Source organism: Phyllobates terribilis, unplaced genomic scaffold (genome assembly GCF_046119375.1).
Source record: "Phyllobates terribilis strain yellow unplaced genomic scaffold, ASM4611937v1 Scaffold_1__5_contigs__length_1240528914, whole genome shotgun sequence".
NCBI lineage: Eukaryota > Metazoa > Chordata > Amphibia > Anura > Dendrobatidae > Phyllobates > Phyllobates terribilis.
Window position 1 is genome coordinate 896,805,939 of NW_027362761.1, and position 144,179 is coordinate 896,950,117.

Here is a 144,179-nt window from a genome sequence, read left to right on the forward strand (position 1 = left end):
GGGGGCATACAGAGTAATATTTCAATATTTGCAGATGACACTAAACTCTGCAGGGTAATCAATACAGAGGAGGACAATTTTATATTACATGAGGATCTATGTAAACTAGAAGCTTGGGCTGATAAATGGCAAATGAGCTTTAATGGGGATAAATGTAAGGTAATGCACTTGGGCAGAGGAAATAAAATGTATAATTATATGCTTAATTGTAAAACACTGGGCAATACTGTCACTGAAAAAGACCTGGGTGTATTGGTGGACGACAAGCTCACGTTTAGTGGCCAGTGTCAGGCAGCTGCTGCAAAGGCAAATAAAATAATGGGATGCATTAAAAGAGGCATAGATGCTCATGAGGAGAACATAATTTTACCTCTATACAAGTCATTAGTGCGACCACACTTAGAATACTGTGTACAGTTCTGGTCTCCGGTGTATAAGAAAGACATAGCTGAACTAGAGAGGGTGCAGAGAAGAGCGACCAAGGTTATTAGAGGACTGGGGGGTCTGCAATACCAAGACAGGTTATTACACTTGGGGTTATTTACTGTGGAAAAAAGAAGGCTTAGGGGTGATCTTATTACTATGTACAAGTATATGAGGGGACAGTACAAAGACCTTTCTACTGATCTTTTTACTCTGAGGCCTGAGACGGGGACAAGGGGGCATCTTCTACGTCTGGAGGAAAGAAGGTTTAATCATAATCACAGATGGGGATTCTTTACTGTAAGAGCAGTGAGACTATGGAACTCTCTGCCGCATGATGTTGTAATGAGTGATTCACTATTAAAATTTAAGAAGGGCATAGATGCCTTTCTTGAAAAGTATAATATTACAGGTTATAAATACTAGATTCCTTGATAGGGCGTTGATCCAGGGAACTAGTCTGATTGTCGTATGGAGTCAGGAAGGAATTTTTTTCCCCAATGTGGAGCTTAGAGTTTGCCACGTGGTTTTTTTTTTGCCTTCCTCTGGATTAACAAGTTAGGCTATGGGTTGAACTAGATGGACTTAGTCTTCCTTCAACCTTAAAAACTATGTTACTATGTTAGAAAAAACGATCCGGTTAATGCATTAGATAGACAGAGATTTAGGAGTAAAATAACATTTTGTTTCAGACCAGCCCTTTAATGAATCAGAGCCAATAAGTATAGACTGCTAATCATGGGCCACTGTTTTGTGCTTGCCCTTCAGGCCAAAATTTGCCAGCCACTGTAAGATATTTGTAATACGTAATATTGCAATCATAATCTGTGGTGTATCCTCAGGTATCACTAGCACAAACAATTCAGTCCAGAAGTTAAATAACACATGAAAATATTTTATAACTGTTTTATAACTGTATTTCTGAAACTTTGTGCTTCATTATAGCAGTGTAATTAGATTGCCCACTCAACTTCGTACTGTGCATCACAACTCTTCACCCCAAGGGTTGTTGTATGCAAACACAGAAGCTGTATGGCATTGTTCCATACTATTGACTAATTTTTCTCCATGCATTTTACTTTAATGTAGGTTTTTTGTTACCAGAAATGTTTAAATTTGTAACAAAACTGTAAAATGCCAGTTTTGAGTCCTCCAATAAGAAAGATTACAAAAGAACTCCTTTGATATCCATATGCAGGGCCGGCGTTGGGGAGACTAAAAAACTGGCCACTTGCCCAGGACCCGTATCCACAAAGCGGGCTGCTATCTTCTGTAACCCATACTTGAAATGAACAGAGGATGCTCAACATTAGTTTAATTTTATGCTGTGAAAGGTCCATAGTCCCAAAATGTCCCTGCCAGACTTGGGTCAAAAGGTAAGGGGAGGGCAAAGGCTTAGAGCACATCAGAGTGCAGACAGGACAGGGAACATCTGATTGTCCTGTCTGTTCTGTATCCCCCCTCTTCTTCATGATGTCTGACCTCTCCAGGTCTGTCCTGGGATCAGAGGGAGCATATATTTATATATACAATGTATATGTGCAAATAAATGTATATATACAGTATATAATGAATGTATGTGTTTGTGTGTGTGTAGATACACTGTAAATACACTGCATATGCAGTATATAGTTTGTGAGTATATATATACATATATATATATATTGTGGCAAGACGACTCACTCGGCTGCAGTCGGAAGTAGACACAGGAACGGTTTCGTCTGCAGGTTTATTATGTTAGCATAAAGCACTGCAGACTTCAGCAAAAATAAACTCAGCCTTGCTGGCATAAAGGTAAAGCAAAAGACACATGGTAACACAGTCCATATGTGTGCGGCTTCGCCCTGCACCAGTTTGTATCACCTTCAACTTCTCTCTGATCTGAAGTTACACAGCCTGGAGTCTTGTCTCTCCAGACTCACCAACAACAGAAAAAAAACAGGACTAAGCATTTAAACCTTGCTCAGCCACACCCTAAGGGGAGGTAGGGGAATGGCCTCCCATCCTCTTTGCCATTCCCATAAAACCACACCCTTTAAGAGAGTTAACCCCCAGCATATAACATGCTGGAAGAAATTTTGTAGGTTTCAGTTCACACAGGAGAGCAATCTGAGTGACACATACCTCCCCTCGTATATCACACCAGTGACTCTGTCACATATTCCCCTCCTCTGCCCAAAGCCGGGGGATTAGTCACCTTCAGACACCAAGCAGGGAATTCTGGAAAGTGCATCAGCATTAGCGTGTAACTTCCCGGGTCTATGCTCCACGTGAAAATTAAAAGTCTTGTAGACCTAAGAACCACCTAGTTACCTAGGCATTCTTACCCTTCTTTTCCCTCAACCACGAAGTGTGGGTACAGACAGTAACATTGTCCCATGCCCCCTTCAAGGTCAAGTCCCGAACTTGAGCAGACCCAAAGTTCTCTCCTGGCACCTCTGACTCAGGGAGGTAAGCCTCCTCAGTCACAGTCTCGTCCTCGTAGCCGGCAAGGACACAAAATGGGAAATCATCCCCTTCAGATGTTGATGGGGGTATTTCTCTAGGGACCTGGATTTTGTCCACATGACTCAGTCCAGTTTCTTCCTCCCACCAGTCACAGAGCAACGGGAAATTGTGCCCCAACACGTCGGGATGTATCAGGTCCTTGACAACCCCGACCTCGTGGGATTTGGTACCACAGTCTGTTCCCACTGTCACTCTGGCCACAGGGTAGTCCTTGGTGTCCCCATGTATGCAGCGAACGCCCACAGTCTTGGCAAAAATCAGCTGGTGGGGAAGGGTGGCACTGATTAGGGTCACTAGACTCACTGAATCAAACAGTCCAAGCACCATCGCACTATTAGCGGACATGGCACATGCCTGCAGCCCCTCACCAGGTTGACCATCCAAGCTACAGGCCGGATAGGCATAATAGGAGCAACACCGTCCTAGGCTGCAGTCCATTTGTTTAGGGGAAATATGACACCGGGTGGCTATGTATCCAGGATTATGACGCTGCCAACACAACACATCCCTCACAGCAGTCTTTGCAGGGCCCTCAGTGGGATTGGGACGACCCCCGTTTGTGACTTTAGACCCCTTATATGGTGAGCTTGCCTCTCTTTGGGTACTCCAGTACGGGAAATTGACTATGTCCAGTTTCCCAAGGGATTTTTTGACCACTTGGTACCTCTCTACTAGGCCCACGAGGTTGTCCGCGTTCCGAGGGTCGCCCTGGGCAACCCAGGTCTGCACTGGCCTGGGTAGGGAATGGATGAACCTGTCCATCACCACTCGTTCAACCATCTGGGCAGGAGAGGAAGACTCTGGATGCAGCCATTTCTGGACTAGATGTAGCAAATCAAATATCTGCGAGCGAGGGGGTTTGTCACCAGCATACGCCCAGTGGTGGACCCTTTGTGCTCTGACAGACATAGTCACTCGCGAGCGTGCAAGTATCTCTGTCTTTAACTTGACACACTCCTGTGCATCCTGTAGGGCCAGGTCATAGTTGGCCTTTTGGGGTTCACCCGTTAAATAGGGGGTTAGCACCTCCGCCTACTTCTCCGGCGGCAGTTTTTCCCGCTTTGCTACCCTTTTGAACACAGTCAGAAATGCCTCAACATCATCCCCCGGGGTCATCTTTTGCAATGCATGCCTTATGCCTTCTGGACGTATGATACATCACCTGGACTTGGGGGAGGGGAGGCCCCCCTGCTGCGGAACTCCCCTGCTAGGAGGTCCATCTGCCGTTGCTGCAGTTGGATCTGCTGCATGAGGAGTTTCTTGGTCTCCTGCTGTGCTTGCTGGCTCAACAGCTGCTGCTCTAGTTTCTAGTGTAGAAGCTCCTGGTGCTGCTGCTGCATGCTCTGCTGACTTTGTAAGTGCTGTTGATGTTGCTGTTGTTGGCTCTGAAGCAAGTGCTTGAGGAGCTCCTCCATTTTGCCGGACATCTCTAGCTGGCTGGCGGCCTTTACCCAGGACATCCACCAATCCCTGTGGCAGGTACACGTGTTCCTGGAATCGTACTCGCATTCTCACACCAACTGTGGCAAGGCGACTCACTCGGCTGCAGTCGGAAGTAGACACAGGAACGGTTTCGTCTGCAGGTTTATTATGTTAGCATAAAGCACTGCAGACTTCAGCAAAAATAAACTCAGCCTTGCAAGCATAAAGGTAAAACAAAAGACAAATGGTAACACAGTCCATATGTGTGCGGGTTCGCCTTGCACCAGTTTTCTGCACCTTCAACTCCTCTCTGAGCTGAAGTTGCACAGCCTGGAGACTTGTCTCTCTAGACTCACCAACAACAGAGAAAAAAGCAGGACTAAGCATTTAAACCTTGCTCAGCCACACCCTGAGGGAAGGTAGGGGAATGGCCTCCCACCCTCTTTGCCATTCCCATAAAACCACACCCTTTAAAAGAGTTAACCCCCAGCATATAACATGCTGTAAGAAATTTAGTAGGTTTCAATTCACACAGGAGAGCAACCTGAGTGACACATACCTCCCCTCGCACATCACCCCAGTGACTCTATCACAATATATATACATACAGTGGCTATCAAAAGTTTTGCATTTTTTTTAAAGTGTAATTACTTCTGTCTGGTTGTTTCTGGTGATGAATTGAAAGTACATAAAGTTGTCATCATGCAAGACCTTAATTTTAACCAAAATGCTTCTGAATAGAGGTATGGTCATTGAAATAAAGAAAATGGACTAACAAAAGTTTAGAATATACTATTTATTAATCAAACATAGACAGTAATTTATTGTTTATAATGCCATAACTTAGTATTTTGTAGCATAACCTCTTGCTTTAATTACTGCACCACACCGACGGGGCATTGAAGGCACTAGGGTATTCAAGACAACTTGAGGGATTTTGCTCCATTCCATTTGCAAATCTTGAAACAATCATCTTTATTGTTAATGGTACGGGCCCCAACTCATCACCCTAACTCATCCCAAAGGTGCTCTATAGGGTTTAAACCATTTGATTGGCTTGGCCATTGTTACAGGCGAACATTTTTCTTTGCTAACCAATTTTTGACTAAATTGGATGTGTGCTTAGGATCATAGTCTTGCTGGAATTTCAATCCCATGCCTACTTTGGTTTTACCATGTGGCAGCATTACATTCGCCAGTATATCCTTGTACATGGTAGCATTCATATTTCCATCAACTCTATGGAGCCGGGCCACCCCAAATACATCAGGCCCCATCCATGTAAACACATACACCTTTACATACATTTTCACATTAGAAACAATGTAATACAATGCTGCATGCTAATAACACAATAAACACAGATTTACACATTAATCATGCATATGCAGCATAAAGTGCACACACATACATACAAGCATAAATAAGATACATAGAGACATAACACATGAATATACATATTTAAACCACATTTAAAAAAGTAAATGCTTAATTAACTACAAGCCTAATTCCAAAAAAGTTGGAATTAAATGTAAAGAAAACAATATTGCAGTGATTTTGAAGTCTCTTATCGTTAGAGATGAGTGGATTGATCCACAGGAGGATCGAGTTGGGGTCAAATTTCATGAAATTCATGGTTTCACACAAATTTGAACATTTTGAAAAAACAAACTTGCCGGGCATCATTTTCCACACTGCTAAAGCATTAGAGAGTGGGCTAAAGTGATTTTGTGCTACCGTGCAGGCTTCCCCATAATGCCCTGCAGCTATGATATCTTATGGATTATCATATATTGTACAGTGGTGGTCAGTACCTGGGCCATCATAGATCAGCGGTTACCAGTGGAGCACAGTTGTACAGTATAGTCCTTTTCCATTTCCAGAGTCACTGATTAAGTCTCTCACTTCTGTAGAGTGTAAGCTCTTATGGTTAGCTGGGTTCTCTCTCTTTTTCCTGTAGAGTGTCAGCTGTTATGATAAGCTGAGTCCTCCTTTTTTGTAGAGTAGAGTGTAAGCTCTTTTGGTCAGCAGCATTCTCTTTCTCTCCTGTAGATTGTAAGATCTTACGATCAGCAGGGTCCTCTCTCTCCATTAAAGTGTAAGCTCTTATGCTCAGCAGGGTTCTCTCTCCTCTTCCCCACATGTATTTTCTTAGCAATTACAAGCCTTCCAGTATTGAGATTTGCGCCAATTTTGTTTGCCTCAAATCAAATTTTGGGGAAACTACGTTGAAATCTGTCTCTACTTATAGCCATTATTTATTCACAACAGAATATAGAACATATATCAGAAGTTAAAAGTTAGACATGTTTTCGCTTTATTTGAAAAAAAATAAAACATTTGTAAAAGGATGGCAGCCACACATCTCAAAAGGGTTCGGACAGGAACACTTCTACCATTGTGTGGCATCCCCTCTTCTTTTTGAAACAGTCAGTAAATGTCTGAGAAGTGATGATACCTATTGCTAGCCTTTTGGGAGAAGAATGTTGTCCCATTCTTGTCTTATGTACAATTTTAACTGCACAACAGTCTTGGTTCTTCTTTACTGGATTTTTCACTTCATAATAAGCTGAATGTTGAACCCATGAAGTGATTTGCATGACCTGTTTTTTATACACTGTCGCCTGAGTGTTTGTAGATCACAAGCATCCAATATTGACCATCAGCCTTATTCCATCTGCACATGGATTTCTCCAGAATCTCTGAATCTTTTGATAATATGATGTGCTGTTGTTGACATTAAAAATATTTGCAATTTTACAGTAAGGAACATTTTTCTGAAGTATTTCCATAATCTTTAGACACAGTTGTTCAGAAATTGGTGAACCTCTGACTACCTTTGCTTCTGAGAGACTCTGCCTCTCTAACATGCTATTTTTATACACAGTCATGTAACTTAGTTGAAAATTGACCCTCCAGCTGTTTTTCATTAGTATCACTTACATTTCCATCATTTTGTTAACCCTGTCTAAACTTCTTGAAATATGTTGCTGCCATGAATTACTAAATGAGTTTTTTATTTTTTCAAATTAAATGGAAAAATGTCTTATTTTGAACTTCTGATATGTGTTCTATGTTCTGTTGTGAATTAAATATGGCAATAAGAGATTTCCAAACCATTGCATTTTTGTTTTCTTTACATTTTACACAGCATCCCAACCTTTTGGAATTGGGCATGCATCTATGAAAGCATAGAAAGATGCAAGCGGGCTCTTTCTCCAACATCCTGAGTCAGAATATCCATAGGGAGAGAAAGTGGAACAATCACAGCAACTTTTAGTGCAACTTGGCCCATGTGAGGCTTTTTTGGATCCACATGTGGTATGTGAACCCAAAATTATTCATAAATATGAAGTGAACATAGGCCTCGATTCATCAAGACTAGGATTGTTCAAAAAAATATTGATGAGGGGACATGGTGGAGTCAGAGGTACCTGATTTAGTAAGAGGCATAAACTTCTTAATAAATCATGCGCATCTTAAAAGTGGCATAGACTGGAGTAAGATTTGTGCCATAATGTATACCACAACTCTTCATAAAATAGACGAACAGGAATCGCCATGCACCATCCTGCCCCCTCCTGCCATTTTGGTGCAAATGGCTGAAGCATAAAAACATCAGAGGCTACAAAATTTTTGCGCAATCTTGCGAGGTTGCATAAATCTTTTATGACTTTTAAAACTGTTTTACTCCAGGTTTCTGACATAAACACTTTGATGAATTGGGCCATAGACTTTAAGTTTTCGTGCATTAACATTTTATTTTGAATTTTCTCGAATCCTACGAGTGAGTTGATCTGAATAGCTGGGAGTGTGGCATCTTTTAGGTAACCTTGATGAATTAAAGAAATGTTTCTTTTCTAAACGTTCCATGTGAATAGCAATAATTCTTAGGTAAAACATTCTCCAATCACATTTGTATTGTGCAATTTTTTGGTATGTCTGTTCATTCCACGTGATACTTTTTAATTTGCTTTAATTATGTGACATGCTTTGCTTATCCCTTTTAAGTTTTGAATTTTTGTTCAGGATGAAATACCTAGAATGATCGTAACACATAAAGAATGCATGGATTAATTTGAAACAGATAAAAAGGCATGTGTAAAATATATCAAGTCTTCATTTCACATACAGTTTTATCATTGCTAGCTGATGACAATGCTCCCTGATTGTAATTTCATACCTAGCGGTCATTTATAATATCAGCCTCGTATATCTGCAGAAACATTTGTCATCCTTCCTGTGATTTGGGGGATGTTAATAGAGGTGATCTGGAGTTAACAGAACAATATTGTGGCATGTTCAGCCATCATTTCAGTACCAAGCTGGACATCAAAGGAAGAAACACATATGTTTTTGACATTTACAAAGATGCTAGGTGAACTTGAAAACGAATGATAGCAAATATATTTCTAAAGTAAAAAACAGAAGTAGTTATAAGAGTATGAAAAGAAGATTAATTCTCAATTTGAATTCCTAATAAATGAAAAAGGATCATATTTACAACTTCCTGAAATACCTAGCCACAATGATAAGGTCATGCAGTAAAACTTAAATAAAAGGTTGTCCTTAAAGGGATTGTCTCAGGATGCTATCTTCAGGAGTGCACCGTTCTGCTGCCTCCCAATTTCCTACTTGCTGGAGGATGGTGTGCTCCTGATAACTGACAGGACGAACTGGCAGCATGGCTGACCAAACTGTGCGCTCTCTTATACCGCTTGCAGAAGCAGCTTTGTTTCTGTAGCGTTGGAGAAGTGCAGTGACACTAAAACTGGTGTCTGCTCGCCTAAGAAATTGGCGACCTCAATTGAGAATGGCTGTATAATCATTTTTGAAAGTTTTAACTCAATTTTTGTCCACCTATCTTGATTGACAGCAGTGTTCCTCTTTCCTGCTGCTAATCATCGGGCTGAAGAAATCTATTTATTATTGTATGCAGTTTGTATTATGAAATCTGGTGACAAAACTGATGTAATGAAAATTCCTTTGGGGGTCCTTTTGTTATGCATCCAATATTACATGACTTTCAGTGCAGTACGAAGTACTTAAAGGGGACCACCAATGGCATTGTAATAGTAATACATTTGGCTAATCACAGTGGTGCAGTGTCTAATCTAAACTCTAAGGTTTTTTTCAACATTTACTGCAACATTGTATATACTGATATGTCACTGTACAATTTCTGTACTTTCTGCCACATTAATGTCAACACTTTATTATAGCCAATTAGAGCTTACACTTCTGTGACTAAACTAGTCAAAGGTAGACTGGCTTAATTAAAAAAAATTGCATGCAGTCTGTTCACAGAGTACAGGCTGCACATAATGTGTATTATACTCACGGTGTCTGCAGAACAGAAGTAGGGAATTTAATCCCCCTGCAGGGGTTACAGAATCAGAAAATTAAATAAATAATTAATTAAATAAATTTACCCAAATATTAATACTGTTAAGCTTGTAATTGCTCAGAAAATACAATTGGGGTAAAGGAGAGAGATCACACTGACCATAAGAGCTTACATTTTACAGGCAAGAGAAAGAGGACCAAACTGATCATAAGAGTTTACATTCTATAGGGAGTATAGAGAGAGGACTCTGCTGACTATAAGAGCTTACACTCAACAGAAGAGAAAGACTTACCCAGTGACTCTGTAGATGGAAAACGACTCTGCAGTAGACACTGTAATCCATTAGGAGCCGCTGATCTGTGATGGCCCAGATACTGACCACCACTATACAAGGTATGATAATCCACTATATGTCATAGTTGCAGGGCATTATGAAGAAGCCCACGGGAAAACAAAATGACTTTGCCCGCTATCTGATGCTTCAACAGTGTTGGAAATAGTGCCAGGCAATTTATTTTTTGCAATTCACAAATTAAATCTCAAAATATTAAAATTTGTGTGAAACCACAAATTCCAGGAAATTCGACTAGCACGCAGTCCTTTACAGATCGATCTGCTTATCTATACCAGTTAGGATAAATTGACTACCTTCTCAAAGAGCTGGCCTTTTTAAAAAGTTTCATTGAATATGAAGTTATGATTTACAGAGTGTCTTGAAAATGTAATCACACCCGGATCCACATCTTTTCATGTTACACCCATAAATGTAAATATATTTTATTGGGATTTTATATGATATACCAACATAAAGTAGCTAGTATTGTGAAGTATTAAGGAAATGATACAAGGTTTTCTAATTATTTAAAAAATTGCGATGTGCATTTGTATTCAGCCTCACTGAGCAAATACTTTGTAGGACCACCTTTCACTGCAACTACTGCTGCAAGTCTTTTGGAGTATGTTTCTACCAGCTTTGTTCATCTAGAGGCAGACATTTTTGCCCAATCAATTTACTAATTATGTGACTTCTCGAGGCAATTGTTCATTCAGGATTTTATTTGGGGGTATCAGACTATAGGGGGCTAAATACGAATGCAGATTTATATTTTAAATATGAACATATGGATACATATACAGTACATATACATTATTTGCATTTTTTAAGACACATTTCTTTTTTGGCTTGTGGTTTTCTCTGACATTTTTTGCACCAAAGTCAACAAAATCGCATGTGTGACTCATGACTTTTTTGCAAAGTCCAAATTGTTTTTTTCTGTTTTTAACTGTTTTTGAACCTTTTTAGAGCAAAAATGCATCAAAATAACCAGTGTGCATAAAATCAGTCCAGGAGGACAAGAGTTGAGTTTTTTCGACTTTTTCAAAAGTCACATGTGATGAATCAGTCTAAAACATCTGGAAACGACACATTAACATGACATTGGCATTGAAATCAGAAAACTAAGTAAACAAAAGACAACTTGAAAAATGGCGCAAAGCATTTTGTGAATTTGTTGCAAATTTTAAAGTTACTAATTGAAAGGTATTCAAACCAAAAAACAAGCAGAAATCCAATGATGAATCCTGCCTTTTGGCCATGATTCATCAAAGCAATTTAGTCAGTATCTTTTGGCATGTTTACACCAGTTTTTCTCAGCTCCTTTAAACTGGGCAGAGCAGTGGTGGGACGCGGGCAAAGCAGGGTGTGATGCCACAACTCATCTAAATCATGACAAGCTGTGGCGCTCCTTTCACCTGAAATCTTACTCTAGGCAGGGACTGGAGTAATATTTCTGGCATGGTGTGAAGATGTGCACCCCACTCGTCAGTTGATCCAGATTCGTGAAGAGGTGTGGACCATTTTATAAATCAGGAGTTTTTGACTCCACCACACCTCCTCATCAGGATAGGCGAGAAAATTGCCTGTCTTGATGTATCGGGCCCTCTGTTGATTGAACAATATGGAGTGACTCTTACCTCTTTACCCTTTTGTTTGCCTGTTTCTGCTTTTCACTTAGGCCCCTTTCACACTACATAGTAGACTGCTTCTGGGTGTCCACCTCCAGTAAGCATAAACACCCAAAAATGATGCACATCAGAGCACATGTTGACTCTGCCAGCACCATTATAGTCAATGGCCCTGTCGGCGCATATGTCTGAATTTCTGTGTATGAAAAGGCCCTTATGTTTTTCCTTTGTTTGGTATAAAACATAAATAAAATTACAAAAAAAGGATACATATAAATACACAAGTAAAGGAAGTAAAAGCTCTTTACTTTTCCTTAATAAAATAACAATAATTAAATTCCTAATTAAACATTGTGGAATTAATAAAACTATTTTTTTTTTAATAAAAATGTAAATGTGTTTTTTAATTATTTCCGTTGTGATGCTTACAGTCTCATGCCATGCATGGCAGCTATCGAACTTTTAAAGTTAATTTGTTAGCAGCAGATTATTCAGGACCTTTCAGATGTCAAAAGTTTTACTGTGTAACCATAGCAACATGTCTCTCTTGCATTCTCTGTGCATGGACCTCTGTGTATTGTTGATGTTCAGATTACTGAACCTATTAAGAATATAATAATATTATCCATATTGTTCGACTAAGGATATTTAGTATAGTGAAGATCATGATTGGCTATAACAATTAGGGAGTTAGGAGACTGGTGCCATCCATCCATAGTTGACAGATTGGGTATAGATATGACTAGTAAAATGTAATCATCCCTAGGACACTTGTGCTTCTGTCTACATTACATCAATGAGCACTGTCTGTGTAGCCCTCAATCCTGGTCAGACTGTGGATAGTCCTACCAAAGGTCAAGGACCAAAGGTGCAATTGTTTGATTCTGGTTTTCAAAAGTGATGATGGCCCTGATTGGCTTATACTGTATATATGAGAAGCTACATTGGATGTGTGATTGTTCTAAGCAGTGTAATCTACAGAAAGTTTAGGTTATTCACCTGATGTTTACCTGTCATTGAGACTAGTCAGATAAAAGGTTGGATAAACCTTTTTGAAGACCACTGCTTCAGATAGGTTTGTTTTAGGCACTGAATTTTATCAGACTTTATCAAAATAAAGGATCTGATCATTACCTTTGGGGACATTTTTGTACTTGAATGCATGTATTTGGGGTTAAAAATAACCTTTGCAATTGGGTTTCCTTAAAAATTGTGCACCGTTTTGCTTTTTCAGATGCTTTGATGTGGTCTGTAGTCATAAAACAGTCGAGAGTAGCCAAGAAAATAATATAAGAGTTAGAAACTCCCTATCAGACCATTATATCGGGCTCACTTACGTATTCTCAGCTATTTCATTCTGCAGCAAGGAAAAAACAGCGCCATACAGAGGCCAGAGTAGACAAACAGTGAAAAATTATTAATAGAACTCAATTGCAAAAATGATTTTTAGTCCCAATTACATGCATGTAAGTAAAAAAAAAAAGAAATTGTTGTTAAAGGAGGACAACCCATATAATGTGGACATGCACAATATATCAACAACAGGCAAACTTGCAGATTTTAGCCAGATTGATTGCTGATAGTATGGTCGAGCATGTAGATTTTAACATGCCTGATAGTTTTTGTTCTCATGGAAGATTAACAACCACCTGAAGTGTAAACCAAATTTAGGTACTAGACTTCTATAAATTAGGAGCATCAACCAAGTAGCTTCCTCTTCAACACACATACATGGTGATTGATCCTTTGACATCATGGGGAAAAAAACTGCTTTGGGTCTGAGCAAATGCAAAATGGTTGACACGTGAGAGGAAAACGGTCCGTTAAAATTAGACACAAATGTGTGAATGTAGCCTAAGACCAATTTCTTACCCCTATGTTTGCTAACCATGCACATCTTTATCTTTAGTGACAATGTCATTTGGACAATTCAAAGTTGGTCTTATTTTCAAGACCTCATAGCTGTTTACTTTATCATATGAAAACTTTTGACTGTCCCTTTAAGTATTGCATCATCAAACAGTCATCCTTTATCCATTATCTAACATACTTCTATCCCAGTACAGTAATGGTAAATTTTAACGAACGCTAGATAATGGTGGGCTTGCCCTTCTTAACCAATCTGGCTGATGCTCATATTTTTCAATCTACTTTGGAAATGTTGGAGTTTCTGGTTATTATAGGGTTTTATTACCAATGTTTTAAATCTCCTTAACTGTATCTTATTCACTTCCATCACAATGTAAACTCAATTATCAAATCAAAGTTTTTTTTATTCTACATGCATTTTATACTGCAAACTGATGTGTCATACGATTATACAGTGAATTTACTTTGCCTTGGTATTGCCATTGATAGGACTCATTAAAATTAAACATTTTAATTTATTTTATAAGCTATCCATTATGCTCCAAAATTGCACAAGTCTTATGTAAGCACATCACATCTATTTGGATAAATCAATACCGGGGCCTTGTGATTCAGTATAAACATTATTTGCATATCTTAACATAAAAAGCAATTACTAGCTCTACAGTAATCAAATTCCCAACAAATGAAAAGACAGATGTATTACTGGCAATTAAATTATACTGTATAGTGTACGAATATAAGATAATTAAATACCCCCAAAATTCTAATCTCTAACTTTTCACAACATAGTAGCTCCATGTTAAATAAAAGCTAACGGAAAAAAAAAGCATGTGGTATCGCTGAAGATTGGAAAGAGAACTCCGGGTCAGAGGTCGACACAGTGAGAGGTTTCACTGTTTAATAGGTTATCTGTGGATCTGCAAAGCCAAAGTGTAATTGGGTTCTGCGCTATGATTTTGGTCTGTAATTGCGTATGATCTTTGACAGTTTTCAAATTCAAGCTTGGGAGATTTTTCTAACTTGTTGTCAATAAAAATTTCAATTGAAATGTAATGTACTAGACTGACAGTTTGCTTGGATACAAAATAATTACTCTGTTCAGGACATGAATCTTATTCAATCAGATACAAGTTTACTGGATTTAATGAAAAAAAAACTTGCTGCTATATTCAAAGACATAGATGATGTTTAGAAGCTTTCTATATTCTCTTCCACCAGAAAGTGTAAGGACATTCCTTAAACGGGTTATCTTATTATTTTTGCATATAGGGCTAAGAACTTACAGGCTGCTAGTTAATTGTAGTCAGTACTGCCGGGCGGCAATTTCTGCTGCCGATTTCCCAGCATCTGTTGACTTCACATTCACAGAGCAACATCTTTTCTTCTGCTCTGCTCTGTTGACAGGGTGTCTCTGCTGATGGCATGCTGATTGGTAACTGTAGAGCAGGGTTGCCAACCATCCTGAAATTCCAGGACAGTCTGTATAAATAAGGCAACGACCTGGAGCATGTATTACAAATCTCTTCCCATTTTGTGGAGAACTCAATTTCATTTTTACAAAACGATGGATAAATTTGAATTCATAAACCTCTTGGGATGAGGTTTTTGAGTTTTGAGGAGATACTGCTCCAGGGTTATTTTATTCCACCATAATTTCATACGTTGGTGTAAGGGTCTACCAACTTGTGTACCCAAATTTTTCTTATTCCCAATGGTTGAATCAGTCAGTAATGCCAAATTCACAGTCCTGAAAAAGCTGTAATTCAACACCAAAGTGAAACCTGAGTTGCCAACCATGCAGAGATTCCAGGACAGTCCATAAAAATAGGGCACTTTTTTGCCCTGTCCATAAAAAAATTTAAGGCGTTCATGATTTTTTTTAAAGCTGAAGAAACTTGTACAGCTTATTTTGACTGTATATATCATTGTTTTACAATTTACAGTGAAAGCAGTTAATGTCTTCATATCAGTATAGTAGACTGTACACATGTATCACCTATAATCATATTGATTTATTATGGTTTTCCATATCCGCCAAAAATGTTGTCTGTCATATTTTTTTAAGCTGTCCTTGACTGTGAGTAGCCTACTGTCAATCAGCATAACATCTGCAGTAACGCTCTGTCAACCGAGCAGAGCGAAAGAGGACAAACTGCTCTGTTAAAGAGAAGTGAAATAAAACATGGGAATCGCTGGCTGAACCGGCAGAGATTGTCCCCATGCAGAACAGGCAGGTAGTTAGCAACTACATACCAGTTCATTCGTAGCCCCATACACAGAGTTAATAAAAGTCCTGGATAACCCCTTTAAAGGGTACTTACATCTCAGACATTGGATATCTACAGGGACCAGAGCCTATCTAGAGAGTATGAGTCCTCTGACTTCTGTCTTGTAGATGCCATGAATGGTAAGGTGGCATGCGTTCCTCTTTCCTTTCACTTGTATGGGAGATCCAAAAACAGAAAAGCAAGCATGTTTAGAATCCATAAATGAATACAATTCTTGTTTGATATCCTTGCTATAGTATATAGCAGTATGAAAGCTGTTTTGCAAATTAGTATTTTTGCTGTGGGTGGTCAGAGTCTTTAAATGACCAAACTGTGCACCACAAATGTTGTTAAAAAAGAGCAATAGCAACACCTAGAAAGACAGGCTAAGAAAATACAATTTAAGCTGCACTTGAAAAAAATGTGTAGTTTTTACTACCATGCTAAGTTTTACTAATAACATCCTTACTAATAACTTAAAAAAATTAAAAGGATATCTTCTTGATTGCCAACCGTGTTTAATGAATTTCAATTTTAACAAACTAATTAAATACCTTTTAACTTTACCATGTGAAGGAGCATGGCTTGAGGGATGATATGAATGGGTGTTGCCAGCTTCTGTATTTAGTAGTCAATCAATCAAAGTAAGTTTATAATGAGAGTGTCCACATTTACATCCACTATTACTAGAGGGAAGAAAAGTTACATCAGGTCTCATTATTGCTGTAATGACTTTTGTTGTTTCTGTTTGGTTACATTTTAGGTATGAATTAACGTATAAGATAAAAAAGTAAGGAAAGCTGAGAGAGAGAAGAAAAATACGAGGGTGCATGAAGCTATGTTATTAAAGAAGCACTCCTCCTCCCATTAAATGTTTATCCTCTTAATATATTGCAATCATCATATTATAGCACTGTGTACTTACAATTACTCATTTTGCCTTTTTACCCCGTTAATTCTTCACTTTTTCATTACTTCTATGACATTACGTGATATAAAACTGACTAGCTGAATCCTTCTAAGCTTTAGGTAGAAACAGGAGGTCAATTTTCCCTGTGTGAGTCATAAGTCACTGCAAAGTCCCTGGAAGAGGGAGAGGAGTGAGCAGCTGGGTCAGGAGTTGGAAAGGGGCATGACTCATGAAGAGAAAAGAGACTTCCTGTTTCTACATTGAGCAGAGAGAAGAGAAAAGAGAAGAATTAACTGGTTAGAAAGGCAAAATGAGCAATTTTAAGTATCCAGTGCTATATAATATGAGGATTACAATATATTAAGAGGATAAAAACTTTGATGGGAGGGCTTTTTTAAGTCAAAGATTTGTGAATCTTAATGTAAGGGACAAAGTAAGGTGAGTTACCAGGGAGTCATAGTGTATTTCGGAGTAGTTTGCTTTCTAGGTAATAATTTCAGTCTTATTTGCTGCAAAAAAAGTATTGTAATAGAAGAGTTCCCAAAGGTTACTCAGAATTCCAAAATATATCTGGTCATAAAGCATTAAATATTATTATTTGATTATTAATAATTAGTAATAAAAAAATTTTCATGTCAGTGACATAAATAAAACCATAGGGAATTAAAAACAATTAAGACAGACAAAGTGGTTTGCTTCACAGGTTAAAAAGTTTATCATTTTGTATCCATCAGAGGGCTGTGAAACAAATATTTTTCTATTGTTTTAGTCTCCATGATTAAGCAGTCAATGCTGTCAGTTATGTTCTTATAAGCCTAGTTGGATCTATTTCATGTTAGAGAAAGAGCTCAGATAAATCCAGGAAAGCTTAATGTTTATCCAATGTGAAAATAATTACTCAAAGTGTTATTCTTAATCCAGATAATTAGAGCGAGGAAGGGAAGATCAGTGTCATTGTGAATTATTCCCTTGCAATTGACTCTTGGTCCTTGTAAGTTTCAGGTGAAGATGTGAATGGATAAAGGTTAGATTAAATATAATCCAAAGTAGCTGCAGCCTTAATCTGTTATGATACAAGGATGATCACTTAAAAAGAGCTGGATTGTAGGAATGTTTCTGGTTGGATAAGATGCTGCTCAGCTGGGACTAGCCTTAAACAATGCTTAGCACCATGTCACTGCATCTGTAAGCACTTGTGCATGACTGCAGAGTGTCATAATACTGTCAGACAGTCCACCGGAGTTCACTATCCAGCGCCATACTATGTATAAACAAAAACGTTACTTACACTATAGCACCGACTTTGGCAGCTTGTCGACCCATATACTATAAATACCTAGAATTTTCATCTGGCTTGCCACAATATGCTGGGAAACGTAGTTTAACCTCTTCATGACCAGAATATTGACTCGAGCTTTGTAAGTAAAACCCTTCACTGATTAAAAAACGCTATCTCTGTCTGAGAGATAAAAGGAGTTTTCTATGTGTACAAAACTAAAACTAGTTAAAAGTATATATAGTTGGGCTCAGATGCATTAGGATAATTACTTTTTTTATAATATAAGCTGTGTACACCAATAAAATAGATTTCAAACAATGTCATCAACAAGTGATTAAAGTGTAGAATTTTCAACTTTGAGTTTTACTGCATTAACTGTTGAGGAGTTACAACCATTTTTACATGGTTTCTCCATATTCAAAGGTGTAAATGTAATTGATTAACTAGCATCATTATAAATATAAGTATTATCAATCATACTTGGATGCAAATTTTTTGCAGTCAATAGCTGATTGAGATCTGTAACGAATGGATATTAGAAAATTGAAAAGTGTTCTATCACTGGAACGCTAATACGTTGCTTCTGCGGTTTCAATTTCAACTGTGAAACATTGTTTAATCAGAATTGCAACTTTTGTGTGAATGTGAGCCAAATGTATAACTGTAAACACCTAAGAATTCTACCTGTTCCTCCTGTCACTCACATAATCAGTAACCACCAGTGATGATCCAGTTCTCAATGCTGAAAAGTTATAACAAAGTTAGGACAGAAGGGTATTAAGCTGCTCTCCTTGTTTGTAGTGTGTGATGAGAAAAAAATGCTGTTACTGCAGTATATTACTGATTAATTAATTCTCAGTAATACTGACAATGCATTTTCAGTGTACTTCAGCGCTGCAGTAATGCAACACATTCAGATTTAGCCCTTTTTTATGCCTATATATAATGAGCTGTGCACTCTGACCTCCTATCCTTAGGCTTTAAAAGCCTAAAATGGCTCTGCTTGGCCAGTCATCATCTTTTATATTGGCTGTGATAGTCCCCCTAATTTGGCTGCTCAAGACCCTGATAGCTGCAAGACATAATGGAGAAGCCCGTGTGACGTCATGAGCTTTGTCTCTGGCTGCTACCAATTTCAACAGTGTGTGAAATGGCGCTGGGAAGTTTTTTTTCTTTGTTATTTTCTTATTAGAATTCGCCAACTTCACCAAATCTTCCCAAAGAATTAAATTTGCGCAAATAAATTTGCACAAAGCTCAATTCTGAAAAGCTTGTAATTGCTTGGAAAATACACTTTACAGGAAATAGAGAGTACACCCCGCTGACCATAAGAGCTTACACTCTACGAGAGAGAACCCCGCTGACCATAAGAGCTTACACTCTACAGGAGAGAGAGAGGACTCTGTTGACCATAAGAGCTTAAACTTTACAGGCAAGAGAGAGAGAGAAAGGACCTTGCTGAACATATGAGCTTACACTCTACAGGAGAGAAAGAGATAACTCTGCTGACCATAAGAGCTTAAATTTTACAGGCAAAAGAAAGAGGATCCTGCTGACCATAAGAGCTTACACTCTACAGTAGAGAGAGACTTAACCAGTAACTCTGGAGATGAAAAAAAAACTTCTGTACAAACTGTGCTCCACTGGGAACCGCTGATCTCAGATGACCCAGGTACTGACCACCCTTATACAAGGTATGATAATCTGTAAGATGTCATAGCTGCAGGGCATTATGGGGAGGCCTGTGCGGCAACACAAAATGACATTAGCCTGCTCTCTGATGCTGCAGTAGTGAGGGGAATAGTGCCGGGAAAGTTTTTTTTTTTTTGTAAACTATGAGTTGAATCTCAAAGTGTTTGAATTTGTGTGAAACTGCATCTCTTTGATCTCTTTAAATATGTTTGTGACCTTGCAAAAGGTTGGACGGGGAATTTTCTTTACGAATGGAAGAATTTTATATTCCTCCACTCTAGTTGTCACTTACTCTCTTTAAGGTCTTTTGGTGTTGCTGAATTATCAAATTGTTGAAGTTTCTGTCATATCTCTGATATTTTCCAAACTACAGATTACCTAATCTTTCGAAATTCATTTTGGTCAGATTCGCTTGAATTGACTGGCAAGTTTGATTCAGTTTAAATAAAATATAGTGCCCCTAAAGACTTTTGAAAGTGCACCTAAAAGACAGTTATTATGCTCAGAAATCTCCAGACCCCCAGTCTTTGGATCTTCTCTGACTTAACATTAATGCCAATGACATGCGTCGCACCCCATGTAATCTTGTGCTGTAATTTGTGTATACTCTTTTGCTCCCTCCCCTGCCCAGGAGATGTGGTATGATCAGACCATGTTCCTGCACGGTCAGACACAGCCATTACACAGTACACAGCAGGGACACATTTATAAGATTATCTCAGCACAGAAAAATCTTTTTTAAACACATCTAATTGTGGAAATTATTATTATCCCAAGATATATTGATTAAAATTAGCTTTTTTTTTAGTGGGATAACCCATTTAATGGTTAATGAAAAATGAAGAAACAGGCCTCAGTTGGCCAAGAAACAATTGTCTAAATTCTTCTAAGTGGAGATTAAAAAGCTATAGAAAAATAGCTTCAATTTGTAAACCAATACTGCAATATTTTTGCAGTCCTTTTTAAATTAACCCCTTTTTGACGTGAGACATAATAATACATCTTTGTGACCTGGGCCTTAATGACCAGATACGTAATATTAGGCCTCACAGATCTCGAATGCCGCCAGGTGTCAGCTGGTTTTGACAGCTAACACCAGGTACTATGTGCCAGGAGCGGTCCTGCACCACTCCCGGCAAATTAACTCCTGATATGATGCGATCTAAGTCAATCGCAGCACTTCCGGGGCAGGTAGAGTTACCTTGGATCGGAGGTCCCGATCATTGCCTTGGTGACCCGATGTCATCATGATGCCATCCGGGTCACCAGGCATCAGGAAGTTAGATAGATCATGTGCAGCATCCCTATGCTATGCAAGCGATCAGCTTGCAAGAACTGAAAGTCCCATAGTGGGACAAAGTGTGTAAATGAAAAAAAATGTCAGAAATTGAAAAAAAAAAATTGTAAAAATATAAAAGAAAAGAAGTAAAAATAATCCCCCAAAAATATATACTGTACCCATAAATAAATATTATTATTAAAAAAAAAACAATAAAAGTACACATATTTGGTATCGCTGCATCTGGAACGACCTGACCTATAAAACTGTCCCACTAGTTAACCCCTTTAGTGAACACGGTAAAAAAAAAAAAAAAAAAAAAAAGCAAAAAAACGATGGAATAAAATGCGATCAAAAAGACGAATGTAAATAAAAATGGTACCGCTGAAAACATCCTCTTGTCCCACAAAAAACAAGCTGCTCTGCAGCTCCATTAGCTAAAAAATAAAAAAGTTATAGCTCTCAGAATAAAGCGATGCAAAAAAAATTATTTTTTCAACAAAATATTTTTCACTGTGTAAAAGCGCCAAACCATAAAAAAACTATATGAATGTAGTTTTGCTGTAGACATACTGATCTGACGAATAATGCTACCTTATCAATTTCACCACACATGGAATGGCATAAAAGAAAATTCCTGAATTGTTGTTTTTTATTTATTCTGCCTCCCAAAAATTGGAATAGAAAGCGATCAAAAAATGTGATTTGCCCGAAAATGGTATCAATAAAAACATCAACTTGTCCCGCAAAAAACAAGCCCCTACATGACTGCCAGCCGTAATATGAAAAAATGATTGCAAAAACTAGTCTTTGCAAAAAAAAGTGTCTTTTACTGCGTGACAGCTGGCAAACATAAAAACCCAATATGAATCTGGTATCGCTGTAATTGCACTGACCCGAGGAATAAAGTCATCTAATCACTTATACCGCACGAGTAATGGCGTAAAAGTTAACTCTAAGGTTAGAGTTGTGATAGGTTTAGGGTTGTGTTAGTGTTGTGTTAGGGTTGTGTTAGGGTTAGGGTTGGGTTAGGGTTGAGTTAGGGTTAGGGTTGGGTTATGGTTAGGGATGTGTTAGGGTTGTGTTAGGGTTAGGATTAGGGTTACGGTTAATGTTAGTGTTATGATTAGGGTTAATGTTAGGGTTGTGTTAGGATTAGCGTTGTGTTAGGGTTGTGTTGGGGTTGGGAGTTTTTCAAAAGTAAAGGAAAAAAAATGATATGGCCACTAGTGTTGAGCGCAAGTGCTCCCTACATGAGTTTGCATCGGGTGCTCGGGTATGCAGTGAGTATCGCAGGTGCCCGAGGGACATGCTCGAGTATCTGCCCCGTATGTTTCAAGGCTGTTATACAGCTCAAAAAAACACACAGGGATTGCCCGCCACGCACGGGCAATCCCCCCATGTTTTTTTTTTGGGCATCTAACAGCCATGAAACATGCGGGGCGGGGACTTGAGCATGTCACTCGAGTACCCGCGATACTTGGTGCATACTCGAGTACCCGATGCAAACTCACGTAGTGATCACTTGCGCTCAAGGCTAATGACAACTTATTCAATATGATAACCTAATGTTATCACATTCTGTGTCATACCTCTGGGTTCAAAATGTTTACTGTACCCCTTGATAAAATCCTTGAGGGGCTTAGTTTCCAAAATGGGGTCACTTGTGGGGGGTTTCCACTGTTTAGGCACATCAGGGGCTCTCCAAACGCGACATGGCATCCGCTCTCGATTCCAGCCAATTTTGCTCCTTCCCTTCCGAACCCTGCCGTGCGCCAAAACAGTGTTTTTTTCCCACATATGGGGTATCTGCGTACTCAAGAGACATTGCCAAACAGTTTTTATGGTCTATTTTCTGCTCTTACCCTTGAGAAAATAAAAAATGTGGGGCTAAAAGATCATTTTGGTGGAAAAAGTTTAATTTTTTTTATTTTCATGGCTCTACGTTATAAACTTCTGTGAAGCACCTGGGGGTCCAGGGTGCTCACCACACATGTAGATAAGTTCCTTGAGGGGTCTAGTTTTCAAAATGTTGTCACTTGTGAGGGTTTTCTACTGTTTAGGCACATCAGGGGCTCTCCAAACGCGATATGACACCTGCAGACCATTCTATCAAAGTCTGCATTCCTAAATGTCACTCCTTCCTTTCTGAGCCCTGCCGTGCTCCCAAATAATAGTTTTCCCCCACATATGGGGTATCTACGTGCTCAGTAAAAATTGTATAACAAATTTTGGAGTCCCTTTTTTGAGACTTGGGTGTTCAAGGTGCTCACCACACATCTAGATAAGTTCCCTGAGGGGTCTAGTTTCCAAAATGGTGTCACTTGTGGGTGGTTTCCATTGTTTAGGCACATCAGGGGCTCTCCAAACGCAACATGGTGTCCGCTAATTATTCAAGCAAATTTTACAATCAAAAAGTCAAATGGCGCTCCTTCCCTTCCGAACCCTAGCGTGTGCCCAAACAGTGGTTTTCCCCCACATAGGGGGAATCCACTTACTAAGGAGAAATTGTACAACAAATTGCATGGTGTAATTTCTCCAGTTACCCTTATAAAAATGCAAAATTAAGGGCTGAAAAACATTCTTGTGGGAAAAATGTGAAAATTTTATTTTTACGGCTCAATGTTATAAACTTCTGTGAAGCACGTTGGGGTTCAAGGTGCTCACCACATATCTAGATAAGTTCCCTGAGGGGTCTAGTTTCCAAAATAGTGTCACTTGTGGGGGATTTCTACTGTTTAGGCACATTAGGGTTCTCCCCAAACGCGACATGGCGTCCGCTAATTATTCAAGCAAATTTTACATTCAAAAAGTCAAATGGCGCTCCTTCCCTTCCAAGCCCTGCCTTGTGCCCAAACAGTAGTTTTCTGCCACATATAGGGTATCAGCGTGCTCAGGAGAAATTGCCCAACAAATTTTGGGGTCCATTTTTTCCTGTTACCCTTGCAAAACTAAAAAAATGTGGGTCTAAAGTAACATTTTTGTGAAAAAAAGTTAAATGCTCATTGTTTTCTTACACATTCCAAAAATTCATGTGAAGCACCTGAAGGGTTAATAAACTTCTTGAATGTAGTTTTAAGCACCTTGAGGGGTGAAGTTTTTAGAATAATGTCACTTTTGGGTATTTTATGTCATATAGACCCCTCAAGGTCACTTTAAATGTGATGTGGTCCCTAAAATAATGGTTTTGTAAATTTTGTTGGAAAAATGAGAAATCGCTGGTCAACTTTTAACCCTTAGAACTTTCCAACAAAAAAAATTTTCGTTCCAAAATTGTGCTGATGTAAAGTAGACATGTGGGAAATGTTATTTATTAACTATTTCTGTGACATATCTCTCTGATTTAAGGCCATGAAAATTAAAATTTTGAAAATTTCAACATTTTCTAAATTTTTGCCAAATTTCTGATTTTTTCACAAATAAACGCAAATCATATCAAATAAATTTTACCAATATTATGAAGTAGAATATGTTGTGAAGAATCAGTGGGATCCGTTCAAGCGTTCCAGAGTTACTACCTCATAAACTGACAGTGGTCAGAATTGTAAAAATTGGCCTGGTCATTAATGTGCAAACCACCTTCGGGGGTAAAGGGGTTAAAGCTGAAAGTCAACACTTTAATCATATTTTGCTAGCTTTCTTTCAATTTCGTTACATTGGTGTACAGAGTGTAAATGATAAAAACTGGGCCCTGAGGGTATTCTTAGATTTTCTTCTTGTGTCACTTTCTGTGTCTGGTTGATTCACATTGATGTAATGCTTTTGAAAAAAAATTGTCACTCATGCATTTTGCAACAATAGGATACTGATTTAAGCTTTATTACATTTCCGGTAACGGTGCAATATTTTCTGATTTGATTCACAGTTTGATTTTATATTCATTATGAATACCAAAAAATGTAGATTTATTCAAAAGATATCTATCGTTTTCTACTCAATTGCTGCCAAATTGATTAGACGTAATTAATACTGTCTACTTGTAAAAACTAACATTTATAAATAATAGTTTAGATATTTCCACCCCTTTAACCCCAAGAAAATATGGTGGGAAAAAAAAAACATATTTCACTTTTTTTAAAGATGGTGTTTTGTGATCATCGTTTAATTCTAAAAGTGTGGCTAGTTAAAAGGGAAAGTGCTTGCAATATGTCCACTTTGAATTGATATGCTAAATAACCTTTTGAACTTGATGTTAAATTGACTACCTTCTTTAATAAAACGTAGAATTGGCTGTATCTTTGTTGGCTTCATTGTCAAGATCTTATACATCGGCAGCTGCAATAATACTTTAATACCCTTGGACAACTAAAAAAGAGGCATATATCCTTAGACAACCATGAAAACTGTAGAAATTCGTCATAGCTTAATCGGTACAATAGGTCAGATGTGAGATTTGTTTTCAGGAAAAGGCAAATTTCAAGGGAAGATCAATTTGAGCATAAGTTTTATGCTGTCATTTTCAACTCTTGGATATTTTTACTTTTACGTTTTTTTTTTAGATTACTTGAATATAAATTAATTCAATGTTTTGCCTTTTCTTCAGAGAGAGAAAGAGTCAACCAGAATCTCTTTGCACTTTCTTTAGGCTAAAGATGGCTATTCCTGTAAAAATAGAAATGGTCTAGGTGGTTTGTCATATTGACTGAATTGATAGTCATTGATATTGAAGTTGTAATTCTGTAGATTTATTGCGGATAGTGGAAAAAGATAATAATAATAATATCAACTATGGAGCAATAAACTGAAAGCATGAATTCCAAATACAGTGAAATGGTTAGCACAGTTGTCAATACTGTACGTATGAGTAAGCAGAAGGTGAAGAATGCACAACTTTGCTTCAAATATTATGCTGGACTATGCAGTGATTTTTTTTAATTTAGGCTGCAAAATTCATTTACATATTACAAACCCATTAATCATAACAACTAGCTACATAGATGACTTGCACTGCCAAAGGTCAGATTAAGAAACTAATACCATGACACAAAACACAGTTTTCATACAGTTTTCTGTTAATGTTGACCAATTGTCAATGAATGATGTTAGTTAAATATACCCACACCTTCCTTTATCTCAAACTGAAGAACATTCTAAGAGCAATTTTTATTCAGGGACATTTGGCTTAGGTAACACTAACACTGTGCCCCATGTTAGTGACTGTCGTTATATGGTTAGATTGCTAATGTTATAAGGCATTATCCCTGATTTATCATTATTGTTTCTCCGCTTTCCTGGAGTAATTTGCACTTTTTAATGGGTTTAGTATTTGTGCCTTATTCTCTATATGTGCCATGTTTTAGACAGATTCATGAAATGTGACTTATTAAATATTGAATTTTTTTTGCACATCTCACTCCATTCACTGCCTAGAGCAAGGAACCTGACAAAGTTTTCAGTTTGGCACATTTTTAGACAAACATTTGACTTTTTTAAAGGATTTTTATCTTTCGGTGTTAAAAAGTCGCAAAAAAAATAAATAAAAGCATTTTAGATTTTGCACCAAATTCATGAACTGCATGTGCCATTTTGAAGAATTTGGCACAAAACCCATCAGAGAATACAAGAGAAAAATGAAAAGTGATTTCAATCAATTGCAAATAATGAATCAGGTCCAATGTGTAAAATAACGATATAGTTATATATAGAGTGACTGCAGACTTGTAGCTTAAGACCGGACAACCCCTTAAATAAAAATAAACTAGTTGGTCTTGTGAAGTAAAGAGGTTAATTCCAGTATTCCTGGTAGTCTATACCAGTCAAGGCACTTAAGAAGTTAATTTCTGAAGTCTAGGAGGTTTACAGCAAAAAAATATTAGGTCCAGCTTAGCTGTTAGCCTAGGGCAATGAAGGAATTAATGTAAGGATTCCTGGTGGTCTAGGGCAGTCTAAAGATTAATGACACATATCAATGCACAAATTAATGCTGCAAACCTGGTATACAGTGGTTACTCAGCCACCTTCCCCAGACTCCAGCATCATTGAGGCTGTAATAAGCGGATGAATACTGATAGCTCAACTTCCTATTTCCTCTATGAACTGATTATAGGGTTTGAAAACAGAGGGGAGGGAGAAAATAATTACATTCTCAGAAAAAGTCCAAGAAAACACGCTATAGATAGGAGGAAAGCACATTAAAAAGACATAAGTAGAGGATTGAAGCTGTGCTTATATATCAGCTAATGATGGATACATGCAGAAATCACATTCAGCCTGTCTTACTGGGAGAGTAACTCCCACTAGTGAAAAATCTGAAACTTGGATCAGACTGCAATCTGCATATCAAAGGATCTGAAAATGAATGAAACAATGAACATTGCATACAGAAACTGTGCAATTTTGCTAACCAATGGTGTCAATAGTCTTTAAGGGAGGCAGCAATGGTCAAATTAGAGAGAGAAAATAGAGATAACCTGGCAACAGAGGTGAAAGCACATGAAGGGCTAGTTTTTATTTCTATACATAAAGAGATGAGGGGTGGTTTGCACATGTCACAGAAAAGGACATTATGATATTCAATGTTCGGAATTTGAGCTAAACATTCTACACACATTTAAATGAAATTAACAATAAACTGTAAAAATGATGAATTTCTTTCTGAAGCACAAAATGGGTAAATCCACCTCAACTTGACTAAAATAAATATAGAGTTTTCCATTCTTACCCTATTATACTAATGGTATCACGAACGAAAATGAAATCAATTAAGTTTCTATAAAAATATTGCTGCTGCTTAGACAGTGACCCAAACGAATATGGCCCAAGTAAGTTAATTATATTTGCTTAATCAGGACATAGCTACTGTGGGAGAAATCTCTAACCTTACATTTATTAGCAATAAAATTAATTCTTGTATAATGAAATCCACAATATTCAGGGTCTGAGATGTGCACGATAAGAAGCAGCAACAATTGATAAAATTAATAGGAAAATGTACCCTTTTTCTTAACATATTTTATTATGCAAACTAATTTAGCAGAAAACCACACTGAAAATTATTTTTTGGATATTGCCAAAGTGTTCAAAAGGAACCTGTCAACAGGATTTTGCTAAGTAAAGTACACACATGGCCATATTGGCGCTATGATACTGATTAAACAATACCTGTGGCTAAGAAATCCGTGTTGTGGATTTTTTGTGATCAGGGTTTGAAGTTTCCTTTTCTCACAGCTTCGCGCATCAGGGTGGGACTGTGGGGCGGGACTGTGAGTAGGGTCTTCACCAGTGGTGGCGTATGTGCAAATTAACCTCCCGCCAATCTTCAGGAAAATGGCGCCAGTGGCTGTTAGGAGGGCGGTTGCAGACAACTTTAATATAACGGAACGCAACCGACCCCGGGGTCCGCGATGCATCCTGGTGGACTGCTGCCGAACACTTTCTGGGTGGAAAGGAAAGCAACTTAAATGTAAAACTCTTCCGTGTTTCTGCACACTGGAACGGGTATAGCAAATCGCACTATCTCCGTTAGCAGCACGAGAGATAGGCGGAGAAAAACTATCTGCAGTCCTGTTACAGCACAGGGACTACAGTGGCGGCGCCAGGATGCGTGTGTGACTACGCCGACGGGTACACGTGCCTCCAGCCGGCGTGCTACCGGACTGAAGGGTACTACTCCACGTGGCTGACAGGCGATAGCCGTGGATAGGACGTCTGCAGGCTGCTCAGGGTGTTAGGTGACCCCTTTGGCAAAGCCAGACTGCTAGACAAAACTACCTGCCTCTATGGAACTAGCCTGCCTCTATGGAACTAGCCTGCCTGACAGAAACTACTCGTGGAGCACATTCGTCCACACAATCGCATCACTGCTCAATGATCAGAGCGCGCCGCCATGTTTGTGGGCGGGCCTTTTAAAGACTAAGCCCTGCCCACCGACGCGCCATTAGTGACGCCACCCGTGGACCAATCAGGTGGTGCCAGGTCACCGAGTCAGATGGGTGCCAAACCACCAATCACGATCCGCCAGGTCACGGGCATGCTCAGTGCGGCAAATCCTGGACTTAGACTCTAAATGCCCTGTCTCCCTCTGCAACCCATGCTTAACATTGCTAGGTACCAATACACAAGAGACAATCTGTACGTCTTGTATAACAGCTAGGCGTTGGGGCTGATGATGATGCTTAGCCACATCAGCCCTGGTTGGACCAAAATGGGAGACCACAGAAGGTCCTAGACCCATTTCAAATCCAGCCACAGACTGACACCTAATAATGGTAGTGCATGCAGAGATTGAGATCTCGGTTTGTCATTGAGCTGAGAACTAAATCTGCCTGTGCACCGCCACCGGCAAAATTTTCCTAAAAGCTGCCATGAGATTAATGTGTGCAAGCTCCGCCCGTGGCTAGGATTGTGCTTATACAAAGTTTAATCCAGGAGGATGATAAAGACAACAGGAGCAGCAGAGGTGTCGTGGAAGAGCTGAAGACCCTACCCACAGTCCCGCCTCACAGGCCCGCCCCAATGCACGAACCAATGGTTATAAGAAAACTACACAAAATCTACAAAATGGATTTCTACACCACAGGGTTTTAATCAGTATCACAGCGCCAATATGGCCATGTGTGTACTTTACTTATGAAAATCTTGCTGAAAGGTTCTTTTTAAAGAATGCAGTGGATTTTATTGTCACATAGGAGTCTTTGTTTGAAGACTCAAGCAGGTTTTCACAATAAGGGCATATAAAAATCTATTCTTTTTTACTTCTCCTGATTATCCAGAGATGATCAGAAGATATGTGGCTCAAGAAAACGGTACTTCCTATACTGTGATAGGTGATGTACAGATGTGTCCTTTCTTTACTTTTCTCCTGATTCACAATATTCCGAGATAAGTGGTTCAAGATAACCAACTTAGGAAGAACAAATGCTTGTATTAGGCTATGTTCACATGTCCAGTAGTGATCAATTAGAATGGATCCAGCAGCAATCTGTTGACAAAAAAGTTGTGCAGACACAACTTTTTAGTCCATTTTTAAATAACTGATCTCTACTGGATCTGTTTTTTTTTTAACATTGAAGTCTATGGAAAACGGATCTGTTAATCAGCCATGCGTTTTGTAACGGATCCGTTTTTGCTTACTGGATTCCAGTAATGGATCCGTTTTTTGCTTACTGGATAGTAGTAGTTCCATATAATATAAGGACAAATAAACATCTTAAAAAAGTAGAGATGATGTTGGAGCGAGGCCACGCCCACTAGACAGGATTATGCATATTTCATGACTCAGAAACTGGGAAATCCTCGCAGGGCACAGTGAGTGCGCTGGGGGGATTCAAGAGTCTGCAGTCACGCAGAGTGTCTGCAGACTTTTCATTTTAGACTGGACAACCTCTTTAAAATTGGATTCACTGCTGAAACACCAGAGAGCAGGCTAAAGTCATTTAGCATTGCCGTGTGAGCTTCCACAAAATGCCCTGTAGCTATGACAACTTACAGATTATACTTGTACAATGGTGGTCAGCACCATGGCCATCACAAATTAGCTATTCCGGGTGGAGCCCAGTTTGTATGCCAGAATTAATTTCCGCTCCAGAGTCACTGGGTAAGTCTCTCTCTCCTGTAGTGTAAGCTCTTATGATCAATGGGGTTCTCTCTCTTCTGTAAAGTGTAAGATCTCATGGGCAGTGGGCTCCTTTCACTCTTTAACCTGTAAAATGTAAGCTATTATGGCCTGTGGGATCCTCTCTCTCCTGTAGATTGTAAGCTCTTATGGTAAGCAGGGTCCTCTCTTCGTCTCTCTCACCTGTAAATTGTAAGCTCTCGTGGCCAGCAGGGTCTTCTCTCTCCTGTAGAATGTAAGCTCTTATGGTCAGCAGGGTCATCTCTTCCTTTCTCTCACCTGTAAATTGTAAGCTCTTATGGTAGAAGGGGTCTTCTCTTTCTTACCTGTAAAGTGTAAGCTCTTATGGTCAAAGATGTTCTCTTTCTCCCTCACGTGTATATTCCAAGCAATTATAGGCTTTCTAGTATTGAAATTCACATAAATTTATTTGATGTGAATCATAAGTTTGTGAAGTTTGTGTAAATTTTGGCGAATTTGAATATCAAAAGATTTGCTCATCCCTATATACAAGGGTTGGTGGATAACAGAGATATTCCCTGCCACAACCTAGGAATGTTTTTTTTCAAATGAAGCCTGCTGCTTCCCAGGCTGTTGTCATTTGAAAAAGGGGTTGTTGAGATGAGAAACATGAAACCATATGAGTTCATACAGGTTTTATTTGCTGAAAAATTGCATTAGTTATTCTGATAAAACTATATATTCCAATCTCTTTAAAACAATGTTACCTGCAGTCATGAGAAAAACTAAATACACCCTCTTTGAATTCTATAAGTTTACATATCAGGACATAATAAAAAACCTCTGGTCCTTAGGAAGTCTTAAAATTATGTAAATAAATCTGAGATGACATAAAACACATGACAAATTAGAAAGTATTATTATTTACTTCACAGAAGTGAAATATTAAGTACACCTTTACTGCTTCCGTAAGAATTCAGAGGATAAGTAGCAGTTAGAGTCTGCTAATAAGCAAGTGTTACCATGTCTATAACACAGAAGTTTTGGAACTTTGCTGGTCTGGAGCATTGAAACATGTGTTGACACAAAGCAAAGGGGGAAAGACAGCAACGATCTTATAGAAGCAATGCTTGCTGCCAATCAATCTGGAAAGAATTATAAGTAGAAATGTTGTGAGTTGATTTGCAGGAGCGTCTCAAGCGCCCACATCAGTAATATGCGTCCACTGTCAAAGAGCCCTGAAAACTGCCTCTTACCTGATGGCATGCCAGACTTCTCTTTTAATTAGGCTGCCTGATGTCATTGTTACAGTGTGATGCAAATGCAATATTGTGCCAGGCCAGCTAATCAAAGGAAGTGACATAAATACATTCAGGTAAGAGGTAGTTCTCAGGTCTCCCGTTCAGTGACCACAAATGACTAGACCTGGAGCGCTGGCCCTGCTAATCAAATCACACCAATTCTAGTTATAAGACAATTTCCAAACAATTTGGAATCCATCATTCTACAGTAAGAAAGATTATTCACAAGCTGAAAATATTCAAGACAGTTGACGATCAGGTTCATGACAGTAAAATTAGAAAAAAAGACTGAACAAGTATAGCATGTTTGGCATGGTTGCCAGGATAAAACCTCTTATTTCTAAAAAGGAATAAAGCAAAACAGCTAAAGTTTGCAAAGATGCATCTGAACAAAATACAATACTTCTGAAAAAAATGTTATTTGGATAGACAAGATCAAGGTGAAAACCAAAGACAGCAAATCAGTTTTTGACTTGGCTTGTTTTGAAGTCCCTAGACCTGGACATCTTGCAACCAATGAGGTAAGCATTACCTCTCTGTATAGTTTTCTAGAATCAAATGGCCATCTGTCCAAAAACTAAAGCTTGGACAAACTGGGTCATGCAACACAGCAACTATCCCAAGCAACAGCAAATCTACACCAGAATGGCTGCAAAAGAAAAGAATCAAAGTCTTGCATTGGTCCAGTCCAGAAAATACTGAAAGCAGTGCATAAACAAATGCACACAAACCGTAGAGAACGTAAGCAATGTGGTAAAGAAAAGTGTCAAAAATTACTCCAGAATGATATGAGAGACTGATAAAGTCATACAGAAAACAATTACACTGCCACATACAGAAAACAATTACAAGTCATTGCTGCTAAGGGTGGTTCTACAAGCTATTGATTCATGGGTTCATGGGTGTACTTATTTTTTCACACACTGCTTCTGAGTTTTGGCCTAGATTTTGTTAAACAAATAATGACATGGTGTAAATTGTCATGTGTTGTTGTCAATCTGAGGTTGTATTTACATAATTTTAAGACCTTTTAAAGACCAGTTTTTTATGTCTTGATAAGTAAAACCATAAAATTCAATGAGGGTGCATTTAGGATTTTTTCTTGCCAAGACGTACAGTGGAGAAAATATGTATTTGATACACTGCCGATTTTGAAAGTTTTCCCACCTACAAAGAATAGAGAGGTCTGAAATTTTTATCATAGGTACACTTCAACTGTGACAGATAGAATCTAAAAAAAATTCCAGAAAACCACAGATTTTTACATAATTAATTTGTATTTTATTGCATGAAATAAGTATTTGATACAATAGAAAAACAGAACTTAATATTACAATTACACAATTACACATTTACAATTACAATTACAATTTAACAGTACCGAAAACTCTATTGGGGTCGGGCTGATCAATATCGCCGGTATAATGGGAGGAGACGCCAGGAAATGTCCGGGGACAATCAACAAAAGACCTCTTTAAAGGTAATCAATCTTTCGGACATTGCATTATCAACCGACCAAATCTCGATATTAAGCCCTGGTCTCTCTTTCTCTCCATCATCTAACTTTAACAGATTTGCAGCTGTCAAGGACTTACAGCTTTTTGCTCGAAAATTGATTTTCAGGAAGCTGTATTTTAATAAATCTCAAGATCCTGTATTGTCTACACCTACTGAAATGGAGGCATTGAGGATACTGGAGGAATTGGCAGAGGAATCATCCAATACTAGCAGGGATACATATCCACAACAGCTTCTTCCAAAATCTAAGAAGTTCCCACAAATATCAGGATTTCCTGAAGTCGACCTGCTTGTTCGAATGGTCACACAGGATCTTGAAAAGATACCAGAAACCATTAAATGTGATAATCTTAATAAACAAGAAAGATTGGCCTTGAGAGATCTTGAATCCCTTAAAGGAGTGGTTATTAAACTGTCTGATAAGGGAGGCAATGTGGTCATCTGGCTGATGGCCATGTATGAGAAGGAGATGTATAGACTACTTAGGAACAATGACTGTTATCACAGGCTGACTTTCAACCCATTGTCTAAATTCAGGACTGAACTGCATGAATTATTATCGGATGAAGTAGAAAGACGGATTATTACCACAAAACAAATGGAAGGCCTTTGGATTGATGAACCAATAGTGGCAGGGATTTACCTTCTCCCGAAAATCCATAAGAATCCTCTAACACCACCAGGTAGGCCCATTGTATCGGGGATTAATAACTAGTGTTGAGCCACCCCCGTAGTGTTCGAGTTCGGTTCGTCGAACACCCGTGTGTTCGCCGAACTGTTCGTCGAACTGTTCGTCGAACACCTTCGAACACCGTTAAAACCAATGGCAGGCAAACAAAAACACATAGAAACACATAGAAAACACCTTCAAAGGTGTCCAAAAGCTGACAAACTGCTCAGAAGACACAACTAACACATGGAAAAGTGACAAGTACATATAGTCATGCGAAAAGAAAAGAGGTGGAGGAGTAAAAGGAGGGGGAGACACAGATATAGGCATGTCATGCCCTTCTAAAATCCAAAAAGTGAGAAGCCGAGACGGCCAGTCCGCTCCTGCCCGTGCCACCTCCGTGTCGCCGGGTTTGTGCCAGAGCCGCGGTGAACCCTGACGGCCAGCCCCCCTCTCCCAATACTGGTGCCTGTCCGCTGGTGGGTCGAGAGAGCCCCCCTGTGGTGGAGGCAGCTCTAAGCTTTTTAATTTAAATTGTCCCTCTAATTTGAATGAATACACTTTAAATCCATTTACAAGGATCTATTGGAGGGCTAGTCTCATGCCAGCAGCCGCGTAATTCCAGCTCCAGTAGCGTCCACTAAAGCTGCTGCAGTTAAAAAGCTTTTATAAGGATCGAGCTCGGCTGTCCACCGCAAGGCATCCTAGTGCCAGTCCCAGCTCCTATGCCTTGGGGTGCCTCCTGATGCTCTTCACTAAGTATCCCGTGGTCCCGAAGAATTTCCTTTGAAAAAATTAAGTGTCCAAACTACAGGTGGTGTAGCTTGCTTAACAGCCGGGATAATCCGCTGACTAGCAGACACTGCTACTAGGCACAAAGTATTTCCTGGGCTAGATGCAGTTAAAAATTTGTAAGTAGATACTCTCGTTGGATGCTGAGAAAGCATTCCATAGAGTCTCCTGGCACGCCATATATGATTCTCTTAAAAAGCTTGGGGTAGGGGTCTAGGGGACCCTTTTATAGCCAAAATCACGGCCCTGTATCACAATACGTCACCTAGGCTGAAGATAAATGGAACTGTAGCACCGAGGGCTCGGTTGCTACAGACGTATTGCACCTCACCCAGAGGTGTGATATCTCACTCTCAGATAAGGATGGAGTGTGGATCAGGACCCGACACCTGCATGCATTACACCACATTGCCGTGGGGCAGGGCGACCAATATGCCCCTGAGATGGGCACGACAGTCCCTGTCCCTGGCTGGAGTGGGGGGAGGGAACACTGAGGAAGGGGAACCCTGCAGTGCAGGAGCAGGGAGGAAGCAGTTCCTGGGTGCATTGAGAAGGGAGTATAAAAGGTGGGCACCATCTTAGTTCAGTGCAGAGAAGTCTGAGCAGAAGTGGCAGGGAGCAGGGGCTCTGCATGAGCTCTGCTCCGGAGGCGGGCCTAGTAACAGAGGCCCAGGCCTGCAAGAGGGAGAAGGAAGGAAGAGGAGCGGAGAAGGCTCCAGGAACGAGGAATGAAGGGATCCCAGGGGTGCGGACGGGCGAGTCGCCACCGCACGCCCGAATCCACCTGCGTGGAGGGGTCAGGCCAAAGGGGGAGACCGGTCCCCGAACTAGTGGAGGCAGGAAACGACCCTCAGCTAGAAACCGGAGGATCTGACATTTTATGTGGCGCAGCCCCTTGCTCCACCCGCTAGGAAGGCACCACATAGGGTCAGGGAAACTGGCGCCAAGTTTACCAAGAGGAGGCCTGAGGCAGCCGGACAGAAGTGTTGGTAAGAAAGGCCAGACAAAGGACACACAAAGGGGGTCCTGTGAAGCGCTCCAAAGTTATCTGGGAGTTGTCTGAGCCCCTCACCTGGTGAGCACAGTACGACGTGGGCAGCCGTTACCTGCAGACGTGGTCTGGATAATAAGAACTGTGAGTAAAGAACCTGAACTGCATCACTGACTCCGTGTCGTTACTGCTGCTGCCCTGCACCATCACCCCCATCCTCCGCATACACTGCCCTGAGGCTATACTCCTCCCGTGGGGAGTTATGCTACGCTCTGCTGCACCCACAACACCAGCCTTAGCGGTCTGCCCTGTAGCGGCGGTTCACTCTGACCGCAATCCACGGGTGGCGTAGTCGGACATTTAAACATCAAAACCACATAAATAGTTCCGCCACTGGTTTGACCGCCCTGAGCCACGGAACCGGATCGCCGCCACGAAGACTACAACCACCAGCATCCACCAAAAAGGGTCCGGCTCCGGGTGTCCCAAGGCCCAGGGGGTGCGTCAGAACATTTTCATCACCTTTCACAATCACCAATGGGACAAGGCAGGGATGTCCTCTGTCCCCTCTCTTATACATCCTAGTGACGGAGCACCTGCTCTCATCAATTCGCCATAACCCCAATATTAGGTGGATTGAGGTGGGAGGCACCGAGTACAAGTGCTCTCTATTTGCTGATGATGTCCTAGTATATATCACTCAATCACATATATCCATCCCTGCTGTTATGGCTGAAATAGATCACTTTGTTACATGGTAAAATTTTAAAATCAATGCAGCGAAGTCTGAGGCCCTCGATGTCTCCCTCCCTAAATCCATATAGGATTCCATCCAGTCCAACTTTCCCTTTGCCTGGCCCTCACAGGGTATCAAATACTTAGGAATTCCTATTCATAGAGACCTCTCCCATCTATGTTATCTTAATTTTGGGCCCTTTATTGAACAATTCCATACAGACCACGGTTGGCAAGTTGGAACTGTGAGATTCACTACGTGCACCACTGGTATTTTGTGGAAAAGCACATGTAAGATTCTGCAACAGTCTCTGCTGATACTCCTGCATGCGTGCATCCCTTTCTATGGCAGGAATAATTTCTGCAAATTTACTTTTGTACCGGGGATCTAACAGTGTGGCAACCCAGTAGTCAGGATTATTTCTAATTCTCACAATTCGAGGGTCATGTTGCAGGTAGTGCAGCAAGAAGGCACTCATGTGTGTTGCGCATCCAGGAGCACCAAGTCCCTGTTGTGTTGGTGGCGAGGTAACAATCATGCTTCCTTCCTCTGTCCTCTCCCCCCAACCTCGCACAACAGAAATGTGATCAAGGTCTCCCTCATCTGATGAGTCTTCCATCAGTTCGTCCTCCACTTCTTCCTGGGCTCCTGCACCTTCCTCACTAGTTTGGCTGCTACCATGCGCCCTGGTAAAATCATCTCCCCCACCCTCACATGCCTGCCGCCCTGGTGCTGCCGACCGTCTGGACCTTGCAGATGTTAGCCCTTCCGCATACAACTCCTCCTCCTCTACTTCCTCCACCTCCTCTTGTGCCACCACCTGACTCCGAATTCTGTTTAACATGTGCTCCAGCATGTAAATCACCGGAATAGTCATGCTGATAATGGCATCGTCAGCACTAAACATCTTCGTCGCCATTTCAAAACTGTGCAGAAGGGTGCATAGGTCCCTGATCTGAGACCACTCCTCCAGCGTGATTTGCCCCACCTCTGAATCTCGTTGGCCCAGGCTATACGTCAGAACGTATTGCACCAGGGCTTGTCGGTGCTGCCACAGTCGCTGCAACATGTGCAGAGTTGAATTCCACCGGGTAGGCACATCGCATTTTAGCCGGTGAAGTGGCAGGCCCAACGACTTCTGTAGAGATGTAAGTCGCTGAGCTGCGGGATGCGAATGGCGGAAGTGAGCACACAGCGACCGTGCCCTCTGCAGAAGGCCATCTAGTCTGGGATAGTGGGCTAAAAATTGCTGGACAACCAGGTTCAACACGTGAGCCATACAAGGCACGTGTGTGACATTGCCCCGGTGAAGGGCCGCACCCAGGTTTGCAGCATTGTCGCACACGGCCTTCCCTGGTTTCAGGTCCAGTGGAGACAACCATTCATGAAATTGGTTCTCCAGAGCTGACCACAACTCCTCAGCTGTGTGACTCACATTTCCCAGACATTTCAATGTAAAAACCGCCTGATGATGTTGAGCCCTACTGCCAGCATAGTAAGGAGGTGTGCAGGATCCCTTCTGCGCAGTTAGAAAGCTTGTGGCATGACCAGACAGGCTTTGGGTGCAGGTGGAAGACTGAGAGGAGGTTGAGGAGGCAGAAGCAGTGGAGGAAAAATGACAAAGAGGATTGACGCACAACTCGTGGGGACGGCAAGACTTGGACAGCAGCCCCTTGTCCTGCTGTCACCATAGTTACCCAGTGCCCAGTCAGCGACATGTAACGCCCCTGTCCATGCCTACTCGTCCAAGTGTCTGTGGTGAAATGCACCCTGTCACACACAGAGTTTCTCAAAGAAGCGGTGATGTTGTGTGTGACATGCTGGTGGAGCGCAGGCACACCTTTCTTTGAGAAGTAGTGCCGACTGGGCATCTGGTACTGGGGCACTGCGACGGACATAAGGTCTCGAAAATCCTCTGTGTCCACCAGGCGGAAAGGCAGCATTTCTGTAGCCAAGAGCTTGCAGATGGTGAAATTCAACCTCTTAGCTTTCTCATGGCTAGGAGGAAATGGTCTTTTACTTGTCCACATCTGAGGGACCGAGGGCTGGCTATTGTGCTTAGACGGGGTTGATAAGGGTGTCCCCGGCAAACTGCCGGTCTGTGAGGAAGATGCAGGCGGACATGTTAGGTTGCCTTGATCCAAAGGTGGTGCTATCGATGTCGGACAGCGCTCAAGACCAGCTGGTGTTACCACCTCCAAAGAAAATGATGACCTGCCAATCACGCTGGCTGTTGCGGGTAAAGAGGTGGCAGGTCTGCGCCCCAAAACAGGTGTGACTGCTGTCCCCCCAGTCACAGAGGATGAAGAGGCCGCGGATGCACAAGATATGGCAGACGGTGGTTGGCCCGGCCGGCTAGACCGCATTGTAGCACACTGAGCTTCCCACTGCAACTTATGCTTCATGTCCATGTGCCGGTTCATGCATGAAGTACTCAAACTATGTATTTTTTGGCCTCTACTTAGCTTTTGCTGACAAATGTTACAGATAACACGAGTTGGGTCATCTTTATCGATCTGAAAAAATGCCCAAGCTATGCAAGGCTTAGCACCCATGCGACCTGAAGAGCCACCACGACTTGTGGTGAGAGGCAGAGTTGTGTTTGAGGATGCAGTTGTTGACGTGCTTCCAGTACTACGTCTCTGTCCAGGAAGGCGCAACCTGACCTCGTCGTCACTAGCATCTTCCTCCACCTCCTCTGCTGACCTCATCTCTTGGCTGACTGTGGGTTGACAGTAAGTGGGATCTCCGACCTCATCATCATCACCCTGTGCGTTATCACACCCGTCGTCCTCAGAGCCAACCTGTTCCTGCCCTGACAATAAACTAAAGTTGTCGCTCCAATCAGGTATTTGAGTCTTATCATCGTCTTCCTCATTGTCTCCACCAACAGGAGTTACAGTTTGGGAATGAGGGTCTACATTATGGTCAGAACCTTCTGCGTCTGGTCCTGGATCCGACTCATAAAGATTCTGGGCATCAGTGCAGATCATTTCCTCGTCTGGATTCACAGAAGCGCTGGAGTCGACCTCTGATTCCCAGGCTATAGTATGAGTAAACAGCTCTGCAGACTCAACCATCTGTTCTACCTCATACTCAGACGGGCAGCTGGAGATTTGGGAGCTGTGAGGAAGCAAGTGCGATTTGGGTGACACCTTTGAGGACTGGAGTATTTGTGATGTTGAAGTTGATGTGGAGGAGAGCCCACTTAAAGGAGCACTTGATATCCGTTGAAGCACCTGCTGTTTTTGTGCCTCATCTGGAATTTGTAGCGATTGGCGTGGCCGTAAGAAAGGGATCTTATCACATTGTCCGCTAAAAGAAGTAGACATTTAGTTTGGCTGGAAGATGGTCTTTCTTCTGCACCTACCCCACGGACACAACCTTTTTTCCCCTTCCCAACACGCCTATTCCCCTTTCCACCAGCAGCAGGCCTTTTTCCACTCATTTTGGTGGTTAACTAATTCACAACTCTGGAGTTGTTTGCACAAAAAAACAATGGATGGTAACCGAGCAGAGCTGAGTGGCCAAACTGTGGTATTGGTATTAGGCCAAAACTATTGGCTGGGTTAGATGCAGAAAAAAATTATTTTTAATTTGCAACCTGATGGAGGTCAGTATAGATGGACTAATAGACCAAGTCCCACACACCGCTAGAAGCCCAAATATTTTTTCAGAGCTAGATGCAGAAAATTTTTTTATTCAATTTGCAACCTGATGGAGGTCAGTATAGATGGACTAATAGACCAAGTCCCACACACTGCTAGAAGCCCAAATATTTTTTCAGAGCTAGATGCAGAAAAAAATTATTTTTAATTTGCAACCTGATGGAGGTCAGTATAGATCGACTAATAGACCAAGTCCCACACACCGCTAGAAGCCCAAATATTTTTTCAGAGCTAGATGCAGAAAAAAATTATTTTTAATTTGCAACCTGATGGAGGTCAGTATAGATGGACTAATAGACCAAGTCCCACACACCGCTAGAAGCCCAAATATTTTTTCAGAGCTAGATGCAGAAAAAAATTATATTCAATTTGCAACCTGCTGGAGGTCAGTATAGAAGGACTAATAGAACAAGTCCCACACACTGCTAGAAGCCCAAATATTTTTTCAGAGCTAAATGAAGAAAAAAATTATTTTTAATTTGCAACCTGATGGAGGTCAGTATAGATGGACTAATAGACCAAGTCCCACACACTGCTAGAAGCCCAAATATTTTTTCAGAGCTAGATGCAGAAAAAAATTATTTTTAATTTGCAACCTGATGGAGGTCAGTATAGATGGACTAATAGACCAAGTCCCACACACTGCTAGAAGCCCAAATATTTTTTCAGAGCTAGATGCAGAAAAAAATTATTTTTAATTTGCAACCTGATGGAGGTCAGTATAGATGGACTAATAGACCAAGTCCCACACACTGCTAGAAGCCCAAATATTTTTTCAGAGCTAGATGCAGAAAAAAATTATATTCAGTTTGCAACCTGATGGAGGTCAGTATAGATGGACTAATAGAATGATGCTATGCCCAAAAGATTTTACTTCACTAGGTGCAGTAAAAAAATTGGTATTCTATACACAGGTGGTATATCTTGCAACACAGATAGGCTACTCCACTGACTAACACACTCTGCAATAGGCCAAAAAGGATTAGCTTTGCTAGATTCAGCCAAATGCTGTGAAAAAAACTTGCACAGCACTGGCACAGACCTGCCTGGCAAAAACTGATAGGAACTGATGTAACCTAGTCCTGAAAAGGACTCCAATTACAATTAGTCTTTACTCCCACAATCTATCTATTTAAGAGCACAGACCTGCCTGATAAAAGTCGTAGGAAATGCTGTAACTTAGTCCTTAAAAGGACTGCAATCACAACTATTCCCTACTCCCAAGCTATCTGTATATTTGTGCGAAAATTGGCTTGAAATTAACAAGGTATAGCACACACAGCAACAGCGGTGCCGTCTAACACGCAGCTGCAGCAGTGAGAAAATGGTGGCGACGGGGAAAATGGCTTGGTCTTATAGGGCAAGGACATGTGACATACACTGCCAATCACACATGCCCTTGCTTGTGTGAAAAAAAGCACTTCGCTCCGTGTGTGCGCTGCTGATAGGCTGACAGATTGCACCTCCCCACTGCAAATGCGGGAAAGAGAAAAAAAAATGGAGATCTTCATTGTTCCTGCAGAGATCCATCCCCTGCCCCTCCCCCCGCCCCGCTGTACACTCAAACTGCGTATTAACATTAATTTTCATCATTACTGAGAAAAAATCCAGTTATGATTTTGGTGCACGAACAGTTATCGAACATAACCTCGAACAGCCGAATTTTTGTCAAATTGTTCGTGTTCGCCGACCGGCTCGAACACCGCCCAAAACAGCTCGAATTTGAGATTGGCGAACAGTTCGAGTAGAACAACGCTCATCTCTATTAATAACATCTGCGATCCCTTATTCAAATTGATAGACCATTATTTAAGACCAATGGTCGAAATACTTCCATCATACCTCAAAGATACTAACGATGCATTGAGAAAATTGGACAACATTCAACTTGAGCCAAATTTGTGGTTAGTTACATGTGACGTGGAGTAACTATACACATCCATCCGACACAGGGATGGTATAGAGGCTGTGCGATTTTTCTTAAGTTCTAGTGGATTAGATAGTGATATCTGCACGTTTTTACTTGCCTCTTTGAATTTTGTGTTGACACACAATTTCTTCATGTTTCGGGACACACTCTACCTACAGCTCCAGGGCACAGCAATGAGGGCGTCTTGTGCGCCCTCATATGCTAACGTGTTCTTGGGGCTGTGGGAGAAGAACATTTTTCAGACTAGTCCCCCTACTCTAGCCAATCAGGTAGTAACATGGTGGCGGTACATCGATGATGTTCTCTTGATTTGGCAGGGCTCACAAGATGAATTGAGCTTTTTCTTCAATGACCTCAACAGAAATTACCTAAACATCAAGTTAACTTATAAAAGTAGTATAGACTGTATTGAATTTTCTTGATATTCTAATACAGGTGGATTGTCACGGAAATGTTGAGACGGACTTATTCCGAAAGAGTACCTCTGCCAACACCCTCCTCCATGCCTCATCGCAACATCCGAAACATCTGATAAATAACATACCGGTTGGACAATTTCTATGGGCAAGAAGGATATGTTCCAATACTTCTCTCTTCGAAAAACAAGCAGATGATTTGTACAGACGTTTTAAAGATCGGGGATATAGGAAGAAACCTATTTGCAGAGCTTATGCAAGAGCCCGTCACAGTGAAAGAATTGATCTTTTAAAGAACAAACCATGTACAATGAAATCGGACTCAAAGGTAAGTTGTGTATTTGACTACAACTCCCACAGTGAGGATGTCTATGCAATCATGCGGAAACATTGGTCAGTTCTATCATTGGACAAGACTATCTCTCAATTTATTGATAAAAAAACATCTATTGCATATAGAAGAGCTAGAAACCTTCATGATCATCTTGTTCACAATTAACACAAGGGACCTGGGACAGATTTTATTTTTGTCTCAAAGGTCCAAAATGGGGATGTTCATCATGCAATAAGTGTGTAGCCTGTAAAAATGTTGATACTGCAGAATATTTTCTTGATTCCAATGATATGAGATATTGAATCACGTATAACATTAATTGTACTACCAAAGCAGTCATCTACCATGCTACATGCCGTGCGGCTTGATATACATTGGGATGACGACACGTGAATTCAGGAGGCGAATGTTAGAACCCTCCAGTTTGTTTTTTCCATCTTGTGTTTTGCGGTCACGTGACCATCTGCCTTTATATTCCAGCTCCGCCCTTCTGGCTGTGCTGGACTTCAGTGTTTGACTGTTTCTCTAGCCTGGTGCTTCGGTGCCTTTCTCTGTCAGTTCGCTTGGTCCTTCTGGGACCTCTAGTACCTTTTGTCAGTTTGTCTTTTTGTGTTCTGCAACAACTTCTCTGTTTAGGAGGTGTCCCATTTTTTGTCCCAGTCCTTAGGTCTTTTAGGGACCCCTCCCTTAATGCTATAGGTCTTCGTTCAGACTAGCCGAGGACTAAGGCGGGTCTGTTCGCTAGGAACAGTCAGCCCGCTACATCATAGGGATTCAGCTTAGTCTTACTGTAGGGACAGCTTTTCCCTATCTTTCCTTAGTGCATGTTGCAGATCAAAACAGCGAATCCGTGAACATGTCCTGGACATTGGGAGGGCTGCATAAGTGGAGGATCTATCCCTGCTGAAATCAATTCCACATCACTTTAAAGTGACTCACAATTGTGATCCAACGGAATTAGTATTCCCGGACATTGACCGAGTCTTTGTGAGTCCTAGAGGGGGAAATTGGAAGAAATTATTGGCCCAAAAAGAAACAAAATGGATTTATAAACTGAACACTATCTCCCCTCACGGACTCAATGACCATAATAGTTTTGTACCCTTCCTTTAGTTATCCCACATCCCTATGTGTATCCGATTACATTTCCGTGTGTTCTCCACCTTTTGAACTGAGTCCTAGTATTGCTGGTTTTAATTCTCTTTTTTTATTCAAGTATATTTTTCTGTTATTTGTATTGTATAGATTATGTCTCTTTCTTTAGATGATCCTGTTCTTCATTTGAGCCTGAATGTGATGGATTCTATTCGCCACCTGCTTGATTGGCCTTTGGTTAATCTTTCGCAGTTACATTTAATTCAGTTTTTTCCAATAAGATTTTGGTTTTGGTCAATTTATCTCTATAGCATAATTTTTATACTTATTTATATATATTTCATTGTACCATTTTTTTGTGTAGCACAATATTTTATTTCACATTTTATACATATATTTCATTAGACCAATTTTTGGCTTGTATAATTGCACATTATGCACTTTACTAATTTATTATATATGTTCCCCCCTTCTCTCTTCTTTCCTCTCCCTCTCCTTCCACCCTCCTTTTCTTCTTCCCCTCCCTCTTTTCCTTTTTCCCCCCTTTCCCCTTCTCTTCACCTCCCCCCCCTTTTTTCTTCCCCCCCCCTCCCTTTTCTATTCACTGTTACACCTTGCACTTTTCCATTCATGGATATATGCTTTAGTCTAACCTAGCATTATAATACAATTTTTTTTCACGCATACTTAATTACGTCACTCTCTAGTCCAATTACACACGTTTTATTGTACCATTCTTTTGGTCCATCTATTGGCACTCTATGCACTTTCAATTACCTGTGTTTTCTGTGTTTATTTATTCTTATTTGGTTTTCACATATACTTTTTTTTTATATTTATTTTTTCATTTTTATTTTTATTTATCTTTATGCTTTGTTTAGTTTATATTTTCTTTTATTACCCCTCCTTTTCTTTATTTTTTTCATTTATATATATTTTTTATCTTTTTATTTATATTTATTTTTATTTATTATGATTATTATTTATTTGTTCTATTTATTTTCATTCACAATTATATTGCACATTTTGCACTTTAATATTTACTGACATATGTCTTGTGTCGATTCTGTCTATGATATGCACTTTATATTTTATGCACATGAGGCACTTTTTGTTCATCACTAAATAATAAAATGTCTTTTTCTTTCCTGTGTTTTTCCTTAATGGTGTCTCTTTAACATAGTTTGTTTTACTACATCTTATGCTATATATTATATATTGATGGCCTCTACTATTGGATATTGGTATATATATTATATACTAGGTGGTGGTTTCATCAGTTTCTTATCTTATACATCTGCACTTGTATGTACTGGTTTTTCCTTGCGAGCTCCCCCTGGTGTCTCTTTTGTTCATAGCCCTGGCCACTGCCCAGGCGCTGAACGCCACTAAACTAATCGTGTGATTTAGTCCCGATCATGTGACCGTTATTGGTCACATGACGGGAAGTACTGTGTCTCCTTCCGGCGGATCGCCTCACAGGTATCCATGACAACCATGATATAAGGTCAGGGTGTGCACAGGGGTTAACAGCGCAGCTGTATATGACCATCAATTAGGGTGCCATTGGCCAGGATCCATTTAAATACCTATCCTTTCCAGTATTCCATCACCCCTGGACGAAGCATTTCCTGTGCGAAACGCGCGTCGGGTGTGTGGTGGGTGCCTGGACCTTTGACCTACGCTCCTGGGTAAATACAGTTATTTTTTACTATTTTTATGGTTATATTGAACAGTTCATATAGGGGTTTTCTTACACATATATGTAGCTCTGCTTGGATATTGTGCACAAAATGGTTATTTATTCATACTTACCTATATATACAGTACAGACCAAAAGTTTGGACACACCTTCTCATTTAAAGATTTTTCTGTATTTTCATGACTATGAAAATTGTACATTCACACTGAAGGCATCAAAACTATGAATTAACACATGTGGAATTATATACTTAAAAAAGTGTTTAACAACTTAAAATATGTCTTATATTCTAGGCTCTTCAAAGTAGCCACCTTTTGCTTTGATGACTGCTTTGCACACTCTTGGCATTCTCTTGATGAGCTTCAAGAGGTAGTCGCCGGAAATGGTCTTCCAACAATCTTGAAGGAGTTCCCAGAGATGCTTAGTACTTGTTGGCCCTTTTGACTTCACTCTGCAGTCCAGCTCACCCCAAACCATCTCGATTGGGTTCAGGTCTGGTGACTGTGGAGGCCAGGTCATCTGGCGTAGCACCCCATTACTCTCGTTCTTGGTCAAATAGCCCTTACACAGCCTGGAGGTGTGTTTGGGGTCATTGTCCTGTTGAAAAATAAATGATGGTCCAACTAAACACAAACCGGATGGAATAGCATGCCGCTGCAAGATGCTGTGGTAGCCATGCTGGTTCAGTATGCCTTCAATTTTGAATAAATCCCCAACAGTGTCACCAGCAAAGCACCCCCACACCATCACACCTCCTCCTCCATGCTTCACGGTGGGAACCAGGCATGTAGAGTCCATCCGTTCACCTTTTCTGTGTCGCACAAAGACACGGTGGTTGGAACCAAAGATCTCAAATTTAGACTCATCAGACCAAAGCACAGATTTCTCCTGGTCTAATGTCCATTCCTTGTGTTCTTTAGCCCAAACAAGTCTATTCTGCTTGTTGCCTGTCCTTAGCAGTGGTTTCCTAGCAGCTATTTTACCATGAAGGCCTGCTGCACAAAGTCTCCTCTTAACAGTTGTTGTAGAGATGTGTCTACTGCTAGAACTCTGTGTGGCATTGACCTGGTCTCTAATCTGAGCTGCTGTTAACCTGCGATTTCTGAGGCTGGTGACTCGGATAAACTTATCCTCAGAAGCAGAGGTGACTCTTGGTCTTCCTTTCCTGGGGCGGTCCTCATGTGAGCCAGTTTCTTTGTAGCGCTTGATGGTTTTTGCAACTGCACTTGGGGACACTTTCAAAGTTTGCCCAATTTTTCAGACTAACTGACCATCATTTCTTAAAGTAATGATGGCCACTCGTTTTTCTTTACTTAGCTGCTTTTTTCCTGCCATAATACAAATTCTAACAGTCTATTCAGTAGGACTATCAGCTGTGTATCCAGCAGACTTCTGCACAACACAGCTGATGGTCCCAACCCCATTTATAAGGGAAGAAATCCCACTTATTAAACCTGACAGGGCACACCTGTGAAGTGAAAACCATTTCCGGTGACTACCTCTTGAAGCTCATCAAGAGAATGCCAAGAGTGTGCAAAGCAGTCATCAAAGCAAAAGGTGGCTACTTTGAAGAACCTAGAATATAAGACATATTTTCAGTTGTTTCACACTTTTTTGTTAACTATATAATTCCACATGTGTTAATTCATAGTTTTGATGCCTTCAGTGTGAATGTACAATTTTCATAGTCATGAAAATACAGAAAAATCTTTAAATGAGAAGGTGTGTCCAAACTTTTGGTCTGTACTGTATGTTCATGTCTTGATGCAACCATTCTGTGCATTTATGTATTTATATTTATTATCTCTTTATATGTGTCTAGCCATTTGTGCATTTAATGCTGCTCAAACATGTTAAGCTCTATTATTTCATATATTTGATGTTGTATATCTACCTATTGGAGCCACATGATTAACATAGTGGTTACTCCATACTTTATTCAGGTCCAGATTCTCCACCTTTTTGTCATCTATGGTGTGCCTTGCTTTTATTTTTTATTTCGTGCATTTTTGTATTTTATATGTTTTCAATAAAGTCTTGAGCCATGTAGTTGATTATTGCTTTAGGTATATTGGTGTTGTTGGTTTTTGATACAGACTATGCACCAGGCGGTCGCCAATAGATTTACCCCTTCTATATATAATACTTGGTACAGCTGGCATTAACTCCTTGACATTTGGATCTGCCAGTAAGATCCCCCAATGTTTTTTCAGGATTTGAGACACGCTCTCTGATTGATTATCAAAGGTGCCTATTATCCTTACAATGTCCTTCCCCTGTGGTTTGTCATTCGCTAGAAGCGACCGTCTGTTCCTGCCCAAAGCCTCTGAATATGATCTATCCAAGACCTGAGACCTAACCCCTTTCACGAAACCTATGGTACAAATCTGTGGCCTGTTCCCTAAAGGTGCCGATGCTAGTGCAGTTTCTCCTCACACGTAAGAATTGGCTTTTTGGAATGCCACGCTTTAAAGCCTCGGGATGATGGCTATCCCTCTTCAGAAGGCTGTTTGTTGCGGTAGGTTTACGATATGTACATGTACTAATCAATCCATCCTTCTCCTTCCTTATCCTCAAATCAAGGAAGGCTATATTGTTATTATGACATTCGTATGTGAAGGTAAGTCCCAGTCCATTAACATTGATGATTTCAATAAACAGTCTAAACTCAGCCTCTGTGCCAGACCAGAACAACAAAATGTCATCAATATACCTGGCCCAAAGGCCAATGTGCGGATGCCACCTTTTTTCCTCCTCCCCAAAGATGATTGCTTCCTCCCACCAGCCCAGGAACAGGTTGGCATACATGGGGGCACAGGGACTCCCCATTGCCGTGCCCCTGAGCTGGTGGAAGTACTTATCATTAAAGAGAAAGTAGTTGTGAGTAAGAGTAAAGCGCAGCAAGTCCTCCACCAGTCTGTTATGGTCATAGCATTCTACTGCCCTCATTTTTAGGAAGTGTCCCACCACCTGGATTCCTGCTTCGTGAGGGATGCTGCTGTTGAGGGCCTCCACATCTATGGAGGCCAGATAGGTGGTTTCCTCCACAGCAACACCCTCAAGTTGGGTCAACAGGTGTAATGTATCCCGGACATAGGATGGCAAAGGAATAACAAATGGGCGCAGAACTTTATCAATGTAGATGACAATATTTTGAGATAGGGAGTCAATACCAGCAACTGTGGGGCGGCCTTTCAATGGGTTAAGCCCTTTGTGGACCTTTGGAAGGGCGTAAAAAGTGGGTATTGTTGGTACCTCAGGCTTTAGATATAAGAATTTCGCTTTACCCTCTTCCAGAATGTTAATCAGTTTTGAGGTGTAGGCAATAGTCGGATTCTTCAGGAGGACTTCATATGTGTCTTTATCATTCAATATCCTCTGACACAATGAGAGATACTTGCTATGGTCCAACAGTACAAGGTTACCTCCTTTATCTGATGCTTTTATTATCAGCTGCTTATTATTTTCGAGTTTATTCAAAGCCTGTAATTCCTCAGTGGACAGATTTGGACAATGTCCACTGTCTCTTGGAATTTTACACAGATCTTGTTCAACCAGATATATAAAGATTAGGGTTGAGCGAGTATGTTCTGTCCGAGTACGCTTGGGCCGAGCTCCGAGTATTTATAGCTGCTCGGTGATAAGGTTAAATCACTCCTGTGTGCATGATTTGCAACTGTTTGACAGTTTTATTACATGTGAGGAATGTGTAAGAAATAGACATTCCTCACATGTAATAAAACTGTCAAACAGTCGCAAATCATGCACACGGGAGCGATTTAACCTTATCACCGAGCAGCTATAAATACTCGGAGTTCGGCCCGAGCATACTCGGCGAAAGGGTTCATAGAACATACTCGCTCAACACTAATAAAGATGTTAATACTGGTGATTTCAATATTCGGAGGAATCTTTGTACTCCTATTTTTTAGGTCCGTAAAGGGCCCTTTCCCCCTTACCCTCGCCGCTTCCTTGGTACCTTCTTGTAAGAGTCCCGTTAGTGCCCGGTAGGCCTCAATGTCATCATCTGCTAGCCCCAGCTGGTGGCATTGCTCCCTGTCATGATTTTGAAAAAATAATTTCCATTTTAGATTGCGTCCAAAAATATTTAATATCTTTGACCCAATCAAAACAGTTAAATGAGTTGGTTGGCACATAATTTAGCCCTTTTTGTAGGACCAAATACTCTTCCCTTGAGAGCATATACGAGGTCAGGTTGATAATTTGACCCTTATCGATCAAGGTAGGTCTTTTTCTCAGATTGTAATTTAGGGGTGCTCTCCTTCCTAAAAAAGACAATTGTGAGGTAGAGGTAGATGAGGATGCTGAACATGTGTCTACGTCCGTGTTTTGAGGAGCATCTCTCCATACGCACCCTGTCTTGGCCTGTTCCTTCCTTGCCATCTGGTCTTGAATGGTCTGCCTCCACCACGTGAGAATCCTCCCCTATTTCTATCTCCTCTCTCAGTGTCTGATGTTTCAATGTCTGATGATGAAGCATCAGTTGTGGGTGTTGGACCAAAGTCGTAGGCCTGATTATCTTTAAATTCAGCCAGATCACGTGTAAATTGGTTATGTTTCCTTTCTTGGCTTGATAGAAAGCCTTGTGGGTACTACAGATGTGGTAGCTGTAGCAGGTGCGACAGGATGAATGTCTGTAAGACCTTCACTAGCTCAGCCACTGGTAGGCATTTCTCGGTGAGAGACTTTGGTAATTGCAGGTCGTCGGGGGTTGTGTATAAAGCCACATGTACTTGTCCAAAGGACTATGTGGGTAAAACCACAAGGGAGATACGAGTGCGGGTAGGCGAGCATTTAGGAGGCATTAGGAACAAGCGTGACACCCCATTGTACGTCATATGAATGAGAGACATGGTGGACAAATTAGAGAGATATCATTTAATATGGTTGAACGTATAAAACCAAAAACCAGGGGGGAGGGTGATCTTAATAAGATAATCCTTAGAAAAGAAACTGAATAGATCTTCAGATTAAAATCTGTGACCCCTAAGGGGTTAAATGAGCAGCTTTCCTACATATGCTTTATGTAGAAGCCTCGCCACACGCTTGTCTCTGTCTGGCCATAAATACTGCCTGGCCTGGTGCCTGGTTGGTCTGCTTCCACCCATGTTCTGTTTAATGAGGATATATTGTTGAGAGGATGTCTTCTCTATACCTCCAGGTTGGAGGTTCCCCATTGGGGGAAAATTATCTATAGATATTAAATTCATATACATCTACTTTTCCAATTTCTTTGAGTTGATCTTAAAAAAAAAAAAAACCCTCCCTTCCTCCTCATTTCCAGGTTCCTATAGGCTTTAGAATCTTCCTTAGGCCGCATGTGGCTTGATGTATGTCTATATGGTAAATGTATGTATTGTCTGCAAATGTTAAAAAGTTATAAGCTGAGGCCTATGTTTCTATATTCACCGGTTATAGATAGAATTGGGCTACGAAGGGACATTTATCAAGCCTGGAATGGATGCATGCGGGGCAGTCTCATTATCTTGCGCCTCAGTTTGGAACGCAGGTATCACAGCGTGACGCATGCGCAGTAATCTTTTTTCCTCTTGCGCTTCAGCCTGGAACGCAAGCACTATAGCGGTTCCAGAAGTGACAGTGGGGCACATGCGCGAGACCAGCAGGCCCCCTTGCGAACCATCGTGGAACGCAAGCGTCATCTCCGGCAAGGGAAGTGACGTCTGTGTGCTGTCCGTCGGAGACGCAACCTCTAGCGTCCTGGGAATTGGGCATGCACAGTACCATCTTGTAGACATGAGACTACGCATGGAGGGGAGGAGGATTTTGGGAAGTGGGTGTACGAGATACACAGGACTATGATTGAGCTCAGTATTTAAACACAGCCACAGCATATACCAGCACAGCTTGCTACATCCGTCATTGATCTTTATCTATGCTTATGACTCTCTAGAGTCCTGTACATCTGGCCTCCTGATGAACCTACAGGAAGGGGAAAGGCATTAGGGTGATTTCCAGAATATGAGATAAGTTTGCCATTATATTGTACTCTCTTTATTTATCTACTATTGGTATTGGTAGTATTTATCTCAGAAATACTACCAATCCCGCGAGCCACACAGGAGCGCCAACGGGAAGTTAGGGAGGTGAATAAGTGGCTAAAGAGTTGGTGCAAGGCAGAAGGGTTTGGGTTCATGGAGAACTGGGCCGACTTCGCGGTCGGCTACAGGCTCTACCGTAGGGACGGGCTGCACCTCAATGGGGAGGGTGCAGCGGTGCTGGGGAAGAAGATGGCTAATAGGTTGGAGGAGTTTTTAAACTAGAGACGGGGGGGGAAACCAAGGAAATAGGTGGGATGTGAGGCAAGCAAGGGGGAAGGGGAGAAGTGAATATAATGAGGGTGGAGAGGGGGGTGGGGATAGTACAGTTAGATCGTTAGAGAAGAATAGGATGCTAAATAACCCCAAAGTTTTATCTTGCATGCTGACCAACGCAAGAAGCCTGACCAATAAGGCGGATGAGCTGCAGGCGCTTATATCGGAGGAGAGGTATGATATCGTAGGTATAACAGAGACTTGGCTAGACGATAGCTACGACTGGGCGGTAAATTTATTAGATTATAGTTTATTTAGAAGGGACCGGAAACAGGGGAAAGGCGGAGGAGTCTGCTTATATGTAAAGTCATGTCTAAAACCCAGACTAAGGGAAGATATAGGAGAGGGAGAAGAGGGGGTCGAGTCCATGTGGGTAGAGATAGAGGGAACTAAAAATAATAATAAAATATTACTGGGGGTCTGCTATAAGCCACCAAATATAACAGAGGAGAATGAGAATCTGCTATTAGGACAAATAGACAAAGTAGCAAAACATAATGAAGTGATTGTAATGGGGGATTTCAACTACCCGGATGTTGACTGGGAAACAGAAACCTGTAGATCTCAGAAAGGAAAAAGGTTCTTGACAAATATTAAGGATAATTATCTCTCCCAACTAGTGCAAGAACCAACGAGAGGGAAGGCCGTGTTGGACTTAATATTGACTAATAGGCCTGATAGAATAACTGAGGTACAGATAGGGGGGCACCTAGGTAATAGCGACCATAATATTATCGACTTCAAAATGCCCTTCAGTAGGGTTATCAATAAGGGAACAACAAAAACATTAAACTTTAGGAGGGCGAAGTTTGAACAGCTGAAAGAAAGCCTTCAACTTATTGACTGGGACAAAGTTCTTAATCAAAGGAATACGAATAGTAAATGGGAAACCTTCAAAAGAATTCTGAATACTCAGTGCGAGAGGTATATACCGTATGGGAATAAAAGGGCCAGAAATAAGAGGAAACCAATATGGTTGAACAAGAATGTAAAAGGGGCGTTAAATAGCAAAAAAGAGGCATTCAAGAGATTAAAACAGGAAAACAGCAAGGAGGCACTAATGTGTTACAAGGAAAAAACGAGAACCTGTAAAAAACAAATAAAAATAGCGAAGGAGGAAACAGAGAAACGTATTGCTAGGGAAAGTAGATCAAATCCCAAACTGTTCTTTACGTATATAAATAGTAAAAGGATTAAATCGGATAATATTGGACCGATAAAAAGTGAGGAAGGCAAAATCATAGAGAAAGATGAGGATAAAGCTAATCTATTAAATAATTTTTTTTCGACAACTTTCACAAAGGAAATCGAACTAACAGGAGAAATGAGAAGTGACAAACTTAATCCTCCACTAAGTATGACAAATCTAACCCAAGCTGGGGTACAGAAACGCCTCAGTAGCATTAAAATAAACAAATCACCAGGACCTGATGGCATACACCCACGGATACTAAGGGAACTAAGTAATGTGATAGACAGACCGTTATATCTTATATTTAAGGACTCTGTTGAGACTGGGTCTGTGCCACTTGATTGGCGACAGGCGAATGTAGTGCCAATATTCAAAAAGGGAGCGAAAAGTGACGCCGGAAACTATCGGCCGGTGAGTCTGACGTCCGTTGTGGGCAAAATTTTTGAAAGCTTCATTAAAGAGGCAATTACGGAGCATCTTGATGCTAATAATCTTTTAATCCCGAACCAACATGGATTCATGAGGAATCGCTCCTGCCAAACAAACCTGATTGACTTCTATGAGGAGGTTAGCTCTCGAGTAGATCAGGGGGAACCAGTGGATGTCGTGTATCTCGACTTCTCAAAAGCGTTCGATAGCGTGCCACATAATAGGTTGGTATACAAAATGAGAATGATGGGGCTGGGCGAAAATGTCTGCAAGTGGGTAGCTAACTGGCTAAAGGATAGAAAGCAGAGGGTGGTTATAAATGGAATATACTCAGATTGGGTAAGCGTCACTAGTGGGGTACCACAGGGGTCTGTACTAGGCCCAATGTTATTTAATATCTTTATTGACGACATAGTCAACGGGATAAATAGTAAAATATCAATATTTGCAGATGACACAAAGTTATGTAAAACAATTAATACAAAAGAGGACAGTGCAGACCTACAGAGGGATTTGGATAAGCTGGGTAGGTGGAGCATTAAATGGCAAATGAGGTTTAACGAGGAGAAATGTAAGGTCATACATATGGGAAGGAAAAATGGAAGTCACCAGTACTCACTGAATGGGAAATCATTGGGGAATTCAGAGATGGAGAAGGACTTGGGCATCTTGATTGATAGCAAACTAAATTGGAGTGCCCAAAGTCAGGCCGCTGCTGTAAGGGCAAACAGGGTAATGGGATGTATCAGAAGAGGTATAGCTGCAAAGGATGAGAACATTGTTCTTCCACTGTGACGCGCCCCCTGGGCCATATTCTTTTAGGGGGAATATCCGGAGCCGGATCAGATGGGGGTTGTAGTCTTCCGAGTGGCTGTGACCCGGTCCGTGCCCAGGGTGTCAAACTCAGTTGTATGTGGCAGTCCTACAGATGTTATTAAGTTCTTTATTGTCGACTACGCCACCCGTTGTATTGCGGTCACTATGGCCGCCGCTGCAGCAGGGTCCGCTGAGGCTGATGGTGTAGGTGCAGCTTGTGATGGTATAACCCCCAACGGGTGGGGTATAGCCTCAGGGGGTCAGGTGCAGAGGATGGGGGTTGTGGTGGTGCAGCATAGGTGTTAAAGGAAGACAGAGTCGGGTTATGCAGTTAAGGGTATTTACTCACTGCTGATGTTCCGGTCACTCTAGCTTCAAGTGACCACCCGAGCCATGCTGCATCCACCAGGTCCTGGATCCAGCCAACCCCCAAGCGAGTCCGGAGCGTGACCCTGAGCTCTCCTTCTGTCCTTTCTCTGGCCGTCCCCACTATTGATCCACCCAGGTCCAGCTCCCTCGGGCCTTCTGTTGGGAGACCCTTGGCCTTGGGTTCCCTGACCCTCCACGTGGTATGCCTTCGTGGTGGATATGGTGGGTGGCCATGGCAGACGCTGCCCACGGCCTCCGGTCTCTGGCTGGGGTGTGTTTTTGCCCCCACCAGCTTGGGTTCCGGTACCCTGATGCCGACTCTTCACCCGTGGATTGGATTTGGGGTCTCAGAGTCCTCTCTTCTGCTTCCCCCTCTGGGTCTCTCTTTCTTTCTCCTCTCTCTCTCTCTGGGGCTTCTCTGCTCCTCTGCTTCTTACTCTGACAGACTGACCCTGATCTTTGATGGTGCCCACCTTATATACACCCTCTATGTGTGAGCTCAGGTGACCAGCACCCAATGAGCTCCTATCTTTACCCAGGCTGCTCCCCCTATCTGCCCCTACACTACTTGGGATGTACCACCCCCCTCCCACTCCAGCCAGGAACAGACTCGGTCGTACCTGCACATTTCTAAGTGGGAGTACCGTCGGTCTGCTCCTCGGAAATGGGATGTGTGTAGTGCATGCAGCCTACCGAGCTCAGTTCCACACTCCATCCTTACCCGGGAGTGGAATATCACACCTCTGGGTTGAGGTGCAATACCCCTGTAGCAGCCGAATCCTCAGGGTGCTACAACTGTACAAAGCACTGGTCAGACCACACTTGGAATACTGTGCTCAGTTATGGGCCCCAATATATAGAAAGGATATAAATGAGCTTGAAAAGGTACAAAGGAGGGCAACAAAATTAATAAAGGGAATGGAGGGACTGCAATACCCAGAGAGGTTGGCAAAACTAGAACTATTCAGCCTGGAAAAGAGAAGGTTGAGGGGGGACATAATAAATGTGTACAAATATGTTAGGGGACAGTATAGAGATCTTGCCCGGGATTTGTTCAAAAGGAGGGATATTACGGTAACAAGAGGGCACTCACTAAGACTGGAAGAGAAAAGGTTTCAGCACCAGCATAGGAAGGGGTTCTTTACGGTAAGAGCAGTGAGAATATGGAATTCACTGAGTGAGGAGACGGTAATGTCGGAATCACTACACCAGTTCAAGCGGGGACTGGATGCATTTCTAGATACCAGGCAGATTTCAGCATATACTTAAAAATAAAATAAAATAGTAGGTTGATACAGGGATTTATTCTGACTGCTGGTTTCAGAGTCGGGAGGGAATTTTTCCTCAGGTGAAGATTGGCCAAATCATTTGGGGTTTTTGCCCTCCTCTGAATCAACTTTAGCAATTACAGAACTAACAGGTCGAACTTGATGGACGCAAGTCTTTATTCGGCTTTACAAACTATGTTACTATGTTACTATGTTACTACTAGCATAGTATGAAAAATGTATTAGGTTAGGCAGTCACTCATTACCTGTCTATAACCCACATTATCAGGGCTTAACAGCGAAAGTGAGGGACAGCCACCGTTGAATGGGGGCGCCAAACTCGTATACTAGGGTGCCAGCCTCCATGACAGGCAGTATCAGTTAAGGCGTTTTGTGATAGGACAGATGTAAGTCTATATTGTGTATGAATGTTTATCATGTATAAGACTTTACTGGCCCATATCTGATTATCTATTTCCATTGTCTCTTATTTGAAAAATTGTCCCTGAGGGATATTGGTTTGATTTGGATATAGTGACAAATTTTTAAACCCACACATCACATGGTTATTTGGTGTTTTTTTAAAAAGGAATCAGAATAAAATTGATCGTTTTAGAGGTTTTCATGTTTACACACAATTACAATTTACAATTACAGAGGTCAGATGTTTCCTGTAATTGTTGACCAAATTTGCACACAATACAGCAGGGATTTTGGCCCACTCCTCCATACATTTGTTCACCAGATCTTTCAGGTTTCGGGGCTGTCGCAACATTGAGTTTCAGCTCCCTCCAAAAATTTTCTATTGGGTTCAGGTCCAGAGACTGTCTAGGCCACTCCAGGACCTTGAAACGCTTCCTATGGAGCCACTTCTTAGTTGCCCTGGCTGTGTGTTTCAGGTCATTGTCATGCTGGAAGACCCAACCATGACCCATCTTCAATGCTCTTACTGAGAGAAGGAGGATGTTGGCCAAAATCTCACTTTACATGACCCTATCCATCCTCCCTTCAATACGATGCAGTCATCCTGTCCCCTTTGCAGAAAAGCACCTTCAAAGTATGATGTTTCCCCCATCATGTTTCTGAATTGGGACAGTGTTTTTGGGGTTGTACTCATCCTTCTTCTTCCTCCAAACATGGCAAGTGGAGTTGATACCAAAAAGTTCTATTTTGGTCTTATCCGGCCATATGACCTTCTTCCATGCCTCCTTTGGATCATCCAGATGGTCATTGGCAAACTTCAAAAGTGCCTAGACATGTGCTGGCGTGAGCAGGGGGACCTTGCGTGCCCTGCAGAATTTTAATCTATGATGGCGTAGTGTGTTACTAACGGTAATGTTCGAGATTGTGGTCCCAGCTCTCTTCAGGTCATTGACCAGGTCCTCTCTTGTAGTTCTGGGCGGATTCCTGACCTTTCTCAGAATCATCCTGATCCCACGAGGCGAGACCTTGCATGGAGCCCCAGACTGAGGAAGATTGACAGTCATCTTGTGTTTCTTATATTTTCTAATAATTGCTATAATAGTTGTTGCCTTCTCAACAAGCTGCTTGCCTATTGTCCCTTAGCCCATCCCAGCCTTGTTCAGGTTAACAATTTTGGCCCAGTTGTCCTTAGACAGCTCTTTGGTCTGGGCCATGGTGGAGAGGTTGAAGTATGATTGATTGAGTGTATGGACAATTGTCTTTTATACAGGTAACGAGTTCAAACAGGTGCAAGAAATACAGGTAATGAGTGCAGAGTAGAAGAGCTTCTTTAAGAAAAACTAACAGGTCTGTGAGAGCCAGGTTGGCTGGTTGGTAGGTGATCAAATACTTATTTTGTGCAATTAAATGCAATTTAATTATGTAAATTATGTAAAAATCATACAATGTGATTTTCTGGATTTTTTTTAGATTCTGTCTCACAGTAGAAGTGTACCTAAGATAAAAATTAGAGACCTATCCATTCTTTGTAAGTGGGAAAATTTGCAAAATTGGCAGTGTATCAAATACTTATTTTCCCCACTGTACATACTCTGTTTCCTTTTAATCACTCCTTTTTTTGTTACTTTTCAATTAATTTTTGTGTAATCGTAGAATTTGCCTTCACGTCTTTTATAAACTATTAAATAGAGTTGAGCCACCCCCATAGTGTTCGGGTTCGGTTCGTCGAACACCGGTGTGTTCGCCGAACTGTTTGTCGAACTGTTCGTCGAACACCGTCGAACACCATTAAAACCAATGGCAGGCAAACAAAAACACATAGAAACACATAGAAAACACCTTCAGAGGTGTCCAAAAGCTGACAAACTGCTCAGAAGACACAACTAACACATGGAAAAGTGACAAGTACATATAGTCATGCGAAAAGAAAAGAGGTGGAGGAGTAATAGGAGGGGGAGACACAGATATAGGCATGTCATGCCCTTCTAAAATCAAGAAAAGCTGGAGTAAAAATCTAAAATCAGCCTACCAACACCCAGACGTCGTGACAAGAAAATTAAAAAAAGAAATATCTTTAGGTAGAATGACGGTTCCATTCAGAACACTTTCCTTACGAGACGTAGTGGTATCCCCGTTGTGAGTTGTGCCAAAAAAGGAGCCCAATACATTCGGACTAATCCACCATTTGTCATATCCAAGGGGCAGGTCAGTAAACGACAACATCGACGCGGAAACAAGTTCAGTAGTATATACTGTACATCCTTTGACACCCTAATGGCCAAAACAGACATTGATGCGGCGTTCCGGTTACTTACTACCTGTGCCTCCAAATAGTGTCCACTTATTGGGCTGCTTCTGGGAAGGAGCATACTATATAGATCGCTGTTTGCCCATGGGGTGGTCCAGATCCTGCTCACTATTTGAGGCGTTTAGTTGCTTCCTCGAATGGGTTGTAATGGACGTTTCTAAGGGGGCACATATTATCCATTACCTCGACAACTTCTTATGCCTGGGCCCAAAAGATTCGCCACAGTGTGAATACACGCGGTAGTCCACCTGTGAGAAGGAGAGAGCTGGAGGGAGAGCGGACACCACAGAGCCGAGGGGTTAGATGGAGAACGGAAGAAGGAAAGAGGGCGAGATAAGGGAGTACAGTGGAAGGCCGACCTGAGCTCCCCCACGTTCCTGCTGGGCGGGGAACAGCCCTGGGAAGAAAAGCCGCTTGCGCATCCCTTTGTGGTTACGGGCGCGAGCGGGCAGAGGGACTACGCTGGAGTGCGAAGCCGACACGGCCAGTCCGTTCCTGCCTGTGCGACCTTCCTGTCGCCGGGTTTGTGCCAGAGCCGCGGTGGACCCTGACAGCCAGCCCCCCTCTCCCAATACTGGTGCCTGTCCGCTGGTGGGTCGAGCCCCCCGGCAGTGGAGGCAGGTCTAAGCTCTGTAATTTAAATTGGCTCTGTAATTTGAATGAGTACACTTTAAATCCTTTTACAAGGATCTATTGGAGGGCAAGTCTGATGCCAGCAGCTGCGGTAATTCCAGCTCCAGTAGCGTCCACTAAAGCTGATGCAGTTAAAAAGCTTTTATAAGGATCGAGCTTGGCGGTTCACTGCAAGGCGTGCTACCGCCAGTTACAGACCCTTTGCCTTGGGGCGCCTCCCCGATGCTCTTCACTGAGTGTCCCTGGGGCCCGAAGCATTTCCTTTGAAAAAATTAAGTGTCCAAACCACAGGTGGTGTAGCTTGCTTAACAGCTGGGATACTCCGCTGACTAGCAGACATTGCTACTAGGCCCAAAGTATTGCCTGGGCTAGATGCAGTTCAACATTTGTAATTAGATCTACAGGCGGTGGCTACTCTGCTGACTAGCAGACACTGAAGCTTTGGAGCAGACCTCTGATTCCCAGGCTATAGTATGAGTAAACAGATCTTCAGACACAACCATCTGTGTTACCCCAAGCCATAGTGTATGTAGTTTCTTACGGTTAAAACGGGGGGGAGAGGCCCGACCCACCTGGAATTGACGATGCCAACGTCATGTAAAACACAGCAAGGGGACTCCAAAAAGAGTCTCCATTTTTTCCAAAAATTGTGGCACAGACACCATTTAAGTGGCATCAATTGTCCCAGAGTTGCTTAAAATGGTTGGTGAGGTGATTTTCCAAAATCCTCAAGCTTTTAGTCTCCCTAGGATGACACAGGTGGGGCAGATGGTGGTTGGCCCGGCCCGCTAGGCCGCATTGTAGCACAGTGAGCTTCGCACTGCAACTTATGCTTCATATCCATGTGACGGTTCAAGCATAAAGTGCTCAAACTATTGTTTTTTTGGCCTCTACTTAGCTTTTGGTGACAAATGTTACAGATAACATGAGTTGGGTCATCCTTAGCGATCTCAAAAAATGCCCAGGCTATGCAAGGTTTAGAGCCCATGCGACACTGCTACTAGCAATACTAGCAAATGATTGGCTGGGTTAGATGCAGTAAAAAATTGTTATTAGATACACAGGCGGTGCAGCTTGCTTCACAGCTGGGCTACTACACCCAAAATATTGCCTGGGCTAGATGCAGTTAAAAATTCTTATTAGATACACAGGCGGTGTAGCTTGCATCACAGCTGGGCTACTACGCCCAAAGTATTGGTAGACTCTATACTAAATAAGGAAGGAGTCACTGACTGTGGTGGCTCCTCCGCGGTCCGTGGCGATTGGTCATCCCCTTTCGCTGCCCCTTACTCAACGAATTCACAAACATCTCCCGTTGGTTTGGAGTCCCATTATGCCCAACAAAAACCATTGGCCCCACAACAAAGCTATCGTTCCTAGGCATCGAAATCGACACCACAGCAAGGTTGTTCCGCCTTACACCTGATCGAGTTTTTTTGCGCAGTATGGAAAGTAACACTACAGCAGATGCAAGTATTACTAGGTCTCCTCGTGTTTGCGAGCCGGGTGATGCCAGTCGGAAGGGTTTTTTCTCGTCATTTATCGCCCGCAACAAAAGGGGCATCAAAACCGAGTCATAGAATCAGAATCAGCAGGCAGCTACGGGTGGACTTAGAGGTGTGGAAAACCTTCTTAAAATCATTCAACGGTCACACGTTATTTATGTCAGCAGAACAGTCCAACATTGAACTAAGATTATTCACCGGGGCGGCAGAATCAGGCGGATATGCAGCGATACTAAATAAACAATGGTGCACAAGCTTATGGCCTCCGTATTAGGCAGAACAAGTGCTGACAAAAAAACAGACACTCCTGGAACTCTTCCCAATAGTGGAAGCAATAGAAATATGGGGCGCGCGCCTGGATAACAAAAATATACGCTTCATAACAAAAAACACCAGCCTAGCGCACTGCATTAATAAGATGGCATCATCGTCTCTCCCAGTGCTAGGCCTTCTATGCCGGCTAGCATTCCTGTGCCTAAAACACAATGTATGGGTCCGCGCTAGCCACGATGCTGAGGGGTCTAACGCTGCTGCTAACGCTTTATCACAATTCAATTGGCAGATTTTCACAGATCTCCTCCCCAATGCCCACCCATCGGGCAACAGTTGCCCACCCTCCCTATGGGATCTAGTGGCAAATAGTTGATGCCATTAAACAGAGCATCAGTTGCCCCGTCGACGTGGCAAGCATACGGTAAGGCATGGGAAGAGTGGACACGACTAGTAGCAGACAGACAGGTTGACCAATGTGAACAAGCCAGATTACAAGTCACCATAGAATTTCTCCACCAGCTAATGATGAGGGGCATATCAGGGGCGTCAGCGCAGCGGTGGCTGATCGGAGTAGCATTTCACTTCCAACTACTGAATTGGGGACTTGTGACAAAGAGATTCATCATCAGACAATCCAAAAAAGGGTGGAAAAGGGGTCAGCCAAGTCAGGAGTGTAGACGTCCCGTCCCGTGTCACTAAAACTGATTTCTCACATCATATCCCTAACACCATTAACATGACACTCACAATTTGAAGCAACACTACTGTCTACTGCATTTGCGATCGCCTTCTTCAGGGCGCTATGCATAAGCAAATTAGTCCCTCAATCCAAAATTACCACCAGTGGAGGCTTATTACACCAGGACGTAGTCATAGCCAGTAATGCAATACGTCTACGCATACGCAAATCGAAAACGGTTCCAGCTGGCAGGGGCACTTGGGTACTTCTACAACCCACAAACGGTACACTGAGTTCGGTAACAATAGTAAAAACATATACTGTATAACCATCAGATCACAAAGTAATTTCATCCTATCACACATTGATGGAACGCCATTATCAAGATACCAGTTCCAAGCTATATTTAATAAATGCCTAACATCGGCAGGGAACCACTCCAAAGATTACGGGACACACTCATTCCGCATAGGCACGGCCACGGAAGCAGCAAGAGCAGGATTGTCAGAAACGGAAGTTCAGAGGATAGGGAGATGGCGATCCACGTGTTTGGCGAGATACATAAGACCAGACTTGTTATCCTAACGTGGTTTGTTTCTTTTACAGGTGACGCTAAGCCAACAGTGTGGGTGATAGGCCACTCGTATATATATTGGGCAGAAAAAATGGCGAAAGTCCACCCAGGCGGGAGGAAATTAGAGTTTCATAACACATATTTCAACTGGAGAGGTATTGGAGGCCTGCAATGGCCACAGGTACTAATGGAGGTAATCAAGGTAGGGAGAGAGGCAAGAGGTCCGGTCATCTTAGTTATACAGGCCGGGGGAAACGACCTAGGTCATCACAAGAGCGCATAACTAATGGTATTAATGAAACTAGACACTGAGCGCTTCAGAGAATTTTTCACAAAACTAACTATAGTATGGTCAGAGATAGTGCCGATAGCGGTATGGCAAGGTGCGAGAGACATCACGGCCATCGAACGGACAAGGCAGGTAATAAATATTCGGATGGCAAAATTTAGAAGAGACAGAGGCGGTGTAGTGATACAACACCGACAACTGGAAGGAGATAAAGCAGACCTCATATGGCCCGACGGTGTTCAATTAATGGATATTGGACTGGACATATTCCTGTCAGGATTCCAGGATGGAGTGGAACAAGCGTTAAGAGTGATGGATGGGGGTCAGAGTCCTGCATACGAGTGCGCAGGATCCTCCGTGGCCTGGAAATAGAAAGGACATGTTGGAGAGCTACACTTGTTGGCCAACTTGCCGGTGTGGAGACACAGGGCATGCTGCAGCAAGCTGAATTATTTTAGAAATGAAATGCCTTTCTAATGGAATGAGTATAAAGAGTTAATAAAGCTGTGTCCAATCCTCACCCATCCAGTTGTAAGAGTTACATTATTGTATTGTCAAGGAAAGGGGGGCGGTAGGGGGGCTGAGCATCTGGGTTTGGTTGGGGGTCCCCACAGTCTGCCTAGGCTAGATGCAGTTAAAAATTCTTATTAGATACACAGGCGGTGCAGCTTGCTTCGCAGCTGGGCTACTACGCCCAAAGTATTGGCTGGGCTAAATGCAGTTAAAAATTCTTATTAGATACACAGGCGGTGCAGCTGGCTTCACAGCTGAGCTACTACGCCCAAAGTATTGCCTAGGCTAGATGCAGTTAAAAATTCTTATTAGATACACAGGCGGTGTAGCTTGCTTCAGAGCTGGGCTACTACACTGACTAGCAGAAACTGAAGCTTTGGAGCAGACCTCTGAATAAACAGCTCTTCAGACTCAACCATCTGTGTTACCCCAAGCCATAGTGTATGTAGTTTCTTACGGTTAAAAGGGGGGAGCGACTCAACCCACCTGGAATTGACGATGCCAACGTCACATAAAACACAGCAAGGGGACTCCAAAAAGAGTCTCCATTTCTTCCAAAAATTGTGGCACAGATACCACTTAAGTGGCATCAATTGCCCCAGAGTTGCTTAAAATGGTTGGTGAGGTGATTTTACCAAATCCTCAAGCTTTTAATCTCCCCAGGATGACACAGGGGTAGAAAAGTCCTTGCGGATTCATGATTTGTTCATCTTTATGAACGTGAGTCTGTCTACATTCTCAGTGGACAGCCGCGTGCGCTTATCTGTCAGCACACCACCAGCAGTGCTGAACATATGTTCAGAGAGAACGCTGGCTGCAGGGCATGACAAGAACTCCAAGGTGTGTGTAGCGTCGGCGTCCCTGCCTCCTGCTAGGCAGAGACGCCGCTCCATCACCTCCCTGTTCCGTCCTCGGCGTCCTCTTCCCGCGCTGCTGGCAGCGTTCGCCGCTTCCCGGGCACTGTTCTTAGGGCGCGCGCGCTCCCTCTTCCTTAAAGGGGCCGCGCGCGCCATCCTTAGGAGTCCCCCGCCAATTGCCGGTGGAGCTCCTATATATAAGGCACCTCCTCCAAAATGGAGGTGCCCAAGCAAAGTTGTTGCAAAGCCTTTCACCTCTGCTTCAGCCCTCAGGTCCCGTTGCCAGTCTGCTTTCCAGCTCTGTCTACCTGCTTGTATTCCTGCGGTCCGACAGTCTGTCTACCTGCATCCGCCAGTCTGTCTATGGACCAGTCCGCCAGCGGATCAGGAAGCTCCTGCCTGATACCTGCCTGACACCTGCCTGACACCTGCCTGTCTCCTGCCTGATACCTGCCTGATACCACCTGCCAGCCAGCCGAGAGACTCTTACCCGCTCACCTGGGAGCGCTCACCTGCTACCCGCCAGCTAGCCTACCTGGAGGCTCTGCCGTCACTTGCCGTGATCACCTGCCAGCCAGCCGAGAGACTCTTACCCGCTCACCTGGGAGCGCTCACCTGCTACCCGCCTGCTAGCCTACCTGGAGGCTCTGCCATCACTTGCCGTGACCACCTGCCTGTCTAGAGACTCTTACCCTGCTGTCACTTGCCGTGACCACCCGCCTGTCAAGAGACTGTTCCCGTCACTTGCCGTGACCTCCTGCCCTTCTACCCAGAGACTGTTCCTGTCACTTGCCGTGACTACCTGCCCGCCTTCCCTGGGAGCCACCCGCTTCCTTACAAGGACTGCCCCTTTGTATAGTAGCTCAGAGGTTCCACGTCCCAGACCCGTTACAGCGTGAGGGGTGAGTTCCGGCCATTTTTCCAGATTGGAAGCCCAAAATGAGCAAGGGTCCAGTGACACAGTCATGGCTTCGATGTTCACTTGGAGATACTCCTGTACCATCCTCTCTAGGAGTTGACTATGTGTCAGACTTCTTGTCTCCTGTGGCCTTGCAAAGGATGGTCTAAAAAAGTGGTGAAACGATTCCACAAAATTGCTGTTACCAGCAGATACTGTGATACTGTTACGGTTTGAGTGATGAAGACTCGACAGTCCCACGGTTGGCAAGTTAGAACTGTGAGATTCACTATGTGCACTACTGGTGTTTTGTGGAAAAGCACATGTAAGATTCTGCAACAGCCTCTGCTGATACTCCTGCAGGCCTGAATCCCTTTCTATGGCAGGAATTATTTCGGCCAATTTACTTTTGTACCGGGGATCTAAGAGTTTGGCAACCCAGTAGTCTGGATTACTTCGAATTCTGACAATCCGAGGGTCATGTTGCAGGTAGTGCAGCAAGAAGGCACTCTTGTGTCTTGCGCATCCAGGAGGACCAAGTCCTTGTTGTGTTGGTAGCGAGGTAAGAATCATGCTTCCTTCCTCTGCCCTCTGCCCCCAACCTCGCACAACAGAAATGTGATCAAGGTCTCCCTCATCTGATTAGTCTTGCATGCCCTTCGCCAGTTCGTCCTCCACTTCTTCCTCGGCTCCTGAACCTTCCTCAACAGTTTGGCTGCCACCATGCGCCCTGGTTAATCCCTCTACCCCACCCTCCCATGCCTGCCGCCTTGGTGCTGCCGACCGTCTGGACCTTGGAGATGTTAACCCTTCCGCATATGACTCCTCCTCTACTTCCTCCCACTTCCTCTTGTCCCACCACCTGACTCCGAATTCTGTTTAACATGTGCTCCAGCATGTAAATCACCGGAATAGTCATGCTGATAATGGCATCGTCAGCACTAAACATCTTCGTCGCCATTTCAAAACTGTGCAGAAGGGTGCATAGGTCCCTGATCTGAGACCACTCCTGCAGCGTGATTTGCCCCACCTCTGGATCTCATTGGCCCAGGCTATACATCAGAGCGTATTGCACCAGGGCTTGTCGGTGCTGCCACAGTCGCTGCAACATGTGCAGAGTTGAATTCCACCGTGTCGGCACATCGCATTTCAGCCGGTGAAGTGGCAGGCCCAATGACTTCTGTAGAGATGTAAGTCCTTGAGCTGAGGGATGCGAACGGCAGAAGTGAGCACACAGCGACCGTGCCCTCTGCAGAAGGCCATCTAGTCTGGGATAGTGGGCTAAAAATTACTGGACAACCAGGTTCAACACGTGAGCCATACAAGGCTTGTGTGTGACATTGCCCCGGCGAAGGGCCGCACCCAGGTTTGCAGCATTGTCGCACACGGCCTTCCCTGGTTGCAGGTCCAGTGGAGACAACCATTCATGAAACTGGGTCTCCAGAGCTGACCACAACTCCTCAGCTGTGTGACTCACATTTCCCAGACATTTCAAAGTAAAAACCGCCTGATGCCGTGGAGCCCTGCTGCCAGCATAGTAAGGAGGTGTGCAGGATTCCTTCTGCGCAGTTAGAAAGTGGGTGGCATTACCAGACAGGCTTTGGGTGCAGGTGGAGGACCGAGAGGAAGTTGAGGAGGCAGAAGCAGTGGAGGAACTTCTAGATAAAGAGGATTGACGCACAACTCGTGGGGGCGGCAAGACTTGGACAGCAGCCCCATGTCCTGCAGTCACCATAGTTACCCCGTGCCCAGTCAGCGACATGTAACGCCCCTTTCCATGCCTACTCGTCCAAGTGTCTGTGGTGAAATGCACCCTGTCACACACAGAGTTTCTCAAAGAAGCGGTGATGTTGAGTACGACATGCTGGTGTAGCGCAGGCACACCTTTCTTTGAGAAGTAGTGCCGACTGGGCATCTGGTACTGGGGCACTGTGACGGACAGAAGGTCTCGAAAATCCTCTGTGTCCACCAGATGGAAAGGCAGCATTTCTGTAGCCAACAGCTTGCAGATGGTGAAATTCAACCTCTTAGCTTTGTCATGGCTAGGAGGAAATGGTCTTTTACTTGTCCACATCTGAGGGACCGAGGGCTGGCTGTTGTGCTTAGACGAGGTTGAGTATGGTGTCCCCGGTAAACTGACGATCTGTGAGGAAGATGCATGCGGAAAATTTAGGTTGCCTTGATCCAAAGGTGGTGCTCTCGATGTCAGAGAGCGCTCAACACCAGCTGGTGTTTCCACTTCCAAATGAAATGATGACCTGCCAATCACACTGGCTGTTGCGGGTAAAGAGGTGGCAGGTCTGTGTCCAAAAACATGTGTGACTGCTGTCCCCCCAGTCACAGAGGGTGAAGAGGCCGTGGATGCACAAGATGGGGCAGACGGTGGTTGGCTCGACCCGCTAGGCTGCATTGTAGCACAGTGAGCTTCCCACTGCAACTTATGCTTCATATCAATGTGACTGTTCATGCATGAAGTACTCAAACTATGGATTGTTTGACCTCTACTTAGCTTTTGGTGACAAATATTACAGATAACACGAGTTGGGTCCTCCTTATCGATCTGAAAAAATGCCCAGGCTATGCAAGGCTTAGAGGCCATGCGACCTGAAAAGCCACCACGACTTGTGGTCAGAGGCAGAGTTGTGGTTGAGGATGCAGTTGTTGACGTGCTTCCAGTACTCCGTCTCTGTCCAGGAATGCGCAACCTAACCTCGTCGTCAATAGCATCCTCCTCCACCTCCTCTGCTGTCCTCATTGACTGGCTGACTGTGGGTTGACAGTAAGTGGGATCTCCAACCTCGTCATCATCACCCTGTGTGTTCTCACACCCGTCGTCCTCAGAGCCAACCTCTTCCTGCCCTGACCGAAAAGTCAAGTTGTCGCTCCAATCAGGTATGTGAGTCTCATCATCGTCTTCATCATTGTCTCCACCAACAGGAGTTACAGTTTGGGAACGAGGATCTACGTTATGCTCAGAACCTTCTTCATCTGGTCCTGGATCCGACTCATAAAGATTCTGGGCATCAGTGCAGACATTTCCTCATCTGGATTAACAGAAGCTCTGGAGCAGACCTCCGTTTCCCAGGCTAAAGTCTGAGTAAACAGCTCTGCAGACTCAACCATCTGTGTTACCCCATACTCAGACAGGCTGCTGGAGACTTGGGAGCTGTGAGGAAGCAAGTGCGATTGGGGTGACACCTCTGAGGACTGGAGTATTTGTGATGTTGAAGTTGAGGTGGAGGAGAGCCCACTTGAAGGAGCACTTGATATCCGTTGAAGCACCTGCTGTTTTTGTGGCTCATCTGGAATTTGTAGCGATGGACGTGTCCGTAAGAAAGGGATCGTATCACATTGTCCACGAAAAGAAGTAGACATCTTAGTTTGGCTGGAAGATGGTCTTTCTTCTGCAGATGTTACTGTTGCTTTAACACCTACCCCACGGACACAACCTTTTTTTCCCTTTCCAACACGCCTATTCTCCTTTCCACCAGCAGCAGGACTTTTGCCACTCATTTTGGTGGTTAACTAATTGACAACTCTGTAGCTGTTTGCGCAAAAAACAATGGACGGAGACCGAGCAGAGCTGAGTGGCCAAACTGTTGTACTAGCCCAAAAGGATTGGCTGGGTTAGATGCAGTAAAACAATTTTATTAGATACACAGGTGGTGTAGCTTGGTACATATGGGCTACTACAATGAGTAACAGACACTGCTACAGGCCCAAAAGGATTTACTGGGCTAGATGCAGTAAAAAATTGTTATTAAATACAAAGGTGGTGTAGCTTGGTACAGATGGGCTACTGCAATGAGTAACAGACACTGTTACAGGTCCAAAAGTATTTACTGGGCTAGATGCAGTAAAAAATTGTTATTAAATACAAAGGTGGTGTAGCTTGGCACAGATGGGCTACTACAATGAGTAACAGACACTGCTACAGCCCCAAAAGGATTTACTGGGCTAGATGCAGTAAAAAATTGTTATTAAAAACAAAGGTGGTGTAGCTTGGTACAGATGGGCTACTTCAATGAGTAACAGACACTGCTTCAGGCCCAAAAGTATTTACTGGGCTAGATGCAGTAAGAAATTGTTATTAAATACAAAGGTGGTGTAGCTTGGTACAGATGGGCTACTACAATAAGTTACAGACACTGCTACAGGCCCAAAATGATTTACTGGGCTAGATGCAGTAAAAAAATGTTATTAAATACAAAGGTGGTGTTGCTTGGTACAGATGGGCTACTACAATGAGTAACAGACACTGCTACTATGCCCAAAAGGTTTTACTGGGCTAGATGCAGTAAAAAATTGTTATTAAATACAAAGGTGGTGTAGCTTGGTACAGATGGGCTTCTCCACTGACTACCAGACACTGACACTATGCCCAAAAGGTTTTACTTGGCTAGATGCAGTAAAAAATTGTTATTAAATACAAAGGTGGTGTAGCTTGGTACAGATGGGCTACTACAATTAGTAATAGACACTGCTACAGGCCCAAAATATTTACTAGGCTGGATCCAGTAAAAAATTGTTATTAAAAACAAAGGTGGTATAGCTTGGTACAGATGGGCTACTACAATGAGTAACAGACACTGCTACAGGCCCAAAAGGATTTACTGGTCTAGATGCAGTAAAAAATTGTTATTAAATACAAAGGTGGTGTAGCTTGGTACAGATGGGCTACTCCACTGACTACCAAACACTGCTACTATGCCCAAAAGGTTTTACTTGGCTAGATGCAGTAAACAATTGTTATTAAATACAAAGGTGGTGTAGCTTGGTACAGATGGGCTACTACAATGAGTAACAGACACTGCTACAGGTCCAAAAGGATTTACTGGTCTAGATGCAGTAAAAAATTGTTATTAAATACAAAGGTGGTGTAGCTTGGTACAGATGGGCTACTCCACTGACTACCAGACACTGCTACTATGCCCAAAAGGTTTTACTTGGCTAGATGCAGTAAAAAATTGTTATTAAATACAAAGGTGGTGTAGCTTGGTACAGATGGGCTACTACAATGAGTAACAGACATTGCTACAGGCCCAAAAGGATTTACTGGGCTAGATGCAGTAAAAAATTGTTATTAAATACAAAGGTGGTGTAGCTTGGTACAGATGGGCTACTACAATGAGTAACAGACAATGCTACAGGCCCAAAATGATTTACTGGGCTAGATGCAGTAAAAATTTGTTATTAAATACAAAGGTGGTGTAGCTTGGTGCAGATGGGCTACTCCACTGACTGCCAGACACTGATACTATGCCCAAAAGGTTTTACTTGGCAAGATGCAGTTAAAATTTGTTATTAAATACAAAGGTGGTGTAGCTTGGTACAGATGGGCTACTCCAATGAGTAACAGACACTGCTGCTATGCCCAAAAGGTTTTACTTGGCTAGGTGCAGTAAAAAATTGGTATTAGATACACAATTGGTGTAGCTTGTAACACAGATAGGCTATTCCACTGACTAACACACACTGCTAGAGGCCCAAAAGGATTGGCTTAGCTAGATTTAGCCAAATTCTGTGAAAAACACTTGCACAGCACTGGCACAGACCTGCCTGGCAAAAAGTGCTAGGAACTGGTGTAACCTAGCCCTCAAAAGGGCTGCAATTACAACTAGTCCCTACTTCCTAAACCTATCTGTCTATTTAAGAGCAAATTTGCTTGCAATTCACACAGTTACAAAGTATAGCACCCACAGCAGCAGTGGTGCCATCTAACACTCAGCTGCAGCAGTGAGAAAACGGTGGCGACGGGGAAAATGGCTGGGTCTTATAGGGCAAGGACATGTGACATACACAGCCAATGACACATGCCCTTGCTTGTGTGAAAAAAAAGCACTTCGCTGCGTGTGTGCGCTGCTGATAGGCTGACAGACTGCACCTCCCCACTGTAAATGCGGGAAAGAAAAAAAAAAAGGAGATCAGCATTATTTCTGCAGAGATCCATCCCCTGCCCCTCCCCCCACCCACTTTACACTGAAACTGTCTATCAACATTGATTAACAGTATTACTGTGAAAAAATCCAGTTACGATTTTGGTGCACGAACAGTTATCGAACATAACCTCGAACAGCCGGATTTTTTTGCAAATCGTTCGTGTTCGTCGAACGGCTCGAACACCGCCCAAAACAGCTCGAATTTGAGATTGGCGAACAGTTCGAGTCGAACACCGCTCATCTCTACTATTAAATGTACATATGTTTAAAATTTGACTAGAAAAGCAGCAGGAAATCATAAGCCAGACTGCTACCAGGTTATACGACCAACAATGACCAAATATAAACTCTCAAACATTCCACTATAATTGCAGGAACCTTGATTAGTTATTCATTAATAAAAAGCATTTATAATACTCTATGACTCATGTGTACTTTGACTCAGGCATTGGTCATGTAAAGTTCAGGAGGTCAATAGTTAAAATGGGTAGCACGGTGGCTCAGTGGTTAGCACTGGGGTCCTGGGTTCAAATCCCACCAAAGGCAACATCTGCAAGGAGTTTGTATGTTCTCCCCTTATTTGCATGGGTTTCCTCCGGGTTCTCCGATTTCCTCCCACACTCTAAAGACATACTGATGGGGAATGTAGATGTGAGCCCCAATGGGGACAGCGCCGATAATGTCTGTAAAAAAAAACTGTCTGAATTGTAAAGCGCTGCGGAATATGTTGGTGCTATAAATAAAAAGATTATTATTAAAAATAACCTAAGCAAAAGAAAATATGTTAAAGTTTTTTTTAATATCCATTACATTTTATTTTGATATTTTAATATTAATAACAATATTAGTGTTTAGAATGCAGTATAGAAAGAATGGTGTTATTTTTATTTATTTAAAGCCCTTCTATTACTATGATGATAATAATAATGACTATGATGATGATTATTAATATGTACTCTTAAAAAAAATTCTACAAAAAAATCTCTAGTTGAGGTCAGCAAAGATCTTAGTGTATTTATAATTTCAGTAGTCTATCTATCTATCTTTTCATTTATTTGTCTATCTATCTATCTACCATATTTTTCGGACTATAAGACGCACCGGACCATAAGACGCACCTAGGTTTTAGAGGAGGAAGATAAAAAAATAAAAATTTAAGCAAAAAATGTGGTCATGATGCACTTTTAAGGGGGAGGGAGTCTTCTGCTGACACTGGTATAGGGGTAATGTCCCCCAATTCTGACAATATCCCCAATCCTGGTATATATGCCGCCCCCCTTTCTTTTATATGTGGTCCCCATCCCCATCCTGGTATGTCTGGCATCCCTCCATCCTGGTATGCATGGCACCCCTCATCCTTATCCTGGTATGCATGGCACCCCTCATACCTATTCTGATATGCATGGCACCCATCATCCCTGTCCTGGTATGCATAGCACCCCTCAGCCTTATCCTGGTATGCATGGCACCCCTCATACCTATTCTGATATGCATGGCACCCATCATCCCTGTCCTGGTATGCATGGCACCCCTCATCCCTGTCCTGGTATGCATGGCACCCCTCATCCCTGTCCTGGTATGCATGGCTACCCTAATCCCTGTCCTGGTATGCATGGCACCCCTCATTCCTATCCTGGTATGCATGGCACCCCTCATCCCTGTCCTGGTATGCAGGCACCCCTCATCCCTATCCTGGTATGCATGGCACCCATTATCCCAATCATGGTATGCATGGCACCCCTCATCCCTATCCTGGTATGCATGGCACCCCTCATCCCTATCCTGGTATGCATGGCACCCCTCATCCCTGTCCTGGTATGCATGGCACCCCTTATCCCTGTCCTGGTATGCAGACACCCCTCATCCCTATCCTGGTATGCATGGCACCCATCATTCCTGTCCTGGTATGCATGGCACCCCTCATCCCTGTCCTGGTATGCATGGCACCCCTCATCCCTGTCCTGGTATGCTTGGCACCCCTAATCCCTGTCCTAGTATGCATGGCACCCCTAATCCCCATCAGGCTGCACATTAAAAAAAAATAAACACTCATACCTCTCTTCTGTCCTCTAGCGCTGCGTCCGGTCTGCCTGCACTTATCTCTCCATCTGAGCCGCACATGACGTCACTGCCATGCGCAGCTCACATGGAGAGATCAGCTGCCGGAAGTCACTGCTCCCCACGCCGGGTCTGTGTGCACGGGGAGCAGTGACTTCACTCTCCTTCATAGCTGGCACACAGCGGAGCCGCGCTGCGGCTGCTGCCGGCTGTCTCCTGTGCCGGCTCATTAAAGGGCATGAATATTCACCCTCTCCCCACGTCCATGGGCATGGAGAGAGGTTGAATATTCATGCCCTTTAACAGAGGGCACAGGAGATAGCCGGCAGCAGCCGCAGCGCAGCTACTCTGTATACCGCTATTAAGGAGCATGAATATTCAGTGCTCCCCATGCCCCAATCCTGCTGACAGGGTCACTTTAAAGGGGTTTTCTGAAACTATTTTATTTTTCTTACTATGGGCCCAAGAGCTAACAAACAGGTAGGTGCTAACTACCTGCCTGTTCTACTCGGAGCTGGCTCAGAATGGTCACGGATTGCTCCTGCCGGCAATTCTGCTGCTCCTCATTAAGAGAGCAGTTCTTCCTCTTCTGGGCTGCTGTGTCGATGAGGCGTGACTACTGGTCATCATGCTGATAGATAGCTGGCTTCCCGCAGTTATGCTGCAGGGAGTTAGCTTTAAATCAGCTTGACCTCGGCAGTCTCGTCCAATTATCAGAACAGAGTGAAAGAGAAGCAGCTGCTCTATTAATGTGACATCAGCAAAAGCTGCAGAATCACTGGCAGTTTTATCTTGCTCCTGAACAGGTCTATTTTCAGGGCCTGTTCTTAGCATACATGTGTTTTAACAGCTCTAAAAAAATGTTATATTTGGATATTCAAATTTTCTTACTCTTTTTTTGTCATATATGGGATTTAAAGTTTAGATAATTATGATATTTTTTTTGATAAAAATGTAAAGAAAAATAGTAAATACATGTCTATTTTTTACATTTTTTTTTCTTTTTTTGTGTTCTTAAAGGACTTCTAAAAACAATGTAAATTGTGTTCCCTTTCCCAAATTTTGTTTTATATATTGGACAAGATTTTTTTTGGACTGGGGCAGGTCTATAAACAATGATGCGGACTGACAGTGTTTATTTTCTTGCATATTTTTTATTCCTTTTATTTATATTTTTTCATTTATTTCCTATAATGTTCCCCCAATAAGATCTTTAAATACTTTTGGGAGGTATTTGAACATGTCAATACATTATTTATAATTGCTGATTCCCCCTGTAATTGGGGATGATATTTTAGCCCAAGTTACAGGAGAAATTCAGCTTCCAAGCTGCATATCAGAGCTGACTAGGTCTCCTATAACCGAGAGGCTCCTGCTCCCTCACCTACACCCATGGATCAAATGACCACTTGGTCCAGAGGAAGGAGCACTCTCAGTGCTTAATCTATATACACAAGGTTTGTTCAGCATTGTGTACACACCGATGAGAAAGGCAAATATGATAATAAATCATGTTTTCCTTCTCTGTGGAGTGTCTGGCACCCAAACCCTACAGCGGCACAATCTCCTGCAAGCTGCTTACTATGCAGTGACGTTTTACAATACACAAATTTAAAAACACCTGTCTGCCCGAGGATCAGTGCAAAGCCAGGTGTTAGCCAGTGTCAGGGCGTGCTTACAGCCGCCACTCTCAGTGCTGTGAGCTGTGACTCCAATTGCTTTGGGCATGCCTGCATTGCTGAAAGCTGGCGGTTCCCTTGAGAAATAAACTTAATATTCTCCTGATTCTGCACTTTCAGTAAGCATTCGGGCACCTCTATGATGTTATTAACCTTATGTCTGCAGGTTAACTGCATTGTCGGACATGATAGGTTCCCTTTAAGAGGTGTGCATCTCCTAATGAAACCAGTGCATCTGACTCCAACAAGCCCCTTTTTTGCGACCGGTAACATTTCCAGAAGCAACCAATGAGATTATGTTCAGTATTTCAATATAGTTACATTCTGCACATCACTATTTCTAGACATGTTGCAGTTTTTGTTGTTTTCCTATTTTGACTGATATAATAATATTGTGATTAATATAAATAAATAAAGTTTAAATAAAATCATCCCAACTGATTCAGATAACATGACACAACCATCAATTACTTTGTATGTGTTTTTGACTGTTTATTTTATTTAAAATGTTTTACAGATGCACTGGTATTACTCAAACAAATGGCCCTGAAATATGTTAAAATAAAAGATAAATAGCAACTGATGTTAAAACAGATTGCCATCATTGTTATCACTTGGGCTCTTACATAAGGTTCTTATTCTCAGTGTAGAAAGGGAGAGGTAAAATCAATTTCCTTTTTAACATATTGATAAACAACTCCAGATATGGTAGAGGGAGGTAATGTGGATTTACCTCTGTCTGACCCAAACTGGAATGTCGGAAAAATTAATTCCAGAATATTGTCAACATTCCTTAAAGTTGTGGAAATGATTTAAATACATGGTTTTCTAGAGCAGTTCAGCTTCTTTCATCTTGATACTGTAAATTGCTTTCATTTTCCCCACTTATCTGTATTCTCGTACTGTTGTGATAAATTATAGAGGTACATATCTGAAAATAGTGTGTAGATCGTCTTATAAATTGAGTGCAGTCAGCCGTAACAGTGTAAGATGATGTGCTAAAGCAACTTGTTTACACAGGTCATGTCACACATGTCGTCTATGACCAGCTATCTTTAACTTTGGTTCTCTCTAAAGGTTCTAAAAGCAATGGGAATTATTGAATTAAACATCTCTGTAAGGGGTATTTGATATAGATTACTTTCCTGTCACTGTGAAATCTAGCCATGATGATATCAACAGCCAATGTAATTCAGCTAGAAACAGGCAGGCATCTAAAAATTCTAAAGGTACACAAATATAATATTCACTTTGAAAGATAACATATATATTATTATATTTTTTTCCAAAGTAAACATTGTTTTTGTACCCTTAGAATTTTTTTAATTTCTGACTGTTTCTAAGCTGTGCAAAAGTTTCAGCCATAAGTGGAAAAAATGCTGCAAAGTAAGAATTCTTTCAAACATTATTTGTATCAATTAGTATCAATTCTGGAAGTGCAAAGTGAATGCACAATAGAGAAATCTAAATCAAATCATTATTTGGAGTTACACTAGAGATGATCAAATATTTTGAAATTCAAATTACCCCAAAATTAAATTTGAGGTGAATCCATTCGCCTCAAACCTTAAGTGGTTGTAAACTTAGAATTGCCCAGAAAAGATGTGTAACATTCCGAGGTCTCCTATGACTGCATTGAACCTGATTCTAGCTCTTTAGTGCAAAAACAGGCTAAGGTTGAGGTCTCTTTAACATTTATGTCTCGCTAGGGAAAAATGGATGGTAACTAGTGTTGAGCGAACATGCTCGACACTGCTCGGTACTCGCCCGAGCATCACGCTACTCGGGATGTTCAGCGAGCACCGAGCATTTCCGGGTTACTCGGGCAGGAGCTCGGGTCTCCGCCCTGCAAGTTTGGCGCTCTTTACAGAGCCAATGTACATGCAGGGATTGCCAGCCAGTCACTGTAATGCCGCAGCCATGTTGGTTGTGGGCATTACATTGATTGGCTGGCCGCACAGCGTCACCTCGAGTATTTAAAACCGGGCGCCGCCATCTTGGACACAGACGCAAGGGATCAGACAGTGTAGAGAAAGCGCTGCTGAGCTAGGGAGAGATTTATAGTGTGAAATAGTTAGTGTAGGGTCTCTAAAGGCTGCCAAATCAAACAAACAGTCCTTCTCAGGACTAATATCCATCCCAGATATCAGGCAGGCAGGCTGTATAGGAGACGCAGTGGGGTTATACCAGCAAACGCTGCATTACAGTCCTGTGTGCTGCTCCTGTTGCTGAAATTTCTGGACTTAGCTCCAGGTATCGGGGGGCCAGGAAAAATCCTTTTTTTTTAATCTAAATCCTCTTTTTTTTTTCCTCCTTCACACTGTACAAATACCCGTCTTATTAACCTTTTGGTGTCCCCTCCCCCCCCCAAAAAAAACAGTGTGTCTCTGATTTTTCAAATATATCTGTTGAAAATAGTCTGGTGTAGGCCAGAGAAACAGAAGTGTGGTTTTGCAGTTCCACGGTGCAAACCTGTGTATTATCCACTTTTGGGCCATTTGTATATAAAAAAAACAGTTTGAGTGTGTCGCTCACTGTTCTGCCGCAAATATATATATTTAAAAAAGTCTGGTATACCCCAGTAAATTATAACTGTGGTTTTGCTGTTCCACGGTAAAAAATCACTATTATCCTGTTTTTGGCATTTTTTGCCATAAAAAAAAATAATAGTGTCTCCTTGATTTTTCAGACACAAATATATCTGTTGAAAATAGTCTGTTGTAGGCCTGGCAAATCCAAGTGTGGTTTTGCATTTCCACGGGTCAAATCTCTGTAGTATCAAGTTTTGGACCTTTTGTATGTAAAAAAAACCAGTTTGAGTGTGTCGCTCACTATTCAGCCGCAAATATATATATTTCAAAAAGTCTGGTATACACCAGTAAATTATAACTGTGGTTTTGCTGTTCCACGGTAAAAAATCTCTATTATCCTGTTTTTCACATTTTTTGGCTTTGAAAAAAACAGTAGTGTCTCCTGACTGTTCTGAGACAAAAATATATCTGTTGAAAATAGTCTGTTGTAGGCCCGACAAATCCCAGTGTGATTTTGCAGTTCCACGGGTCAAATCACTGTAGTATCCAGTTTTGGGCCTTTTGTATGTAAAAAATAACAGTTTGAGTGTGTCGCTCACTGTTCTGCCACAAATATATATATTTAAAAAAGTCTGGTATACCCCAGTAAATTATAACTGTGGTTTTGCTGTTCCACGGTAAAAAATCTCTATTATCCTGCTTTTGGCATTTTTTGCCGTAAAAAAAAAAATAATAGTGTCTCCCTTATTTTTCAGACACAAATATATCTGTTGAAAATAGTATGTTGTAGGCCCGACAAATCCAAGTGTGGTTTCGCATTTCCACGGGTCAAATCTCTGTAGTATCCAGTTTTGGGCCTTTTGTATGTAAAAAAAAACTGTTTGAGGGTGTCGCTCACTGTTCAGCCGCAAATATATATACTTGAAAAAGTCTGGTATACACCATTAAATTATAACTGTGGTTTTGCTGTTCCACGGTAAAAAATCTCTATTATCCTGTTTTTCGCATTTTTTGGCTTTAAAAAAACCAGTAGTGTCTCCTGACTGTTCTGACACAAAAATATATCTGTTGAAAATAGTCTGTTTTAGGCCTAACAAATCCCAGTGTGGTTTTGCAGTTCCATCGGTCAAATCGCTGTAGTATCCAGTTGTGGGCCTTTTGTATGAAAAAAATAACAGTTTGAGTGTGTCGCTCACTGTTCTGCCGCAAATATATATATTTAAAAAAGTCTGGTATATACCAGTAAATTGTAACTGTGGTTTTGCTGTTCCACAGTAAAAAATCTCTGCTAGTGTAAGCTATTTTACTTCCTTTACAATGGGCAAGGTGCGTGGTAAGGGACGTGGAAGTGGACGTTCTGGTGATGGTGTGTGCAGAGGACGGGGCCGTGGCCAAGGTGAAAATGTGCCACAACCAACAGCCATATCTTCTCGCTCCCACTTCTTGACCGAATTACTAGGGAATCACAGAACAACACCAGTATTGCGAACTGATCTGGTTATTAATTGGATAGCTGATAATACTTCCAGTTACCTGAGCACCACCACCTCCGGTCTGTCTTCCACACGGTCAACTCTTTGTAGCCATGAGTCTCGACCGCATACTGCTCCTCACCCTGATACTCCTTCCTCCCACCATGCCGAGTGTCGTCAGACAGCAACTGATCCCACACTTGGACACTCTGAAAAGCTGTTCACTGTTCCATTTCCATATTTGTGCCCCTCGCCTGCTCCGCTTGAAGTGGTGGAAGAGAAGATCCCATGTAGCGATGCCCAAATCGGCAACAGGAAGTCGACGCTGGCAAATTGTCACAAGAGGTGGACGATGACAAGACACAATTGCCAGGAAGTGAGGAGGAGGATCGTGGTGCGCAACCGTTACCAGTAACACCAACACGAGGGACGTTGCCAGTACAAGCGGTAGGTCTTCCAAAGTATGGAATTTTTTTAAAGACTCTGCTGATAACCCCAAAAAGGCCATTTGTACCACCTGCCATGCCAGCATCAGCAGGGGTGACAAAACTACCAGCCTGACCACCACCAGCATGATCAGGCACATGGCAGCAAAGCACCCGACTTTGTGGGGCGAACCCCAGGGTCCACGACCAGTGTCAGCGGGTGTCACCACTGCTTCTTCCGCTGTTGTGCGTGCAATAGAACCCCCTGTTGTGTGTGCAAGACAATCCCCTGTCCATACTGCATGTAAAGATGCCCCCTCCTCTCAGTCTTCACTTGTTATGGCAGTTTCTCAAGAAACAGCATCAACATCCACGTCCACGTCCACCACAGCGTTCAATTGTCCATATCCTAGACCTTTGAACGAAAGCGCAAATTCGCAGCCAACGCCCCACAGGCCACAGTCCTTAATTCGCACATTTCACGACTGCTTGCATTGGAAATGCTGCCTTTTAGGTTGGTGGAAACTGAATCCTTCCGCAACCTTATGGCGGTGGCCGTCCCTCGGTACTCGATCCCCAGCCGACACTATTTTGCCCGGTGTGCCATCCCCGCACTACACAAGCACGTGTCCCAAAACATCTGCCGTGCCCTCAACAACGCAGTTACTGGGAGAGTCCACCTGACAACGGACACGTGGACAAGTGCTTGTGGCCAGGGACGGTACATCTCCCTGACGGCACACTGGGTAAACATACTGGAAGCCGGGACCCAGTCAGACCTTGGGACGGAACACGTCCTCCCCACACTGAGGATTGCGGGCCCTGTGTCAGTCAGAGTTGCCCCTACAGTGTACAGCTCCTGCGCATCCTCCTCCTCCTCCTCATGTTCAGCCTCCATCTCAGATATCACCACATCAGTTACAAGCTGGAAGCACTGCAGTACTGCCTCCGCCAAGCGGCAACAGGCTGTGCTGAAACTCATAAGCTTAGGTGAGAAACCTCACACTGCTTGTGAGTTGTGGACAGCTGTGAAAGAGCAGGCAGATCTGTGGCTGAGACCGCTGAACCTACATCCAGGCATGGTCGTGTGTGACAATGGCCGTAACCTGGTGGCGGCTCTGAGGCGAGGCGAGATCACACACGTACCATGCCTGGCTCATGTGCTTAATCTCGTGGTTCAGCGGTTTCTTAAATCGTACCCCAAGTTGCCAGATCTGCTCGTGAAAGTATGCCGCCTGTCAGCTCATTTTCGCAAGTCGGCTACAGCTTCCGCCGCCCTTGCTGTGTTGCAGCAGCGTTTGCAGCTTCCTGCACACCGACTGGTGTGTGATGTCCCCACACGTTGGAACTCTACCCTCCACATGTTGCTAAGGATTTGTGAGCAGAAGAGAGCAGTTGTGTAGAACCAGTTGCAACAAGGCCGTCGATATTCAGGTCAGACTCCACACATAAGACCTCAGGAGTGGACCTGGATGTCTGACATATGTACCATCCTGACAAACTTTGAGGAGGCCACCAAGATGGTGAGTGGCGATGACGCCATCATTAGCGTCAGCATCCCACTTGTCTGTCTTTTGCAACGCTCTCTGCAGAGAATTAAAGAGGAGGCATTGCAGCCAGAGTATGATGAGATGGATCAAGAAGCCGTAGTGGGCGATTACACACAGCCCAGCCTCATCTCATCCCAACGTGCATTGGGGGACAATGAGGGAGAGGAGGAGGAGGAGGAGGAAGAACAGGAGCTGGTATCATGCGCTGTAGATGGTAGTACCTCTACAACTGTCATACCGTCGGTTCAGCGTGGGTGGTCTGAGGACAGGAGGGAGGAGGAGGAGGAGGAGAGCATGGTCAGTCATCTTGGTGAGGACAGGGAAATCTTGCCCATTACCAGTCTGGCACGCATGGCTGACTTTATGTTAAGCTGCCTTAACCGTGACCCTCGCGTTGTCAAAATATTGGGCGACAGTCATTACTGGTTGGTGACACTTGTAGACCCCCGCTACAAGGAGAACTTTCACTCTCTTATTCCTGAGGTGGAGAGGTCTACAAAAATGAGGCTCTTGCTGCAGAACTGTTAAAAAAATTCCCATCTGAACACGCTAGCGGCAGAGGTCACAGTTCGTTGTTGCCCAACCAAGGCGTACATGCGAGAGAGACGCAACTCCAATCCAGCAGAGGCAGGGGAACACTGTCAACGTTCTGGGACTGTTTTCTCAGACCCTCCCTTCGGACAGACCCTGAGGCGCGGGGTACTCTCACAAGGAGTGGAAAGTTTCAAAAGATGGTGAGGGAATACCTTGCCGACCGTACCAGCGTCCTCCGTGATTCCTCTGTGCCTTTTAATTATTGAGTATCCAAGCTGGACACTTGGAATGAACTCGCTCTGTACTCCTTGGAGGTCCTGGCCTGCCCTGCCGCTAGCATGTTATCGGAGCGTGTTTTTAGTGCCGCTGGGGGAATTATAACTGATAAGCGCACCCGCCTGTCAACTGACAATGCTGACAAGCTGACCCTTATCAAAATGAACATGGGCTGGATTGGGCCAGACTTCTCAACACCACCAAATGACAGCAGAGTAACATAAAGTCAAATCCACTGTGTTATTTCGGGAGGTGTATTCACATGCACCGCTTCACACCCACACATGGGTATACGCTTCCTCATTTCGGCTGTTTTATGCTCTTCTCCTTATCCTCAGCCTCCACCACCACTATACCACCAGGGTGACCGTGGTCCGTGTTGCCATTATTGAAAGTTCTTCCATCCTGTTTTTTGTCAGCTTTTGCTTGGAAGGCATAAGCAAAAACTGTGGGAGACCCACTCCCCAATAATGGGAATAATATTTTTAAGATGCTGTACTGTATGACTCTTCCAAGGGGCATTAAATGTGTCTTGTTATACCAATCTGACCTCCACGTCTCTTCTGAGGGGCATTAAAATCGTCTTGTTATACCACTCTGACCTCCACGTCTCTTCTGGGGGGCATTAAAAGCGTCTTGTTATACCACTCTGACCTCCACGTCTCTTCTGAGGGGCATTAAAAGCATCTTGTTATACCATTCTGACCTCCACGTCTCTTCTGAGGGGCATTAAAAGCGTCTTGTTAAGCTACTGGGACCTCCACCACTTTTCCGAGGGGCATTAAAAGCGACTTGTTAAGCTACTGGGACCTCCATCATTCTTTCAAGGGGCATTAAAAGCATCTTGTTATACCACTCTGACCTCTACGTCTCTTCTGAGAAGCATTAAAACCGTCTTGTTATACCACTCTGACCTCCACGTCTCTTCTGAGGGGCATTAAAAGCATCTTGTTATACCACTCTGACCTCCACGTCTCTTCTGAGGAGCATTAAAAGCGTCTTGTTAAGCTACTGGGACCTCCACCACTTTTCCGTGGGGCATTAAAAGCGTCTTGTTAAGCTACTGGGACCTCCATCATTCTTTCAAGGGGCATTAAAAGCATCTTGTTATACCACTCTGACCTCCACGTCTCTTCTGAGGGGCATTAAAAGCATCTTGTTAAGCTACTGTGACCTCCATGTCTCTTCTGAGGGGCATTAAAAGCGTCTTGTTAAGCTACTGGGACCTCCACCACTTTTCCGAGGAGCATTAAAAGCGTCTTGTTAAGCTACTGGGACCTCCATCATTCTTTCAAGGGGCATTAAAAGCGTCTTGTTATACCACACTGACCTCCACGTCTCTTCTGAGGGGCATTAAAAGCGTCTTGTTATACCACTCTGACCTCCACGTCTCTTCTGAGGGGCATTAAAAGCATCTTGTTATACCACTCTGACCTCCACGTCTCTTCTGAGGTGCATTAAAACCGTCTTGCTATACCACTCTGACCTCCACGTCTCTTCTGAGAGGCATTAAAAGCGTCTTGTTATACCACTCTGGCCTCCACGTCTTTTCTGAGGGGCATTAAAAGCGTCATGTTAAGCTACTGGGACCTCCACCACTTTTCCGAGGGGCATTAAAAGAGTCTTGTTCAGCTACTGGAACCTCCATCATTCTTTCAAGGGGCATTAAAAGCATCTTGTTATACCACTCTGACCTCCACGTCTCTTCTGAGGGGCATTAAAAGCGTCTTGTTAAGCTACTGGGACCTCCACCACTTTTCCGAGGGGCATTAAAAGCGTCTTGTTAAGCTACTGTGACCTCCATCATTCTTTCAAGGGGTATTAAAAGCGTCTTGTTATACCACTCTGACCTCCACGTCTCTTCTGAGGGGCATTAAAAGTGTCTTGTTATACCACTCTGACCTCCATAATAATGTTTTTAAGATGCTGTACTGTATGGCTCTTGTAAGGGGCATTAAAACGTCTTGTTAAGCTACTGTGACCTCCACGTCTCTTCAAAGGGGCATTAAAAGCGTCTTCTTAAGCCACTCTGAACTCCACAGCTCTTCCAAGGGGCATTGAAATGTTGTTTTTAATTACCTTACCTCTAATCTACACGACTCTTCCAACTGGCATTGCATTTCCTCCTAATTTTAGTCAGCTTTTGCTTTTCAATGCAAAGGTGAAAACTAAGGGAGACACACTCCCCAATAATGGGTAGAAGGTTTTTAGTACGCTGTAATCCACGTCTGTTTCAAGGGGCATTGCAGTTCCTCATAATTTTTGGAAAGCCTTCCATTCACTGCTTAGGCCAACAGTGCACAGGAGACCCAGTTGCTATAAATGGAAAAAAAGGTTTAGTTAAGGCCCTCTGACCTCCATGTCATTTCCAAGGGGCATTGGAGTGCCTCAAAATTTTTGGTAGGCATTGCACTCACTGTATGCCCTATAACTGTGTAGCTGAACCGCTTCTTTTGTTACAGAAACATATCCTACAAGACATATGTGGTTGACTAGCCTGATATTGATGTGAATAGTTCCTGTTCCTCCTGCTCTTTCTCCTTTGCCACTACCTCATCCATCATTTATCACCTGAAGCTTTGTTTTAACGTGAGTCATAGAACTTGGATAGTAGCAGGAAAACATCCAGCAATCCTCGGAGGAGGTAGGATATGCGCCAAAATGCTGTCCACCTCAGGCCTAGCCGCTACTACATACATGCGCTTGCATTCCTTGAAAACAAAGCAGATGCTAACTTCTATCATCCTCATCATGCTCCTCACCTTGGCACTCTCAACTCCCCTAATGGAGAAGCCAGGGCCCACCGGAGGAGTCGGGTTCTCTGGTGGGCTCGTCCAATGCTGCCCTAAAGCAGGCCAGTCTAAGAAAAGTGTGTTGGGATGTTCCGCAGAGAAATAGGGGCGGCTGGGGACCGTTTATGGACACCCGGCAGCGGGGCGGCTGGGGACAGAGTGTGGACACCCGGCCGCCCCCTGGCGTCTGGGGACCGAGCGAGGACACCCGGCCGCCGGGCGGCTGGGGACTGAGTATGGATCAAAGGGCCGCCGACGCAGCCATGACATGGTGGCCGGCGTCTGCCTCCACATGCCTAAAAGGCCCAATTTCAAGTGCAAGCAAGCTAGCAGTATGGTATTGCAGCCTGGGGGTGGGTGGGTGGCAGGTTGCACACTTACGCTTGCATTCCAAGAAAACAAAGCAGATGCTAACTTCTATCATCATCATGCTCCTTACCTTGGCACAAACAACTCCCCTGATGGAGAAGCCAGGGCCCACCAGAGGAGTCGGGTTCTCTGGTGGGCTCGTCCAATGCTGCCCTAAAGCAGGCCAGTCTAAGAAAAGTGTGTGGGGATGTTCCGCGGAGAAATCGGGGTGGCTGGGGACCGTTTATGGACACCCGGCCGCGGGGCGGCTGGGGACCGAGTGTGGACACCCGGCCGCCGGGCGGCTGGGGACTGAGTAAAGATAAAAGGGCCGCCAATGCAGCCATGACATGGTGGCCGGCGTCTGCCTCCACATGCCTAAAAGGCCCAATTTCAAGTGCAAGCAAGCTAGCAGTATGGTATTGCAGCCTGGGGGTGGGGGGGTGGCAGGTTGCACACTTACGCTTGCATTCCAAGAAAACAATGCAGATGCTAACTTCTATCATCCACATCATGCTCCTCACCTTGGGACAAACAACTCCCCTGATGGAGAAGCCAGGGCCCACCGGAGGAGTCAGGTTCCCTGGTGGGCTCATCCAATGCTGCCCTAAAGCAGGCCAGTCTAAGAAAAGTCTGTGTGGATGTTCCCTGGAGAAATCGGGGTGGCTGGGGACCGTTTATGGACATCCGGCCGCCCCCAGGCGGCTGGGGACCATGTGTGGACACCCGGCCGCGGGGCGGCTGGGGACCGAGTGTGGACACCCGGCCGCTGGGCGGCTGGGGACTGAGTATGGATAAAAGGGCCGTCAACGCAGCCATGACATGGTGGCCGGCGTCTGCCTCCACATGCCTAAAAGGCCCAATTTCAAGTGTAAGCAAGCTAGCAGTATGGTATTGCAGCCTGGGGGTGGGTGGGTGGCAGGTTGCACACTTACGCTTGCATTCCAAGAAAACAAAGCAGATGCTAACTTCTATCATCCTCATCATGCTCCTCACCTTGGCACTCTCAACTCGCCTGATGGAGAAGCCAGGGCCCACCGGAGGAGTTGGGTTCTCTGGTGGGCTCGTCAATGCTGCCCTAAAGCAGGCCAGTCTAAGAAAAGTGTGTGGGGATGATCCGCAGAGAAATATGGGCGGCTGGGGACCGTTTATGGACACTGTGCCGCGGGGCGGCTGGGGACCGAGTGTGGAAACCCGGCGGCCGGGCGGCTGGGGACTGAGTATGGATAAAAGGGCCAACGACGCAGCCATGACATGGTGGCCGGCGTCTGCCTCCACATGCCTAAAAGGCCCAATTTCAAGTGCAAGCAAGCTAACAGTATGGTATTGCAGCCTGGGGGTGGGTGGGTGGCAGATTGCACACTTACGCTTGCATTCCAAGAAAACAAAGCAGATGCTAACTTCTATCATCATCATGCTCCTCACCTTGGCACAAACAACTCCCCTGATGGAGAAGCCAGGGCCCACCGGAGGAGTCCGGATCTCTGGTGGGCTCGTACATTGCTGCCCTAAAGCAGGCCAGTCTAAGAAAAGTGTGTGGGGATGTTCCGCGGAGAAATCGGGGTGGCTGGGGACCGTTTATGGACACCCGGCCGCCCCCAGGCGGCTGGGGACCATGTGTGGACACTCGGCCGAGGGGCGGCTGGGGACCGAGTGTGGACACCCGGCCGCCGGGCGGCTGGGGACTGAGTATGGATAAAAGGGCCGCCAACGCAGCCATGACATGGTGGCCGGCGTCTGCCTCCACATGCCTAAAAGGCCCAATTTCAACTGCAAGCAAGCTAGCAGTATGGTATTGCATCCTGAGGGTGGGTGGGTGGCACGTTGCACACTTACGCTTGCATTCCAAGAAAACAAAGCAGATGCTAACTTCTATCATCCTCATCATGCTCCTCACCTTGGCACTAGTGTTGAGCCACCCCCGTAGTGTTCGAGTTCGGTACGGTTCGTCGAACACCCGTGTGTTCGCCGAACTGTTCGTCGAACTGTTCGTCGAACACCTTCGAACACCGTTAAAACCAATGGCAGGCAAACAAAAACACATAGAAACACATAGAAAACACCTTCAAAGGTGTCCAAAAGCTGACAAACTGCTCAGAAGACACAACTAACACATGGAAAAGTGACAAGTACATATAGTCATGCGAAAAGAAAAGAGGTGGAGGAGTAAAAGGAGGGGGAGACACAGATATAGGCATGTCATGCCCTTCTAAAATCCAAAAAGTGAGAAGCCGAGACGGCCAGTCCGCTCCTGCCCGTGCCACCTCCGTGTCGCCGGGTTTGTGCCAGAGCCGCGGTGAACCCTGACGGCCAGCCCCCCTCTCCCAATACTGGTGCCTGTCCGCTGGTGGGTCGAGAGAGCCCCCCTGTGGTGGAGGCAGCTCTAAGCTTTTTAATTTAAATTGTCCCTCTAATTTGAATGAATACACTTTAAATCCATTTACAAGGATCTATTGGAGGGCAAGTCTCATGCCAGCAGCCGCGTAATTCCAGCTCCAGTAGCGTCCACTAAAGCTGCTGCAGTTAAAAAGCTTTTATAAGGATCGAGCTCGGCTGTCCACCGCAAGGCATCCTAGTGCCAGTCCCAGCCCCTATGCCTTGGGGTGCCTCCTGATGCTCTTCACTAAGTATCCCGTGGTCCCGAAGCATTTCCTTTGAAAAAATTAAGTGTCCAAACTACAGGTGGTGTAGCTTGCTTAACAGCCGGGATAATCCGCTGACTAGCAGACACTGCTACTAGGCACAAAGTATTTCCTGGGCTAGATGCAGTTAAAAATTTGTAAGTAGATACTCTCGTTGGATGCTGAGAAAGCATTCCATAGAGTCTCCTGGCACGCCATATATGATTCTCTTAAAAAGCTTGGGGTAGGGGTCTAGGGGACCCTTTTATAGCCAAAATCACGGCCCTGTATCACAATACGTCACCTAGGCTGAAGATAAATGGAACTGTAGCACCGAGGGCTCGGTTGCTACAGACGTATTGCACCTCACCCAGAGGTGTGATATCTCACTCTCAGATAAGGATGGAGTGTGGATCAGGACCCGACACCTGCATGCATTACACCACATTGCCGTGGGGCAGGGCGACCAATATGCCCCTGAGATGGGCACGACAGTCCCTGTCCCTGGCTGGAGTGGGGGGAGGGAACACTGAGGAAAGGGAACCCTGCAGTGCAGGAGCAGGGAGGAAGCAGTTCCTGGGTGCATTGAGAAGGGAGTATAAAAGGTGGGCACCATCTTAGTTCAGTGCAGAGAAGTCTGAGCAGAAGTGGCAGGGAGCAGGGGCTCTGCATGAGCTCTGCTCCGGAGGCGGGCCTAGTAACAGAGGCCCAGGCCTGCAAGAGGGAGAAGGAAGGAAGAGGAGCGGAGAAGGCTCCAGGAACGAGGAATGAAGGGATCCCAGGGGTGCGGACGGGCGAGTCGCCACCGCACGCCCGAATCCACCTGCGTGGAGGGGTCAGGCCAAAGGGGGAGACCGGTCCCCGAACTAGTGGAGGCAGGAAACGACCCTCAGCTAGAAACCGGAGGCTCTGACATTTTATGTGGCGCAGCCCCTTGCTCCACCCGCTAGGAAGGCACCACATAGGGTCAGGGAAACTGGCGCCAAGTTTACCAAGAGGAGGCCCGAGGCAGCCGGACAGAAGTGTTGGTAAGAAAGGCCAGACAAAGGACACACAAAGGGGGTCCTGTGAAGCGCTCCAAAGTTATCTGGGAGTTGTCTGAGCCCCTCACCTGGTGAGCACAGTACGACGTGGGCAGCCGTTACCTGCAGACGTGGTCTGGATAATAAGAACTGTGAGTAAAGGCCCTGAACTGCATCACTGACTCCGTGTCGTTACTGCTGCTGCCCTGCACCATCACCCCCATCCTCCGCATACACTGCCCTGAGGCTATACTCCTCCCGTGGGGAGTTATGCTACGCTCTGCTGCACCCACAACACCAGCCTTAGCGGTCTGCCCTGTAGCGGCGGTTCACTCTGACCGCAATCCACGGGTGGCGTAGTCGGACATTTACACATCAAAACCACATAAATAGTTCCGCCACTGGTTTGACCGCCCTGAGCCACGGAACCGGATCGCCGCCACGAAGACTACAACCACCAGCATCCACCAAAAAGGGTCCGGCTCCGGGTGTCCCAAGGCCCAGGGGGTGCGTCAGAACATTTTCATCACCTTTCACAATCACCAATGGGACAAGGCAGGGATGTCCTCTGTCCCCTCTCTTATACATCCTAGTGACGGAGCACCTGCTCTCATCAATTCGCCATAACCCCAATATTAGGTGGATTGAGGTGGGAGGCACCGAGTACAAGTGCTCTCTATTTGCTGATGATGTCCTAGTATATATCACTCAATCACATATATCCATCCCTGCTGTTATGGCTGAAATAGATCACTTTGTTACATGGTAAAATTTTAAAATCAATGCAGCGAAGTCTGAGGCCCTCGATGTCTCCCTCCCTAAATCCATATAGGATTCCATCCAGTCCAACTTTCCCTTTGCCTGGCCCTCACAGGGTATCAAATACTTAGGAATTCCTATTCATAGAGACCTCTCCCATCTATGTTATCTTAATTTTGGGCCCTTTATTGAACAATTCCATACAGACCACGGTTGGCAAGTTAGAACTGTAAGATTCACTACGTGAACCACTGGTGTTTTGTGGAAAAGCACATGTACACCGCGTTCCAAATTATTATGCAAAAAGTGTTTAGGAGTGATAAGGGAAGAATTTGTTTGTTTGTCAGTTAAACTCATTGATGGTGATGTGTGTCAGGGCTCTTTATATCACTGTAAGCAATTGCAGACACCTGTGCTAATTAGTTTGGCAGGTGTGTCCAATGAAAGGCAAGACTACTTAAGAAGGCTCTCTCACATTATTAAGCAGCCTACATTTTCTGCCAAAATGGGAAAGAAAAAGGATGTGTCGGCTGCTGAGAAGCAACAAATTGTGGAGTGTTTAGGTCAAGGCATGACTACAATCAACATTGTGCGATGATCAGGATGAAGTGTCTTGGCAATCAAGAAGTATGTAGCTGATTCACAGTACACACGTGTGCGTGCTGATAAGGGCAAATTGAGGACTCTTTCCTACAGGCAATTACGTCAGGTTGAAACAGCAGCGGCAAAAAAGCCTTGTCATAGCAGCAGACAAGTTTTTGAAGCTGCTTGTGCCTCCAACGTCCCCCGAACAACAAGATGCAGGGTCCTTCAGAGGTTTGCAGCTGTGCATATGCCATCCTGTCGACCTCCTCTATCCACTTCACACAAGCAGAAACGGCTCCAGTGGGCCAAACATTACATGAAGACTGATTTCAAAACTGTTTTGTTCACGGATGAGTGCCGTGCAGCGCTCGATGGTCCAGATGAATGGAGTGGAGGATGGCTGGTTGATGGACACCCCACGCAAACACGGCTACAGCGCCAACAAGGAGGAGGTGGAGTAATGTTTTGGGCTGGAATCATGGGGAGAGAGATTGTCGGCCCCTTTAGGATCCCTGAAGGCGCTAAAGATGAACTCCATAATGTATGTGGATTTTCTCAAACAGCACTTCCTGCCATGGTTCAAGAAGAAGAACCGTGTATTTCACAGCAAGATCATTTTTCTGCATGATAATGCACCATCTCATGCTGCACATAAAACATCTGCATCTCTGGCTGATATGGGCATAAAAGGGGACAAACTTATGGTGTGACCCCCATGCTCCCCTGACCTCTACCCCATTCAGAACCTTTGGAGCATCATTAAAAGGAGTGTCTATGATGGCGGGAGGCAGTTCACATCTAAGCAACAGCTCTGGGAGGGTATTCTGTCCTCATGCAAAACAATTGAAGCAGAAACCATCCAAAACCTGACAAATTCAATGGACGAGAGAGTTCAGAAGCTCCTTTCGAACAAGGGGTCCTATGTGAAAATGTAACATCACCTAGAATAAAGTTTTGAGTTGAAAACTGTTTGATTTCAGTTTCTAACAACCTGCTAATGCTTATAATTTCAAAAATGACCATTTTTTTGGTCTTTATTAAAATGAAAAGGTTGATCGAAAAGTTTGGGGGATCTAAGAGTGTGGCAACCCAGTAGTCATGATTACTTCGAATTCTGACAATATGAGGGTCATGCTGCAGGTAGTGCAGCAAGAAGGCACTTATGTGTCTTGCGCATCTCGGAGCCCCAAAATTATTTTCCGGGCTAGATGCAGCTAAAAATTATTTTTAATTTTAAATCTGGTGAAGCTTATTATAGATGGCCTAATAGGATCAGTGCTGCACACTGCTACAAAGCCCAAATTATTTTCCAGTCAAGATACAGATAAACATGATTAGTAATTTGAAAGCTTAAAACGGTTGGTAGGGTGATTTTAACCAATCATCAAGCTTTTACTCTCCCCAGGATGACACAGGGGTAGAAAAGTCGTTTCGGATCCATGATTTGTTCATCTTTATGAATGTGAGTCTGTCTACATTATCAGTGGAGAGCCGCGTGCGCTTATCTGTCAGCACACCACCAGCAGCGCTGAACACACGTTCAGACAGAACGCTGGCTGCGGGGCATGACAAGATCTCCAAGGCGTAAGTGGCTAGCTCCGGCCATTTATCCAGATTGGAAGCCCAAAAAGAGCAAGGGTCCAGTGACACAGTCGTGGCTTCAATGTTTACTTGGAGATACTCCTGTACCATCGTCTCTAGGCGTTGACTATGTGTCAGACTTCTTGTCTCCTGTGGCCTTGCAAAGGATGGGCTAAAAAAGTGGTGAAATGATTCCGCAAAATTGATGTTACCAGCAGATACTGTGGTTCTGTTACGGTTTGAGTGCTGAACACTTGACGGTCCCACGGTTGGCAAGTTGGAACTGTGAGATTCACTACGTGCACCACTGGTATTTTGTGGAAAAGCACATGTAAGATTCTGCAACAGTCTCTGCTGATACTCCTGCATGCGTGCATCCCTTTCTATGGCAGGAATAATTTCTGCAAATTTACTTTTGTACCGGGGATCTAACAGTGTGGCAACCCAGTAGTCAGGATTATTTCTAATTCTCACAATTCGAGGGTCATGTTGCAGGTAGTGCAGCAAGAAGGCACTCATGTGTGTTGCGCATCCAGGAGCACCAAGTCCCTGTTGTGTTGGTGGCGAGGTAGCAATCATGCTTCCTTCCTCTGTCCTCTCCCCCCAACCTCGCACAACAGAAATGTGATCAAGGTCTCCCTCATCTGATGAGTCTTCCATCAGTTCGTCCTCCACTTCTTCCTGGGCTCCTGCACCTTCCTCACTAGTTTGGCTGCTACCATGCGCCCTGGTAAAATCATCTCCCCCACCCTCACATGCCTGCCGCCTTGGTGCTGCCGACCGTCTGGACCTTGCAGATGTTAGCCCTTCCGCATACAACTCCTCCTCCTCTACTTCCTCCACCTCCTCTTGTGCCACCACCTGACTCCGAATTCTGTTTAACATGTGCTCCAGCATGTAAATCACCGGAATAGTCATGCTGATAATGGCATCGTCAGCACTAAACATCTTCGTCGCCATTTCAAAACTGTGCAGAAGGGTGCATAGGTCCCTGATCTGAGACCACTCCTCCAGCGTGATTTGCCCCACCTCTGAATCTCGTTGGCCCAGGCTATACGTCAGAACGTATTGCACCAGGGCTTGTCGGTGCTGCCACAGTCGCTGCAACATGTGCAGAGTTGAATTCCACCGGGTAGGCACATCGCATTTTAGCCGGTGAAGTGGCAGGCCCAACGACTTCTGTAGAGATGTAAGTCGCTGAGCTGCGGGATGCGAACGGCGGAAGTGAGCACACAGCGACCGTGCCCTCTGCAGAAGGCCATCTAGTCTGGGATAGTGGGCTAAAAATTGCTGGACAACCAGGTTCAACACGTGAGCCATACAAGGCACGTGTGTGACATTGCCCCGGCGAAGGGCCGCACCCAGGTTTGCAGCATTGTCGCACACGGCCTTCCCTGGTTTCAGGTCCAGTGGAGACAACCATTCATGAAATTGGTTCTCCAGAGCTGACCACAACTCCTCAGCTGTGTGACTCACATTTCCCAGACATTTCAATGTAAAAACCGCCTGATGACGTTGAGCCCTACTGCCAGCATAGTAAGGAGGTGTGCAGGATCCCTTCTGCGCAGTTAGAAAGCTTGTGGCATGACCAGACAGGCTTTGGGTGCAGGTGGAAGACCGAGAGGAGGTTGAGGAGGCAGAAGCAGTGGAGGAAAAATGACACAAAGAGGATTGACGCACAACTCGTGGGGACGGCAAGACTTGGACAGCAGCCCCTTGTCCTGCTGTCACCATAGTTACCCAGTGCCCAGTCAGCGACATGTAACGCCCCTGTCCATGCCTACTCGTCCAAGTGTCTGTGGTGAAATGCACCCTGTCACACACAGAGTTTCTCAAAGAAGCGGTGATGTTGTGTGCGACATGCTGGTGGAGCGCAGGCACACCTTTCTTTGAGAAGTAGTGCCGACTGGGCATCTGGTACTGGGGCACTGCGACGGACATAAGGTCTCGAAAATCCTCTGTATCCACCAGGCGGAAAGGCAGCATTTCTGTAGCCAAGAGCTTGCAGATGGTGAAATTCAACCTCTTAGCTTTCTCATGGCTAGGAGGAAATGGTCTTTTACTTGTCCACATCTGAGGGACCGAGGGCTGGCTATTGTGCTTAGACGGGGTTGATAAGGGTGTCCCCGGCAAACTGCCGGTCTGTGAGGAAGATGCAGGCGGACATGTTAGGTTGCCTTGATCCAAAGGTGGTGCTATCGATGTCGGACAGCGCTCAAGACCAGCTGGTGTTACCACCTCCAAAGAAAATGATGACCTGCCAATCACGCTGGCTGTTGCGGGTAAAGAGGTGGCAGGTCTGCGCCCCAAAACAGGTGTGACTGCTGTCCCCCCAGTCACAGAGGATGAAGAGGCCGCGGATGCACAAGATATGGCAGACGGTGGTTGGCCCGGCCGGCTAGACCGCATTGTAGCACACTGAGCTTCCCACTGCAACTTATGCTTCATGTCCATGTGCCGGTTCATGCATGAAGTACTCAAACTATGTATTTTTTGGCCTCTACTTAGCTTTTGCTGACAAATGTTACAGATAACACGAGTTGGGTCATCTTTATCGATCTGAAAAAATGCCCAGGCTATGCAAGGCTTAGCACCCATGCGACCTGAAGAGCCACCACGACTTGTGGTGAGAGGCAGAGTTGTGTTTGAGGATGCAGTTGTTGACGTGCTTCCAGTACTACGTCTCTGTCCAGGAAGGCGCAACCTGACCTCGTCGTCACTAGCATCTTCCTCCACCTCCTCTGCTGACCTCATCTCTTGGCTGACTGTGGGTTGACAGTAAGTGGGATCTCCGACCTCATCATCATCACCCTGTGCGTTATCACACCCGTCGTCCTCAGAGCCAACCTGTTCCTGCCCTGACAAAAAACTAAAGTTGTCGCTCCAATCAGGTATTTGAGTCTTATCATCGTCTTCCTCATTGTCTCCACCAACAGGAGTTACAGTTTGGGAATGAGGGTCTACATTATGGTCAGAACCTTCTGCGTCTGGTCCTGGATCCGACTCATAAAGATTCTGGGCATCAGTGCAGATCATTTCCTCGTCTGGATTCACAGAAGCGCTGGAGTCGACCTCTGATTCCCAGGCTATAGTATGAGTAAACAGCTCTGCAGACTCAACCATCTGTTCTACCTCATACTCAGACGGGCAGCTGGAGATTTGGGAGCTGTGAGGAAGCAAGTGCGATTTGGGTGACACCTTTGAGGACTGGAGTATTTGTGATGTTGAAGTTGATGTGGAGGAGAGCCCACTTAAAGGAGCACTTGATATCCGTTGAAGCACCTGCTGTTTTTGTGCCTCATCTGGAATTTGTAGCGATTGGCGTGGCCGTAAGAAAGGGATCTTATCACATTGTCCGCTAAAAGAAGTAGACATTTTAGTTTGGCTGGAAGATGGTCTTTCTTCTGCACCTACCCCACGGACACAACCTTTTATCCCCTTCCCAACACGCCTATTCCCCTTTCCACCAGCAGCAGGCCTTTTTCCACTCATTTTGGTGGTTAACTAATTCACAACTCTGGAGTTGTTTGCACAAAAAAACAATGGATGGTAACCGAGCAGAGCTGAGTGGCCAAACTGTGGTATTAGGCCAAAACTATTGGCTGGGTTAGATGCAGAAAAAAATTATTTTTAATTTGCAACCTGATGGAGGTCAGTATAGATGGACTAATAGACCAAGTCCCACACACCGCTAGAAGCCCAAATATTTTTTCAGAGCTAGATGCAGAAAATGTTTTTATTCAATTTGCAACCTGATGGAGGTCAGTATAGATGGACTAATAGACCAAGTCCCACACACTGCTAGAAGCCCAAATATTTTTTCAGAGCTAGATGCAGAAAAAAATTATTTTTAATTTGCAACCTGATGGAGGTCAGTATAGATGGACTAATAGACCAAGTCCCACACACTGCTAGAAGCCCAAATATTTTTTCAGAGCTAGATGCAGAAAAAAATTATTTTTAATTTGCAACCTGATGGAGGTCAGTATAGATGGACTAATAGACCAAGTCCCACACACCGCTAGAAGCCCAAATATTTTTTCAGAGCTAGATGCAGAAAAAAATTATATTCAATTTGCACCCTGCTGGAGGTCAGTATAGAAGGACTAATAGAACAAGTCCCACACACTGCTAGAAGCCCAAATATTTTTTCAGAGCTAAATGAAGAAAAAAATTATTTTTAATTTGCAACCTGATGGAGGTCAGTATAGATGGACTAATAGACCAAGTCCCACACACTGCTAGAAGCCCAAATATTTTTTCAGAGCTAGATGCAGAAAAAAATTATTTTTAATTTGCAACCTGATGGAGGTCAGTATAGATGGACTAATAGACCAAGTCCCACACACCGCTAGAAGCCCAAATATTTTTTCAGAGCTAGATGCAGAAATTTTTTTTATTCAATTTGCAACCTGATGGAGGTCAGTATAGATGGACTAATAGACCAAGTCCCACACACTGCTAGAAGCCCAAATATTTTTTCAGAGCTAGATGCAGAAAAAAATTATTTTTAATTTGCAACCTGATGGAGGTCAGTATAGATGGACTAATAGACCAAGTCCCACACACTGCCAGAAGCCCAAATATTTTTTCAGAGCTAGATGCAGAAAAAAATTATTTTTAATTTGCAACCTGTTGGAGGTCAGTATAGATGGTCTAATAGAACAAGTCCCACACGCTGCTAGAAGCCCAAATATTTTTTCAGAGCTAAATGAAGAAAAAAATTATTTTTAATTTGCAACCTGATGGAGGTCAGTATAGATGGACTAATAGACCAAGTCCCACACACTGCTAGAAGCCCAAATATTTTTTCAGAGCTAGATGCAATAAAAAAATTATATTCAGTTTGCAACCTGATGGAGGTCAGTATAGATGGACTAATAGAATGATGCTATGCCCAAAAGATTTTACTTCACTAGGTGCAGTAAAAAAATTGGTATTCTATACACAGGTGGTATATCTTGCAACACAGATAGGCTACTCCACTGACTAACACACTCTGCAATAGGCCAAAAAGGATTAGCTTTGCTAGATTCAGCCAAATGCTGTGAAAAAAACTTGCACAGCACTGGCACAGACCTGCCTGGCAAAAACTGATAGGAACTGATGTAACCTAGTCCTGAAAAGGACTCCAACTACAATTAGTCTTTACTCCCACAATCTATCTATTTAAGAGCACAGACCTGCCTGATAAAAGTCGTAGGAAATGCTGTAACCTAGTCCTTAAAAGGACTGCAATCACAACTATTCCCTACTCCCAAGCTATCTGTATATTTGTGCGAAAATTGGCTTGAAATTAACAAGGTATAGCGCACACAGCAACAGCGGTGCCGTCTAACACGCAGCTGCAGCAGTGAGAAAATGGTGGCGACGGGGAAAATGGCTTGGTCTTATAGGGCAAGGACATGTGACATACACTGCCAATCACACATGCCCTTGCTTGTGTGAAAAAAAGCACTTCGCTCCGTGTGTGCGCTGCTGATAGGCTGACAGATTGCACCTCCCCACTGCAAATTCGGGAAAGAGAAAAAAAAATGGAGATCTTCATTGTTCCTGCAGAGATCCATCCCCTGCCCCTCCCCCCGCCCCGCTGTACACTCAAACTGCGTATTAACATTAATTTTCATCATTACTGAGAAAATATCCAGTTATGATTTTGGTGCACGAACAGTTATCGAACATAACCTCGAACAGCCGAATTTTTATCAAATTGTTCGTGTTCGCCGACCGGATCGAACACCGCCCAAAACAGCTCGAATTTGAGATTGGCGAACAGTTCGACTAGAACAACGCTCATCTCTACTTGGCACTCTCAACTCCCCTGATGGAGAAGCCAGGGCCCACCGGAGGAGTCGGGTTCTCTGGTGGGCTCGTCCAATGCTGCCCTAAAGCAGGCCAGTCTAAGAAAAGTGTGTGGGGATGTTCCGCAGAGAAATATGGGTGGCTGGGGACCGTTTATGGACACCCGGCCGCGGGGCGGCTGGGGACCGAGTGTGGACACCCGGCCGCCGGGCGGCTGGGGACTGAGTATGGATAAAAGGGCCGCCGACGCAGCCATGACATGGTGACCGGCGTCTGCCTCCACATGCCTAAAAGGCCCAATTTCAAGTGCAAGCAAGCTAGCAGTATGGTATTGCAGCCTAGGGGGGGGGGGGGGGGCAGGTTGCACACTTACGCTTGCATTCCAAGAAAACAAAGCAGATGCTAACTTTTATCATCATCATGCTCCTCACCTTGGCACAAACAACTCCCCTGATGGAGAAGCCAGGGCCCACCGGAGGAGTCGGGTTCTCTGGTGGGCTCGTCCAATGCTGCCCTAAAGCAGGCCAGTCTAAGAAAAGTGTGTGGGGATGTTCCGCAGAGAAATATGGGCGGCTGGGGACCGTTTATGGACACCCGGCCGCGGGGCGGCTGGGGACCGAGTGTGGACACCCGGCCGCCAGGCGGCTGGGGACTGAGTATGGATAAAAGGGCCGCCGACGCAGCCATGACATGGTGGCCGGCGTCTGCCTCCACATGCCTCAAAGGCCCAATTTCAAGTGCAAGCAAGCTAGCAGTATGGTATTGCAGCCTGGGGGTGGGTGGGTGGCAGGTTGCACACTTACGCTTGCATTCCAAGAAAACAAAGCAGATGCTAACGTCTATCATCATCATGCTCCTCACCTTGGCACAAACAACTAACCTGATTGAGAAGCCAGGGCCCACCGGAGGTGTCGGGTTCTCTGGTGGGCTCGTCCAATGCTGCCCTAAAGCAGGCCAGTCTAAGAAAAGTGTGTGGGGATGTTCCGCAGAGAAATCGGGGTGGCTGGGGACCGTTTATGGACACCCGGCCGCCCCCAAGAGGCTGGGGACCATGTGTGGACACCTGGCCGCGGGGCGGCTGGGGACCGAGTGTGGACACCCGGCCGCCGGGCGGCTGGGGACTGAGTATGGATAAAAGGGCCGCCAATGCAGCCATGACATGGTGGCCGGTGTCTGCCTCCACATGCCTAAAAGGCCCAATTTCAAGTGCAAGCAAGCTAGCAGTATGGTATTGCAGCCTGGGGGTGGGTGGGTGGCAGGTTGCACACTTACGCTTGCATTCCAAGAAAACAATGCAGATGCTAACTTCTATCATCCTCATCATGCTCCTCACCTTGGGACAAACAACTCCCCCGATGGACAAGCCAGGGCCCACCGGAGGAGTCGGGTTCTCTGGTGGGCACGTCCAATGCTGCCCTAAAGCAGGTCAGTCTAAGAAAAGTGTGTGGGGATGATCCGCAGAGAAATATGGGCGGCTGGGGACCGTTTATGGACACTCGGCCGCGGGGCGGCTGGGGACCGAGTGTGGAAACCCGGTGGCCGGGCGGCTGGGGACTGAGTATGGATAAAAGGGCCGACAACGCAGCCATGACATGGTGGCCGGCGTCTGCCTCCACATGCCTAAAAGGCCCAATTTCAAGTGCAAGCAAGCTAACAGTATGGTATTGCAGCCTGGGGGTGGGTGGGTGGCAGGTTGCACACTTACGCTTGCATTCCAAGAAAACAAAGCAGATGCTAACTTCTATCATCATCATGCTCCTCACCTTGGCACAAACAACTCCCCTGATGGAGAAGCCAGGGCCCACCGGAGGAGTCGGGTTCTCTGGTGGGCTCGTCCAATGCTGCCCTAAAGCAGGCCAGTCTAAGAAAAGTGTGTGGGGATGTTCCGCAGAGAAATATGGGTGGCTGGGGACCGTTTATGGACACCCGGCCGCGGGGCGGCTGGGGACCGAGTGTGGACACCCGGCCGCCGGGCGGATGGGGACTGAGTATGGATAAAAGGGCCGCCGACGCAGCCATGACATGGTGACCGGCGTCTGCCTCCACATGCCTAAAAGGCCCAATTTCAAGTGCAAGCAAGCTAGCAGTATGGTATTGCAGCCTGGGGGTGGGTGGGTGGCAGGTTGCACACTTACGCTTGCATTCCAAGAAAACAAAGCAGATGCTAACTTTTATCATCATCATGCTCCTCACCTTGGCACAAACAACTCCCCTGATGGAGAAGCCAGGGCCCACCGGAGGAGTCGGGTTCTCTGGTGGGCTCGTCCAATGCTGCCCTAAAGCAGGCCAGTCTAAGAAAAGTGTGTGGGGATGTTCCGCAGAGAAATATGGGCGGCTGGGGACCGTTTATGGACACCCGGCCGCGGGGCGGCTGGGGACCGAGTGTGGACACCCGGCCGCCAGGCGGCTGGGGACTGAGTATGGATAAAAGGGCCGCCGACGCAGCCATGACATGGTGGCCGGCGTCTGCCTCCACATGCCTCAAAGGCCCAATTTCAAGTGCAAGCAAGCTAGCAGTATGGTATTGCAGCCTGGGGGTGGGTGGGTGGCAGGTTGCACACTTACGCTTGCATTCCAAGAAAACAAAGCAGATGCTAACGTCTATCATCATCATGCTCCTCACCTTGGCACAAACAACTAACCTGATTGAGAAGCCAGGGCCCACCGGAGGTGTCGGGTTCTCTGGTGGGCTCGTCCAATGCTGCCCTAAAGCAGGCCAGTCTAAGAAAAGTGTGTGGGGATGTTCCGCAGAGAAATCGGGGTGGCTGGGGACCGTTTATGGACACCCGGCCGCCCCCAAGAGGCTGGGGACCATGTGTGGACACCTGGCCGCGGGGCGGCTGGGGACCGAGTGTGGACACCCGGCCGCCGGGCGGCTGGGGACTGAGTATGGATAAAAGGGCCGCCAATGCAGCCATGACATGGTGGCCGGTGTCTGCCTCCACATGCCTCAAAGGCCCAATTTCAAGTGCAAGCAAGCTAACAGTATGGTATTGCAGCCTGGGGGTGGGTGGGTGGCAGGTTGCACACTTACGCTTGCATTCCAAGAAAACAAAGCAGATGCTAACTTCTATCATCATCATGCTCCTCACCTTGGCACAAACAACTCCCCTGATGGAGAAGCCAGGGCCCACCGGAGGAGTCGGGTTCTCTGGTGGGCTCGTCCAATGCTGCCCTAAAGCAGGCCAGTCTAAGAAAAGTGTGTGGGGATGTTCCGCGGAGAAATCGGGGTGGCTGGGGACCGTTTATGGACACCCGGCCGCGGGGCGGCTGGGGACCGAGTGTGGACACCCGGCTGCCGGGCGGCTGGGGACTGAGTATGGATAAATGGGCCGCCAATGCAGCCATGACATGGTGGCCGGCATCTGCCTCCACATGCCTAAAAGGCCCAATTTCAAGTGCAAGCAACCTAGCAGTATAGTATTGCAGCCTGGGGGTGGGTGGGTGGCAGGTTGCACACTTACGCTTGCATTCCAAGAAAATAATGCAGATGTTAATTTCTATCATCCTCATCATGCTCCTCACCTTGGGACAAACAACTCCCCTGATGGAGAAGCCAGGGCCCACCGGAGGAGTCGAGTTCTCTGGTGGGCTCGTCCAATGCTGCCCTAAAGCAGGCCAGTCTAAGAAAAGTGTGTGGGGATGTTCCGCGGAGAAATCGGGGCGGCTGGGGACCGTTTATGGACACCCGGCCGCCCCCAGGTGGCTGGGGATCGTGTGTGGACACCCGGCCGCCGGGCGGCTGGGGACTGAGTATGGATAAAACGGCCGCCAACGCAGCCATGACATGGTGGCTGGCGTCTGCCTCCACATGCCTAAAAGGCCCAATTTCAAGTGCAAGCAAGCTAGCAGTATGGTATTGCATCCTGGGGGTGGGTGGGTGGCAGGTTGCACACTTACGCTTGCATTCCAACAAAACAAAGCAGATGCTAACTTCTATCATCCTCATCATGCTCCTCACCTTGGCACTCTCAACTCCCCTGATGGAGAAGCCAGGGCCCACCGGAGGAGTCGGGTTCTCTGGTGGGCTCGTCCAATGCTGCCCTAAAGCAGGCCAGTCTAAGAAAAGTGTGTGGGGATGTTCCGCAGAGAAATATGGGTGGCTGGGGACCGTTTATGAACACCCGGCCGCGGGGCGGCTGGGGACCGAGTGTGGACACCCGGCCGCCGGGCGGCTGGGGACTGAGTATGGATAAAAGGGCCGCCGACGCAGCCATGACATGGTGGCCGGCGTCTGCCTCCACATGCCTCAAAGGCCCAATTTCAAGTGCAAGCAAGCTAGCAGTATGGTATTGCAGCCTAGGGGTGGGTGGGTGGCAGGTTGCACACTTACGCTTGCATTCCAAGAAATCAAAGCAGATGCTAACTTCTATCATCATCATGCTCCTCACCTTGGCACAAACAACTCCCCTGATGGAGAAGCCAGGGCCCACCGGAGGAGTCGGGTTCTCTGGTGGGCTCGTCCAATGCTGCCCTAAAGCAGGCCAGTCTAAGAAAAGTGTGTGGGGATGTTCCGCGGAGAAATGGGGGCGGCTTGGGACCGTTTATGGACACCCGGCCGCGGTGCGGCTGTGGACTGAGTGTGGACACCCGGCCGCCGGGCGGCTGGGGACTGAGTATGGATAAAAGGGCCGCCAACGCAGCCATGACATGGTGGCCGGCGTCTGCCTCCACATGCCTAAAAGGCCCAGTTTCAAGTGCAAGCAAGCTAGCAGTATGGTATTGCATCCTGAGGGTGGGTGGGTGGCACGTTGCACACTTACGCTTGCATTCCAAGAAAACAAAGCAGATGCTAACTTCTATCATCCTCATCATGCTCCTCACCTTGGCACTCTCAACTCCCCTGATGGAGAAGCCAGGGCCCACCGGAGGAGTTGGGTTCTCTGGTGGGCTCGTCCAATGCTGCCCTAAAGCAGGCCAGTCTAAGAAAAGTGTGTGGGGATGATCCGCAGAGAAATATGGGCGGCTGGGGACCGTTTATGGACACTCGGCCGCGGGGCGGCTGGGGACCGAGTGTGGAAACCCGGTGGCCGGGCGGCTGGGGACTGAGTATGGATAAAAGGGCCGACAACGCAGCCATGACATGGTGGCCGGCGTCTGCCTCCACATGCCTAAAAGGCCCAATTTCAAGTGCAAGCAAGCTAACAGTATGGTATTGCAGCCTGGGGGTGGGTGGGTGGCAGGTTGCACACTTACGCTTGCATTCCAAGAAAACAAAGCAGATGCTAACTTCTATCATCATCATGCTCCTCACCTTGGCACAAACAACTCCCCTGATGGAGAAGCCAGGGCCCACCGGAGGAGTCGGGTTCTCTGGTGGGCTCGTCCAATGCTGCCCTAAAGCAGGCCAGTCTAAGAAAAGTGTGTGGGGATGTTCCGCGGAGAAATCGGGGTGGCTGGGGACCGTTTATGGACACCCGGCCGCGGGGCGGCTGGGGACCGAGTGTGGACACTCGGCTGCCGGGCGGCTGGGGACTGAGTATGGATAAATGGGCCGCCAATGCAGAGATGACATGGTGGCCGGCATCTGCCTCCACATGCCTAAAAGGCCCAATTTCAAGTGCAAGCAAGCTAGCAGTATGGTATTGCAGCCTGGGGGTGGGTGGGTGGCAGGTTGCACACTTACGCTTGCATTCCAAGAAAATAATGCAGATGTTAACTTCTATCATCCTCATCATGCTCCTCACCTTGGGACAAACAACTCCCCTGATGGAGAAGCCAGGGCCCACCGGAGGAGTCGAGTTCTCTGGTGGGCTCGTCCAATGCTGCCCTAAAGCAGGCCAGTCTAAGAAAAGTCTTTGTGGATGTTCCCCGGAGAAATCGGGGCGGCTGGGGACCGTTTATGGACACCCGGCCGCCCCCAGGTGGCTGGGGATCGTGTGTGGACACCCGGCCGCCGGGCTGCTGGGGACTGAGTATGGATAAAACGGCCGCCAACACAGCCATGACATGGTGGCTGGCGTCTGCCTCCACATGCCTAAAAGGCCCAATTTCAAGTGCAAGCAAGCTAGCAGTATGGTATTGCATCCTGGGGGTGGGTGGGTGGCAGGTTGCACACTTACGCTTGCATTCCAACAAAACAAAGCAGATGCTAACTTCTATCATCCTCATCATGCTCCTCACCTTGGCACTCTCAACTCCCCTGATGGAGAAGCCAGGGCCCACCGGAGGAGTCGGGTTCTCTGGTGGGCTCGTCCAATGCTGCCCTAAAGCAGGCCAGTCTAAGAAAAGTGTGTGGGGATGTTCCGCAGAGAAATATGGGTGGCTGGGGACCGTTTATGAACACCCGGCCGCGGGGCGGCTGGGGACCGAGTGTGGACACCCGGCCGCCGGGCGGCTGGGGACTGAGTATGGATAAAAGGGCCGCCGACGCAGCCATGACATGGTGGCCGGCGTCTGCCTCCACATGCCTCAAAGGCCCAATTTCAAGTGCAAGCAAGCTAGCAGTATGGTATTGCAGCCTGGGGGTGGGTGGGTGGCAGGTTGCACACTTACGCTTGCATTCCAAGAAAACAAAGCAGATGCTAACTTCTATCATCATCATGCTCCTCACCTTGGCACAAACAACTCCCCTGATGGAGAAGCCAGGGCCCACCGGAGGAGTCGGGTTCTCTGGTGGGCTCGTCCAATGCTGCCCTAAAGCAGGCCAGTCTAAGAAAAGTGTGTGGAGATGTTCCGCGGAGAAATGGGGGCGGCTTGGGACCGTTTATGGACACCCGGCCGCGGGGCGGCTGGGGACCGAGTGTGGACACCCGGCCGCCGGGCGGCTGGGGACTGAGTATGGATAAAAGGGCCGCCTACGCAGCCATGACATGGTGGCCGGCGTCTGCCTCCACATGCCTAAAAGGCCCAGTTTCAAGTGCAAGCAAGCTAGCAGTATGGTATTGCATCCTGAGGGTGGGTGGGTGGCAGGTTGCACACTTACGCTTGCATTCCAAGAAACCAAAGCAGATGCTAACTTCTATCATCCTCATCATGCTCCTCACCTTGGCACTCTCAACTCCCCTGATGGAGAAGCCAGGGCCCACCGGAGGAGTCGGGTTCTCTGGTGGGCTCGTCCAATGCTGCCCTAAAGCAGGCCAGTCTAAGAAAAGTGTGTGGGGATGTTCCACAGAGAAATATGGGTGGCTGGGGACCGTTTATGGACACCCGGCCGCGGGGCGGCTGGGGACCGAGTGTGGACACCCGGCCGCCGGGCGGCTGGGTACTGAGTATGGATAAAAGGGCCGCCGACGCAGCCATGACATGGTGGCCGGCGTCTGCCTCCACATGCCTAAAAGGCCCAATTTCAAGTGCAAGCAAGCTAGCAATATGGTATTGCAGCCTGGGGGTGGGTGGGTGGCAGGTTGCACACTTACGCTTGCATTCCAAGAAAACAAAGCAGATGCTAACTTCTATCATCATCATGCTCCTCACCTTGGCACAAACAACTCCCCTGATGGAGAAGCCAGGGCCCACCGGAGGAGTCGGGTTCTCTGGTGGGCTCGCCCAATGCTGCCCTATAGCAGGCCAGTCTAAGAAAAGTGTGTGGGGATGTTCCCCGGAGAAATCGGGGCGGCTGGGGACCGTTTATGGACACCCGGCCGCCCCCAGGCGGCTGGGGACCATGTGTGGACACTCGGCCGCGGTGCGGCTGGGGACTGAGTGTGGACACCCGGCCGCCGGGCGGCTGGGGACTGAGTATGGATAAAAGGGCCGCCAACGCAGCCATGACATGGTGGCCGGCGTCTGCCTCCACATGCCTAAAAGGCCCAGTTTCAAGTGCAAGCAAGCTAGCAGTATGGTATTGCATCCTGAGGGTGGGTGGGTGGCACGTTGCACACTTACGCTTGCATTCCAAGAAAACAAAGCAGATGCTAACTTCTATCATCCTCATCATGCTCCTCACCTTGGCACTCTCAACTCCCCTGATGGAGAAGCCAGGGCCCACCGGAGGAGTCGGGTTCTCTGGTGGGCTCGTCCAATGCTGCCCTAAAGCAGGCCAGTCTAAGAAAAGTGTGTGGGGATGTTCCGCAGAGAAATATGGGCGGCTGGGGACCGTTTATGGACACCCGGCCGCGGGGCGGCTGGGGACCGAGTGTGGACACCCGGCCGCCGGGTGGCTGGGGACTGAATATGGATAAAAGGGCCGCAAATGCAGCCATGACATGGTGGCCGGCGTCTGCCTCCACATGCCTAAAAGGCCCAATTTCAAGTGCAAGCAAGCTAGCAGTATGGTATTGCAGCCTGGCGGTGGGTGGGTGGCAGGTTGCACACTTACGCTTGCATTCCAAGAAAACAATGCATATGCTAACTTCTATCATCCTCATCATGCTCCTCACCTTGGGACAAACAACTCCCCCAATGGACAAGCCAGGGCCCAAAGGAGGAGTCGGGTTCTCTGGTGGGCTCGTCCAATGCTGCCCTAAAGCAGGCCAGTCTAATAAAAGTCTGTGTGGATGTTTCCCCGGAGAAATCGGGGCGGCTGGGGACCGTTTATGGACACCCGGCCGCCCCCAGGTGGCAGGGGATCGTGTGTGGACACCCGGCCGCGGGGTGGCTGGGGACCGAGTGTGGACACCCGGCCTCCCCCTGGCGGCTGGGGACCGTGTGTGGACACCTGGCCGCGGGACGGCTGGGGACCGAGTGTGGACACCCGACCGCTCCCTGGCAGCTGGGGACGGAGCGTGGACACCCGGCCGCCGGGCGGCTGGGTACTGAGTATGGATACCTCGCTGCCGAAGCAGCCATGTGGCAGTGGCCAGCTTCGGCCTCCTCAAAACTGAAAGGCCCCATTTCAAGTGCAACCTAGCAGTATGGTATTGCAGCCTGGGGGTGGGTGGGTGGTTGGCTGCATATTTGCTCTGGCATTGCAAGGAATGGGGGAGGTACAATTGAACACTGCCCTGGGACAAGGACTTGCACGGGGATAGTTGCAAGTCTGCATCTTCTGATGCGGCAAGGATCACTTCTGATGGGCACACTTTTAAGCAGTGACCTGGGAGTCAGAGATGCTTCCAGGGGTCGTCCCCATGCTGTCCCCATGTCTTTTCAGCACTGTATGCATGTGTCACACAGCACATGGCCAGATAAGGTTGTAAAATGTTAAAATGACATTTCCCGGTGAATGCATTTGTCACAGTTGAAAGCAATACAAAAGTGCAAAAATGCATAAAAAATGCTACTTGTGAACATAGCCCAAGGTGTGGAGGAGTATTTTTGTTTTTGGCTATTTATTTTATCTTATACACAAGTCTTTACCCTGGAAAAGAAATTCCTTCACATATTTCACAGGAAAAAAGTTTCACTTTCGTTTTTGAACGTTTTTTTATGAGCCTGTAAAAGTGGCTTAATACCTCTGAACACGTTGTTGACAGCAGTGACCTGGGGGTCAGAAATGCTTCCTGGGGTGATCCCCATGCTGTCCCCATGTCATTTGAGCACTGTCACTATCGTTTTGGGCACTTTTTAGGCTTTCTACAGACTGCCGGGGGTGCCGCCGCAAAAATGCTCGGGTCTCCCATAGACTAACATTGGGCTCGTTGCTCGGGTCGAGCACCCGAGTATCACGGCAAGCTCGGGCCGAGCTTCAAGCACCCGAGCATTTTAGTGCTCGCTCAACACTAATGGTAACTGATGGTAATGAACAGCCTATTTAATAACACCTCAAATATCAATATTGTAAAGCCTCTAACTGCCCAGAAAATACATGTTTATCACTTTTAGGTTTTCTATGATTGTCTTGAACCTCTTTGGTGCTTTTTTTACACAAACAGAGCCTTATTAATGTCCAAGTGACCTCAACCTATCTGGCTATGGGAAAATTGATGATATCCATTGGTAAATAACACGTTTTTTAATAACATACTCCAGTATTGGACTTGTTAGACTACTTAAACTGTAAAAACGGACCAAAATGTATCCCTTTTTGGGGATAGATGCCTGCCTTGCTGATTTTAAAACACAGGTGGTGAAAATGGAAGAAGCAATAGCTTTTTTGCAAAAAAAAAGGTGAAGCTATTCCTCTTTGGAGAATTTCAAGAGCGTTGTTCTTTAGTAAATGAAGAAATGATAGCATTTTCACAAGCTGTTGACAAATTATCTTTTCATTTAGGGAGCAAGAACAGATTAGCTGTTTTGAAAGTTTAGAAGTAATGGCTTCTCAACTACGAATAAAAAAAATCATCCCTTTCTTGGGATCCGCTATTCTCAAAATGACCAAAAACGTACAAAGGGTTTTTATCAAACCATCTAAAAATTATCACTTTTTAGGAAACAGGAACATGTTAGCTCTTTTAAACGTGAACAAGCAATGGCTTTTCAAGAAGCCATGACAAAAAGATCTCTATATTGGGACATTTATTATTTCTCAGCAGTAGCATAGTATAGCTGTACAACTTTCTGGACAAGCGCAGGAGATGTGTGTAGGCACCTAGCCGCAGTGACAGAAGTTCCAGAGTGGGTCAGGCAAGGAGATGTGTATCAGTGTAGAGCCAGCAATGGCAGCCCTGGCAGCAGCAGTATAGTATAGCACTACAAAACATAATAAAAGCCAGGAGACTGTCAAAACTGTGCAGTGGCTGTGGCAACGGCAGAAACCACAAGGTATAAAAATACAATGGACAGGCAAGGAAATATTTGGCAGTGAAGGGTCAATTATATAAAAAGCTCTTTAATTGGCTATTCTGTTTTTAATCAATCATTAATTAAGCAGGTAAAAGGTCTGGAGATTATTCCAGGTGTGGCATTTGCATTTTGAAGCTGTTGATGGATAATCACAGAATACTTTCCATGGTGAAGAAAAAACCCTTCACAACATCCATTCAAGTGTAGAACACTCTCCAGAAAGTAGGTGTTTCAGTATCTAAGTCTACCATAAAGAGAAGACTTCATGAGAGCAAATACAGAGGGTTCATCACAAGGAGCAAATCATTAATCAGCCTTAAAATTCAAATGCCAGATTAGACTTTGCCAGAAAAACATCTAAAGAAGCCAGCCCAGTTCTGGAAACACATTCTTTGGACAGATGAAACTAAGATCAACCTGAACCAGAATGATGGGAGGAAGAAAATATGGAGAGGGTTTGGAATGGCTCATGATCCAAAGCATACCTCTGTAAGACATGATGGAGGCAGTGGGATGGCATGGGCATGCAAGGCTTCCAATTGCATTGGGTCACTAGTGTTTATTGATGATGTGACTGAAGACAGAAGCAGCCGGATGAATTTTATAGAGTACAGGGTTATACATTCAGCTCAGATTCAACATAATGCAACAAGGTTGATTGGATGACGCTTCACAGTACAGATGGACAATGACCAAAAACATACTGCGAAAGCAACCTAGGAGTTTAAGACAAAGAGGTGGAATATTGTAGCATCGGCGTCTCTGCCCACTGCTAGGCAGAGACGCCGTCCCTCTCACCTTCCCGCTCCTGGCGCGGCGTCCTCCTGCGCTCCCCTCCTCGCTGCTGCCGGCGCGCGCTCCTTCCCGGGCTCTGTGCTTAGGGCGCGCGCGCGCTCCCCCTCTCTTAAAGGGACTGCGCACGCCATCGTAAGCAGTCTCTGGCCAATGGCCGGAGGACCTTCCATATATAAAGCACCTCCTCCAAAATGGAGGTGTCCGAGCAAAGTTGTTGCACAGTTTCTGATCTCTGCTTCAGCCCTCAGGTCCCGCTGCTAGCCTGACTCCTCGTCCTGCCTGCCAGCCTGTTATCTGCCCGTTACCTGCCGAGCCTGCCAGCCTGCTCTCCTGGAGCGCTCACCTGTTACCTGCCTGTTACCAGCCCTGTCTGTCTGTCCACTCACCTGGGAGCATCCGTCTGTTACCTGCAGAGTCCGTCAGCCCGATCACCTGGGAGCGCTCACCTGTTACCTGCTGTGTCTGTCATACCACTCACCTGGGAGCACCCGCCTGTTACCTGCTGTATTCGTCAGCCCACTCACCTGGGAGCGCCACCTGTTACCTGCCTGTTACCTGCCTTGTCGGTCTGCCCGCTCACCTGGGAGCGCCCGCCTGTTTCCTGCCAGCCTGCCTGGAGGCTCTGCCGTCACTTGCTGTGACCACCTGCCTGGTAAACCTAGAGACTACTACCTGCTCTGCTGTCACGTACCGTGACCACCTGTCAGCTACCAGAGACTTCTGCCTGCTTGCCGTGTCCATCCGTCATACCGGTTAGTCCCAGCCATCTGACCCGTGGGAGCCACCTGCTTTCCTACAAGGTCGTCCCCAGAGTAGCACCTGGTCCCTCAGCCCAGATCCTCCCTGGTCACGGTGACGTTTGCTGCCGTCCAACCAGGGTCGGTTCGGGTTGATACTTAGTCACGCCCTTCTGGGTCCCTCTTTGCACCTCGGCACAGAGGTTCCACCACCCGGACTCGTTACAAATATCCTGCAATGGCAGAGTCAATCACTGGAACTAGACCCCATCGAGCATGCATTTCACATGCTAAAGACAAAACTTAAGGCAGAAAGACAGACAAACAAGCAACAACTGAAGTCAGCCGCAGTAAAGATCTGTCAAAGCATCACAAAGGAGGAACCCCAGCTTTGGGTGATGTCCATGGCTTCCAGACTTAAAGCAGTCATAAGGATTCTCTGCAAAGTATTAAAAATGAGCATTTTATTTATGTTAAAGTTAATTTATCCAGTTACACTAGGACTACTGGACTCGTGACCCCGCCTAGAACTACTGAAAGGAGTCATTTTGACTCCTTGCTTGTTTTCGTTTATTTTTAGAGTTTCATTTGTGGTTATTTATTAATAATTATATTTTTTGTAATGTATTATTATTGTGAGATCCAACAGTAATGCTTTTGATTGTTTTTTTTCTGCTTTTCTTATTTTTCTACAGAAAATAACAATAATTATAATAGACGTTTTTCAAACATTTTTTTTTATTCAAGTGCACACATATAAACAACAACTGAAGAACAAAAAGCAGAGAAAATGTAGGTGGAGGAGCATAAAAATGAAAATATGGCGCAGAATTCACCTTCTAAACATTTGGTGTTTCGCATTTTAGGCATTGCCTTTGATTTATGGCAGTACATTGCCCACACAAAGACTTACCACAAGTCTTACAATTTCCGACAGATCTATTTTTCTTGCACTTTTCTTTGATCTGGCAAAATTTTGTTTGAACCATCACTTCTGAGCATGTAGAAACTTGGGACGTGGAACCCTTTTCCCTATCTGTGACATAAGGACCACTCAACTCTCTCACAAGCGTTTGCAAAAATGCCTTGCGTGACATTTTTTGGTGGGTAATCTCCTTGAATATTATCCATGCATTTATACCCGCAAAGTCTAAGGCATTTTCAAATGCATGAACAGGCCATCTCCTTGTGCATGTTCGTGTGGTATATTTTCGTGCCATCTGATCCACTACATCTACTCCATATTTTGTTTCATTGTAAAACTTTACCGTTTCTGGAGTTTTTTTAGCGGAATCAGACGCAACAACAACATCTGGATGGACGGAACTCAAAATGACAACATTTTTGTTGGGCTTTCCTTGATATACTGTAAGTGTAAAATTGTCTTCATTTCTAAACACTTTAGTGTTGTACAATTCCTCTTTCATGGATTTTATTTCTTTAGGCACTTCTCGCCTTATCTTGTTCAGTGTTCCCACGATGGTTGTTCCTTTGCTTTTTAGCTGTTTAGCTAATTTTACTGAAGTAAAATAATTATCGGTTGTAACATTGCGACCTTTTTTCAAAAACGGGTCCAATAACTTCATTACCACATGGTCAGCTAAACGGTCCTCAGCACGGCGTGTGTCATCTTTGCCTAGATAAGGGAAGCCATTTGCCAGATATTTGCTCCTCTTATCAAAAGCTAGCCAATATTTGTGGCCATATTTATCTGGTTTGGAAGGCATGTACTGCGTGAATGGACACCTAGTTTTGCTTGGGAAAAGTTGCTCATCCACCGTTATGTATGGGCCAGGTTTGTAACACGCAATACAATTTTCAATAAACCTGTCCCACACAGTAGAAAATAGAGCAAACTTGTCCGTTTGCAGTCTCTCCGATCGAGTAGATTTCTCATCAAATCTGAGAAACCTCATAATTTCAACAAAGCGGTCCCTAGACATTGTCGCTTTGCAAAACGGTATTCCCCAGTCATTACACCAAATACTGCTAATAGAGTGACGATTCGTGCCAGATATTCCACGAGCATAGAATATCGCAATAAATGCATCTAGCTCCTCATCAGATAGAGTAAACTGTAAATTATTGTTCCTGCATGCTTCTGCAAGCGTACAGTTCTTTATATGTGTCAATATATATGAATCAAAAAATAAACGCCATGCGCTCAAAGTACTATCGATAATGATATTTCTTCTGGCGTATCCTGTAGGGCCAGGTGCTTCTCGAAGAATATTTTGGCTGTCACGTCTACCAGGCAAGTGTTCTCCAATTTCAACAGGTTTCCATTGAATACCATCCGCTGAAACTAGTATTCCTTCAGATTCGCCTTCTCTGGTGTTTGTTGTTGCATTACCTTCGCCGCCATCGTTATCTGTTGTTCTTTCATTTCTGGGACGTTTTGCTGATTTTTTCTGTCCACGACCAGGAGGATGGTCACGAGGCAACATAACTGCATGAGCCCGATCCCCAGTTGATGTGCTTGGAATATCTGTAAAAAAGTTGATGAATATTTAGAATTTTTGTTTTGTAAGGGTCCGTGCACACTGGCTGGATTAGCGGCGGAATATTCGACCGGATATTCTCACCACAATCCGGCCCGTACCTGCCCGCTCAGGTACAGAGCGGAGTTTCATACCTGAAGCTCCGCTCCGAACCCCGGGCTGGAGCCGCTGTCTGGGACGGAGCCGTGCTCGCGCGTAAGCAAGCGCTGCTCTGTCCCTGACAGCGGCTCCAGCCCGGGGTTCGGAGCGGAGCTTCAGGCATGAGCGGGCAGGTACGGCCTGTATTGCGGCAAGAATATCCAGATGGCTATTCAGCCAGAATTCTGCTAGTGTGCACAGGCCCTAACTCAGTGTGTGGAAGAACAAATAAATACACATAACTACTTACCTTCTGGATTTGTTCCTTCTGAGTCTTCAGATTCACTTGATATGTTCTGAGGAATGAAATCTTCATCACTGTCAGAATCAAATACATGTTCCTGCAATTCGGATTCCGATTCATCCTCCGGTATGGATTGCAAAGTAGCCAGAATATCCTGAGGCTTTATCAAACATCTTCTCTCCATATTCCTCACAAATTCCATAATTCTATATAGTTCCCTGCTGAAAAATAGAAATGAAATGAAAACTAAAAGAAATAATAACTGTTCTGCCACCTTCAAAAGTAGGTGGGCTGAATCAGTTGACAGACAGCTAAACTATTTCATAACAATTCATACCTGTATGAGTCTTCAGAGCTCGTATGTCTGCGTCTGTTCTCTTTGTCTCTTCAGCTGAACTGAAAGTAAAGTTACTATCCAGAATACTGTCTCCTGCTAGGACCTTAGAAAAACACCACCCTTCATTAGCATAAGATAAGAGCCTAGAGTAAACAAGCTATTTTGTTCAGCATTACACAGTAATACAAGCAGGTAAAACACAAGGAAAATGTGAAAAGTTGACATGTAAATTGAACTACATCTATATGAACATCAGGGTAAATAAGACAGAGTGAAAAAATTATGCACAAAACTTTATAGCAACATTTAGTGACAAAAGGACCTCAAAATATAGTAGGGAGTCAAAATGACTCCCTTCAGTAGTTCTTGGTAAATTTTGAAAAAAACGCGCAAATTTTTCACCAAAATTATTTATTCTCACAAAATCTTTTTTCACATCATATTTGAGGAAAAGTCACCGAGTTTCAAGCCGGAATTCTGAAAAATGTAGTCACAGAAGAGAAATAAAAAACGAAAGGAGTCAAAATGACTCCATCAGTAGTTCTAGTGTTTTTAAGCCTCTGAAATGAAGAGGCTTTGTTGAAAAATGGTTGCAATTCCTAAACGTTTCACAGAATATTTCTGTTCAACCCCTTTAATTAAACTTGAAAGTCTAAGCTTCAATTGCATCATAGTTGTTTCATTCAAAAAAAATAGTTGCATGTAAAGCTGAAAAATTTGCACTCCAAAAGTCATATAGCACTCCTTTGACCACAGTAGCTTTGACCACACATGGGGTATCGTCGCATTCACAAGAAATTGCGTAACAAACTGCTGGATTCATTTTTACCCATTACCCTTTCTGAAAATTAGAAAATTGAAATTGCAGCTAATACAAAATTTTAATGGCAAAAATATATATTTTTTTATTTCTACAGCCCAATTTTATTAAATTCTGAGTGACATGCCAGTATGACCATTGCATGGTCTACAAGTCTCCTTATATTGGTATGTCACGCATGTAACTCTTCACAGGGAGAAACATTACCCCTTAGACACCAGTCAGAGGTCTCTCATACAGGCAAATCAGATCTCATGATTACCACTAAGAAGACAACACCCTAAAACGTGTCTGTAAATTGAGATTCTGGTTTGGCTTTTATCCTGAGTCATATGGCAAAGCTTGATAAAGGGTCAATAAGGACTTTTAGGATTGCTACTTAAAATAGGTGGCCCTAGAGTTCGAGTCTTCTTTCTGTCTCTGAAGAGACAATTTGCATATTAAAATTCTGTGAGACACACTTGGGTTCAAAATACTCACTTCCAATAGGTGGCACTAGAGTTCTAGTCCCTTTTCACTCTGAAGAGGACATTTGCATATTTAATTTCCCAGGGGAGCATTGCATGCACTACAAGTCGCCTTATAGAGACATGTCAGGCATGTCACTCTTCATAAGCAGAAACATAACTTCTTAGATCCCAGTCAGAGGCCTCTCATACAGCCACATCAGATCTCATGCTTTGCACTGAGGGTGGGCAACACCCCGAAACACTTGTCTGCAAATTGAAATTTTGGTTTGGCTTTTATCCTAAGTCATGTAGCATGACTTGTTACTGGGTCAATATTGACTTTTAGGATTTCTACTTCCAATATGTGGCAATAGAGTTCTAGTCTTCTTTCTCTCTCTGAAGAGACAATTTGCATATTAAAATCCTGTGAGGCACACTTAGGTTCAAAATACTCACTACACTCACAGATGAACTCCATAAATATTATAATTTCCAAAATAAGGACATTATTTTTTTGCTGTTCTGCCTACACAGGTGATCTACCAATGCAATATGGTGTCAGCATTCTTTTCCAGATGAAATTGCACTGCAAAATTCAAATAACATTCATTCTCATCCAAGTCCCACTGTCAGACAAAAGTCCACTTTCTCCTATTACCTCTTGTGAGAATTAAAAATTTGAGACTAAACCACATTTTAGTGGAAAAAAATATTTGTTTCAATTTTATGGCCCCATGATATAAAATTCTGTTAATCATCTGTGGGTTAAAATGATTAACACACCCCTTGATGAATTTCTTGATGGATATAATTTACAAAATGAAGTGACCCGTATGTTGTTTTGGCACCTCTCGCAATAAGAAAATGTGGCATGGTGTCCACAATCTGTTCCAGACAAATTTGCACTCCTCACCTTCTGAGCTCTGCTGTTCTATACAGCAATTTTTTACAACATATAAAATATTGCCATGTTCAGAATTTGAATAACAAATTGTGAAGTCTATCTTCTATTTCCCTGGTGAAAATGAAAAGTTTGTGGGTTAATCAGCATTTTTGTTGAAAAAATTAAATTTTTATTTTTTGCATCCCAATTTTATAAACTCTTGTAAGGCACATGTGGGTCCAAAATGGTCAGTACACCCTTAAATGAACTCCTTGAAAGGTATAGTTTCCAAAATGGGGTCAATTTGGGGGGGTTATGTTGTTTTTGCACCTCAGAGACTCTGCAAATGAGAAATTGCATCCTCAGTTTATTCCAGCCAGAATTGCGCTCCTAAAATCAAATGGTACTCCAAATTATGCTGACGTAAAGAAGACATATGGGAAATGTTACTTATTAACTCTTTTGTTTGGTATGACTATGTAGCACCCCGAGGATTCGGCTGCTACAGGGGTATTGCACCTCAACCCAGAGGTGTGATGTTCCACTCCCGGGTAAGGATGGAGTGTGAAACTGAGCCCAGAGAGCTGCATGCACTACACACATCCCATTTCCGGAGGGCAGACCAACGGTACTCCCACTTAGAAATGTGCAGGTACGACCGAGTCTGTCCTTGGCTGGAGTGGGAGGGGGGTGGTACATCCCAGTAGTGTAGGGGCAGATAGGGGGAGCAGCCTGGGTAAAGATAGGAGCTCATTGGGTGCTGGTCACCTGAGCTCACACATAGAGGGAGTATATAAGGTGGGCACCATCTAAGATCAGGGTCAGTCTGCCACAGTCAGTCAGTCTGTGAGAAGCCAGAGGAAGAGGAGCAGAGCAGCCCCAGAGAGAGAGAGAGGAGAAAGGAAGAAAGACCCAGAGGGGGTGAAAGAAAAGGACTCTGAGAACCCAAAGTCCATCACCGGGTGAAGAGTTGGCAATAGGGTACCGGATCCCAAACTGGTGGGGGCTAAAGCACACCCTAGCCAGAGACCGGAGGCCGTGGGCAGGATCTGCCACGGCCACCCACCACATCCACCCTGAAGGCAAACCACGTGTAGGGTCAGGGAACCCAAGGCCAAGGGTCTCCCAACAGAAGGCCCGAGGGAGCTGGACCTAGGTGGATCCCTGGTGGGGATGGCCAGAAGACAGGACAGGAAGGAGGGCTCAGGGTCACGCTCCGGACTTGCTTGGGGGTTGGCTGAATCCAGGACCTGGTGGACGCAGCACGGCTCGGGTGGTCACTTGAAGCTGGAGTGACCGGAACATCAGCAGTAAGTAAATACCCTAAACTGCACAACCCGACTCTGTCTTTAATTACCATCTATGCTGCACCACCACAACCCCCATCCTCTGCACCTGACCCCCTGAGGCTATACCCCACCCGTTGGGGGTTATACTATCAAAAGCTGCACCAACACCATCAGCCTCAGCGGACCCTGCTGCAGCGGCGGCCGTAGTGACCGCAATCCAACGGGTGGCGTAGTCGACATAAAGAACTTTATAACATCTGTAGGACTGCCACATACTCTGAGCTTGACACCCTGGGCACGGACCGGGTCACAGCCACTCGGAGACTACAACCCCCATCTGATCCGGCTCCGGGTATTCCCCTAAAGAATATGGCCCAGGGGGTGCGTCAACTTTGGCGTAGTCGGCAGGATTACGTGCCCACAACAACCGGGTACTGCGTGCCTGAAGAAAAGAACAAGTTTACCTCAAAAAGAAGTCTCCTGCCGGTTCCGGAGGGTCCCCGCCATCGGACTCCATCACAGATCGATTCCCGCCGGTTGTCCGCCATTAACAGCTTTTTCCCGCCATCTGCAGAGTTTCCCGCCACTGGGAGACGATTCCCGCCATTTCCAAAGGTTTCCCGCCTTGGAAGAGCGGACGCCATTATGGGCGTGCCAGAGGATGGCAAGAGGCCGCCTCCCATCGTGGGCCAGGACCGAAAATGGCGCCAAAAGTGGAAACCGCCCCCACCAACAGAGACTGTGATGCTAGAGGTGTCTGTCAGCGTGAAAGAACTGCCCCTGGAGCTGACAATCACCAAGTGGCCCCGGGACCGCCCTCGAAGTGGGAGGACTGAGAAGAAGAGAACAAAGATGGGTGTCGCCTGGAGCAGTCTGGAGAGAGCGCACCCGGAGACAAGAAGCCTAGAGCTGAGTCCAGAAGAAGCTTACCCGGAGATGGGAGAAGAGCAGAGCAGCACCGGCCCGCTGGCCAGGAGCCTGCTGGAAACAGCAGAGGGAGAGCAGAGCAGCACCGACCCGTTGGTCAGGAGCCTGCTAGAAGCAACGACCCCACTAGGCCTAGTGGAGGTCCTAGCACAGCTCCCCCGAGACCGGGAGTGTGCGCAGACCGCTCTGGAGGGCCTCGCACGGAGGATGGCCCGGGTGCAGCGAGAGACGTTGGCGGAGTGGAGCCGTGAGATGGCCCAGCAGACCGAGACCCGTCAGCGAAGCACGCCACCCAAGACGAGGAGACAGACCGCCTCTGAGGATGGCGCAGGAGGACTGAAGGCCGGAGACGGCGCCGAGAAGGGAGCCGAACGAAAGGAGGCAGGTAAAGGGGACGTCTCTACCCCAAGCCGGGAAACCGCGTGCCTGCCCCAGCTCCCCGTCGCAGAGCCCGAAGTACCCCCTGCCGTGCCCGTAACCGCAACGTCACCGCCACAGACTAGGCCTCAACCGGAAGCCGCAGCCGCGACCCCTGTGACGTCACACGCCTCGACCCCGAGCGTGACCAAGCAGGAAGTACCACCAGCCTGGTCGCAAGGCCTAGTACCCCCGGGCGCCGCAATACCAACAGCGCCCCCTACCTCCGCGGAGCCACCGGCCTGGTCGCAGGGCCAAGTAGCCCAGGGCGCCGCCGTCCTTACGGTGCCCTTCACTTTCCAGGTGCCCCAGGCCTGGCCGCAAGGCCTGGGCAACCCGGGCGCCGCCACCACCACCGCGCCCATAAAACCTAAAGTGCCGCATCTGGGAGAAGATCTGTTCGCCCAACACACATGGCCGGACGGGCAGCCCTTTGTCTGGCCCAGGGAGTACTACGAACAAGAGCTCCAAAAGAGGGCAAGGCCCATGTGTGAACCCCTGATCCCGGCTCCAAAGCCCGTTAAGAGGATCTCGCCCCCGCTAGCAGAAGCGCAGTTTGAGTGGGACCCCACCGGAGAAGATCTCATGGGGTTCACTCAAGAGACTCGGGCAGCCGCAGCGGAGCGTGCAGAGTGCTGCCGCCAGCAGCTCGAGGTCTTTGAGAGGGAGCGGAGAGAGAGGCGGGTCCGGGAACAACAAGCCCAGATAAGGAGCGCGGAGCAGAAGAGCCGGGCCAGGAGAGACCCCCGTGCAGCGCATAGTCCCCGCACCACCGGGACTGTGATCAAGTTTAACATGCAGCATGGGTGGGGCTTCATCCGAGACCACCGCACCCCAGGCGACGTCTTCGTGACCAGGAGAGACGTTGAGTCCCACCTACCGGAGGGACACAGAGGTCGTGACCTTTACATCGGGGACGAGGTCACCTTTACCCGGCACAAGTGTGCCAAAGGACCCTACGCCCTCCATGTGCATCGCCTGACGGAGGAAGAGCTGCGGTGTGAGGAGGAAGAACAAGAGGACCCGGACGGGTCTGAAGCTAAAGGTAACCACAAAGAAAGAGCAGGAGGACGTCGTCGTTGAGTACAGCGGAGTAGAAGCTGTATATAGTTGCCCGTCGGGGCACAGTGAACTGTTGCTGCTATTATAGTCCCCGTTGGGACCAGAGAATTGAACTGTTACCCGTATTTCCCTTAATCCCTCTGACCGAGGACTGAGAGCGGTCATCCCTTTCCTAAATACCTGGCCGAGGACTGAGAGCGGCCATATCCCTTGTAAATAGTTGCGCGTCCTAAAGCGCCCCCTACTGGTTTTATAGGAAAGCCACGAGTTCCAAAGACTGTCGCACTTTACCCGGTCACACGTTGCACAGTGACCGGAGGAGGAGCCAGAGGCGACGAGAATGTTATTAATATGAAAAGTTTTATGATGATGCTGATATATATATGATATTTTATATGTTTTTATTATGTTGTTTTTTTTTCATATAAATGTGTGTTTGTGGATGTTTATCTCTTACAGCCCGAGGACGTGCTGTGGTTTACCAGGGGGGAATGTAGCACCCTGAGGATTCGGCTGCTACAGGGGTATTGCACCTCAACCCAGAGGTGTGATATTCCACTCCCGGGTAAGGATGGAGTGTGAAACTGAGCCCAGAGAGCTGCATGCACTACACACATCCCATTTCCGGAGGGCAGACCAACGGTACTCCCACTTAGAAATGTGCAGGTACGACCGAGTCTGTCCTTGGCTGGAGTGGGAGGGGGGTGGTACATCCCAGTAGTGTAGGGGCAGATAGGGGGAGCAGCCTGGGTAAAGATAGGAGCTCATTGGGTGCTGGTCACCTGAGCTCACACATAGAGGGAGTATATAAGGTGGGCACCATCTAAGATCAGGGTCAGTCTGCCACAGTCAGTCAGTCTGTGAGAAGCCAGAGGAAGAGGAGCAGAGCAGCCCCAGAGAGAGAGAGAGGAGAAAGGAAGAAAGACCCAGAGGGGGTGAAAGAAAAGGACTCTGAGAACCCAAAGTCCATCACCGGGTGAAGAGTTGGCAACTGGGTACCGGATCCCAAACTGGTGGGGGCTAAAGCACACCCTAGCCAGAGACCGGAGGCCGTGGGCAGGATCTGCCACGGCCACCCACCACATCCACCCTGAAGGCAAACCACGTGTAGGGTCAGGGAACCCAAGGCCAAGGGTCTCCCAACAGAAGGCCCGAGGGAGCTGGACCTAGATGGATCCCTGGTGGGGACGGCCAGAAGACAGGACAGGAAGGAGGGCTCAGGGTCACGCTCCGGACTTGCTTGGGGGTTGGCTGAATCCAGGACCTGGTGGACGCAGCACGGCTCGGGTGGTCACTTGAAGCTGGAGTGACCGGAACATCAGCAGTAAGTAAATACCCTAAACTGCACAACCCGACTCTGTCTTTAATTACCATCTATGCTGCACCACCACAACCCCCATCCTCTGCACCTGACCCCCTGAGGCTATACCCCACCCGTTGGGGGTTATACTATCAAAAGCTGCACCAACACCATCAGCCTCAGCGGACCCTGCTGCAGCGGCGGCCGTAGTGACCGCAATCCAACGGGTGGCGTAGTCGACATAAAGAACTTTATAACATCTGTAGGACTGCCACATACTCTGAGCTTGACACCCTGGGCACGGACCGGGTCACAGCCACTCGGAGACTACAACCCCCATCTGATCCGGCTCCGGGTATTCCCCTAAAGAATATGGCCCAGGGGGTGCGTCAACTATCTGCTATAAAGGCGTAAAAGTCAAAGTTTGAAAATTTTGAAGTTTTACCACTATCATGAAGTAGAATCTGTCATGAAACATCACTGGGATATACTGTATAGAAGCATTCCCGAGTTGTAACCACATACATGCAAATTGCCTCTTCAGAGAGGAAGAGGACTAGAACTCTAGTACCACTTATTGGAAGTAGCAATCTTAAAAGTCAATATTGACCATTTAACTAGCCTTACCATATGAATTAGGGTAAAAGCCAAATCAGAATCTCAATTGCAGACAGGGTGCTTTGGGTATTGCCCCTCATCAGTGCAAAATATGAGATCTGATTTGGCTACGTGAGAGGCTTAAGACTGGGATCTTATGGGTAAAGTTTCCCTTGTGGAGATTGAAAAACCAGGCCTGGCATATCAGACTGAGGAGACTTATATACGCCATGCACGTTCCTCTGGGAAATGAAATATGCAAATTATCTCTTCAGAGAGGAAAAGGACTAGAACTCTAGTGCCACTTATTGGAAGTAGCAATACTAAAAATCAACATTAACCTTTTAACAAGCCTTGACATATGACTTAGGATAAAAGCCAAATCAGAATCTTAATTTGCAGACACAGTGTTTCATGGTAATGCCTCTCATCAGTGCAAAGTATGAGATCTGATTTGGCTAGGTGAGAGGCTTAAGACTGGCATCTAAGGAGTAACATTTCTCCTTCTGGAGAGTGAAAAGCCAGGCCTGGCATATCAGAGTGAGGAGACTTACATTCAACATGCATGCTCCACTGGGAAATTAAATATGCAATTTGCCTCTCCAGAGAGGCACCACATACAATGATACATGTGGCACATTGAAAAATGGAGTTTGGCCATTAAAGGGGTTTTTCCATGAACAAAGTACATTTTAATTAATAGATCCTGGAATAAAAATAAGTTCCACAATTGGTTGTGTTAAAACAAATGTTCCTGCGTTGAGATAATCTTAAATCTTAAAAAATCTTAAACATCTCTCCTGATATTTTGCCTGAGGAGACAGACTATATTATCATGGTAGCTTAATATCTTGCCTTGATGTCCCTCACAGTGCAAGGTGCATTTTGTTAATGCTATTTAATTGTGTATTCTCCAAAATAAAGAATTTAATATTTCTATAGCTGCTGTGGATGTTTGGTTCCAAACTATATACTTAGTTTTTCAACCAAACCAATTGATTTATGCATGTCTCTGAACGGTCAGACACAGCCATTACACAATACATAGCAGGGGCACAATTATAAGATTATCTCAGCACAGGAACATTTTTTAAACAAACGTATTATTATTCCAAGATGTGTTGATTAAAATTTTGATTAAAATTAACTTTGTTAGTGGGAAAACTCCTTTAACCCCTTTACCCCGAAGGCTGTTTGCACCTTCATGACCAGGCCATTGTTTACAATTCTTAGCAGCGTCACTTTATGAGGTAATAACTCTGGAACGCTTAAACGGATCCCACTGATTCTGAGAATGTTTTTTGTGACATATTGTACTTCATGATAGTGGTAAAATTTCTTCGATATAACTTATGCTTATTTGTGAAAAAAATGGAAATTTGGTGAAAATTGTGAACATTTTGCAATTTTCAAACTTTGAATTTTTATGCCCGTAAATCAGAAAGATATGTCACACAAAATAGTTAATAAATAACATTTCCCACATTTCTACTTTAGATCAGCACAATTTTGAAACAAAATTTTTTTTGTTAGGAAGTTATAAGGGTTAAAATTTGACCAGCGATTTTTCATTTTTCCAACAAAATTTACAAAACCATTTTTTAGGGACCACATCACATTTGAAGTGACTTTGAGGGGTCTATATGACAGAAAATACCCAAAAGTGAAACCATTCTAAAAACGTCACCGCTCAAGGTACTCAAAACCATATTCAAAAAATGTATTAACCCTTAAGTTGCTTCACAGGATTTTTTGGAATGTGGAAGAAAAAAATGAACATTTAACTTTTTTTCACAAAAATTTTCCTTTAGTTACTTTAGTTTAATTTTTTTAATTTTGCAAGAGTACCAAGAAAAAAAGGACCACAAAATTTCTTGTGCAATTTTTCCTGGGCATGCCAATGTGGAGGAAAACCACTGTCTGGGTGCATGGCAGGACTTGGAAGGGATGCAGCACCGTTTGACTTTTTGATTGCAAAATTTGCTGGAATAATTAGCGGACACCATGTTGCATTTGGAGAGCTCCTGATGTGCCTAAACAGTGGAAACCCCCCACAAGTGACACCATTTTGGAAACTAGACCCCCCAGGAAACTTATCTAGATGCTTAGTGAGCACCTTGAACCCCCAAGTGCTTCACAGAAGTTTATAACATTGAGCCATGAAAATAAAAATGTCCCATATTTCCCACAAAAATGACTTCTAGCCCCTAGTTTTGCATTTTCATAAGGGTAACAGGAGAAATTGCACTGTGAAATTTGTTGTAAAATTTCTCCTAAGTATGCCGATACCCAATATGTGGATGAAAACTACTGTTTGGGGGCACAGCAGGACTTGAAAGAGAAGGAGCGCCATTTGACTTTTTCAATGCAAAATTTGCTGGAATAATTAGCGGATGCCATGTTGCGTTTGGAGAGCCCCCAATATACCTAAACAGTGGAAAAACCCCAAAAGTGACACCATTTTGGAATCTAGACTCCTCAAGAAAGTTATCTAGATGTGTGGGGAGCACAATGAACCCACAGGTGCGTCACAGAATTTTACAACGTTGATCTGTGAAAAAAAAAAATATTTTTTTCCCACAAAAATGTTGTTTTAGACTCCCATTTTTTCATTTTCAGAAGGATAGGAGAAAATGGGCTCCAAAATTTGTTGTGCAATTTCTCCTGAGTATGCCGCTACCCCATATGTGGTCGAAAACTACTTTTGAGGCACAGTGAAAAGCTCAGAAGGGAGAAGTGCCATACTGGAGTTTATATTTTGCTGGACTGGTATGACGGTCCCATGTCACATTAGCAGAGCCCATAAGGTACCAGTACAGCAGAAATCCCCATAAGTGACCTCATTTTAAAAACTACACCTCTCAATGAATTCATCTAGGGGTACAGTGACCATGTTGACACCACATGTGCCTCACAGAATTTTACACCATTGGGCGGTGAAGAAAGAATAATTACATTTTTACCACCAAAGTTCTGTTTTAGCCCCAGATTTTACATTTTCACACTTGGAAATGGGTAAAAATGGCACCAAAAGTTGTCACACAAATTCTGCTGAATGTAGAAATACTCCATATGTGGCTGCTTGGCCACACAGCAAGACTCGGGAGAGATGGAGCGCTTTTTGCCTCCTGGAGAGCAGATTTTCCTAGAATAGTATGTGGACTCCATATACAGAGACCCTAAGTGCTAGAAGAGCAAGCAGAATCCCATCTCAAGTGACCCCATTTTGGAAATTATACCCCTTTTTGAATTAATCTACAGGTGTGGTGAGGATTTTAACTACATGGGTGTTTTCCAGAAAGAAGCAGCAGCGGATGTTGCTGAGTGAAAGTTGCAAACTGCCATTGTAGTAACCAGTATGTTGTAGTGACCAGTACGTTATGCTCAGCTCGTGCTTCTGGAGACATGCACCTGTAAATTAGGCAGCCTCTCATCGCTACAGAAATGCCAAACATGTAGATGCTAACTTTCGGTTTAGTCACACTGTGGGGGTCAGAAGGGAAGGGGGCATTTGGATTTGGGAGTACAGAATTTGCTGAACTTCTTTTGGGGGACAAAGGCAATTTTGCTTTTCCAGAGCCTTTGTGCTACTAGTAACGTGGAAGCCCCTATATTTCCATTAACAGATGATGGACCTAAGTGGGGACTTTGTCTTTTTTTGAGTCAAAGCTTTTATTGTGATCCAAAATGGTATGTAAAATGTTCCCATTTATCCGGTGCTCTGAGTGACGTAATTCAGATGAAATCCCAAGGGAGCCATTCACTATAATGAGGCAGCAGAGTTATTCTCTGCACTTTTATGCACGCCTAATAAAAAGACAGACACGGTGGGATCACAGGCCAGATGTCGTCCATGATCCCTTCATCTATCTCATTATAGGGAATCTTCTGCAGGGGGTTCTGTCTGAATCACATATTTCAGAGATTTACACGGAAACCCCGGTCTAATTGCTCTCAGCGCATAGAGCAGGATAAATGTGAGCCGAGCCTTACTGCGATCTTTGGGAGGCTGAATGAACAAATCAGCAGCAAGTGAAGAATTGGTTTTGTTTATTTTTTACGCCGTTTCTCATGCGGTATAAGTGATCAGACGACTTTATTCTTCGGGAAGGTGCGATTACAGAGATACCAGATTTATATCGGGTTTTTATGTTTGGCAGCTGTCACTCACTAAAAGATGCTTTTTTTTTACTAAAACTAGTTTTTGCATCTCTAAATTTTGAGAGCTATAATTTTTCCATAGTTTGGCCGACAGAGTCATGTTAGGTCTTATTTTTTGTGGAACGGGTTGAGGTTTTTATTGGTACCATTTTCGGGCACATGACATTTTTTGATCGCTTTCTATTCCAATTTTTGTGAGGCAGAATAAACAAAAACCAACAATTCTGAATTTTTTTTTATGCTGTTCTGCATGCTGTAAAATGGTTAACGCAGCTTTATTCTCCGGGTCAGTACGATTACAGCAGTACCACATTTATATCATTTTTTTATATTTTGGCGCTTTTACACAATAAAAACTATTTTACAGAAAAAATAATTATTTTTGCATCGCTGTATCCTGAGATCTATAACTTTTTTATTTTTTGGCTGATGGAGCTGTATGGCAGATTGTTTTTTTGTGGGACAAGATGATGTTTTCAGCGGTACCATTTTTATTTACATTCGTCTTTTTGAACGCATTTTATTCCACTTTTTGTTAGGTGGTATGATGATAATGCATCATTTTTTTTTATTAACCGTGTTCACTAAAGGGGTTAACTGGTGGGAGAGTTTTATAGGTCGGAAGCGGTGATATCAAATATGTGTACTTTTATTGTTTTTTTTTTTTTCATAATAATATTTATTTATGGGTACAATATATTTTTATTTGATTTTTTGATAATTTTGTGATTTTTAAAAAAAAATATTTTTACAACTTTTTTAAGCTTTTTTTTAACTTTTTTACTTAGTCCCACTATGGGACTTTCACTGTCTGCAGTCTGATCCCTGTTGGCATAGCAGTGCAGTATCCTGCTAGCTGTCAGCCCTGCAGACATAAGATAGTTAGATCTTGCACTGCGCATGATCTAACTACCTTGCTAGTGTCTGGTGACCCGGATGTCATCATGACGACATTGGGTCACCATGGCAACAATCAGGACCCCACAATGAAGTTTGTCCCTCTGCTCATTCGCTAAATACTGCGATCGCAGCATTTAGGGGTTAAAGTGCAGAGAGTGGTGCGGGTACCGCTCCCTGCACTGAGTGCTGGGTGCCAGCTGTCAGAATCAGCTGACACCTGGCAGCGATTGCGCATGCACAGCCTCTGTGCGCGCAAAAATCGCCGGGACATATCCATACATTCCATGTCGGTAGGCACCAGGCCACAGGGACGTATGGATACGTCCCATGTCAGAAATTGGTTAAAGTGACATGATAATTAATACTCATAGTACTAAAGCCTTAGTAACTTGGTAGTTAATACTCATTGATAGCATACTACCATGTGTTAGTGCAGATATTTCTGTGCATGGTTCTTATATTTGAACCTGAATAATTCGAGATGTTTTGAAAATTTTGTTTCCATCATTTTCCATTTGCATATCATTAACATGTCTATTGAGTCTGTGATTTTCATAACTCCATGACTTTTCCTTCTTGGTTTTGCAATTTAAATTTTGAGAAGTTTATTTGTATAAATGTATTATAGATCGTTTCAATAATACCTGAATTAAACATTATTTTTATAATAATTTGGTGATTTTCAGTGACTACATCGGCATTATTCTGTAAGTATTTATTTAGGGATATCCCACTTATTACTGAAAAATATTTATTGGTGGTAGTGATAGCACATTTTGGTCATCCTCCTAGCCTATAGACTTGTGTTTCACTTTGTGAATATTGTGATTGTTATACTATTAAAGAAGGATTTGTGTTAATGAGGCAGTTTGATCATATATATATATATATATATATATATATATATATATATATATGTAGAATTGTATTCAAATGTGATAATGAATAAGTAGTTATGAAATTAATATTAAAGAAAAAATATATAAAACCATTAGGATGCATCATTTATGTCTTCTTACTGTTTGACTAAGCTTGCTTTATTCACAGCGAACAATTTTTGTAGCAATAGAAACATATTAAGAAGCTTTTGATGTGTTGATTGGTAAGTGGGGAGACAGCTGCGCTGATGTCTTGGGACTAGGCTCAATGACTGAATGAAGACCTCTAGTGTTTTCTTGTTAGCCAAGACAGATCTACATCCAGATGAAGCACTTTTAGTCAATAATGGACGCACTTGAAACATGTGATCAGAAACCACAAATCAGTTTTCCCTAGGAATTAGTTATTGGCAGATAGTGCCCTGGGCAATGTCTTTATGCAGCCTGTTTTGCAGCAATTTTTCTCCTGCTGAAGTTTTTAAAGTCACACAGCAGAACGTTATCGCAAAACAAAAAGCTGTCAGATGTCAACTGGTCAATTAAATTTACTACTGAAATCATTTCATGCAATTCTACTTGTACACGATTCAAATATGAGTTGGCAATACAACATTTTACCACCCAGACATCTTTTAATCTAGACTAGTAAAAAATAGATAGGTAAAAGAATAATGATTTTTACAGTTTTTCTAATAAAAAAAGGTTAAAAAAAGGTTAAAAATAATTTAAAAGAAAAATTAACACTGACAATTTTAGCTCAAGGCTCCTTGGGTTTTAACCATCAAGTATATTTATCTTGATGGTTAAGAGAGATACAAAATGTTTTATTTCCTGTGACCCCATCACTGGGATTTCTTATGACCATCAGAATAGGGTTCTTCCTCACTCACATGACTACAGTGCAGAGGTGATTGAATGGTCAATGACATTGAATAAATCAGACACGCACTTTTTTTTTAAGAACCTTCACTTTATAGCTTTTTTATTGTTTTGCTTTGCTCAGCAAATATTGAACATAGCAAATCTTCAAAGTAAAATTTTAATAGTGGAAAATGTATGTGGATAAAAATGATATTTAAAAGGTAACTGTGCTTTAATGTACCTTTCCAGATTAAGCTGTCCTATTTGTGTATATGAGGAATAACACAATTTCTGGCCAATATAGGACTTATCCAGTATTTTCACCAGGTTTAACTTCTGCAGACTCTCTCTGTAATTTGCAATCCCCTAGGAGCTGAGAAATATGAGCTGTTGTGATTTATTCCATATACAGCACAGCGAGAGGAATGCCAGCTCTCTATTCATTTCTTAGCTCAAAGAGACAAACTGCAGCAACATGGAGGATATTATACAGCAGAGCTCAGCTGTTTTGATCTGAATTAACTCTGATTTTAGGTAAGATAATTATTACAGAGCTCTGTACCAAGTATTTTATGTCTTTCTGCTCTTTTTCCTACTGTTCACTCCTCCTCTCCTCTCCACATAGGATAATGGGCTGTGTCACTTGACACCTATAATCCATCTTTTTTTAAGATTTATTGCAACTTTGCTCAAAATACAATTCAATATTAAATTATCATATACTGAAAGATATTTCCAAGAAAAGTAGAGGATCTAGCTTCCGGTATATATAAAAAACATAACATTTTATTTAATCCATTAAAAAAGTGAAAAAATCTAAATACTTTGCAAAAGATTGAGGTGAATACCCTTAGTAAAAACCAACGCTACAGTGTTCTTAATCCTAGTAAATTTTTTATATATACTGGAAGCTAGATCCTTTAATTTTCTTGGAAATATCTATAGAAAAGGCCATGCAGTTGCATGCTCTCCGGGCTTCTCCACTGTCTGGATTATTTTTAAAAGGATGAGCTGGATGATTTTGTTTACTTGAACATATAGTGAAAGATGTCAGCTAGTTTTATTGCAGTATTCACAGCACAATAGAAATTAATCCTGAGATTTATTCAGTGCAGACTTCTTGGCTGCTTTTTTACATTTACTTATTTATTAGTGATGGGTGAGCACTAAAATGCTCGGGTGCTCGATGCTCGGGTCGAGCAAATTGGAATACTCGGGTGCTCGACCCGAGCAATGAACCCAATGTAAGTCTAAGGGAAACTCGAGCATTTTTCAGGCGGCTCTTCCCGGCTATCTGCAGAGGGCATAAAAATTGCCCAAATCGATGGGAACAGTGCTCAAATGACATGAGAACAGCATGGGGAATACCCCTGGAAGCATCTCTGACTCCCAGGTCACTGCTGTCAACAACGTTGTCAGAGCTATTATGCCACTTTTACGGACTCACAATAAAACATACAAAAACTAATCCAAAATGGATTTTCCTGGAAAATATGTTAAGAAACATCCTTTCCAGGGTAATGACTTGTATATAAGGCAAAATAAATAACCAAAACCAAAAATACTCCTCCACACCTTGGGCTATGTTCACACGTAGCTTTTTTGATGCGTTTTTACACTTTTGCATTGCTTTCAACCAAGACAAATGCATTCACTAGGAAATGTAATTTTAACATTTTACAATCTTATCTGGCCATCTGGTGTGAAAACATCATCAGGCACATGCATACAGTGCTGAAAACATATGGGAACAGCATGGGGAAGACCCTTGGAAGCATCTCTGACTCCCAGGTCACTGCCTAAAAGTGTGCCTATCATAAGTGATCCTTGTCGCATGCGAAAATGCCTCCCACCATGCACCTGTTGTTGTAGACCTGCAAGAGTCACCGTCCACATCCTTGTTGTAGTGCAGCGTTCAGTTGTCCCTACCCCATTCCTTGGAATGCAAGCAAAAGTATGCAGCCAGCCACCCACTCCCAGGCTACAATACTATACTGCCAAATTTTTGACAGCTGCTTCCACTTGAAATGTACAATATACAAAAACTATCGCACCTCCTGATTGTTTTTTTGGTGCCCGGGTAAGGTACCAAACCAGAATCAAGTCTATCAAAAACATTTCAAGTGCAAGTCTATCAAAAAACCCGGCACTCAAAGAGATAAGTGAAGTTTATGGAGTTTTTAATAAGGTGAGTACAATATTATAAACAGACGTTTCGGTCCCTCAGGACCTTCATCAGTGTACTACAAAATAAAAATAACAGACAAGAAGAAATTAAATACAGACAGTGGTCAAATTACAGTATTAAATATACAGGAACAAAAATTATATAAATAAGTGCAGTTCGTCCGAGCTGCAAATCTACCTTCCTGGGAGATGACAAAGGAGGAGGGAGGGATTTGGGAGGAATTTAGTTGGATGTCCCGTGAGAGAGGAAAAAAAAAGGGAAGGAGTAACATACCAGAGTGGAGGTCATGTAGGTGGACAGATTCCACTATGGTGACTGTAAGGGAAAAAGTGGCTAAATAAGTTATGGCCTATGTATATAACTGAGGTTAAGATCAAATGAACTAGAGCAAACCTGAAATAGAAGCTGGAATCAAGAAGCTGTAATATCCAAAAGATATGGAAAATCTTGTAATGGAGACTGAAAGAAGAGAAAGAGGGCTGAAGTGAGAGAGGCACATTCAATAACTCCCTCATAAAAGGAAATATGTAGTGGGTAGCGTGTACCTGTAGTCTCCTGTCCTGTGGAAAGTCCTCTAGAGACGCGGAATCCACCGCTTGTCAGGAGGAAATGTAGTGTCCCCGGTGTGTCCACCCGAATTTATATATGAGGAAGTGATGGCTGTAGGACGCCGCAGGAGCGCGCAAATGAGTGAGGACCCGAAACCGGAAGTGACGCGGAGTGCGCGTCATAGGGTACATAGTCAGGTGCCGGTCACGTGAGCGGAAGTGCCACTGTTTGCGTTCCAGCAGGGGGATATGCGTTCCACTGCGTGTTGTTGGAGAGGAGCAGGCTATTGGAGGAAAGGGAGCCAAAAACGGGAACATCCAAGGGGAGCAGGAGAGGAGGCAGAGGTCTAGGTGGGATGCTGGGAATAAAGGAAAACACAATTAGCAAGATATGCAATAACATAGAAAAGTAGTCAATGTACACCCCACATACTTGTCTGTCTGGATATAATCATAAATAGTGGGGACAATACTTGTATCAATTCCTAATTATTTCTATTATGCATCAAAATGAGCTATGTAGTATTGCCGTGGTTCACCTGTTATATGAAGGAAAGCAAATCATAATCTCGATTAAGACCTTTGGGGGTTAAAGATTGTAATTCGTGAATCCAAAATGATTCCCTACGTTTAAGCATCCGAATTCGGTCGCCGCCTCTGCGTGGTATAGGTACATGGTCTATGACCTGGAATTTTAGTTGTGAGACAGTGTGGCCAGCGGATGAGAAATGTTGTGGCAATGGTAGTAACAAATTTTTACAGCGGATGGTGGAATTATGTTTAGATATGCGATCTTTTACTGGTTGAGTGGTTTCTCCAATGTAGATAAGGCCACATGGGCATTTGATAAGGTAAATTACAAAAGAAGAATTGCATGTGAAGTAGTCCCTGATGTGGTATTGTTTGCCTGATTGTGGATGGTAGAAGGTACTACCTCTGGTGACATTGTTGCATTGGAAACAATGGAGACAAGGGAAAGTACCAGTTTTTGGGTTTGAGAGGAATCTTTGTCTCAATCTGGGGGTGTTGGTAGGAAGGTCAGCTCGAATGAGGTGGTCTTTGATGTTAGGAGCCCTTTTGAAACATGGGAGGAAAGGGTTCTTAAATTCAGGGACAGAAGGGTACGCTGTATGTAGGATTTTCCAATGCTGGTGAATTTTTTTATGAAGGATACGTACTGCTGGATGATAAGTGTGGACAAAAGGTAGACGATCAGAGATGGTTTGACGGTTTTGGGTGTCAGAATCGAGAGATTTTTGTAAAAGGGCAGGGGGGTATCCCCGTTCCACAAACTTGTGTTGCATTTCCCTGAGTCGGGTGTCCCTGGTGGTGGTATCACTAACTATGCGTCTAACCCTCTGGAACTGGGATTTGGGTATGGATGAAATAGTGGATTTAGGATGTAGACTGTCAAAGCGGAGTAGGCCATTTCTGTCTGTCGGTTTGACGAATAGATCTGTGGATAAGAAACCTTCTCCATCTTTTATGACCTTAGTGTCTAGAAAATTAATGGATTCAAGGCTGGATGAAATGGTGAAATTGAGGCCCTCCCAAGCCGTGTTGATGGTATTGAAAAATATGTCAAGAGATTCCATGGAGCCTCCCCATAAGCAGAATATATCATCTATATATCTTTTCCATACCATCGCATGTTTTTTGTACAGATCGTTAGAATAGATGACCTTCTGCTCAAATTCCGCCATGTAGCAGTTCGCGTATGGGGGTGCTACATTTGAGCCCATCGCGGTACCTTGTTTCTGGAGATAAAAGGTGTCCCCAAATAAGAAGAAATTTTTTTTAAGGACTAAAGTCAGTAGGTCCAAACAGAGATTCCGTGTGTCGATGGGTATGTTAAATCTCTCTAATAGATTGTCCACACATTCTAAACCCTTGTTGTGTGGAATCGATGTGTATAAACTATTCACATCTAGGGTTACAAGCAAAGAGTTAGGTGATATCTGGTGGATAGAATGAATTGTGTCCAGAAATGCCCCTGTATCCAGTAGGTAGGACGGGCTTTTTTGGGTGAGTGGGGTGAGTACTTTTTCAAGAAAGATGGACAAGGGGGACAATAAGGAGTCGGTGGAGGCGACGATCGGACGTCCTGGAGGGTTTTCAAGGCATTTGTGTATTTTAGGAAGAATATAAAATACAGGTGTGATGGGAAATTTCTTGACCAAAAAATCACGTGTTTTAAGATCTATAGTATTGTTTGTTAGATAATGGTCGACTGTGTTGAGGATAGAAGCACTGATGTTATGTGTGGGGTCAACTTCTAGTTTCGAGTAAATCTTAGTGTCACTCAGTTGGCGTTCTATTTCTAAGGTGTATTTATCTTTATCCATGACTACAATTGCCCCTCCTTTATCCGCGGGTTTCATTATAATGGATTTGTCAGTTTCCAGTGTTTTGAGGGCTTGTTTGTCTATGTTGGACATATTGTGGTGGTAGTGAATTAGACCTTTTTGCATGTCTCCCCTCAACTGGGCACCAAAAAAACAATCAGGAGGTGCGATAGTTTTTGTATATTGTACATGGTTCCTATATATCTGCACCCTGATAGGTCATGACTACTACCAATACCTTTTCGTATAATGCTGAAGAAACTACCCAAATTATTTCACAATCAAACCTTCCTTGCGACTTCCTCCAAGTTCCACCCAAGGAAACAAGAGGAAAGGACTGGGAGAGAGAATTGAGACATCTGACCAACATTGAACTTCACTGCGCCACTCTTTCTGAGTATGTTCATGTCCAGCGGATTCCACGTGGCCTGATGGTCCCTCTACGCCCAACTTTATTCAGCGACAAAAAAGAGTACTGCTCTAAATTTGAAAAGATACTCAATAAATGTTCGTTTGATTTATTGACTCTCACTATTGAATTCCTACAGAAAGATATCTCAGCAGTCAAGGAACAAACCTCCAGCATCGAGACACAACTCTCCTCGTTGGTCCCGCCAGAGGAATTTGCAACCCTGAAAAAGAGAACGGATACTATCATAGAACAACATAGACGAGATACAGAGAGCAGAAAACGGATCAAATTCGCCAGAGACTTAGAAGATTATCAGCAAAACAAAGTCTACAGATGGCGCGACAGACAAGCCCCCAGGCGCAATTTTTCACGCTTCAGAAACTCCTCATCAGAACCATCCACTTCAGGTTCGGAGACAGACCGACGAGACCGCCCTTCCTCCACCCGTTTTTTAGGCAATCAGAAGAGACTTCCCAGAAGAAAAGGACCAGAAGAGGAGGCACCTGGAAGAAGCAATACGGACTTCATTCGAGTGACACGCTCACAGGTACAACCACGTTAGTTGTTAATATTTCCTCGCGATCTCTCAGTGTCGCTGAGATTTCCACTTTACAAAAAGGACTAAATTTTTGCCCCTCTGGCAAATTCAACACATTTCTGCTCGATATGGAGCTACAAAGATTTTATCGTTCCATTCGCCTCAAAGCACACTTTTCACAGGAGCCTCTATCCCCTATGGCTCCAAATACTTCCCCATCAGACCCAGCTCAGATCACTGCGGCGAGTTTAGGTCTCAAATCCAGGAGCACATACCGTCCACCCCGGGATAAACATGCTGTGGAAACCTTCATAGGCTTTATTAATAATTCCTTTGAACAGTTGAGGGGAGACATGCAAAAAGGTCTAATTCACTACCACCACAATATGCCCAACATAGACAAACAAGCCCTCAAAACACTGGAAACTGACAAATCCATTATAATCAAACCCGCGGATAAAGGAGGGGCAATTGTAGTCATGGATAAAGATAAATACACCTTAGAAATAGAACGCCAACTGAGTGACACTAAGATTTACTCGAAACTAGAAGTTGACCCCACACATAACATCAGTGCTTCTATCCTCAACACAGTCGACCATTATCTACCAAACAATACTATAGATCTTAAAACACGTGATTTTTTGGTCAAGAAATTTCCCATCACACCTGTATTTTATATTCTTCCTAAAATACACAAATGCCTTGAAAACCCTCCAGGACATCCGATCGTCGCCTCCACCGACTCCTTATTGTCCCCCTTGTCCATCTTTCTTGAAAAAGTACTCACCCCACTCACCCAAAAAAGCCCGTCCTACCTACTGGATACAGGGGCATTTCTGGACACAATTCATTCTATCCACCAGATATCACCTAACTCTTTGCTTGTAACCCTAGATGTGAATAGTTTATACACATCGATTCCACACAACAAGGGTTTAGAATGTGTGGACAATCTATTAGAGAGATTTAACATACCCATCGACACACGGAATCTCTGTTTGGACCTACTGACTTTAGTCCTTAAAAAAAATTTCTTCTTATTTGGGGACACCTTTTATCTCCAGAAACAAGGTACCGCGATGGGCTCAAATGTAGCACCCCCATACGCGAACTGCTACATGGCGGAATTTGAGCAGAAGGTCATCTATTCTAACGATCTGTACAAAAAACATGCGATGGTATGGAAAAGATATATAGATGATATATTCTGCTTATGGGGAGGCTCCATGGAATCTCTTGACATCTTTTTCAATACCATCAACACGGCTTGGGAGGGCCTCAATTTCACCATTTCATCCAGCCTTGAATCCATTAATTTTCTAGACACTAAGGTCATAAAAGATGGAGAAGGTTTCTTATCCACAGATCTATTCGTCAAACCGACAGACAGAAATGGCCTACTCCGCTTTGACAGTCTACATCCTAAATCCACTATTTCATCCATACCTAAATCCCAGTTCCAGAGGGTTAGACGCATAGTTAGTGATACCACCACCAGGGACACCCGACTCAGGGAAATGCAACACAAGTTTGTGGAACGGGGATACCCCCCTGCCCTTTTACAAAAATCTCTCGATTCTGACACCCAAAACCGTCAAACCATCTCTGATCGTCTACCTTTTGTCCACACTTATCATCCAGCAGTACGTATCCTTCATAAAAAAATTCACCAGCATTGGAAAATCCTACATACAGCGTATCCTTCTGTCCCTGAATTTAAGAACCCTTTCCTCCCATGTTTCAAAAGGGCTCCTAACATCAAAGACCACCTCATTCGAGCTGACCTTCCTACCAACACCCCCAGATTGAGACAAAGATTCCTCTCAAACCCAAAAACTGGTACTTTCCCTTGTCTCCATTGTTTCCAATGCAACAATGTCACCAGAGGTAGTACCTTCTACCATCCACAATCAGGCAAACAATACCACATCAGGGACTACTTCACATGCAATTCTTCTTTTGTAATTTACCTTATCAAATGCCCATGTGGCCTTATCTACATTGGAGAAACCACTCAACCAGTAAAAGATCGCATATCTAAACATAAGTCCACCATCCGCTGTAAAAATTTGTTACTACCATTGCCACAACATTTCTCATCCGCTGGCCACACTGTCTCACAACTAAAATTCCAGGTCATAGACCATGTACCTATACCACGCAGAGGCGGCGACCGAATTCGGATGGTTAAACGTAGGGAATCATTTTGGATTCACGAATTACAATCTTTAACCCCCAAAGGTCTTAATCGAGATTATGATTTGCTTTCCTTCATATAACAGGTGAACCACGGCAATACTACACAGCTCATTTTGATGCATAATAGAAATAATTAGGAATTGATACAAGTATTGTCCCCACTATTTATGATTATATCCAGACAGACAAGTATGTGGGGTGTACATTGACTACTTTTCTATGTTATTGCATATCTTGCTAATTGTGTTTTCCTTTATTCCCAGCATCCCACCTAGACCTCTGCCTCCTCTTCTGCTCCCCTTGGATGTTCCCGTTTTTGGCTCCCTTTCCTCCAATAGCCTGCTCCTCTCCAACAACACGCAGTGGAACGCATATCCCCCTGCTGGAACGCAAACAGTGGCACTTCCGCTCACGTGACCGGCACCTGACTATGTACCCTATGACGCGCACTCCGCGTCACTTCCGGTTTCGGGTCCTCACTCATTCGCGCGCTCCTGCGGCGTCCTACAGCCATCACTTCCTCATATATAAATTCGGGTGGACACACCGGGGACACTACATTTCCTCCTGACAAGCGGTGGATTCCGCGTCTCTAGAGGACTTTCCACAGGACAGGAGACTACAGGTACACGCTACCCACTACATATTTCCTTTTACGAGGGAGTTATTGAATGTGCCTCTCTCACTTCAGCCCTCTTTCTCTTCTTTCAGTCTCCATTACAAGATTTTCCATATCTTTTGGATATTACAGCTTCTTGATTCCAGCTTCTATTTCAGGTTTGCTCTAGTTCATTTGATCTTCACCTCAGTTATATACATAGGCCATAACTTATTTAGCCACTTTTTCCCTTACAGTCACCATAGTGGAATCTGTCCACCTACATGACCTCCACTCTGGTATGTTACTCCTTCCCTTTTTTTTTCCTCTCTCACGGGACATCCAACTAAATTCCTCCCAAATCCCTCCCTCCTCCTTTGTCATCTCCCAGGAAGGTAGATTTGCAGCTCGGACGAACTGCACTTATTTATATAATTTTTGTTCCTGTATATTTAATACTGTAATTTGACCACTGTCTGTATTTAATTTCTTCTTGTCTGTTATTTTTATTTTGTAGTACACTGATGAAGGTCCTGAGGGACCGAAACGTCTGTTTATAATATTGTACTCACCTTATTAAAAACTCCATCAACTTCACTTATCTCTTTGAGTGCCGGGTTTTTTGATAGACTTGCACTTGAAATGTGGCCTTTTAGGCTCGTGGAGGCGGAAGCTGTCCACAATCTTATGGCGGTGGCGACCTGAGCCAATCCACAGCTTTTTTTTGCTGAGAGTTGTATTTCACCGCAGCCATATTCTTTAGTTTGGTGAAAGGACTTGGGAAACCATATCTACTCCAGCTGTCATTTCTCCAAGGAAGTCATCTAAAGCTGCTTTCACTTGAAATGTGGCCTTTTAGGCTCATGGAGGCGGAAGCTTTTCACAACCTCAAGCCGGCGGTGGCTGGGTGTCCATACTCGGTCCCCAGCCACAACTATTTCTCCCGGGATTGCCTCCGCCTTCCACAAGCACGGGCCCCACAACATTACCTGTGCCCTCCCCAGTGCACTTACTGGGAAGGACCGCCAAACCACAAACACGTGGACAGGTGAATGTGGCCAGGGATGGTATGGATCCAGTCCACAGCTTCTTTTGCTGAGAGCTGTATTTCACCACAGCCATATTCTTTAGCTTGGTGAAAGGACTTGGGAAACCATATCTACTCCAGCTGTCATTTCTCCCCGGAAGTCCTTTAAAGCTGCTTTCACTTAAAATGTGGCCTTTTAGGCTCGTGGAGGTGGAAGCTTTTCACAACCTCATGCCGGCAACGGCCGGGTGTCTATAGTCGGTCCCCAGCCGCCACTATTTCTCCTGATATCGTCTCCACCTTCCACAAGCATGGGTCCCACAACATTACCCGTGCCTTCCCCAGGTGACTGTGGCAAGGGACGGTACAGAGAGTTGTATTTCACCACAGCCATATTCTTAAGCTCGGTGAAAGGACTGGCATAGAGGGAAAACGTATCTACTATGGGTGTCACTTCTCCCAGGAAGTCCTCTAATGCAGCTTGTTGCAGAAGCAATGGCAGACTGTCCAACATCAGCTCGCACTTGGTGGTGCTTCGACACACAAACATCTTTATTTGTGCATTTAATTTCATGACTACAGAGTTGGGCAATGGCCTGATCTGCAATGCAGTTGAGAAATAACATGCATAAGCACGTCCAATCCACATTAAAAAAGCAGCCATAGAGTGTCCAGGAACCTTCCCACACACTTTTCTTCGCCAGAGCTGCTTCTCGGCAGGGTTGGACGGGCCTACCAGAGAACCGCAGACTCCTCCGGTGGGCCCTGGCTTCTCCTTCAGGAGAGTTTATTATAATGCCGAGGTGAGGCCATGATGATGATAGAGGCCACCATCTGCTTAGTTTATTGTTACTTGGAATGCAAGCGCAAGTATGCAGCCAGCCACCCACACACCGACAGGCCGCAATACTAAACTGCCAGATTTTTGGGCAGCTGCTTGCACTTGAAATGTGGCCTTTTAGGCTCATGGAGGCGGAAGCCTTTCACAACCTCATGCCAGCGGCGGCGGGGAGTCCATACTCGGTCCCCAGCTGCCACTATTTCTCCCGGTATCGTCTCCGCCTTCTACAAGCGCGAGTCCCTGAACATTACTGCTGGTACTTTTCTGTGGGAATCTGCTTGCCTCCTACCAGCCTGGAATATTTCCAGTAAACTATTGTACAACGCCATGGTATTAGCACTGGCCCCAGTACCAGTAGCGAAGCCATCCCCAATTTCCTCTTCTCAGGAATTTTATTTGGTAGACTGAGTGGCTTCTCAAATACCTTAGTATCTCACAAAGGAGCTGAAGATAGAGTGGCAGTAGGTGCAATTTTCTCCAGCCTGATAGATATCAGAGGGTGAACAGCAGCACATTGGATCAGTGGTTAACACTGAAGCCTTGCAGCGCTGGGATCCTGGGTTCAAATCCCAGCAAAGACAACATCTGCAAGGATTTTTTATGTTCTCCCCGTGTTTGCGTGGGTTTCCACCTCAGTAAAAAAGCAGCCATAGAGTGTCCGGGAACCTTCCCACACACTTTTCTTAGCCAGGACTGCGTTTACATCAGGAGAGTTCATGATAGCAGTAACTTTGCATTTGCTATGGGGGTCTTGAGCAGGAAAGAAAGGTGAGCACTCAGAATCAAATCGTCTGGTGGGCCCAATGTTTTTCAATCTGAAACAGCTTCCCAGTGGGATTTGTATTTCACCACAGCCATATTCTTTTGCTAGGTGAAAGGACTGGCATAAAGGGAAACCATATTTACTCCGACTGTTATCTCTCCGTCACCAGTTTCCGGCCATTGCTGCACACGACCATGCCTGGCTGTATGTTCAGCGGTGAGAGCCACAGATCAGGCTGCTGTGTTACAGCTTTCAACAACTCTGCAGCGCTTGGCGGTTTGTCACCTAAGAATTAAGCATGTAATCTTCAGCACAGCCTGTTGCCGCTTGGCCAAGGCAGTGCTGCAGTGCTTTCAGCTTGTGACTGATGTGGTCATTTCAGAGATGGAGGAGGAGGTGCAGGAACTGAACAATGTGATTACATTGAGGTTACATTGGTGACGCTGTTTTTTATACTAAAGAAAGATCCTACTGTTTTTGTGCTTTTTTACGTTATTTTTTAAGACAAATGCATTCACCGGGAAATGTCATTTTAACATTTTACAACTTTATCTGGCAATGTGATGTGTAACACATCATCAGACACATGCTGTTTCATTTATGATGGAGGGATTCTGAAAGTTACAAAGCCTATTTTTATAGGGCCATCAGGCGGCCCTTACTATTCTTAAAAGGCCAGCGTTCGGCCCTCGCTATTGTTAGAGAGCCATCAGACGGCTATGCTTAGTTGTTCCCATTATTAAAAAGTGGGTCTCCTATACTGTTATTGCATATACAGTGACTGCAAGGGCTGCCAAAAATTCGGACGCAACCAAATACCCTTTTGAAGAGACATAGAAGATGGTCTCAGTAAAAAAAATGTTCCCATTATAAAGGAGGGGTCTCATATAGTGGTCATGCCCATGCTGTGACTTCAAGGGCTGACAAATTTTGGAAAAACCACACTAAAAATTTAAAGACACATAGAGCAGGGCCACGGTAACGAGTACGACATGTTTCCATTAGAACGGAGAGGGTGTGCTATACAGTTATAGGGTATGCAGTGAGTCCAGCTGCTGACCAAATTTAGGAAAAACCCCACTAAGCATTTAAAGACACATAGAGCAGGGCCACAGTAATGAGTATAACATGTTTCCATTAGAAAAGAGAGGGTCTGCTCTGCAGTTATACGGTATGCAGTGAGTCCAACGGCTGACCAAATTTAGGAAAAACCCCACTAAGAATTTAAAGGCACATAGAGCAAGGCCACAGTAACGAGTACGACATGTTCCCATTAGAAAGGAGAGGGTCTGCTATACAGTTATAGGGTATGCAGTGAGTCCAACGGCTGATTAAATTTAGGAAAAACCTCACTAAGAATTTAAAGACACATAGAGCAGGGCCACAGTAACAAGTACAACATGTTTCCATTAGAAAGGAGAGGGTCTGCTATACAGTCATAGGGTATGCAGTGAGTCCAATGGCTGAACAAATTTAGGAAAAATCCCACTAAGAATTTAAAGACACATAGAGCAGGGCCACAATAATGACAATTTCACATTAGAAAGGAGAGGGTCTCCCATTGTGTTGGCCTATGCAGTGAATGCAAGGGCTGCCAAAAATTGGGAGGAACTCCAATTCCCCTTGGAAGAGACTTAGAGGGCCTCATAAAAAAATGTTCACATTAGAAAGGAGCGGGTCTCCTATACTTGTAATGCCCATGCACTAAGTGTATGGGCTGACAAACATTTTCCCCTGGGGGGTATACATGAACATACTGTATAAAAAAATTTCAAAATCAAGAAGCGTATACCCATATGTGGGTGTGAAAAAGTGCATGGAAATACACCTTCCAAAAAAAGACACTGGATTTGAGTTTATGTTATGCTGCTATCATTCAGTGGTGTTGAGAAGTCTGGCCCAATCCAGCCCTTGTTCATTTTTATAAGAGTCAGCCTGTCAGCATTTTCAGTTGACAGGCGGATGCGCTTATCAGTTATAATTCCACCAGCGGAATTAAAAACCTGTTCTGATAAAATGCTGGCGGCAGGGCAGGCCAGGAACTCCAAGGCATAGAGAGCCAGTTCATTCCATGTATTCACCTTGGATACCAAATAATTATAAGGCACAGAGGAATCACAGAGGATTTTGGTACGGTCGGCAAGGTACTCCCTCAGCATCTTCCCAAACTTTGCACTCCTTGTGAGAGTACCCCGCACCTCAGGAACTGTGCAATGGGAGGGGCTGAGAAAACTCTCACAGAACTTTGACAGTGTTTCCCTGCCTCTGCTGGATTGGAGTTGTGTCTCTCTTGCCTGTATTCCTTGGTTGTCCAACGAACTATGACCTCTGCCGCCAGCGTTTTCAGATGGGAATTTTTTTAATAGTTCCGCAACAAGGGCCTTCTGGTAATGCCCCATTTTTGTAGACCTGTCCGCCTCAGGAATAAGAGATATAAAGTTCTCCTTGTAGCGTGGGTCTAGAAGTGTCACCAACCAGTAATGACTGTCACCCAAAATTTTGAGAACGCGAGGGTCATGGGAAAGGCAGCGTAACATAAACTCAGCCATGCGTGCTAGACTGCTAACAGGCAAGACTTCCGTGTCCTCACTAAGAGGAAGAGTGACCATGCTTTCCTCCTCCTCCTCCTCCTCCTCTCTGTCCTCAGACCATCCAAGCTGAACAGACGGTATGACAGTTGTGCAGGTAGTACTGTCTATAGTGCATGAAACTAGCTCCTGTTCTTCCTCCTCCTCTTCTTCATTTTCATCCAATCCACGTTGGGATGAGATGAGGCAGAGCTGTGTGGAATCACCCTGTATGGTTCCTTGCTCCATCTCATCGTGCTCCGCCTGCAATGAATCCTCTTTGACTATGAGCAGAGAGCATTTCAGAAGACAAAGAAGCGGGATGGTAATGCTAATTAAGGCGTCATCGCCGATCACCATCTTGGTGGAGTCCTTAAAGTTTTTGTGTATGGTACTTATGTCTGACATCCATGTCCACTCCTGAGGTCTTATGTGTGGAGTCTGAACTGAATACCGATGGCCTTGTTGATGCTGGTACTCAACAACTGCACTTTTCTGCTCACAAATCCTTCCCAACATCTGCAGTGTAGATTTCCAATGCGTGGGGACATCACACAAGACTGTGAGCCGGAAGCTGCAATTGCTGCTGAAACACGGCAGTGTAGGGGACTTTCTAAAATGGTCACACAGGCAGCGTACTTTAACAAGCAGATCCAGCAGCTCCGGGTAGGATTTGAGAAATCGCTGAACCACGAGGTTAAGCACATGGGCCAGGCATGGTACGTGTGTGAGCTCGCCTCGCCTCAGAGCCGCCACCAGATTCCGGTCATTGTCACACACGACCATGCCTGGCTGTAGGTTCAGCGGTGTGATCCACAGATCTGCCTGCTCTTTCAGAGCTGTCCACAACTCTTCAGCATTGTGCGGTTTTTCACCTAAGCATATTAGCTTCAATACAGCCGGTTGCCGCTTGGCCGAGGCAGTGCTGCAGTGCTTACAGCTTGTGACTGATGTGGTCATTTTGGAGATGGAGGCTGAATAGGAGGAGGAGGCTGAGGAGGATGAGGTGCAGGAGCTGTAGACCGTGGGGGAAACCCTGATTGACCTAGGGCCTGCGATCCTTGGCGTCGGGAGGACGTGTTCCGTCCCAAGGTCCAACTGGGTCCCGGCTTCCACTATGTTAACCCAGTGTGCAGTCAGCGAGATGTACCGTCCCTGCCCACAAGCACTTGTCCACGTGTCCGTGGTTAGGTGGACTTTCCAGATAACTGCATTGTTGAGGGCACGACTAATGTTTTGGGACATGTGCTTGTGTAAGGCGGGGACGGCACACCGGGAGAAATAGTGGTGGTTGTGGCCCGAGTACCAAGAAATGGCCGCCGCCATCAGGTTGCGGAATGCTTCTTTCTTCACAAGCCTAAAAGGCAAAATTTCTAGCGCAAACAATCGCGAAATATGGGAATTTAGTAGTGTGGCCTGTGGGGCATTGGCTGCGCATTTGTGCTTGCGTTCCCAGGACTGGGGTATGGACAACTGAACGCTGCGCTGGGACAGGGACGTGGACGTGCTTCCTGATGCTGCTACTTGAGAGTGTGCAATGACAGGTGCAGGGAAGGAAGCATCTTCGCATGAACTATGGCCAGGGGATTGGCTTGCATGCACAACAGCGGAAGAAGCAGTGTTGCCACCCGCAGACACTGTTACTGGACCCTGGGGTTCAGCCCACAAAGTCGGGTGCTGTGCTACCATGTGCCTGATCATGCTGGTGGTGGTCAGGCTGGTCATTTTGCCACCCCTGCTGATGCTGGCCTGGCAGGTGGTGCAAATGGCCTTTTTGGGGTTATCGGTAGAGATGAGCGTTGTTCTACTCGAACTGTTCGCCAATCTCAAATTCGAGCTGTTTTGGGCGGTGTTCGAGCCGGACGGCGAACACGAACAATTTGAGAAAAATTCGGCTGTTCGAGGTTATGTTCGATAACTGTTCGTGCACCAAAATCATAACTGGATTTTTTCTCAGTAATGATGAAAATTAATGTTAATACGCAGTTTGAGTGTACAGCGGGGTAGGGGGAGGGGCAGGGGATGGATCTCTGCAGGAACAATGAAGATCTCCATTTTTTTTTCTCTTTCCCGCATTTGCAGTGGGGAGGTGCAATCTGTCAGCCTATCAGCAGCGCACACACGGAGCGAAGTGCTTTTTTTCACACAAGCAAGGGCATGTGTCATTGGCAGTGTATGTCACATGTCCTTGCCCTATAAGACCAAGCCATTTTCCCCGTCGCCACCATTTTCTCACTGCTGAAGCTGCGTGTTAGACGGCACCGCTGTTGCTGTGTGCGCTATACCTTGTTAATTTCAAGCCAATTTTCGCACAAATATACAGATAGCTTGGGAGTAGGGAATAGTTGTGATTGCAGTCCTTTTAAGGACTAGGTTACAGCATTTCCTACGACTTTTATCAGGGAGGTCTGTGCTCTTAAATAGATAGGTTGTGGGAGTAAAGACTAATTGTAATTGGAGTCCTTTTCAGGACTAGGTTACATGAGTTCCTATCAGTTTTTGCCAGGCAGGTCTGTGCCAGTGCTGTGCAAGTTTTTTTCACAGCATTTGGCTGAATCTAGCAAAGCTAATCCTTTTTGGCCTATTGCAGAGTGTGTTAGTCAGTGGAGTAGCCTATCTGTGTTGCAAGATATAACACCTGTGTATAGAATACCAATTTTTTTACTGCACCTAGTGAAGTAAAATCTTTTGGGCATAGCATCATTCTATTAGTCCATCTATACTGACCTCCATCAGGTTGCAAACTGAATATAATTTTTTTCTGCATCTAGCTCTGAAAAAATATTTGGGCTTCTAGCAGTGTGTGGGACTTGGTCTATTAGTCCATCTATACTGACCTCCATCAGGTTGCAAATTAAAAATAATTTTTTTCTTCATTTAGCTCTGAAAAAATATTTGGGCTTCTAGCAGTGTGTGGGACTTGTTATATTAGTCCTTCTATACTGACCTCCAGCAGGTTGCAAATTGAATATAATTTTTTTCTGCATCTAGCTCTGAAAAAATAGTTGGGCTTCTAGCGGTGTGTGGGACTTGGTCTATTAGTCCATCTATACTGACCTCCATCAGGTTGCAAATTAAAAATAATTTTTTTCTGCATCTAGCTCTGAAAAAATATTTGGGCTTCTAGCAGTGTGTGGGACTTGGTCTATTAGTCCATCTATACTGACCTCCATCAGGTTGCAAATTAAAAATAATTTTTTTCTGCATCTAGCTCTGAAAAAATATTTGGGCTTCTAGCGGTGTGTGGGACTTGGTCTATTAGTCC

General features: G+C 44.6%; 1 protein-coding gene across 1 annotated transcript; it reads right to left on the reverse strand.

Moving 5' to 3' along the window:
• Positions 1-43,791: 43,791 nt before the first annotated feature.
• On the reverse strand, positions 43,792-112,510 carry LOC141161132 (uncharacterized). The gene is made up of 6 exons (XM_073645938.1): positions 112,342-112,510; positions 112,011-112,225; positions 109,995-111,609; positions 50,007-50,259; positions 48,489-49,114; positions 43,792-43,828 (listed from the first exon to the last, which is right to left on the reverse strand). Exons 2-6 carry the CDS (start codon positions 112,204-112,206, stop codon positions 43,792-43,794), a joined length of 2,727 nt encoding a protein of 908 aa, XP_073502039.1. The 5' UTR covers positions 112,207-112,225; positions 112,342-112,510.
• Positions 112,511-144,179: the final 31,669 nt, after the last annotated feature.

Excerpts from the sequence above, each read along its gene's own strand:
- LOC141161132 (XM_073645938.1), bottom strand. The coding sequence starts at position 112,206 with ATGGAATTTGTGAGGAATATGGAGAGAAGATGTTTGATAAAGCCTCAG. Across the intron at positions 111,610-112,010 it reads AGAAGGAACAAATCCAGAAG|ATATTCCAAGCACATCAACT; the intron begins GTAAGTAGTTAT and ends ACTTTTTTACAG. Across the intron at positions 43,829-48,488 it reads TACTTTCTCTTTAATGATAA|GACTCACAAAGACTCGGTCA; the intron begins GTACTTCCACCA and ends TTCCCCCTCTAG.